Source organism: Hydractinia symbiolongicarpus, chromosome 11 (genome assembly GCF_029227915.1).
Source record: "Hydractinia symbiolongicarpus strain clone_291-10 chromosome 11, HSymV2.1, whole genome shotgun sequence".
NCBI lineage: Eukaryota > Metazoa > Cnidaria > Hydrozoa > Anthoathecata > Hydractiniidae > Hydractinia > Hydractinia symbiolongicarpus.
The window spans coordinates 24523052-24650896 of record NC_079885.1 but is presented as its reverse complement, the minus strand read 5'-3'; the positions used below and the strand labels follow the sequence as shown (position 1 = coordinate 24650896).

General features: G+C 33.8%; 11 protein-coding genes and 1 long non-coding RNA gene across 18 annotated transcripts; 5 read left to right on the top strand and 7 right to left on the bottom strand.

Moving 5' to 3' along the window:
* Positions 1–2719: 2719 nt before the first annotated feature.
* On the top strand, positions 2720–11087 carry LOC130613855 (neuroendocrine convertase 1-like). The gene is made up of 5 exons (XM_057435210.1): positions 2720–3346; positions 4624–4870; positions 6889–7127; positions 7726–8031; positions 8330–11087. Exons 1-5 carry the CDS (start codon positions 2932–2934, stop codon positions 9430–9432), a joined length of 2310 nt encoding a protein of 769 aa, XP_057291193.1. The 5' UTR covers positions 2720–2931; the 3' UTR covers positions 9433–11087.
* Positions 11088–14939: 3852 nt separating this feature from the next.
* LOC130614138 (copine-8-like) lies at positions 14940–17050 on the bottom strand. The gene has a single exon (XM_057435544.1). The coding sequence runs from the start codon at positions 17006–17008 to the stop codon at positions 15029–15031; it is 1980 nt and encodes a 659-aa protein (XP_057291527.1). The 5' UTR covers positions 17009–17050; the 3' UTR covers positions 14940–15028.
* A 451-nt stretch (positions 17051–17501) lies between these two features.
* On the bottom strand, positions 17502–18485 carry LOC130614139 (translation initiation factor eIF-2B subunit alpha-like). The gene has a single exon (XM_057435545.1). It carries the CDS (start codon positions 18468–18470, stop codon positions 17532–17534), a length of 939 nt encoding a protein of 312 aa, XP_057291528.1. The 5' UTR covers positions 18471–18485; the 3' UTR covers positions 17502–17531.
* Positions 18486–27900: 9415 nt separating this feature from the next.
* Positions 27901–32211, top strand: LOC130614219 (NADPH--cytochrome P450 reductase-like). Its single transcript, XM_057435642.1, has 3 exons — positions 27901–28134; positions 29597–30120; positions 30231–32211. The coding sequence occupies exons 1-3, from the start codon at positions 27915–27917 to the stop codon at positions 31512–31514; spliced, it is 2028 nt and encodes a 675-aa protein (XP_057291625.1). The 5' UTR covers positions 27901–27914; the 3' UTR covers positions 31515–32211.
* A 4351-nt stretch (positions 32212–36562) lies between these two features.
* LOC130614862 (katanin p80 WD40 repeat-containing subunit B1-like) lies at positions 36563–49045 on the top strand. The gene is made up of 24 exons (XM_057436326.1): positions 36563–36718; positions 38637–38767; positions 38898–39015; positions 39254–39354; positions 39558–39599; positions 39714–39797; positions 40168–40283; positions 40753–40824; positions 41485–41545; positions 41650–41739; positions 41818–41871; positions 42194–42253; positions 42337–42383; positions 42714–42764; positions 43688–43800; positions 44332–44400; positions 44628–44653; positions 45436–45807; positions 45948–46014; positions 46391–46476; positions 47388–47464; positions 47648–47722; positions 47809–47928; positions 48133–49045. Exons 1-24 carry the CDS (start codon positions 36688–36690, stop codon positions 48263–48265), a joined length of 2196 nt encoding a protein of 731 aa, XP_057292309.1. The 5' UTR covers positions 36563–36687; the 3' UTR covers positions 48266–49045.
* LOC130614861 (snake venom 5'-nucleotidase-like) lies at positions 48376–69390 on the bottom strand. 4 transcript variants are annotated; one of them, XM_057436325.1, is made up of 23 exons: positions 69260–69390; positions 61162–61754; positions 60756–60842; positions 60500–60639; positions 59973–60101; positions 59776–59898; positions 59318–59489; positions 58922–59017; positions 56133–56245; positions 55169–55223; positions 53535–53605; positions 53129–53233; positions 52649–52726; positions 52168–52283; positions 51818–51875; positions 51686–51724; positions 51392–51562; positions 51066–51131; positions 50668–50763; positions 50532–50594; positions 50321–50455; positions 50088–50145; positions 48376–49943 (listed from the first exon to the last, which is right to left on the bottom strand). In XM_057436325.1, the coding sequence occupies exons 2-23, from the start codon at positions 61718–61720 to the stop codon at positions 49921–49923; spliced, it is 2553 nt and encodes an 850-aa protein (XP_057292308.1). In that variant the 5' UTR covers positions 61721–61754; positions 69260–69390; the 3' UTR covers positions 48376–49920. The 4 variants fall into 4 exon arrangements, with proteins under 4 accessions (XP_057292308.1, XP_057292306.1, XP_057292307.1 ...); XM_057436323.1 differs by lacking the exon at positions 69260–69390 and adding an exon at positions 63170–63661; XM_057436324.1 differs by lacking the exon at positions 69260–69390 and adding an exon at positions 62369–63163.
* Positions 65767–66615, bottom strand: LOC130613582 (uncharacterized). The gene has a single exon (XM_057434906.1). The coding sequence runs from the start codon at positions 66613–66615 to the stop codon at positions 65767–65769; it is 849 nt and encodes a 282-aa protein (XP_057290889.1).
* On the bottom strand, positions 67656–78519 carry LOC130614863 (uncharacterized). Of its 3 annotated transcripts, XM_057436329.1 has the most exons (9): positions 78291–78513; positions 75955–76015; positions 75673–75773; positions 74720–74795; positions 73671–73771; positions 72902–72977; positions 72413–72653; positions 71844–71947; positions 67656–69721 (listed from the first exon to the last, which is right to left on the bottom strand). In XM_057436329.1, exons 4-9 carry the CDS (start codon positions 74777–74779, stop codon positions 68879–68881), a joined length of 1425 nt encoding a protein of 474 aa, XP_057292312.1. In that variant the 5' UTR covers positions 74780–74795; positions 75673–75773; positions 75955–76015; positions 78291–78513; the 3' UTR covers positions 67656–68878. The 3 variants fall into 3 exon arrangements, with proteins under 3 accessions (XP_057292312.1, XP_057292310.1, XP_057292311.1); XM_057436327.1 differs by lacking the exon at positions 75955–76015 and having other exon boundaries at positions 78291–78519; XM_057436328.1 differs by lacking the exons at positions 74720–74795; positions 75673–75773; positions 75955–76015 and having other exon boundaries at positions 78291–78518.
* Positions 78520–83018: 4499 nt separating this feature from the next.
* On the top strand, positions 83019–95575 carry LOC130613908 (G protein alpha o subunit-like). Of its 2 annotated transcripts, XM_057435266.1 has the most exons (9): positions 83019–83300; positions 88292–88334; positions 90017–90158; positions 90375–90535; positions 90640–90768; positions 91478–91516; positions 92408–92537; positions 93232–93385; positions 93848–95575. In XM_057435266.1, the coding sequence occupies exons 1-9, from the start codon at positions 83183–83185 to the stop codon at positions 94033–94035; spliced, it is 1104 nt and encodes a 367-aa protein (XP_057291249.1). In that variant the 5' UTR covers positions 83019–83182; the 3' UTR covers positions 94036–95575. The 2 variants fall into 2 exon arrangements, with proteins under 2 accessions (XP_057291249.1, XP_057291250.1); XM_057435267.1 differs by lacking the exon at positions 91478–91516 and having other exon boundaries at positions 83020–83300.
* Positions 95576–99354: 3779 nt separating this feature from the next.
* Positions 99355–99867, bottom strand: LOC130613581 (uncharacterized). The gene has a single exon (XM_057434905.1). It carries the CDS (start codon positions 99865–99867, stop codon positions 99355–99357), a length of 513 nt encoding a protein of 170 aa, XP_057290888.1.
* Positions 99868–105821: 5954 nt separating this feature from the next.
* LOC130614280 (P2X purinoceptor 7-like) lies at positions 105822–106686 on the top strand. Its single transcript, XM_057435702.1, has 2 exons — positions 105822–106327; positions 106515–106686. The coding sequence occupies exons 1-2, from the start codon at positions 106149–106151 to the stop codon at positions 106684–106686; spliced, it is 351 nt and encodes a 116-aa protein (XP_057291685.1). The 5' UTR covers positions 105822–106148.
* Positions 106687–109196: 2510 nt separating this feature from the next.
* LOC130614281 (uncharacterized) lies at positions 109197–111871 on the bottom strand. The gene is made up of 2 exons (XR_008975843.1): positions 111505–111871; positions 109197–110085 (listed from the first exon to the last, which is right to left on the bottom strand). It is a non-coding gene; the product is annotated as an uncharacterized LOC130614281 (long non-coding RNA).
* Positions 111872–127845: the final 15974 nt, after the last annotated feature.

Below are 127845 nucleotides of genomic sequence, written 5' to 3'. Positions count from 1 at the left end.
TGATAGAGACACTTATTGGCGGAAAATAATACTTAGCAAAAAAGCCCCCCCCCCCCCAGTGGCTCCACCCCTGCATATTTTGTTTTTTAAAAAACTGAAAACAAATGTTACCAACATTTCAATTTTTGTATAACTTCAATTAGTCTGTCTGAAAGGCGGCATGTTCTAATTGTGGTTTATAAGACTACCATCTACCCAAGATGAACACTTCGTGCCCGTCTTATACAGGTTTAACTGTATGAGGGAATTTTGCCTGAGTACGTTTCTGTATGTTATTTTGTTTCAGCAAAATCTCAGCATGGACACACCTATATACTTGTTATAAAGCGTTTTTATTGTGGTTTATGATTTGGTTAGTGAGTATCTCTGAACCAAAAAAAGACGAACAAAAAGAGTGTAAGCTACAATTGTGTAAAAGGCCTTCCTCTCTCTCTCTCTTAAAGACCATTAAGACCCACATTTAGATAGGGGATATTTATGTACACAATTGTAGCAGCGTATTTGCTTTGTAATTAGCGTATAAATAAAAATATATTTTGTTGTTTTACGTTGTTTTTCCAGGGGTTTGTCTTACTTGTGACGCGAGTATAATTTGACATCATCGGCTGTTTTGATTACAAATATTACGCTCTCTTTTTCTTTCTCCTGCTACTGACGAATGTTTAAATGAAATAAGTGTCAGAGCCTTATCAGTAACGTTCCTCTCCAGAACAATATCTGTCTTTTTGTTGTGCGGTAAAAAAGAAAGTAGATTAGACATGAAAGTGTTTTAGTTTCGAATAGTTTTGCCCAACCTAGTTAACTAAGTTTACTTTATGGATATGAAAATTAAGTTTCTCTCATACGAAAGCTTAGACGCAAATGAATGTGTCAGGAAATCTCTAATTTAAACCGATCCAGTAAAGTCAGCGTGGGCACATCTTACGCTCTGAAATAATAGGGGGATTTATCGCGTTTGTTTTGAGGGGGATGAGTTCAAACAACGGATTATACGTTTGGTATGATAATTGGATAACGATTTCAACCCTCAAATCTCTAACAACGGAAAACTTTATCTTCTGCTGCATTCAGACGGAAAAATAAAAAAGTGACGTTAATGAAAAAGCGCTTCAGGGGTAAGAATGTCTGCTTTTCCAATTCTTTCTATTTTTACTTTTAAAAGTTCTTTTACTGCAAATTTTTTGATTATTTTCTATTTGCGAACGCCTAAAGAATTTAAAATTTGTAAATTTACATGTCTAAAGTTTCTGCTATCTACTTGCCTTTGTAGAATTTTTAGCCATGTAGAACCATCTTTAGATGTCGCTTTTCGATTTATTTTATTGTTGTTACGGATTTGTATTTTAATATATCATATGATTTACACACAAAAAACAAAATTCAACTGCACTGCACTGCGGACCACTGTTTATTTAGGAAATATTGACATAAATAGGTGGTTTTACAAACTTTGAATTTTTCTCACAGCCGATATAAAAGCAATCGTTAAAATAGATGTGGGACAATATTCGTGTATGGTTTTCTTCGCACCGTGATGGTTTTCGTCGTGTCGTATCTTTCTTCGTGGCGTGATTTTCTTTGACTCGTAATAGTTTTCGTCGTGTCGTATCTTTCTTCGTCGTGTCGTATCTTTCTTCGTCGTGTGGTTTTCTTCGCACCGTCGTAATGGTTTTCGTCGTGTCGTATCTTTCTTCGTGGCGTGGTTTTCTTTGACTCGTAATAGTTTTCGTCGTGTCGTATCTTTCTTCGTCGTGTCGTATCTTTCTTCGTGGCGTGGTTTTCTTTGACTCGTAATAGTTTTCGTCGTGTCGTATCTTTCTCCGTCGTATGGTTTTCTTCGCACCGTAATGGTTTTCGTCGTGTCGTATCTTTCTTCGTGGCGTGGTTTTCTTTGACTCGTAATAGTTTTCGTCGTGTCGTATCTTTCTTCGTCGTGTCGTATCTTTCTTCGTCGTGTGGTTTTCTTCGCACCGTAATGGTTTTCGTCGTGTCGTATCTTTCTTCGTGGCGTGGTTTTCTTTGACTCGTAATAGTTTTCGTCGTGTCGTATCTTTCTCCGTCGTATGGTTTTCTTCGCACCGTAATGAACACAAATACGACTCGACAAAACGTTAAACCACCCTACAAAGAAAGATACAACACGACGAAGAGCATTTACGACGCGACAAAAACCCTACACGAATATTGTCTAATGGAGTTATAGCTATAACTCCATGGTATATCGTGCTTCTGCAACCTCAAACAAAAAGATTTGTTTGTTTATATAGTTTTTGCGCATAGTTTACGATTTAAAATAAAAAGCCGTTTAATGCTGGTAGAGGTCGACCCATGGCAATTGTTTTTGGTTTTGTTTAAAGGTGCCCAAATTAGAAATCAATTTATTTATACGGGCACCTTAAGTATAGCAGCGGGCCGTCTATTGCCGGGGCGGCCCTGTACTTAAGCACAGATTTTATTTTGTTTTTTTTCACTGAGCGAGCAAATCCTTGAAATGACGAATAATTGATATGACAAGAATTATCCTATGCGAAACACACAGGTGACAGGAGTAACTGTATTCCTTAACGGGGGATACCTTTGTAATTGTTTTTAGAACTGAAACCAGCTTTTGTAGCTTTAGTTATTTTTTGCAATTTGTCTTTGTGATTCAAAAACTGAAATCGATACAAGTAAAAGTTTATCAACATGACTTCACAAAAAAATAGTAGCTGTATTATATATGATGGTATACAGCTGATATATATATTTTACTTTATTTTTTCATAGTATATTTCTTTTATTAGTGCTAAAAATAGAAGAAGGATAGAATCAAGTAGCTGAGTATGCCATTTGTAGCAATTATATCATCATAGTCTGATGTATCCGGCATTGTTATCTAACTTAATAAAGTTTGTATTACATAAATAAGCTAACTTTATATATACTGTCAATATGTGTGAAATCAAAATGAAGTTATTGGTATTTTTAAAAGTAATTTGGACTAGCTCTGTAGTATTTTCATTGCCCGAATATAATGAGGAAATACTTGATACAGATCAAACATATCCACATATTTATACCAACAAATGGGTTGTTCATATTGAAGATGGACCAGATATGGCTCAACAAATTGTTGAATCCAATGGCTTTATTTTTCATGGGCCGCTTGGTAGTTTACCACATTTATATCACGTTGAACATAAAGATGTTAGTCAACGCAGTCGTAGGTCAGCAGACGATCATCACAGTCTCTTGGTTAAACATCCAAAGGTACTGTGGACACAACAACAAAAAGTTAAAAGTAGACAAAAGCGGGGCTATTTCTCTGATCCACTCTTTAGGAACCAGTGGTATTTAAAAAATAATGGTGAGTACTTAAAGTACCTTAGATTTGAGGAAAAAAACAATTTTCCTCTCATCTTATTTCTTGGCGAATTTAGCCTAATTTAACTGCAAAAATGTCCTGCATTTTGCTGCTGTTTTTATTTATGAACAATCACATATGATATATAATTATATATATATACAAATACACCTTTGAAATAATTCAATTGTACTGCGTTCCTATGGCTCCCAATCGTTTTACAATTTTGGAAAAAAGGAGGTAAAAAACGTGTTTTTTATGAGTTTATTAGAGACAAAAGCGTGATTTTTTGCCAGTTTTTTAACTTCCTTTGTATCAATTTCTTTCAAGTTTTCAGGAAACGTTAATAATGATAAGATAATGTGTATTTTTCATTTAAAACAAAATGCAGCAAGAGAATTTATCACTAAAGAACACGTTTTATCCGAAATAAACTCTTATAAAAGTGTGATGTTTACCTCCTCTGATCGCAAAATAAGCTGCGATGGCGTGTTAGTTTTCCCAAATTATCGTGAAGGTGTATTGGTTCATTCTCATCAAATTATTATTGACTATGCCTTTAAAAGTATAAGTATCATCCTTATTGTTAATACAAAGTCCAGAGTTTGGGAGAATTAGCAAATAAAATATTTTCATTTTTAGCTGGGCAGAAAAGGGGTAAAAGTGGGGGTGAGTTATCCAACATGGCTGGTGACTGATAATGAAGTTGTTTTTAAGAAATATTTCTCATGGCTTTAAAATCCTTTCCAAATCCAACAATCATGGTAACTAAGCCATGTCATTTTTTTGCTTGCCCAGATCGACTTTTAGGGTTATAGTGGGACACCGACTAAAGTATACTATATATACTAGTTACATTGTAACTTTTTATCTTGTAGTATATTTTCAAGTCTTTATGTTTAACATTAAAGCCTCTCTTCATTTTTTTATTCTTGTGAAGTTAGAAATTATGGTTATGTTGTTAATTATCACTCATCAGACATAAAAATGTCAGTTGTTTAGTTTTGTATATGTTTCATTTTCTGTTAGCTGCTAAGTAAAAAAGCTGCTGCTGGTTGTAATAATTTTTGGACAGTTTAACAGAAACTCAATTTGCACAAAGGTTACCATTGCCATATTTTGTTGTAAACTCGTATTCCTCTAATAAACTCATATTCCTCTTAATATCCAGAAGTTAACCTTACTTATAGGATCTTCATGCATCTTTATTGTATATACTGACATTGTCTCTGTTTCTACCTTTTTGTTCAAACATATTATCAATATCAAAATATTTTTAGGTCAAACATTTGATCGATGTCGGTCTTATGACGGTTATGAAAAACTTGACATTAATGTTTTTCCCTGCTGGAACTCCAACATAACAGGTGAAGGTGTTGTTGTTTCAATATTGGATGATGGTTTAGAACATACACACAAGGATTTGAAGAAAAACTATGACAAGAAGGCCAGTTATGATTATAATAGCAATGACAAGGATCCTTTTCCAAGATATGAATCTACGAACATTAACAAACATGGAACAAGGTCAGACCATTGTTTCTTTGTCTTTGGAATGATTGGGGTCTTGTGAGGTCCACTTCAGTCACAAACCACATGAGTCCTTTAGAGGTGAAAAAAAGATTTTGGGGACATTTAATTTGGGCGCCCAAATTAGAGACCCATAGTTTAAAATGCTTGAGAATTGCATTATTTCTTATTTTCTGGATATTTTATATCCTCTATTATATTTATATCTTCAATCAAAGAGAAGATATATGTCCATAAAGAAACTATGTCTTTACTAAAGAAGACGATGCATATGCTAAAGCCATGTATTTTTGCTTCCCTAAAAAAAATTTATCTGCAGGGCTATCCATACCCAAGATAAATTTCTTGATCAGCCCGTGACGGAATGTAATATTGGTCATGTCCGATGACCGGGTGTTACATGGATTTTGTTTGTGATGTTGTCAGAAAAATAATCAGTACCCAATCTTTAAAACTAGTGTGATAACTCTGATTGTGGTGAATCATGTGGATAACTTATTATGTCATTTTACTTTTAATTGCTAAAGTTAAGCAGTCCTAGAAAAAAAGGGGGAAAGTCACAGCAAACCAAGTTGTACTGTCATTAAATAAAATTACAAAGGTTTATAATGTGTAGTAATATTTCTGTTTCTGCTTGTGACGCTGTAATAGATGTGGTTTACATGTATTATTTCCTAATCTTACAAATCACCTAATTTAATTTTTAACCAATATAAAAATATAAACGAAGAAAGGAGATTACTTATCATTATTTAAAGTGATTTGTGACAGGAAATACTGCAACCAAATTGTTATTACTAACAATTTGATTAATACTCTCACTTTTTTCATATTTTCGTTATCTCTGAAAACTAATTTGTTGAATGTTTTTTATAAGTAAGCCTACATTGAGGAAGCTAGGTTGTTATACTATAACATTAGAAATGTATAAAACTCAGAAAAACCCATTTTCTAAATTTAGATGCATAACGCCTTGAAGTGTCATCATTATCACATTCTATTACTTTGTAGGTACAAACCAAACAAAATTTTATGATTTTCTTACTTGTTAAGTGGTAAGAAAAGAACTCAAAAATATTTTAAAGTGTAAAAATTTTTTTGTTTTTATCAAAATATTATAAAAGATTACTCTAATGCTCTCTACTAGTAAAATATAGTTTTGATAACATGAAAATCTAGTCATGTGTAACATCATTGTAATCCCTATAGTAGGATTTCTATAATAACATATTTTGTCAGCCAGAAAACATAAAAACAAAGGAATTGAATAAATTATATTAACGTTAGTTGTTTATTTAAATCCCTTAAAACATTTTTTGTTTCATTGAACTTAATGAAAATAATAAGAAATCAGTATTTAAATGCATTCCAGGTTTTCATTGTGGGGTTTTAATTAATAAAATTGCACACAAATGTTGAATGAAAAGGAAAAATATTCTCACAAAAAAAGATATGTCAAATTAAACATTACGTGGTCAAATCTGCAGCCTTAGTAATTCAAATCTGTTCACGCCGCAACTCCTTCCCAACGTTATATTTTGTTTTATGTCTGCTTTGTTTACACGTCAGCATTCGTGTCACCATTTGCTGAGTGTGTCGACATGGATTACAAAGGCTGGGTGTGTGAGATTTTATAATTAGAATTGCCTAAAAATGTTTGGCAAACACCCAAATCCACTATTTATTTTGTTTTTATCCTAAAGACGAAGGAAATAAGAACAAAATCTTACAGAGTGAAGTAAGAGAATGTTTGCTATTTGTGAGTGTAAGATTTCTCTTGAACAACTGTGAGTCACACACGGACTTGACTGGTCCTTGTGATTAACATTTTTTGCAAAGTGAAGGTTTATATATATTTGTATATATTTGTATATATTTATATATATTTGTATTTTAGAATAAGATTAAGTTTAAATTAATTGCTAAGAATAAATAGCCTGAATTGCAAAAACAATATTCTTATAGAATCATTTGTATGTACAGATATATTATAATTGAGTGATTGTGTTTTCCAGGTGTGCAGGTGAAGTTGCAGGGGAAGCTAACAATGGAATTTGTGGTGTCGGTGTTGCATATAATGCTAAGGTGGGAGGTATCAGAATGTTAGATGGAGAAGTCACTGATGCTGTTGAAGCTGGCTCACTGAGCTATGCACCAGATCATATTGATATTTACAGTAGTAGCTGGGGGCCTGATGATGATGGAAAAACTGTTGATGGGCCTGGACCTCTTGCAAAGACAGCTTTTGCTGATGGTTAGTTCTTTCTTTTCAATACCAACTACTCCCACATTAAAAACAAGTCAGAACTTAAGGATTGATTTATTTATTTAATTATTCACTTATATAAAATTAATTTAACATAATTAAATAAAAAACAGCTTCTGAAAGTTTTGTATATACTCATATTAAATACACATTTTTTCACAAGAACCTATGTTCTTGTGAAATGTTGAGGTTGAGTATTGCTAAAAATTAAGAACATGTGAAGAACATACTCCGCCTATAGATACCAAAAATTATAAAACCAAATAATATTTTTTCCTTGTACTACTGTAGTAACTTAACAAAAGATATAAAACGTTGCTGTCAATTTATACATTGTCTCTAATAACTCATATTTTTCAAGTGCTAAATACTTTCATCTCTGCAAGAATAAATGTTAAGCAAATGCCGTTTTTGGATCTTTTTTACCTTCAGCCTGGGTTGTATCTGTGTGCTTAAGAACCCTGAAGTATGAAGAGAGAAAAAAATTGTAGGAACAGGCAAAAATAGATTAAAAAACCTTAGCGGCCAATAGTCATGATTAAGTTTTTATTTAAGTTTATATTTTTAATTATTATATTATTATTAGGTGTCCGATATGGGCGTAAGGGTTTGGGTTCTATATTTGTGTGGGCAACTGGAAATGGTGGCCGTAACCAAGATTATTGTTCATGCGATGGTTACATCAACTCGCCATATACTGTTTCAATTGGTGCTGTTGATAACTGTGGTCGAAAGCCATGGTATGCGGAACCTTGTCCAAGTACGTTTGCAGTAACGTATAGTAGCGGGGAAATGAGTGGAAAGAGAGACAAACAAATCTCCACAACAGATTTGCACGGTGGATGTACAAATGCTCATACTGGAACTTCAGCTGCAGCACCTTTAGCAGCTGGTAAGCTTTTGAGTAGTTTGTTTCATAAAGGTTTTGATTGTTGTGTAATAAGTACCTGGGATATTTTACTAACCAATTTTCCTTGTTCCAAGTAAGAAAATGGTAGGGCATGCGAGGCAGTCATTTTTTTTTAAGAAATCTTCATTAACTTGCTCTCCTCTTTCGTAATGAAATTATGGTTTTTTATTCGAAAAAAATTATCAATTTAAAACTTTAATCGCACATAGGAAAACACAAGAAACATTTATATTTTCAAGCATCGTTAAATGTCATTAAATGTTATTGTGCTGGTTTTCAGGGATCTTCGCACTCGTGTTACAAGCAAATCCAAAACTGAGTTGGAGAGATTTACAACATCTTATAGTAAAAACATCCAAAATGGTGAGTCCTGGAGACCCCAGCTGGCAAACCAACGGAGGAGGTCACAAAGTTAACTCGAAATTTGGTTTCGGTGCGTTGGATGCTGGAGATTTAGTTAAAATGGCTAGCAGTAAAGATTGGAAAACTGCTCAACCTCAACATACGTGTAAGACATCTGTGTCGAATACTCATCTGAAATTAAAACCTGGTGGGACCGTTTCGACAAGTATCACTGACAACGCATGTGCAAAGAGCGAGAATTGCGTCACCAAACTGGAACATGTGCATGTTGTTATAACTCTTGAAAAACCTACACAGAGAGGTCAGCTTGAAATCACATTAACCTCTCCTTCTAATACACATTCAGCGATCTTGCGAAGAAGAGCCCGCGATACATCACATGAGGGATTCAAACACTGGGCGTTTCTTACCGTTTTTAACTGGGATGAAGATCCAAAAGGAAAGTGGACGTTGACAGTTACAGATTATTCCAACAGTGGTGGAAAACTGGTTAGTTGGTATCTTAAGTTTTACGGTACATGCAGTATGAGAGAAATGTTTAATGTCGAAATTAACGAGACCGAGATCTGCGACGATAAATGCAAGCGAGGTTGTCCCAACGTGTTTTCATCAATATGTATGGATTGTGCGCAATATTGTGATTGCACTGTGGGAGAGTGTGTGCCTACGTGTGCTGATCATTTGGTTACAGACAACGAACTTCGTCATTGCAAACGAACAACAGACAATTTGAATTACAGATACATTCCTCATAGCAACCGTGATTGGAAATCCAAATCAAAGCACCAGTCTATGATGGGGTTATCGTTAACAGCTAAATTTTCCATCATCGGATTGTCCTTGGTTGTTGTGAGCGTGTTGATAGGCGGCATAGCTTATTTCGCGTCAAAAATGCCACCCAATAAAAATCTCCCTAGAGGATACCAATCTGTGTCACGCTATCCTTGTTCAGATGTGACTGTGGAAGGGGATGAGACAGAGGAGGTTTTAGAAGCGCCTGTAAACACTGTAAACTCCTAGTTAACCATTTATATATCAAAAAATAAGAAAGAAAAGAAAATCCATCTGTAGAGCAAATCGCTGCAGTACGTCTCTCCTTCGATGGACTACATGACTTTTTAATGACAAAGCTTTTCATAATTAAGTTCAGTAGGGCGTTACTGACACCACCCCGAAGGAGGGACTCTGAGTTTTTAATGCTCCTCAATGCATATATTGCATTTTTTATAATATGTTGTTGTTGTCACTGAGATGTGAATGCAATAATTGTTGCGTGAATTCACAAATCATTAAAACAAGACATGACACTCATTTTTTGTTTAAACCTTGTGGCGTAGATGTTATCGGCCAGATTTACCCCGACGCTTAATAGGATTAAAATTCGTAATGCAGGGTCGGTGTAATAATGGTCAGTAAGTTGTATATTTATGTCTGCGTCACAACTTTGAATTGTAATGTTTTGGAGACTAGTACATACATTTAACGTGCAATGTTTTTGCGAACGAACATTACAAACTTCGTGGCTGTGTTTTCAATAAATCTAATGAGGATTTTTTCATTTAATAATTTCCATTTCTTAGTCCCATCTTAAAATCAATTGTTCTGGAATTTGTTTCAACTTCAAATTGTCATAATGGCGATATGACAAATTGAAGTTTGAAACTGGTATTCTTTTATTATTTAGTATTTTTTTTTTGCAAAGTACATTAACTGCGGTAAATTTTAAGATGTATTTATATTTCACAAAAAACTATTCAAAAATTTAGTTGTTTCAAAACTTCATTTTCCGGTTCAGTGTAGTTTGTTATAAAAGTTACTTTCATATTTTGTTCAGCTTTAATTACTCGACCCTATAAAATATTTTTTTGAATTTGATGTACTTTGCAAAGAATGTGTTTTGGTTCTTATTTGCAAACCAAAAATCTCTTGTGGAATTCACCTATGATATATTTATATGTATATATATAAACTTGTTGTCTCGATTATACAAATTAGCAGATTTCTAGATACGCAAATAGTATTTCTGGATGTTATTTTTGTACGTGTTTTTTATCTGTTATAGTTCTTTGTTCGTTATCGTTGCTATTAGCCATAAACCGCTAGCTGGAAATTTGACTGCTTTGTCCAGGGTTCCCACACGCCTAAAAAATGAAAATAAAGAACTGCAAAGAAATCCTAAAATTTCCTGATTTTTGTGAAAACTCTTTAAAATCGAAATTTTTATAATGGATTTTTTTTAAACATCAATCCAATTTGTCTCCCTTGTTCAATTCCTTTGCAACCTTGATTCTTTTGATTCTGAGTTACACTTTCACTAATTTAAATTCTCTGAAATGTTTGCATGTGCTTTTCCTGCCAATTGATATCTGTCTAAAAAAAACCCAGCTAAAATCCACTTAAACACCCTAAAAAAACCCAGCTGAAGTGAGTAGGAACCCTTTTGTCATTTCGCAACCTTGGTCATGCACATAACATATCGTTCTTGTGCTTGGATGGATGATCATAGAGTGCCTAATTGACAAAAAAACTTCTGTTTACTTGCTATTTGCGCAAGTTTAACTAATTTTTCGTACACTATATTTGTTAGTGGAATTGTATTTAAAAAGACTGTAACGTTGTATTTCATTCGATTTTTTTTGTGAACATTTTATATGGAAAATGTAATCATACAATAATGTTATTTTGATCTGTTTTCCTCCCAAAAGATTAGTTCCGTCATGTGGCGGATACACCAAAGAATATTCGAGATCATTCTGTGTTAAACGCGCGTCTTTTAGTTTTGCTTGCATCTACCTTATTACACGAATATAACTAGACATGTAATTAACACGAATGACCCTAGCTCGCGTTAATGTATCGCGTGTTAATTTTGTGCTTTATGAATTTTCTCTCCGTTAATTTTCGTAGGCGTTAAAAAAACCTCCGTCAAAGTTATGATTGTTGCCAAAGTTATGATAGGTTTGTATAACTATCCAAAAATGGAACATGGGAGAAAGATTATCAAGTCTGGTCGGAAAGCTGCAGGCATTACCGAGAACCTTGAAAAAGCCCGTAAAAACCAGAAGAACCCCATCAAGGACAATCCTTTCCGATATATAACATTTGATCTTATTTTTTCAGACAAACTTTAACATAAACTTCACTGAAAATATTTCATTGTTTCCTTACTTTTCTTCTGGTTTTGTTTATCACGAAAACTGGAACTTTTTTGAAACAATTCGCGTTCATCAAGGACTGTCTCACACAAAGTGGGGCCTTATACAATGTCGGGCATGTATGAAAAATTACAGTGCAGATTTAAAAAAAAAGAATTACTTTTCTAATACAATAAAAATAAGAACGTGTTTTTATATAACATAGTTTTTATATTTTATATACATGCAGATGAAGCCAGATGGGCAATTCAAATGGATATGTTACATCGTGGACCATTTTTCGAGATTTCACACTATTTACCCACAGACAACAAGTTAGATTTTGCGTTTTTGGTTTGTTAAAAATTATTCAGCAGTCAGACAACGGCTCTGCATTTGTGAAGGAAACCAACCATTCGTGAAACAGTTATGTTATGACTTGGAAAAGCAAAATTTAATAATGGTAGTCCAGGTCTTTTACAATCATAAGGCATGGTGGAACAAGGCAATACTTTAGGGGCAGAAATTTTCGCGTTTTTGGCCCCTTTTCACGAAAATCTCTGCCCGATTAGAAATTTAACCTGAAATTCGCTGAAAGTTATTTTCGCGAAAAATCAACTTTTCATAAAAATCGCGAAAGTTTCTTCCAAGTTTTAAAAGCCGAAAACTCTTGAATAACGAGGGCTTCAAGAACAAGGCTAGAAATAATAGGATCACAACGAAAAAAATAATCAGTCCAAAAAATGGATCTAAAACTATAAATCTAAAAATAGCTCCAAAGCCCGACTCAATGTGGGGAAATCAGCTAAAAATGGAAAAACGGAAGGATTTAAATATCTTCGTATCAGAAATTTCCAGAAAAAAGCAAAGAGACAATAATTTGGTGAGTTTTTCTATATAATTGTATTGTCATATTTCTATATAACAATACAATTTTCTTGCTGGACACTCTTCTTTTTTTTGCCGCCTAAAAACATTTTACGAATATCTCTACTCCCATTTCTAGAATCTTGATCCGAAGTTGACATTCCCTTTCTTTTGTTTTTCTTCAATGGCGTGACGGGCATGCTAATTAACGGAGGAAGTGTCATCACAAAATTGAAAATAAGTTCCCCCATCAGTTTTTCTTCCAAAGGTTCAGTGCATCTTTCCTCCAAGAGTGCATGTATTGTGAACCAATTCTAAGTGTGTTGTCAGTCTTGTTTGAAGCATTGTTAACCGCGCATTTATCATGACTTCACACTTGATTTCAAGTCCACCTTAAACGTAAGAAGAGCGGTGGTAATGATTTGAAGTCAGCTTGCATGGCATTGTGAAACATCGATCCAAAAAGTACTTTGTCGCTCGTGATATTTCTTTTGGCAAGTGTCCAACTGTGTCTCCATTTTTATCAACTGTTTTTATAGCAAACCTGTCAAAAACATTATCTGGTTCGTATTTTAAGTTGTTTATTCTCCTGCAATTCATTGTCATTCGCGAAAGTTTTTTTTCTGCAAAATTTCTTCCAGAAGTAGAATTTCGCGAAAATTTCTGCCCTCGGACATTTCTGCTCTTAAAGTAACACAATTTAGACAATGATTAGCGCCCGAGAAAATGACACGGGAACATGCAACTGGCTTCCAAGAAATCGTCAATATGAAAATGCTCTGCTCTGGTTGGTTTTTATTCCTACCTAATGTTGATCAGAAAATACCCAACTTTGGGTGGTTGCTATTCCTGCCCAAAGTTAGTCAAAAATCGTCAATATTATAATGCCACTCTATCCGGACATGCTTTTACTGAAATATTAAAAGTTTAAATTTTGGTTAAATATGTATTCAAGAGCGAATTTTTGTTAAATTGAGGCATAAAAATAGTAGAGCAGTTTAATGAAATTAGGAATTCAGTTTCAACTTATAAAAGAATCTGTTTTACCTTGCATAGGTTTGCCTTACTTGGGTTATGATTTGAAAATGCCCGATTTTGGGCAACCGCCTTACTTTGGGTGAAATAGGACCATTCAAGAATCTTAAAAGTGCCAATGCGCATTAATTATCACACACTTTAAGGTCTAAAGTGGGATAAACTTAACGTCAATGTATGTTTCTTATTAAAACACGTCTTATGTCGCAATTTCCCCATCTCTATTTTTGGCAACGCCCTTGTGTGACAATACAGATAGGGAAGACTTCATCCTCGTCCCCAGGGTCTTGTGGCCCCTGAGCCGTTATAACGGAGCGGCTATCAACTTCATCAACAAGGCAAAATGCCCTGGGAACGACGTTAGGAAGACTTATCCAATCCAGAGAGTTGCTTAGGGATGAGATTTGGGTCAAAACTCAAGCAGTTGCTACTCCCCTCTCTCCCAATTCTATTGCTGTCTGGAGAGCTGAACTCTTATTCTGTACTGTTTGTATATGGGGTTTCTGTTCCTTATAAACGATTACTTATAAAAAAAAGTACTCGCCATACAAGAAATGATATAATAACTATCAATCTATATATAAAATGACAAACGTGTGATGTAATATATCAACCTAGTCACCAGAACACTTTTTGCTTTTTTTGTTACATTAAAATTCGCGTAAATTTATTTATCGCGTAAATTTCCCCCCCGTTAATTAATGTGTGGCGCTAAAAAATCCCCCGTTAACCTTAATTTTCAAAAAAAAAAAATTAAAAGCCCTCAAAATAACTTGTGGATATATAGTTTTGATCAAGAGAAATAAGAAGAGAACAAACATGTTGAAATTTTTAGGCATTTTTAATCCTAAGTAGGAAAAGGGATAATCAACGCAGAATTGAATGCAGTAGGTATCACGGAAAACTTGACAACTGCCCGTAAAATAAACCCTTCTCAGTAATCTTTTTTAAGCATTTGAGACAGAAAGATAAAATACATGTGATGACATTTCATTATTTTTTTTATTCTGTTAGTTGGAACCTGTAAAAGTGTCTACCTTTTTAAGAATTCGCGTTAATTAAATACATAAATTTTGATCGCATTGATTAATTGCTTCGTTATTTTCGTGTAATAAGGTATTCGAAAAAAGTGAATGTCCGCAAACAATTTGAGGATATTTATTTTGGGAAAATCATTATTTTTTGGTCCAAATTTTAGGTTTTTTAGGAGAATTTTTTTAAAATATTGAGTAGGTGGGATCACTCTGAAACACACACATAAAGAAAGTTACAAAATACGAATGAAATAACGGAAACATTATGAGAATGACAAAATACTTTTCCTGTGACAAAATCACCGCTATGTCTTTTGACAAATATTCGCGGGAGTCAACTCTCGCCGACTCGAGTGTTTTGTATACCCCGCAAGAGTAAATATTCTCTGTTTTCGATTTTAAAATTAAAAATTCGAGAAATGAAAAAAATAATACAAAATAAAATCAATAAAAAAAATTAAATTATAAAATATATTCTCAGTATAAAATATCAAGAAAAAAAAATTAAATACATATAATTAGTTTATGATACAAGAATAATGAGCGCTATTTCGACAATGTGATCAGCGCAGCCTCTTTCGCTGACAACTGCTTCGGTTCTTGTCCTGGTGCAAATGGTGCCTGTCGCTTTTGTGATGTGTTTATGTTCATGCTACTCATTCCAGCAACAGGATAAGGTATTGCTCCACCCTGTGTAGGATAGGGCGGTTGACTACCTGTTGGATATGGGGGTTGACCACCTGTTGGATAGGGGGGTTGACCACCTGTTGGATAGGGGGGTTGACCACCTATTGCATTATTTTCTGTAGGATATGGAGGAGCTGAGCCTTGCTGTGGGTATGGCTGACCAGGCATAGTGACAACCTGTTGTGCAGTGTGTATGAGGCCGCTACGTTGTCCAGGGCGTGGCTTGATGCCTTTCTGTGTCATAAAAGATACCAACTGTCTGGGTACTTCAAATAAAACTTCTTTAGCTAAGTTATCACTTGCAAAACTACCAGAAAAGTTACGGTAAGGAACAAACTGAACTATATCTCGTTTAGCAACAGTAGCTCCGTTACTTAGCATGCCATTGTCAGAATCTAGTTGATCCATGGCATCAAATTCAGCCGAGCCAACACCAACAATAATGATGGACATTGGTTGTCTTGATGCATTGATCACAGCATCAATAGTTTGATGCATATCACTTATAACACCATCGGTTAGGATTAAAAGAACGTGATACTTCTCAATAATTTGCTGATCTTTAGCATCCCGTGCAACTCTGTTAATTATTGGGGAGAAATTGGTAGGACCATACAATTCAGCTGTTGGTAAAAATTTGTGGTATGCATCTAGAACTCCAGCTACACCATAGCAAGTAGTGTTATTTGATTGGTTTAAATGAAAATCGTGATAAACCTGATTTTGGATTCTTGCACCAAAGCCGTAAGCGGGGATAAGTTTATCGGAATCATAATCTTCACATATTTTACCAACACTCATTAATGCTTGAACATATTGATTAGGTGCATTGTTATCCATGAAGTGTAAAGACGTAGGTTGTAAAGGGTTTCCATTAGAAGCAGTGAAATCAATCGCAACATGGAAACACAATTCAATACCACCTGTTATGTAGTCCAGAAAAGATGGTTCATTCTTCAACTCAATACGACACAATTCGATAAAACCTGAATTTTTATAGCTTTTCTTCTTTGCTTTCTTTTTCTTATTGATAAGTTCATAAGATTTTACTGATTCTCCAAGCAGTTCATGTAATGTTGTTTGGAATTCTCCAATTAGATCATGACTTCCATCAGAATCCCAATCAAAACACTCGACTTGGATAGGCCGATGCTTATCCCCATTACATAATGTTGTCACTGATATTGAAAATAACTTCCAACACGGATTTAAATTGTTCTTAATAACTTCAGTTTTATGAGCTGGTACATAATTTTCACCCTCGATTCCATGCCGATAAAAAGTTAAAAAGGGGTCAGAAGAACCAAAAAAGTCTTTTTTATCCAGTTTACGTCCTTTAAACTGTAAGTTGACCACTTCCTTGTTGTTATTTAACTCTTCTGCAACAAACGTGATTGAGGAATTTAACTTTTCATCCTTTCTACCTAAAAGCTGTTTTGTGACCTTTCCAGCATATTCCCCAACGATACTGCCCAAAGTTACTTCCAATTTGCCCAAAAAATCATGCTCATCAAGCTTTGCTGATTTTGAGTCACTATCATACACTTCAAATTTTAACTTTTGAAGTTCCTCAAAATGATAATCCATCACAAAAGACTTCACAAAGGAAGGATTTAGGCTATCTTTAACAGTTTCAGTTCGATCAAATTCTTTCCATCTTTTATTATGTTGATCTCTTATTTCAGTAAACATTACAACCATAGGATCAGATTTTGATAACAAATCTTTGTCACTTAACTTACTGCATGACACATGTATCTCCACCCTGGTAACAAGAACATCATTTAAAAAGCCAGGATAGATTCCTGGATAAGTACCACCATAAGATGGGGCAGCCATACTATTTTTTAGAATCTAAAACAAAATAAAGACTTAAATACGTAAACCATAACTAACTTTTCATACCATAAATAACTTTTGTATACATAGGTTATTGACAAAATTGTTGACAGCACTTGTTAAAATCTAATTGTAGACATAAAGTTTTAGTGACCAGACAGTTGCTGTAACTACAGTAATATGCATTTTAACTTGGACCAAAAGCCTGAAAATGAGTTACTGGCTACAGGGAACAAAAAGGTTTAAATTTTCAACCTTTTAAAGCAGCTTTCCAGCTAATTTTAAGAGTCTATTCAGGATTAAAAATTTAGGTATTACGGCATGAAATAAAGAAAAATATTTGTAGTTTAGAAATTTGGGCAAGGTTTTGTTGCTATTTATGAGTAACGTCTCTTAAATGTGTGTGAATCATGCGTAAAAATTGACAGGTCTGGTACACTAAACATTTTGTGAAACAAAAATAAGAAAACAAAATAAGTAAAGGCAACAGAAGTACATGTTGGTATCTATTTATTGTAATTTATCATAAATATAACTTTATTAACTCATCGCTAACTGCTGAAGGCGTCAATACACCTAAATCAGTAAAAAGTAATGCGATATAGGATGGAGGTGTATAGTCCACAGATGGGTGTCCATCCTCCTTTGTGTTATATTTGAAAGGGTTAGGTACTTCTTTTTGTTTCAATGGATATTCACGTAAAAATTTAAAGCTTTCCGCAGCTACGTAGACAGGTTTATTCATTGTTTTTGCCATTACAGATATTTGATAGCTTCCTATTTTGTTTATAATTCCACCACTTTCAACCACAGATTCTGCACCTAATAAAACCATGTCCATGCGTTCCATCATATAACCAACAGCAGAATCAAGAATAACTTTACATGGAATGTTGTTTGCGGTTAGTAAATGATGCAAATCTTCACCTCTGCTATTTGGCCTTGATTCTGTCACATAAACAGAAAATGTTTTATTCTTTGCAGCTTCTAATAAAAGCTGAACGACAACCCTAGACATAGAATGTGTAAGTATGACAGACCCATTCTGGATAAATTTTTGACTAAGTTGAGCTATCTTTTGGCGGGAATTTTCAGCTTGTTGCAAAAAAAATTCTCCCCTTTCAACTAAAACTCTTTTGCATGTTGAAAAATCCTTTGAAAGTAAGGCATCTTGGGCAGCAAGAGTGATAAATCTCAATAAAAGCTCGCAACCAGAAGTAATAGATGTGACTGAATTTTCTGCGTTCTCTTTTAACTGCTTTATTACCGATTTTAGACAATCAGAGAGTCCTGAAAGTGTCCCTGTGTCTGAAATTTGGATTACACGAATCAGAGTTTTAATAGCGGCAAGTGGAACTGAAATATCTGGGTCTTCTTGCAGACATTTTTTGAAATACTCCACAGACTGTTGCTCCACCTCCATCTTGTCTTGACCCGTAGGAAGCAATAATTCGCCCGACATAATCCGTTTTTAACTTTATGTTTTCTATCGTGCATTTATTATGAAAAAAACGGGCATTTTTCTATAGCTTCATGACGCCTCGATAATAACATTAAAACCAAACACAGTTAAAAATGTATATGGTCATTTTCATAACATATATGACTATCTTGAAAAATATATGGTCATTTTCAAATTATATATGGCCATTTTTGAACAATATATGGCCATTTTCAAACATATATACATTTTTAGGGGGACGGATGCTGACGGACGGATTTTATTAACTACCGTAAATCTCCAAATAAACGCCAGCGTTGTGAAACCATCTTTGAGAAAGAAAGTTTCGAATGTTTAACGGGTTTAATGTTTACAACATTCGAACATGTTTTAGATTCGGATGTTTTGAAAATAAATCATTGAACTTTTTATTTACCAGTAAAAGTGAGGACTTTGATTTTAACATGGCTAGAGTAGAGTCTTTTGGTAAATATCAGCTTCTTCACAGGGTAAAATACAGAAGTTTAATACGTGGGCGTCATGTTTACAAAGCCGACTGGACTCCCGTTTTAAATGAAAAACTGATTGCTGAACCGGACAGTAGAGATGAAGCCTTGGAAAATGATAAGTTTGCAATTGGAATTTTTAAAGAAAAGGATGGGGAAACAGAACTGGTTGGGTATACCCCAATAGAATTATCAAGTCTCCTTCATCATTTTTTGAACGCTGACCCAAACAACTTTATAAATGTGACAGTGATGAGTAAACGTAAGTGCGAAATTGGTTTGGCCGTTCCTGGTAAATTTGATTGTTTCACCAATTCCAAACGGATTTCATGTGTGTTGGACGAGCAGCTGGCATCAACGAAAGAACACTTTGGAAAACTTTGGAACTTATTCACCAAAAAAAATCTTTATACCGGAAGTTTCCTGTAATTTCTGAAAAAAAAATTCTCATCATTAATTGGTTTCTCTTCCTTCTTTTGTATCATATCTACAAGCTATTACATAATAGGGTTGACCCGTTTGTCAGTAGGGATTTATTAAGGGGTTTATTAAAAGTGCTTCTATTTAACGCCCCTCTCGAGGGGGGCGTTTAATAGAAGGGGGAGTTTAAAAGAGGGAGGCGTTTATAAAATATTTCAGATTTTAAGGGGGGCGTTTATTAGAGGGAGGCGTTTAAAAAATGGGGGGCGTTTATTTAGAGATTTACGGTATACGGAAAAGACGTTTCCGTGAAACAGATTTTCAAAAAACAAACATTGCATGTTTCATTGCATGTACGTCTTCGTCTTCCACTTATGTATGTTCTTATTTCTTCGTGCGATAGTATTCCTTCGATTTCAATTAAGGTGAAACCAGAAGCTTAGCAACTAATTAGGTGATCTATTTTTCTCAATGCCGAGCCCACAACATCTGGTTTTTCTATTTCGCAAAACAATTTAATCAAAATTTGGCAAAACCCTTGGTAGACATCTCGTTGAAGACATTCTCGTGGCAGAACTTTTTAAGATGAACCTGAAAGGATCTCAAAAGGATCTGCGGACGACGCTATAAAGACGTTTAAGACTTTATTATTTAAAGTTGTTTTGGAAGTGATTTATTTTATGTGTTCTCGGACCTCAAATTTACAACATCGATACATTAGTAGCTACAGAACAGAACAGAACTCAAATTGCGTAAACTAACTTCGAGCTCGAGTTCCGCAACCTCGTTCCCAGGGCATTTTGCCTTGTTGATAAAGCTGATAGCGTACTCCGAAATAACGGCTCAGGGGCCACAAGACCCTGGGGACGAGGATGCGAGTTCCGATGACCAGTAAGGGTTTAGAAAAGGTGCCTTTTTTGCAATTTCAAGCTGTGTTGTTTCTACTCCATTCCACAATGATTTTTTTCACCTTTACACCTTCCAGACTATGACCAGCCCTGATAGAAGGCGAAATACAGAGACTACATCGCATATTTAAATATATCACCATTCAGCTGGAATTCATCGATGCAAGAATGCGCAACTCAAATCTATCATTTCGTGATGGTCATTAACGCGCCACTACAAAGACCTTGGGGCAGGCACAGGATATCATAATGGCGTTTCAGTTAGACCTATTTTTTTCACAGTTAGTTAGTCTTATTCTTTCTCGCTGTACATTGCAACTTTTATATGTAAGAAGAGCATCTATCTTTCCCAGTTGCTTGATATTGAGGGTCACTTTAATGATTTCTTTCATCGCAGATTCAAACTATGCACGTGGTTTCCGAAAAGATAAACACGCATGGTAGATAGTAAAGTAACTGAGAATTGCAAAATAATGTCTTGCAATACGTCCCCTCACTTGTGTGGAGAAAACGCTGACGAAGCACGGATGGAAGAAATCTGTATAATTGGAACCTCACCAGGACTTGTTAGGCTTTTTAAATTTTAAAAAGTCCAGGGACGAGATTGGCATAATTGTACTGCTTCTATTTATTTCACCTCGTGAAAAATATCTACTTGCTGAAGATCAACCTCGTTCCCAGGGTTTGTTAGGCTTTTTTATATTTGGACTGCCATGTTGTTGTTGTTGTTCAGGCTGTTCAAATATATAAGCCTAATTAGACCTGGGGACGAGGTTGCTCAAAGATCGCATCTGTACTCTGGAACAAGAGGGAGTCTGGTCAAATAAACTGCAAAATTCTATATATATAATTAACCATATAAATTTTCAATTTGGTATATAGTAGACTCCCGGTAACTCGAACACCGGTTAACTCGAACGTTTTTTAGCTCGAACTGTTTTCTACGTTCCCTTGGACATTTCTTTATAATACTTCCTTTCAACCTCGAACCCAGGGCCTGTATCGTTTTTGAGGTCGAGGTTGACTTCCTTTTAAAAACTACTCGTTAATTCGAACCCCGGATAACTCGAGCATTTGTTTGCTCGAACCACTTTTTGGTGCCCCTTAAGTTTTTTTCGGATAACTTGAACTTTTTAGTGTCTAAGTAGAAAATAAATGTTCGAATGTAGCCAGAAATTTTAAAAAAGCTGTTCTTAAATTACTTTTCTTTACAAAGAAGCCAAAATGTTCCTTTTGATGACAATATGATAAAAGAGAAGGCTCTTCAATTTGCTGACAGTGTTGTTCTTACAAATCTTAAAGCGTCAGATGGATGGCTGGAGAAGTGGGAAAAAAGTTAAAAAATAAATACATTGTTGCACGTAACAAAAGTCGCCTTAACTCGAACTAATATCTTACTTTTGCCTTTGTTCAAATTAACGGGAGCTTCGCTGAAATCGAACATTCGTTAAGTCGAACTGTTTTCTCTGGTTCCTTGGATGTTCGAGTTACTAGGAGTTAACTGTATATATTTTATAATTGACAATATGCTGCAGGTTTTTATTTGAGCGTACATAATGTGAAGATGAACATATATATATGGCCAAAATTCATATCTAATGTAACACAAAATATGTAATATCAAACCGAGGTCCAAAACTTCGAAATGAGATGAAAAGCATTCCATCTACAAAACATCTTTAAATTACATTAAGAAATCCGCTGTTACAAAGTAATAACGAACAAATCTACTTCTAAAAATACACTACGTTTAATACCTAACCGCCTTCTTGTTATTTAACATAACATTTAACATTTTTTTATTCAAATTTTTAATTGTGAATTTCTATTTGACAGTTTTTTTTAATGACAGCTAAACGGGGACCAATATGATAAGACTGCATAGTCATCTTGTTATTTCATACTTTAACATTTGTTTTTAATATACATTATTAATGGTCAGCTTTTTAACAGCTACTTACTTGACAGTTCTTTTAATAACGGCTAAATGAGGTGTTAAGCCGGATTTCCATGAGGCCGAAAATGTCGAGGCGGACCAATTTTTTCGCCGCTACAGTTTCCGCTTGCAATTGTTGTTGTTGTTGGTTTGCAGCTAAATTCATATTTTATTAAGAATCATACCTACAAAGGAAGGATATCGTGTCGACCTTATTCTGTTTTTCTCAAATGCTCAAAGACAAGAAGTTTGTTTTTTACTTTGTCTCATTTTGATTGGCTAATTTTTAAAGTAGCCGCGAGAAGTAGAAACAGATCCTACCATTTGTACCTCCGCTTTTTTACCTCTACTTTGAAAATATTGATTTACCAATGCGAATGTGCCGCAGCGAAAAAAGTAGTCCCCCTCGACATTTTCCGACTCGTGGAGACCCGGCTTAAGACTGAAATACACGATATGTTTAATCGGAAGGTCAAAACCTGACGGATAACCTGTAGGGGAAACATTGTGAAAGGTTTCTTGTTTACATGTAATCTGTTTAAACGTACAACGCATGATACGAAAGTCTTTCGAATCGTGGCTAAAAAGATGTGTTGCTACGGCTGCTGTCTCCGCGATTATCATAGCGACCGTTTTAATAAAAAGAAAGAAAAAAGGGAAGAGATCTATATGGGTAAAACCTTGGCTATAACGAAGAGAAAATCTGGTTATAACATCCACTCTACTACGCGAATCTCGCAAAGAAGACAAGTTTGAAAACTAAAGGTTTTTGAGAATGAGTCCAGATGTTTTTAGATGAGTTGCTTGCAATTATACGGTCATCTGCGTTTAATCCTAGCATAAAGCTTGCTGCAACAATTCGTTTTTAGCAACGGGTGCTAGTTATTCCGAATTGAACCTGTCTGTGGGATGTAACGTTGGCTTCGTATAAAGACAGAGATGAAAAAAAGATTAGCTACAAAGAATTATCAACAATATTTTCAATGACCGGTACGTACATATATTTATTTTTACAGGTTAACATGAAAAATTTCCTCTTTAAAAATCTCTTTTTAAAATTTCTCTTTTCTCTATTTTTAGAGAACAATGTGAAGGTGAAGATAAATTCGTTAAGATTTTATTATTTGAAGGAGTTAATCAAAATAAAAAAGTTAAAAAAGAGTGGTGCAGGAATTAACGAGACATTTGAATCAAAGTGGTCCTATTTTAATTCTATATGGCGTTTATCCGCCATTTTACCCATACAGATCTCTTCCTCTTTTTCTTTTTTTTAAACGGTCGCTATGATAATCTTTTTATTCGAATTCAAAAGACTTTCGTACCATGCGTTGTACGTTTTAAACAGATTACATGTAAACAAGAAACCTTTCACAAAGTTTCCCCTACAGGTTATCCGTCAGGTTTTGACCTTCCGTTTAAACGGATCGTGTATTTCAGCCTTTAAATGACAACACTGTAGAGTCTTTTACTGCTATTTTATTCTATATACCTAATACGTATATAGAATAAATACGTATACACATACTATTGTAAAAATTTATGCTTGTAGAGCTTTTATCTGTAATTTTGATATAGCTTTTTGTTATTTTTTTGACAAAAGAATTTTAATTATATGTATTTTTTGGCCATTTATATTTTAAACTTAGCCGTAGAAATTTGTACTTGGCCTTGGATATTTTATCTTGACCACGTATAATATGCCCAAGGATATTATTTATATCCTTGGCCTATATGATAACCTTTAATAGCAATATTGTCAGTTTTGGCGGCGGCACGATAGCTATTCCGCCATTTTTGATCGCGGGGTTGCGTTTTGCAAGACAGTACAAATTATATTTCGATTGATTAGAGGGAGTTTCTACGTTAAATATTTTTTAACAGGTGGAATTGTAAAGTGTATTATTTTCTGCAACAAAATTGTTGCTTATTTAGATACATTTTTGCACATGTGATGTACGCAAATGTATAGGTCATTTATACAGCAAACCCAGTGTGCTTTGTGTGGACTTTGGACCTAAACCAGCTAACTAGCTGTAGTTAATTAGCTAGCAGCTATATAGGCAATATGTGACTTGCTAAAAAAGCAGGAGGAATGGGAGAGATCTCACACTGTGGGATCATTTTGTCGAATATCCAATATTTGTTGCTGAGAGATATCAATATCAGGGCTGGCATAAAATCATAAAAAAATCATAAAATGAGCACTTTTTACCATAAATCATAAAATTATTTTTTGTACATGTGTCCTCCAAAATATTGCTTACACAGTTATTTTAAAATTTATTGCTCTTTATTACGCGGCATTTATTATTTTTATATATTTATAACATTTCCCAGAGTTTTAAGTAGCAATTGATAAGTCGAGAAGAGACTAAAACAACTAGAACAACTTTTAAGGTTAGTAATTTACTACAGGAGCTGAGAGCAGTCTCGTGTAGAGGTCGTTGTAGACAGGTTTTGAATTTGGATTTAACCAAATAATGGTCCAAGTTATTAAAAAAAATTACTGCCTTTTTTTGGTTCATGGTCAAATCTGGGCATAAAATAGCATAAAAATAGGGTTACATTGGCATAAAATCATAAATAAAACCTGTGTTTTTGCCCTGGGTCCCTGGGGATATCTAGTAGACTGCACATACCAAATTAGGGTCAGCGACCCTAATTTGGTATGTGCAGTCACATTGGAACACAATTTGTATAATTTGTACATTAACAGGATCAGGAAGAAAAGTAATTGAACACAATATGATATCATCATGACAAAAGATAAAAGAGGGTATATAATTACACAATATAATTATATATATAATTCGTATTTTGTAATTATGTATCTGTCCAAATTTTGGCTGATGTATAGGAAGCCTAACATTCCTATCTGTAAAAATGTGCATGTGGAAGTTGGAATAAACCATTGCTGACACTGTGGGACTAAAACCTTGACAAATCTTGTTGCCAAATGGTTGTGCAAGAAAACCTTACAGCTAGAGCAAAAGTGCAACTATATTTAATGATGGTCAACATTAATCAACAACCTAGCAATGTAAGCAAAACCTAGAGCTTGATTGCCTGCATTCTGTGCTTAGCCAGTCTGTTATAGCTTGTTTGAAAGGTTGCATAAGTCCATCATATTCAGCAAGTGTCTCAAATTTTGGCAGCACATAAAGAAAGGAAACATTGTTAGTCTAAGAAAATTGCATGCAGCTATACCTATGATAAAGGGAGGATGGTCTTTGGGGTCTTTAAATCTGAAGAGCTCTTGTTTTTGTATTATATATTAGACTAGTCGATAAAGCTCATATAAAAATCCACTTAGAAAGGAGAACAATGGAAAAAATATGTGGTTTTAGGTGTTTTACTGACATAAACATTGGATAAACCAACAAAAAAAATGGAAAAGTTTATTGACTCGTACTGTGAAGAGCTTAAAACCCTGTTCAATATTATGTATATAGGATCATGTCCTTTTGACGAGCATTAAGGAGATATAAGAGTTTAAAATTTTTGCTCATATCAGTAAAGATAGTATACCCATTTCCTCTGTTAGATAGATAGATGTGCATATTTTACATGGCTAGCATCACAAATATTGCCTATTATTTCCAGGAGGGGCCATGACTTAGATAGAGTCCTAGAGTATTTAATGCTCATTTTGAGCTACGCAGACCCAATTAGAGATGGTACATTTACTCGCCAATGTTGAATCGCCGTCGAGAGGAATCGAACTCCGGTCTCCCACACAGAGTACAAGAGCTATAACCAACAATCTACGGCACCACACTCTGTTGCATATTGTTTGATACTGTGATGAAAAAAATGTATACAGGATCTGATGTAAAATTGTGTAAAACTATAAACAGTGCTTTTAATTCTGCAACCTGACAACAACCTCAAATATATACTCCAGAACTGTAAGCCTAGGAATTTCTAAATCTTATCTTTTGTGGAAAAACAACTTTAGCACTTTTAAAAGAGCTTGGAATGTTGGCTAGAAACTTTTTCTTTTTTTAAAAAACATTTTGAGACATGGGACTTTAAATATGTCAAACAATTTGTTGATACAATTGATAATCAGGGTAAATAAATATTAATGTTCATGTAAATATGTTCCAAACAAACTGATCTCTAAGAGTATAATCCAGTTTTACAAAGTGGATTATGTTCTACTTTGATAAAGTATAAATTTACCTATAAAATTGTTCTGTAATTTACTTTGATAGTAAAATCTATTAATTATTACGCCAGTTCTGTCTGTCTGTCTGTCTGTCTGTCTGTCTGTCTGTCTGTCTGTCTGTCTGTCTGTCTGTCTGTCTGTCTGTCTGTCTGTCTGTCTGTCTGTCTGTCTGTCTGTCTGTCTGTCTGTCTGTCTGTCTGTCTGTCTGTCTGTATGTCTGTCTGTATGTCTGTCTATCTGTCTGTGACTTTTGCAAAGTGGATTATTATCTTCACTACTTTCTTTGGCGAAGTCTCTAAAACATCGCCCATAAAAAGATTCTGTAATTTTTCCAACTTTACGTTAAAATAGTATTGACGTCCAAGGAAAGTTAATTAAGATTAGTGAAGCCACTACAGTGCATTTAAAACCTTAAGGCTGAATAACTTTGAAACTTGGAAATGTGGTGACATAGTTTTTATCCACTGTTTTGGTAACTAAGGACACCTGGACCAAGTTGGGTAAGTTTTGCCAAATCCGATTCGGAATGCACTACAACTAAAAAAGTTTTAACCACAATATTTTCTTAACCGTTTGACAAAAGCGCATGATCCTATACATCATCTTCATCAGCCTTTTAAGCTCTACAGGGGCGTGTAAACAAATTACCTAGGAAAAAAATTGTGGATTGATATCAGCAAAATTTAAAAACGAATACATCTCAACTTTTTCTTAAAAATGTACATGTTTATATACATTATTTTAATCACTGTTAACAAAATTTAAAAAAAATAATTTTATATATAAAAATTGACAGGGTCATCAAAATTTTAATAAAGGGTCTTTGTCATTTTTTCTCTGCCTTAGTGCATTTTTTCATCAGGCTTTATGAAATCTAAGCTGATAGAGATAATCAAATTAAAAGGATTTATTGTAAAATTTATTTTTGTGTTATCATATGAAATAACTTTTTTCTAAGTGGTAAACTATATATCAACCACTTGTTTGCAGTACATCTTTCAGTACATCTTCCATTTTTCACATAGCAATAAAATTGCCACTGGTATGTTTTCTTTTTAAAAAAAAATACAAATGGCTAACAGGTGGGCACACAAACTCTCCTAAAGTTTTCTACCAACAAGATACTGAGAATTAATTAGGAGATGTGGATCCAATTAGTATAGATTATGTTTTTTTTTTTTATAAAATAATGCAATAAATATTAGTTTAAGTTCAGTAAGACAAGTAAGATTTGTACCGTCCAACCCATGCTAGCATGGAAAACGGACGTTAAGCCGAGAATGATGATGATGATGATGAAGACAACACGTAAATACTTTTTCCTGAATTCTTATAAAGATCAATGTTTTAATCTTATTTTAATAACTTTTCTTTATAATTTTCGATTGAAATTACCAATCTAGAGGCTGTGTTTCTCGTGTTTCAAGGATGTTGTTTAATAATTGTTTTATATTTAGAATTAAAATAGTGTGCTTTTTCCAATCATATATTTTTTCATTATTTCTCTTAGGACTAAAATTAAAAATGTCTGTGGAAGCCGCAGAGGCATATGCTGTTGGACCGCTTGATCTTATCCTTCTCTTTTCATTTATTGGATTGGTTGTTTATTGGTTCATGCGCAAGAAGTCTGAGCCTAAGTCTGGAGTAAATGGGTTAATTGACTTAAAGCCAGTAAATATACAGAAGTTAAATAATGTTGATGTTGTCGATTCATCAGGATTTGTTAGTAAAATGAAAAGATCAGGTAATGAAATATTTTCAGACTTTGGATTAGAAATTTAGAGTTAGTTTGTAAAAATTTGTTGACTGTAGAGAAAAAGCCTCTTTTCAGGTGTTGCTTAAAAGCGGTGTGGGCCACTTGCCATTGATCTCTATAACTTTGTTGCAACAACAAAAAAATACAAATGTTCAATGAAAATACAGGATTCTCAATTTTTAGCATTTTGTGTGTAGAATAATTTTCTAAGGTTGCATTTTGATTTTCAAATTGTAAATTGCAACCCATTAATTTGAACCGTGATTTTTCCTCAGGCGAGCCACTAGTTTTGTGTTCTTATTATGTTGTTGTTTATAACATGCTGGTATCCAAACTAGATATAAATGTTGCATAAACTCCAAATTATCTTGTATTGTCTAAAAATAAGCTGAGATGCAATATCGCTATGAATTTTTCCCCCCAAATAAAAGAAGTTGCAATCTATCTGCATTGAAGAGACGCATGCAGACAATTTAGTTGGATGCAAAGAGAGACGTTGTTATACACCCTCTTCATATCCTGTTTTTTTAAAAGAAGTGTTTGTTTCCTCTTTAGGTAATAGTTTAGTTTTAAGGCTCAACATTTTCTTGTGTAATGCAGCATTCACAATACGTGACAGAGTTTAATTAAGTTGAAAAAACAACAAAAAATAAAACTTGAAAGATTATCGAAGAAAGAACTGAAAAATTATGCTGGAACTACTTAATCATGTTTGTTATCTTTTCAATCCAAATCCTAAATAGCTATATACCTGATTATACATTCATATTATATGTATGTTTAATCAGGTACTAATTTTTTAATCCGTTTGGATTCTGCTATTACGAAGTTGTGCAAGGTTTTATCCAGTTTGTCTCCTTGTTAACTATGTTTACTGATGTTGACATGTGTACCATCTTTGAACTTTTAAATGCATGTTTATTTTCTGAAAAATGCTTTTTCCGAATGATGGTCCATTTTCGAAGTTTGAAAATTAAAACCCTGGCGTTGATGGGAGTATAATAAATTTGGTCTTTTCAACAGTTTTAAACCTTTTTAAATTCTCTGCTGATTTCAGTTTTTAGGGCTACTTAGATGTTTTTTAAATTTAAAATAAAAGATTGTATGTAGAGGTTTATGATAACATATAGTATAGCAATCAGACTTTGAAACAAAAATGCAGTTGAGTTGTTTTCAAGCGGTGCAGAAGTCGAATTTAAGTAATAGACCTGTGAAATGTCTTTCTTAAACTGAGGATGCTTTTTTACTGTTTCTAGATAAAAATATTCAGAAAAGTAGTTCTAGTAATGATTATAAAAGTATTGTTTTAAAAAACTTGTTTTTGGAGGCTTGGGTGTCGTTGCCAAAATGCGGACCAGTATTGTCAAATTGGAATCTAAAATATGACTTTTGTCAAAATAACTGCCGACGGATGATATTTTTTGTATTTGTTTTTTTAATTTTTATTTAGGTAAAACGATCGCAATTTTCTATGGTTCACAAACAGGAACTGCTGAAGAATTCTCACAACGTCTGGCTAAGGATTCACAACGTTATGGTTTAAAGTCTAGTGTGTTTGACCCTGAAGAATGTGAAATGGACGAACTGGTCGAGTTAAAAACTGAAATTGACAATTCTTTAGCCATTTTTGTGGTCGCTACATATGGTGAGGGTGATCCCACAGACAATGCTATCCCGTTTTATGATTGGCTAAAAGAAGAACAAGATTTGGAGGGCTTGAACTATGTCGTGTTTGCTCTTGGGAATAAAACATACGAGCATTATCAGGGCTTCGGAAGGTACGTCGACAAAAGGATCGCTGAGTTGGGAGGTAATCGAATTTTTGAGATTGGTGAAGGTGATGATGATGGTAATATTGAAGAAGATTTTGTCAACTGGAGAGAAAAGTTTTGGGTAGCGGCTTGCGATTTCTATGGCGTTAGTAACGACTCAAGGAGGTTGAGTCAATGTGTGTCGAGAGATTTCACCCTGCGGGTAAGTCGTCGCATTCGTTTCATGCGGATCTTCTCCATGGTTTGCTAAATATCTGTAATTCATGCATATTTTTTAATCCGTATGTTATTGATTATATATAAATATTTTAGAAATTTCCCGATATAACGGATGAGAAAGTTTTTAAAGGAGAAATCACTAAACTTGGTGCTTTTGTAAATCAGCGCCCTCCCTATGATGCGAAGAATCCGTACATGGCCGATCTTGTTGTTAATCGGGAAATACACAAAGGAGGAGAGCGTTCGTGTATGCATATTGAAATCGACATTTCTAACTCTGGCATTCGATACGAGGCTGGAGATCACGTGGCTGTATACCCTACAAACGATCCAGAATTAGTTGATACAATCGGTAAACTGTTGTCTACCAACCTCGATGAAGTAATTTCGTTAAACAACGTCGACGAAGATGCAGCTAAGAAACATCCATTTCCGTGTCCCTGTTCGTACCGCACAGCTTTGTTGCACTATATTGACATCACCAGCACTGTCAAACATCATATTCTAACCGAGTTGATCCAGTATACTAAAGAAGAAAAAGATTTGGAAATGCTGCGCAAACTTTTGAGTTCAGACGAGGAAGGCAAAAATCTTTATAACGAATGGGTTGTTAAGAACCATCGCCATATCACAAGTGTATTGGAGGACCTACCGTCGTGTAAACCACCCCTTGACTTATTATTAGAATTATTGCCCCGTCTACACTGTCGCTATTACTCTATATCTTCTTCGCCGAAAATGCATAAAACCAAAATTCACATTACGGCTGTGTTGGTTGATTGGATTGCGCCAACTGGGAGAAGACAAAAAGGTGTTGCTACCTCGTGGCTTAAAGGAAAAATTCCGTTAAACGGAACTTTCCCAAAAGTTCCTATATTTGTCCGACATACAACCTTTCGTCTACCGGATAAATTACATTTGCCGGTGCTTATGATTGGCCCTGGCACAGGTTTCGCGCCGTTTCGTGGTTTCATACAAGACAGACACTCCGAAAAAGAAACCGGGAAGGATATCGGGGAGATTAATTTGTATTTCGGTTGCCGTCACAAATCCGAAGATTTCATTTATGAAGAAGAAATAAACGAGTTCGTTACAGCAGGTACAATTACCGACCTGCAACTAGCATTTTCTCGTGATCAGGAAGAAAAGATTTATGTGACGCATAAATTAAAGGAAAATGAAAAGAAGATATGGGAATTGATAAAAGCAGGTGGACATCTGTACGTTTGTGGAGATGCACGTCACATGGCGAAGGATGTACATTCCATTTTTATAAATGCCATCAAAACGTACGGAGAAAAGTCGGAACAGCAAGCCAATAATTTTCTTAGTAGTTTAAGCAATAAAGGAAGATATTCGGTGGACGTGTGGTCCTAACGAAGTATGAAATACATAGAAAATTTGATCATTTATCTTCAATGGCTTTCTACAAAATAAAATCGAGAAAACCAAAAAAATGATGTAGAAAAATATTGGTAATTTTTATAGACGATCACAGAGATAATCAGCCGCCCTTCAAGATAATATTTGACGGGCGAAATTTGACTAAGCAAATTTTATAATGTTCGTTCTCCTTGCAAGGGGAATGTATGTGTTATCTTGAGGGTAGAAATTTTCGCAGTATATTTCTTCTTGTGACGAAGTATTTTATTATCCTTCTAATAGGTAAATTAGGATTCCTTCACGAAGTTTTTCGTATGATTTAATATGTTAAGATAGTAAGCAATAATATGTCTTGATTTTTCTTTTTACTTTTATCTTTAATGAAATCTTTAAAATGGTTATCCTGTAAATTCATGACGGAATCGCGAAAACTTCGTGATTTTTACAGTTTTTTAACCTGCCCTTCACAAGAATAAGTTCCGCGAGGCTTTTTATTCTCAATGTAATACTTAGAATTCACACAATTAGGTGATGAGTATTTTAAGGGATAGAGTATAGAATCAATCTTTTTTGTTAGTATTTTTTATCTAACATATTTTAAGTTACAGATCATTTTCCGATATTTAATTTTCGAATATGGAACACTTAATGGAAATATATTATCTTCTGCTTCGTAAGAAGTTCGTTTTTTCCCTCGTTGTAGTGCTTACCTAAGGGAAATTATTTTTTTCGCGAATTTGCGAACGCAAAAATAAGTTCAGGCAAATTTTTTGTCCAAATTCGCGAAAATTAACTATCTCTTTAATAATAGCCGTATTTTGTCTGCCTGTCTGCGATAGGCGAGTCCCGTGGCGGAAACACGAAATGCGATATATAAAGGACGGGCGACCCCGTGGAATTTTCCACGGGTTAACGGCTAGTCTATATTATAAGGCCCGTATACGTCTGTCTGTCTGTCACGCAAAATGGTAGCTTAGCTGCGACGGGCGAACCCGTGGATTTTCCATGGGCTAACGACTAGTATATAATAATATGATACGAAATACTAAAGTTTAGAGACTGTTAAAAGACATTCTGCAGATAACAAAGCAACTTTTTGAAAATCAAGTAACCCAGAAATTTAATTTCTGCGAAAAATCAGCATCCACTCAAAATTCGTTAAAATTAATTCGCACGAGCGATATTAGTTTCCCTTTGGTATGCAGATGAAGATTCATATTTCGGAACTCTCGAAAGGTTTTGAAGAATTAGCCCTACAGCAAAGTACTGTTCATTCATTGAACTTATTTTCGTCTTTCAAAATTTTATGTTTTTTCACTATCTAGTCACAAAAAGAAATTTTTATCCTTTTTGTTGTTAGCAAATAAGTTTCGTTAATGCTTTTCAAGCTCAACCCACAAAGCAAGGTTATATTATTTACTATTGAAAGTTACTACCCTGCATATCACGCAATCTTATCGCCCAAGCAGGTACAATAAGACTAATTTAGATGCGCGAAAATTTAATTGCGCTAATGGAATAAATGTTCTTTCCGAGTTGCAAACATTGCTTTAAAAACGAAGCGTTTGGTGAACGACAACCTAGGCTGACGTGGTTAAATAAAAAACAGGGTGTCCACTTAGCCAGGAATTGTCAAGAACTATGAAAATTTAGGCAAAATGCCAGGAAAATTTGGTCTTTTCACTATGATATGTCGGGAAAAATAAACACTTTTATTTTTCACTAAGTCCCAGTAATGATTATGTTTTTTATTTTAATACAATGTGTTTTCAATGTAAGTTGTTACGAAGGCGATTTTTACGAATTCGCCGGCGCAATGTATCTGAGCATGCGCAGTTTGGTTTGTTTTGATTTTACTTCTAAAACTCGCTTCGGTGTAAAGTAGAAGTAGTTTTTACTTTTTAGCGGCGAAATGCTTCGCTGCAAATTTTTAACTAATTAGAATGCAAACTTAGTCTTCTTAGTGTTTATTCTAAGAAAAACTTCTTACTGGAAAGAATTCAAAAAAACTGTTTTGTCTTTAAAACCAAAAATAGTTCTTACACATCGATCAGTCATAACCAGGAATAAGTGGGAAAGAAATTTATAAACATTTCAGGATAAAGACAATTTTTGAGTGGACACCCTGAAAAACAGTATAGGGACTGTTTTGTCCTGGGGACGAGGATACTCTTTTGTATGATTTTTTTGGAGATAATACATTTGCACTTCAAAACACAGCACAAAACGGGCGAGCTTGAAAAATATCAGAACATTTTTTTTTTTTAGATTTTTTTTACTACAAGAATCCTCTAGAGCTCTAGAAAGATGTTGGGATACAACTTTCTCTACATTGGCGTTGCACAATACGCTAATCCCAAATTCCGCCATCCGCCCTGTGTGTGTTTTGTTGATTTTGTTCTTGAAAATTGCGAAGTGAAGAAGCGACACATTGAATGAACTCTGCAATGGAAGTTAAAATAACTCTGAGGATGATAATATGTAAAATATGTTTTATTATAATGTTTGTTTTTCTTGAATCACACTCGTCATTTTTGGGTTAGGTTTCTTTACAATCTTGTACCCGAGCTTCTTTTTCACCTTTTGGATATGCTGATATCCAGAAAGCAAAAATAGACCTGAAGACGAGGTTGGTTTCTTTAAATTCGATGTGTAATGTTAATTTCTGTGCATTTTGACTGTTATTAATGTTTTTTATGCTTAGGCCTTTTTTGGATGTTCCGTTTTCATGTCACTTTTGACTTTTTTGATGTTACAATGGCTTGGAGCAGTAAGATAAATAATCTACCATATGTCAAACGGGTCTAGTCGGTTGTTCAACAATCTTATTTTCGGATTTAGCCTGTTGTACAACCTTGTTCTTGGGTCAGCTGGTTGTACAACCTTGTCTCCAGGATATTTTGGCTTTTTGCTCATGGACTAAAAGAACTTGAGCGCAAGGATGATGAATGTATAAAATTTATGTGGTTATCTGTTTGCTTGCAGTTAATAATTTGCTAAGTAGATTTTAAACTTATCAACTTTTATTCAAATCCCGCTTACCATAACGTTAAGATAATCGAACAAGCAAAAACAATATACTGGCATGCATGTTCATCGTAACTTTATTTTTTTTACACTTCGGAATTATCTTGCCTTCTTGCCTATTGCCTTCTCTTCTGTTGGCTTTCCTGCTTTTCTGATTGAGCTCCCTCTTTTTCTTCTTGTATTTTTTACGCCTGTCCTAAAATACAGTGGAATTTCTCTATCTCGAACTCGCAAGGGACCAAAAGATTTGTTCGAGATAGAGAAAGTTCGAGATAAAGAAAGGAAAATACCTTAGGCGGACCACAAAGGGACCGAGACTTTAGTTCGGGATAGAGAGAAGTTCAAGATAAAGGGTAGTCGAGATAGAGAGATTCCACTGTATGGCCAAAAGAACTTCGCCGTGTGTGTGTGTACACACACACGGCGAAGTTCTGTGTATTTAGCGTTCGGCAATATAACAATTTTAAAAGAAGCGGACGGCAAATTCAAGATGGAGGGAGGAGATGTTGCGCGTATGCCTGAATTTAATTTATATATTCACTTTTTTAGCCGTTAGTTAGCTAACAATCTTACTGATATTACTTGAAGCCTATTCTAATATAAGTCAAATATTATTATTAAATAAATTAACCTGTATAGCTAACATAGCGCATGTCGTGTGCAAGAAACACAACAAGCTATATAGCTCGAGCTAAGTAGCCTAGCTATAGCTCTAGCAAAGTTAGGATTACCTATTACCCCATTCTTAAGATTAGTTTTAAATACATTAAAAGATTGCGAGTTTCGAATTTGAACAGGAAGACTGTTCCAGAGAACTGGACCAGAAACCCTAAACATATTGCCACCAATAGTTTACAAGGTTAGACCCGTTATGATGAAGTGTAAGTAGGTCTGAAACAGTACCTAAATCAAAAATATTTTTCCTATTAATCAATCTATTACTGCGTGTGTTGTAGTTGTGAATAAAATAAGTTGGTGTAAACCATTCTAGAAAATTGAAATTGTTTGAGCTCTTGGTTGATACAGTTTTCAAGCTTGAGAAGACTATCAGATTCAAAATAGATGTTTGTGTCATCCGCAAAAAGAAAAAATAACAGTTTAGATGAAATGTTAAGCAGATCATTGATGTAAAGTAAGAAGAGAAGTGGGCCAAGTACAGACGCTTGGGGGACTCCGGTTGTAATTGTTTTGAGAGAAGAAGATTCATTTTCAAAAACTACATATTGGTGATGGTTTAAGGGGCCTTCGAAAAATTTTTTTGGGCTCTGTTAGCGAGATATCGTTGCTAAGGGGGGGAGGGGGTCTAAAGTTTGAAAAAAAAATTCGCTAAGGATTGAGAAATTTCAAAAATTTGTTTGTGGCCTGAAAATTCTTCATCGTTCGTGAGCATAATGCCCCTTGTCATCAATTCCGATAACTTTTATCTACAAAACACGCCCCTGAGCCTTCCAAGATATATCCGAATGTGTATATTTCACGGACGGAAATCTGCTAAAAGAGGGGGGGACAGCAAATTAACAGAAAAAAATAAAATTATACATATATAAAATTATATATTGTGATAATTATGAAAAAGTCATTTTTAAATCAAAAGGAAGTGAAATGTATATATATATGAAGTTTACACTAAGATATTATTTGGTTTACATATTGAACCTTGTGTATAATTATTTGGAGGGTACAATATATGTGTGTGTGTGTGTGCATGGTTTGGACTTATACTATACAAGAGAACTCAAATTTAGATAACCTAAAATTTGACCTTGGCATACTGTATTTGAATATCCGCAGCTTTGGGTCATTATTTATTTTATACAGCTTTTCCCAATTTTTGCTGACTAACTGATTTTGCTAATGATGCATGCATACTTTATAACAGACAAAAACCCGTCTTTATAAGACCAGATAGTGCAGGATTTTGAATTAGCACACACCTTAAAAACAATTGAATAGAGACGTAAGTTGCAACCGAAAAGCAGTAGTCATTGCCGGAGATTGTTTACATGGATAATTTTGAATATTTTGTTAACATTTTATTTTACTTCACATTTGCAGCAAAAAAAGTTGACAAAACAATGGAAAATATATAAATCCAATTCAGAAATACTATGTAATCGTGGAGGTACTTCCGCTGATCAGTATGGCTGCGACAAAAAGATCCTGGAAACTACGTAAGTATGATGTTGTTTGTTTCTATATTCGGCTTATGGTTTGAAATCTTTAAGTATCAGTTACAAAGAACTTTATTGGTTTAGGTCCTTTCTGTGTGTTTCCATGGAAAATTATTTTTAAAGATGCTATCAATCATAAATAGTACTTGCATGTGTCTTTATTCAAAATACTTTTATGTGCTTAAAAAAGGCATATTTGGAGACTTGTGACATATATATAAGCAGAGATACCCTTAAATTGTGAATGACAAAAGATATCATAAACTTTTTGATATTCTTATGCTTATGTCTATCGCTATGTTATTGTTCTGTGTAACTATTCATGCGAGTCCACGATAGATTACATTCAGACTGTACTGTATGCTTATGCTTATGTCATGCTTGCAATGGTAACATTAAAAACATAATCATAGTCATTCTTTTTCCACAAAATGATCAAAAACAAATCCTTAAATGATTCCAAATACATCCTTGTGTATTTATAAAAAATTTAACAGGTGTGGATTGATCAGAAAGAGATTATATAAAGAAATACTAAAAATTACATTTGTGATTAGCTAAATGGAACTTGACTAATGTTTTTCTTTTCTTATTACTATTTTTTTTATTACTAATAACAATGCCAAAACTCAAAAGTCCTCTCTTATCTTTTGCTAGATGTTATGTTTATGTTATGGGATGGAAGGTGTTATGCTTATGTCATTTCACATATTCATTATCCAGGATTTAAAGAAAGCTAAAACATGCAGAAAGTATGAAAACAGTTATGTGCTTTCGCATATTTACTTTTCTGATGTGAAGTCAGTATTATGTTTGTAGCATGCATCATATGTGCAACTACGTAGAAATAAAATGCTAAGCCTGCGTGTGGCTGCAAATATAACTGTTTCTGGAATTGTCAATTCACAAAGTTATTTAATATTGATGTATAATTTAATGTGAAAGTAAAATTAACTCAGAACCAGTGTGGAAAACTGATGTGTTTTTTCCAGTGGGTAGAGATGTATGCCCAGAATTGGTCCAATTGTTAAAACGTGGAATGAACCCATCAGCTCAAATATCTTGATGTCATCAAAATGTATTTTTGTAAATGTATATGTTTTCTTTCCATGTTTCATACAACTGTAGTAGTAACAAATGAATAAAAAATATATTTATATGTTATGTTTATATGTTTCACCCTATTATTCCTGCTGTAGGAATAACAAATTAGCTTTTTAAATTAAAAAAATATTGGCTTTCGGAGGGCAGGATTATTTTTCAGAGCATAGAAATTGCGTTTTACAGAGTTGTGATGTGTAAAAAACAAACCTGTGCAATGAAATATAAAACAAGTGGAAACTCTTTCAATCTTAACTTCTTTGTCTTCAATAGCCAAAATAATGTTTAAAGGAAAATTAGTTTAATTTTGGTCTTATGTTCCAAAAAATGTTCAGTTCACCAACATTAAAATCTTTTTTTCTAAACACCAGTCAATTGTTTTACAATTTTTTCTTCGTAACCACAATATGCTATGTTGTTAAATAAACAAGTTTCTGATCTTTTTTTAAAATAAATTTAAGAAAAAATCCATGTGTTATTTCTGTATGAATTGTTGCATAATTTTTACATTTTATTTTACAACCCATGTGGGTAATTTTAAAAGATTTTTTTAATTTAAAAACAAGGCAATCTTTATGCTTATGACTTGCATACCCACGGTTATATAAATAGTAACACCAAAAGCACTTGCAGGCTTCCTAAAGACTGAAATATACCTGATTTATAAAACTAGTTTTTAATTTTGATTTCTGTGATATTTTGTAGATATTTCTGGTATGTGAATTATCGCACTGAAAACAAAGCAGTGTGTGTGTGGATAGATACAACTGTACATCATTCCTGGTTAGGCTTATGTAAAACTGTGTTCTATCTTTAGAGGAATTTGTTGCACACAGTGATAATGTAACATGCCTTGCCATTGGGCCAACGTCTGGCCGAGTTATGGTCACTGGTGGAGAGGACAAGAAAGTAAATATGTGGGCTATTGGGAAACCTAATGTAATCTTAGTAAGTAGGTTTGTTTTGATATTGTGGTTTGGTTGCTTTGGATTTTAATAAAAGAGCTTTACTTGTAATCAATACAAATTTTCAACCTGTGTTTTGATATGATAGAGTTATCTGTTTTTTGCTATTTTAGAGTTTATCTGGTCACACTACGTCTGTTGAATGTGTTCAGTTTAATGGAAGTGAAGAGTTGGTTTGTGCGGGATCACAATCTGGAACTCTAAAAATTTGGGACTTAGAAGCTGCTAAAGGTATTTGACAGATCAAATATACCTCTGTTGAACTTTTATCTTAGGATACATTTTGCATTAACTTTTGGGAAAAAAAATTGAAAAAATATTTTCTGACTTTTAACTTTAAGATGTGACAATGTGAATTTTATTGGTTTTTAGTTTTGCATAGTTCCAAAAGTTTGAATTAGAAATGCAAACAATGTTTTAAGAACAAGAATAATAGAAGTATAAAAAACATGTGTTTACTTCATTGTAGTTGTGCGTACATTAACTGGGCACAAGGCCAACATTAAGAGTATAGATTTTCATCCATATGGAGAGTTTATTGCATCTGGGTCATTGGATACTACCGTTCGGGTAAGATATACTCTGGATCATTAGATATACCACAAGTCCTATATGTTCATATTTAAATTATCTGCACTCTGAAAACATAATTTCTTTGCAGTTTAAGTTTAATTTAAGAAGTTCATGGATGTATAGATTTTTTCTGTGAGTTTTTGTATGTAAATATTTAATATGTCTTGATTCAAAAAGTTTTTAAAAATGTGTATTTTTAGCTGTGGGATGTTCGTAGAAAAGGATGTATTGTTAGTTATAAGGTTAGTTAAAGTTTTAACTTACAGCTACATGGTTTGATAAAGTGATCAAAAAGCTACTTTATTATACTATTATTTTGTGAAACATTGTACTCATTAATATTGATTTTTTTTTAGGGTCACACAAATGCAGTAAATCATTTAAGGTTTAGTCCTGATGGCAGATGGGTGATATCTGCAGGGGAAGACGGGCTTGTGAAGGTATCTATATTATACCTGTTTTAGAATTTCTGATTTTTGAGCATTTTAAAATGTTAGTAAAATACATAGCACTACTGTGATAATTTTTAAGAAATACAAAGGAATGATGAAAAAATTAAAAAACCCTTACTTTTGTAATAAGTAAGGGATAAGTATATTTTTTATTATAATTTGATTCTGAGCTAACAGAGTAATAAAGTTCTACTGTTTGTAGAGTTGAGATTAAATTTAATGTGAACTCCTGTCAAGCTGTATAAATGTAACCTGCTGCTAAATCTACTTTAAAGTTCGCTATTGTTTTGTACTTTGCTATGCGTATTTATACCACTTATCCAATAACTTCAACTAATAAAAAACTCTGTAAATTTAGCTTTGGGACTTGAATGCTGGTAAGCTTCTGGCTGACTTCATATTACATACTGGGCCAGTGAACAATGTTGAGTTTCATCCTCGGGAGTTTCTTGTTGCAACTGGCTCATCTGATAGGTATTTTTACTTACTCAATATTACTTGATTCAGTCATGACTGCACATATTGACTAAAGTGATTTGAGTTAGACCTTTATTAGCTGTACAGTTTGTACAGAGTAGCTAAAATAAACCATATGAATTTACTCTCTGCAAATTTGAGATTTTTGTATTTACAAAAATTTACACATGAATCTACTCACCTAACTTGAAAATGAAAATATGTATAGGATAACATTTTGCAGTACAACAGAAAAACAAAATAATTAGTATCTGCATTGCAAACACCTCTAAAAAATTGACAATATTTCCCTTGTTAAAAAAAATGTTCTAAACATTTATATGTCTTAAAATTCCAGAAAACAGACCATGAACACACTTGGGATACTTTGTTATATTTTTTTTATATACCATAAGCAGTAATAAATAATGATGGTTTTCTGAAAAAAACAACAATTAAGATAACAATGAATTATTTTAATCCCTAGAACTGTCAAGTTTTGGGACTTAGAGACGTTTGGATTAATCTCTTCGACAGATGTTGAAGCTAGTGCTGTGAGGTATGAGTCATGTTTTGGTATCTTTTGTGGATTGTTTGATATGTGTAAGAGTTCTACCTTCTCAAGAAAGTTTGAAATGCAATATATTTTGTTGTATTCCAAAACGTTATGTTTAAAAACAATGTTATGCTTGAAGGGATCCTTGGCTGTAAGCATTCACCCAATCAGCACTCATCCCAGTGTTGCTCAAGATTATATTCTGAACCTTCTCAGGAACTTATATTGCAAAAGGGAAAATGATGGAGGGACTGTTTTTGCTATAACAGGGTAAAGAACAGTTGTAGCCTAGGTTTTTTAGCCAAAGTTGTGGGAAAGTTATTTTTTGAAAAAAGCATTTCTCCTGAATTGCTTTTTTGTTGTAAGTTCTTCACTCTATTTTTAAACTTTCACAGGAAATTATTTTGCAAATGCCAACTGTTTTTCCTGTCGGGTATTGATAGATTTTTATTTACGCTGAACCCAGATATGCTACAGTCTACCTGCACTTAATTGCTCAACTTGGCATTTAGCCCCTGTTCCCCAAGCTATAATAATACCTTATGTGTGCCTGTCTGTCACAAGAACCAAAATATATTTGGCAGAAATAGCAAATGTGACATATTTTTTAATGACTCCCGTGAATTTTCCATGGTCTAACTACTAGTTGACAATATTTTTTAGGACTGTAACCTTCCATCCAGAAGGTTTATGTTTGTTCAGTGGTGGCCACGATTCACTAAGGGTATAGTTTTTACTTTTTTTAACTTTTTCTGGGAACTTTACTGTTTACTTTTTAAACTGTTTTGTGTGAATTTTCTAACGATTATGTTTTTTTGTTTCTTCTAGTCCTATTCGTGGGAACCAAGTTACTGCTACGATGCTCAAACACTAGGCTGGGGAAATGTGTCAGACATGGCTTTTTCTTCAAATCAGTTGGTATGTACCATCTTTAAACACTTCGGATCAAATTATTTTATGATAAATGTAATTTTGATGATTGATGTCCATTTTTAGATTGGTGCTTCCTATCAAGCTACAAATGTTTCAGTTTGGGTTGCTTCGATGGATGTAAGTTTTAACTATTTGTGTTGTTCAAATTTCATTTGAAATGAGGCTTTGTAGAAGTGTTAAATAAACTTGATGCTTTCACTTCCTACAGTACTAATATTTTGATGTATTAAAAGTCCATCAGTCCAAAAATTATATTTATGTTTACAAAAAGTTACTCCTACTTTTTTTCCTTGCATACAAAACAAGTAATTGCCATATCATCCTAACTCATCCATTACTTTTTAAAAAGTTTGATGAAAAATCCATCGATAAACTAGAATATAGATGTTTCCACTGATATAGATGTTTTTATGGAAAATTATTATTTTTTATGTTTTAGGGTTTAGAAGAAGTGATAGAAAAGGCTGACAACGATTCTTACATAGGAGCAGTTGAAGTGGTATGTAATATAATCGTTCTTTTGTTTTGTTTTGTACAGAAAAATATAGATTGTTTACATTTTTATATTTCATTTTCTTATAGAATCATTCTGTTCAACCATCAGAACAACCTTCGTATAAAAAGCAAAGGTATTGATATTGTTGGATTGGTTCTGATTTTATTTAATTTTTCATAGCCAAACCACATTAGGTACTTTTTTAAGACAAATTTATAAATAGTAAACTGTGATTGGTTCTGTCATACTCAAATTTGGTTAGTTGTCATCATGCAAATATTTAAACCTGATTGGTTGAGTAAATACTCTTAGTAAACAACTGTCTATAGACAACTTAGTTGTCATAGAAAATTAAAACTAACATTAGAAATTAACATTAGAAATTTTGTTCTGTTTTTACTTTTTACTGTAAGAATGCTGCTTCTACTGATTTCAGCTACTAATCTCCTTTCTGTTTTTTTAGTCCTTCAAGGAAATCTTTCACAAGACCCAAAACTTCATCTTCGAAACCAAAGTAAGTTTTTTCTTTTAATTTGATATAAAGACGTGGCATTAGAGAAAAGTGAGAACTGGTAACCCAGGTGATCCCCCCAAACGGATTCCTAAAAGCCCAAGACATTGATGCCGTTAACTTTTATTTTTCATATGTTTTAATTTTTTAACTAGAAGGACAAACAAAAATCATTTTTGGCAGATTTTAAAACCGCAAATAAATTTAAAAAACACTCTGTACAATAAAAAGTTCCTCCGGTCTTGTCCCCAGAGTTTCTTTTTTGGTTTCGGATATGCGTGATATAGCGATAAATGAAGGTAAATATTCTTGTTCCATATGCGTTCAAATTTTCAATTCTTCGTTTTGGATGAACATTATGAAGAAGACCCGTCAATCCAAACTTGAGTGGTAAATTTACTGGCCAAATATATCTGAGCATATCTTTATTTTGCTACTGAAAATCTGCATCGCTGAAATATAAATACAGTTACTACTTTTGGAGACCTGCCTTAACAAACGGAATTTGATAAATTATAGTAGAAGAACTTGAACGCTGATTTCTTTCCCATTAAAATAATTAAAAAAACTGAAGATGCATTACATCGATTTATGGTATCAGGTCCTGGGTATCAGCTAGGGTATCGGGTCTCCCGTCCTCATATTTCATATTAGTGTATGTAAGTTTTGTAAACACTTTAACAATTCCCCAGACACTGATGTTCAAGTACTTGTTAAGCTTTTGAAAATGGTTTTTTTTTTGAAAATAATTTTCGTTTTTCGCAGAATACAGTAACAACATTGCAATTTAGGTCGTTTTATTTGAAAAACGGTTTGTTTCTGGGCTTTGTAATGTGAGATTAAAACTAAAAAAATTGACAGCAGACAGGAAAGAATGATTTCTAAGAAAATAATGAACATAACGTTGAGTTTGTTTCAATTTTTAGGAAGTCAGGAAAAGAAGATGAAGGTCTGTCGCAATTCAATAAAGCAGTGGAAGAGAAATTGAAAGACCCAACCGTCAACTATGAAAACGTGTTTCAACCGAAATCTGCACTGAGTAAGTATAACCATTTTGCGAAAAATAAAAACTTCTTTTTCTTTTAACACTTTCTGTGTTGCTAAAAAATCAAACCTTTACATGTATGACTTTACTACCCTTTAGCTGTTTGTGACTGTTTTTAAAAAGCCCCTTTTTCTTGGTCAAAAATTAATAAAATAATTTTTCGAAACTTGGGGCAATTGGGGTGACAGGGAAACAGTCCTAGATGGTTCATGTTTGTTTCGATGGTTGGTATTTTTTTGATAATCTTGTTGTCTGGAGTTATGGTGATCCAACTGTGAGGTCGTTTTTTGACACAAGATGTCCACAAAACGACGCCTATGGGCTGAGATGATAAGAAAAAAAATGGCTGAGATGAATTGTGCTCTTTAGTTGTAGCTAATTAATTGGATCGAACAACATTTAAACTCAGTAGAAGATACTAACTCTAATACTCTATTATAATATCCTGAATAGCTACAAATGTTTTGGATTGAAAGATTTTTCTTATGTTCTATGTGATGTTATCTATAAACTCTTGATGTGTAGATCGTTCTCCGTCAGCGCAAAGAAAGAATCCTGAACCTTTCTCAGTTCCAAAAGATGAAGAAAGACAAGGTAGACATGATTTGTAGAAATTGGCTGCATTTATTGCGACGTGTTATATTAATACTGAGTTTTTATTCCTGACTTGTTAACATTTCTTTTAAAACACCTCTCTTTTTTTCCTCTAGAAGTAAGCGTTTCATACCTCTCATTAATGATAGTTATGATAGTTAAACCCTATTCATATCTATGTAAGTTATAAAAATACAACGATGTTTCAAGTGTTATTTTATGTTTAGGTCCAAATCTTCGGCCCCCAACTCAAGTAAGTACACTTCTTAGATTCTGTATCTTTTTTTACCAGCAGGAAATTAGCATTCACCAGGACCCTCTTGCGATCGATTTTCTTTTTCTTAAACCTTACCATCCGTGAAAAAAGAAGTTAAAGTTGTCTAAGAATTTGTTTACTTTTTAAAAAAACTGGATAGGTTGTAAAGATTTTAGACTTAAAAGTGCTACTAATTATGCATGACATTATAAACTAGTTCTGAATGAGGTGTTTTATTTAACAGTTTTACTAAAGCATGGAAGGTTAAGATTTTGTGGGCATTCAGTTTTAAACATAAATTTTATTATTCACTTATTATAATTATGCTCAACCACTGCAGTTATTCGAACTAGTTGATGATGTCATAATTTCACATAATTAACGAAACTATTAAGACCTATCTCGAGAAGCAAAGATTTTTCAGAAAATTATTTTTCGTATAAGTCCGCGGGAGGTAAATGTTAAATTCCCATGGATGTTTTTTTTTTTGTATTTTCAATGTATGAGTTTGGTGATAACCTGTTAGAATAATAAAGCCACGTCTAATTTTTGCGATTCTTTAATATCGCATACTTCACAACTCGTTTTGAAAAAAAATCCAATTACAGATTTTGTCTAAGTGCGCACCTCGAACATAAAAACAAGAAATACATTTTCGCAAATAAGGAAAATTGAGAGTGTTTTCCGGGTCATCTTTTTACTAAAATGGCAAAAATTAATCATTACCAACTAGGGTACATTTTTGTATTTTTATGTTTTCATAATTCTTTTGTTATCAGCCTAACTCAGCTCCACCCAGCAGACCAAGTGTTGAACATATCCCTCCTCCTGTTGCAAAACCGGTTCCAGAACCAGTCCCTGTGGCAGCACCTGTTTATAAACCACCTCCAGTCGAGCAGGAACCATTCCAAGCACCACAACAACCAGCCGCCAGCCAAGCTTTCCCTGTACAGTATCAACAACCGTCACGAGCGGGAACGCCGTCATCACGAGGCTCTCAACCCGCATCGTCGCGCAGTTCGCAACCCATGCAGTCGCGACCACCCCAACAGTCACGTCAACAATCTCGTCAACCAGTACAAAGACATGCACCGTCTGAACCAGAAATCAATGACGGAATGAGAGGGATGAATTTGAATGACTTTTCTAAGGTGTGTGGATGCTTTAAAAATTAAAGACGCAAAACTTGACCACACTGAGTTTGTTGAAACCCTAAAGTCTGTTTCTTATAAAAACGCGGGTTTCAATTCAAACGAGTTCAGTAGCTAATGTATTTCGTAATTATATATAGGTGAAAGACAATAATCGTGCCCAGACTCCTAACGATGAAGAAAGCACGCTAACTATACTAGAGAGAAGTAAGAAGAATTTTATAGCAACTACGGAACTAAATTTTATTTGTACACATCTGAAAATGAAACTATACCATCCTTTTTTCGTTTACACTCTTTGAGTATCTAAGCTATTAATCGTCTTCGTTTTGTTTTTCTTTTTTTATGTTGTGAAGTGTGTTTTTCTTTACACCTGGCCATAAAAATATGTGTTTTTACAAATACCAGTATATTTTAGTTACAACTCAATGTTTGTTATTTATCCAAGATGTTGATTGAAAGATGATGGTTAAGTTGAACAAATTTCAGGCTAAAAAATTCCCTCTAAAAATGATGCTTTTAAAAAAACGCGGAGGGTTAGCCTCGTGAACTTTGATAACCGCTCTTTGTTTTGTATTTTAAGGTCACAGTTCAATATGTCAAATTATGGAAGCTAGACTGCAAAACTTATCTCTTGTTAGTAGACTGTGGACTGAAGGAGACATCAAGGTATGTGAGTTAAACTCATTTGATTCGTTTTGCACTGTTATACATAAAAACTATACGCCAGTATAATATTTGGATTTCAAATGTATAAATTCTTGCAATATTTAGAAACATTTAACATTAAATGAGTATGAGATTTCGCTGTTTATACGATGTCCCGGAATACTTAGGTTGTTCCATTCTGAAAAGCATCACACTATATAAAAAATATATATTTTACTCAATTTACAAAATCCCAAAAAATACTTTATGCGAAATTGTAAAAATAGTTTACGAAATTTTACGAATATTTAAACTTTTTTTTGGTTATTATGTCATCTGGTCATAAATATATAGGTGACGTGACATTAGTTTGTTGTTGAATGGTGCGAATAAAAGCATTTTGCAACTAAGGCTTCTTTTTTCTATCATTATTCCTAGTAGATGAAGAAAGTCCTAATTTTTATTAGTTAGATTCCTTTTACTAATTTTTTTAAACATAGAATATATTCCATACTTGCGGACTTTCTAAGTTGCAATAATAGGTTGATCTCTGTCCACGTTGTTTCCCCTTATTGGATATTTTTCTGACCGAACGTCCTATTTTGGGGATACTTCGCGGATTATTGTGTAGAATTGGTGAAATTTGTTTTCGACTTGCGTGAAGTGTTTTTAAAGAATGTGTGAAGTTCTCTTTGGAATAGAGGAAGAAATTTCTAACTTCGTGAAGAACCTTTTGCAGTTGCGTAGAGTATTTTTCGAGAAGTATTTTCCGAATTACGTGAGGTGTTTTTCGAATTATGTAAAGAATCTTTGGAATTACGTGAAGTATTTTTTCGAAGTACTGTCAACATTAACCTTTCGGGTCATCGTAGTTTTGGACTCAACTCACTTTTCTTATTGCAATTCAAATTTTTCTGTTCTTGTTTTTACAGGCTGCTGTGGAAACTGCTAGCTCGATGTCAGATCAGTCTGTATTTATCGACATCATGAATGTTCTAGTTTTAAAACAGTAAGCGACTACTTTTGTTGACGCCCCTCTTAACATCTCTGTCTTTCAACAAAATTAGTACCTGTGTCTCTCTAACCTTAACAGTTAGAAAAATTGTACCCACAATCTCAAAGTGCGACATATTTGCCTCCATTTGTATTAAATACTTTTTAGCTGGTAAAAAACAGTTTTTTTTCTTCTTAGAAGCCTTTGGACGCTTGATTTATGCGGAAGTGTTCTTTCTCAGTTGAAGTCTGTATTCTCTAGCAATTATGAAAGGTTAGTAACAAAAATGTAAATTTTTTTAGAGTTTGTTTAGTATCGCGTTTGAAATATGTGGACACACTTACCTGTTTTGTGTTTAGTTACATTGAAACTGGTAGTCAATCGTTAAAACTAATCCTAAAGAATTTTTCACAACTTATAAAAAGTACGTTGAGCACTCCACCGGGAGCTGGAGGTGTGGACTTGAGTAGAGAAGAAAGGTAAGATGTTCAACATCTGCTCAGAAGAGCCAAAACAATATTTCTCATTTCCTTCCAACTAACAGGAGAGGGGTGTGCTTTCTCTTATTGTTATTGGTGTGCAAATTTTTACTTCTCGCGAAAATCTAAAAAAACATAAATTGCTGAAAATGCAGTTTATATTGCATTCTGGGTAAAATACGTTCTTTACAAATTTTAATTTAGATACAAGAAATGCGAGAAATGTTATAGACACATAAAAGACATTCGATTCGTTATAAACGATCGCACCCACACGCCCGGGCGTATCGGCTCGCTATGTCGAGAACTATCTTTAGCACTTAATATATTTGATTAGAATGCATGATTCTGATTGATTGATTGCATAGTCACGTGTCATCGTCGTCATGACAATAATTTGGGATGAACTGGACCGCGAATATTTTGTTATTGATAAATTCGATCTAATTTAATATATACATATATTCTATTTTTATCACAATGTTTACAAGTTCTGTTACCATAGTAACTTACAGTGTTGAGCAAAGTACAATCGTTTTATAAAGGATGCAAATTTTGGCTACTAAAAACAGTTTCTGAGACTTTCCTCATTTTAAGTGTCGAAGTGTTATACGACATCAAATGTGATTAAAAGGGAAGTCTAATTTTAATTGGAGCTTAACTGGGCAAGCAACACGTAAATTTTGTCTTCCCAAGTTAAATGATGATTATAGAAAAGAAAAACCTAACAAACATGTCGTGATACGGGAAATGGTTTGTTAAAAACACAAATCGTTGCGTCATATTAACCTAGCCTCTCATTGAATATGTGTACAAAATTTTAGTCGATATTTGAAGTTTTTTTCGATAAATTTTCTCTAGGATAATTTTGGGTTTTTTAAAGCAAGTTGTTTGTAACTTTCTTACCACTACGACCACTGTAAAGCTTAGACAAGGAAGGTGGTCGTTGTAATTTTTATTGATTGTAAATACAGTAAATAATCTCCTTCGCAGAGCCTGTATGTGTATAAGCTGTGCAAAGAAGATATTTTCGTGTATTTAAGTTGTGTCTGCTGTTAGGATGACACAGTTGTATAATGTAAATGCTGTCTACAAAATTCTTTATTTATGGAATGAATTTTTAGTCTGATTATTTTCCTACACTTTTCATTCGCCATGTCAGGAAATCCTCCTCCTCCTATGTTTTTAAGCACCAGCAGAAGAAAGGTTTTCTGATTATCTGGCATGCTATACCAACGGCATCGAAAAGTTTTAACTTTTTTTGTGGACACAAACTTTTTTAGCAGGGTGTCCTTCAGACCCTTGAAATCAGACTAGACTTTCTTAAAAGCCTAAAATATTAATTATTCTTTACAGAAAAACCTTAAAAACCTTATGAATACTTTAAAAAACAAGTTGCACAAAAACCCGTAAAAACGTTGATATTATTAAAAATGGAGCAGCTACCCTGTTTAGGGTAAATAAATTTACAAATTTTCCAGGTATCATTTAGACTAGCACTAAGGAACTGACAATGTTTGCAGTCTAGAAAAATGTCTAGAAAACGTGAGTAAATAAATTTGTCATAATGCGTCGATATATTTTGGCGAAAAAGGTATAAATTGCGCCCTTATCTGATAAACACCCAGCACAGAGGGTCAAGTCTTAGCTAAACTCATGTTGCGCCATACTTGTCCGCCGTGACATAAATTTGTCTAATTTGCGTACTTATTCATGTTTGGAACTAAACAAGGGACTTTTTGTTGTTGTAAACATTTGCTTTTATTCCACTTTTCTTTACTATTCAAACAAGTCCGCACCTCGCATAATTTACGAAGTACGGTAAAGGACATTCAAAGCTGATTGTATGATATGTATGCAGTAGTCAATTTTGTTGCATGTATTGTAAATCCATTATCTCCACCAATAATCGTTTTGAGTATTATTGCAAGAATGTGAATTGGTGACGAATCTTTAAGTTTCAGTGCATCGTGCAGTAATTGCTAGCTATATCTATATCTTTGGCTTTTCTCCCTCTAAAACAAGAAATAGAAGCGTTGAAAACGTTTTTAACCCTTTGCGATCTAATCGCTTTTAAACATCAGGCTCATCACCAGTACTCTGGATGCTTTTCTCAGTTAAAAACCTACAATAGACTGGGGAGAAACTTGAATTCTGACCTTTATTTTTCGCTGTCCTATCTGCTCCTCTGTTCAACAACACTATAATGACTTCACCCTAAAATACGATTTTTAAAAGTAGTACCGAAATTTAAATAAAAATATTACGAACGTCCCCAGACCCTTTCTTCTCTTTTAGATATGCGAGCTCTGACCCCGCGCTAGTCACATCATAAAACGCAAAAAAGCCCTGGGGTCAGATTAACATTATTACAGAACTAAATCTCTCGCACCTGTTCATTTTCACAAGCAACGTGTAGCGGAGTTTCCCAGAGAGTGTTTTTCGCGTTTACGCATGCGCCGTTATCAATCAACAACATGGCTGCTTCCTTACTTCCGTGTTCAGCGGCGTAAAACAATGCCGTTCCCTAGAAAACATATCACGGCTTAAATACTTGTGTTTCTCTGTGCGTTTCGTAGTCATCTCATATAATATTCTAGTACCTTTAAAACTTGGTCTCGAACATTAACCTTTAAGTTCGTTTCTTTTATCAGATATTCCAGACACTAAAGAAAGAAAGAAAGCAGGATTGTAGTGGCAAGCTACAAATAAGAGAGGTGTCTTTGTTTATTTGGCTACCTTGACGGAATTGTGCTGTGCTGTATGATGGAGAAGACACTTCTCCATAATCCAGAACTTGAAATCAAATGATTTATCTCCAACAATCTCTTGCACCTAGAAAAATATTATTACTATTATTACTACTATTACTCTAGTGCAAAGTAAAAAACGGATCCATCAATGTAGAAAAAAACTCGAGAATTTATCCGTAGGGAGCGATCTTTCGGTGTTCTAAAGAATTTTTTTACTTTGAAAACTCTGAGATAAAAGAAAATTTTTCTTACGTAAACACCCCGGAAAAAAGTATCAATGGATATGCTCTCTTACAAAACCAACCGAGAATTCTTTTTGAAGTGGGGAAAAAGTACAGTTAGAACTAGAACAGTTTGAAGCACACAAACAGAGGTTTTACTAACCTTCTCGATATCATCAACTCTACAGGCTTCCCATAAATTCATTTGATTCTCTTCGTTAATAGCTTCCTTTGGAGAAACAAAAATGATCTTGTCAAAATGTATAACACTCGCATGTCACAAGTAGATTTTTAAGATAATATATCGCAAGAAAATATATAGCTGGCAAATAACACAGTACTACTAAAATTCAACCTCGTTTCAAAGGGCTCTTTGCCTGTTATATCTAGATGGTGGCGGGATGCTTTTCCAAATAAAAATAGACAAGATCCTAGGATTTAATTTGGCCAAATTTAACATTAAACGTGACGACAAAAATAATTAAATACCCTGGTTTCATCACTTTGCATTATCGAATCAATATCAGAATCGCTCTCAGTTTCAACTTCTTCAAGCAGCGGTTCTGTACTTAGCTGTTGTGTATTTTCCGGAACACCATCTACCGACTCACTGCTTCGTAACCGCAGCTTTGATTTTCTTTTCAAGTAGACTGGAGAAAGCTGAAAGATATAAATCAATATTATAGCCAAATCGAAAAAAAACTGAAGAGAAAGGGTTTGGTGACTAGATTGGAACTACGACACGCGATTGGAAGTTAATATTTAATTAAATATGTTTACTACCACTTCTGGTTGACCAACCAGTCGGATTCTCCCTTCTACCTAGATATAAAAAAAACATGTCAAAATTTAATGTGCTAAAAATAGGTACGGGTTTATTTATTTATCTTTCGCTATATAGCGCTATAAACGTACTGTCGGTGCCAGCTTGCTTCGATGTTGTTCCATAAAAGCTTGAACTTCATCACGTTTACTAGAAACAAAACAACACAACAACATTAATTTCCTTTCAAGAAAACATTTTATTGTTTCTCTATAATATTATTTTGTTCAAAATTGTTAAACACAAACGAAACAGCTCTGGCTAAAACGCTTAAAGACTGGGGACCGCTTGATTTTTTGACTGGGTAACCATTCTCGTACTCAGAGCTCTAAGGTTTATCTTAAAGAACTCTGGGGTACAGAATGCTGGCTAACATCTAGTTTCAAAAAATATCGAACGTATATTCTTAGTTCTGCGCATGCGTATAAAAGTTAAATCTTACACCGTTAAGCTTTGTCTGTGGCCTGAAATACTTTTTCGACGGCCTGTATAAATGCGAATCGATTCGAAGTGGTTTTCAATAATGGCTATTAATATAGGTCCATTTTCAGCATCCACCTACGAAATAAAAAACTACTGTTCCTTTGGTTGTCATTCACAATATTAAAAAAAACAAGAAACATGAAAAGAATTTTAACCAACCTCGATCCCAGGGCCTGTAGCGTACGCTACAGGCCCTGGGATCGGAGTTGAATTTTATTTGCTTAGGTTTATCTTCACGCAGAAGCCGCAAGCTCGTTCCAGAGCAATTTTTTTTGACAAATTCCTAATAACGACATTAGGCAAGAGTCTGGGAACGAGGATGCAACATTATTAGAATAAGCGTTATTTTCATCCATCAACGACATGTTATCCGCTTCCAAATTTCATCATAAAGAGTCCTGGGAACGAGTTTGCCTGTTTTGGAATGCATTTTTACTTACCAATACTTTACATGACGTCAACATATCAAAGCCATCTTTACCACGTGACAAATATTCTTTGGTTACTACTGTATATTCCTAAAACAAAACTTCTGTAAAAATATTTTTTGCGAAAGGTATATTTATTTGATTTTTATAGTTCTGGTCGGCATTTTATTACTTTATGTATAATAATTACACCTGATGAGACTAGTAGAATAATTTCAGGAATTTTGATACGCTGGCGGATTTTCCGCTGAGCAAAATATCATGGATTTCTATTTTTAGCAACCCGATATGTGTCAGGAGGGATTTGTATCTTATATTCTTTGTGCCGCAAGAATATTTCGCGTAATGGAGAATGGACCTGAATGTAATACGCCGGGTTATACTAATAGATTCCTAAGTAAAAAATGCTGACCGTGAATTTGTGTTAAAACATCTCTATGAAATTCAATACTGACATACAACACTAAATTGTTACAACAGAGTGTCGTGTACCTGTTCGAGTGAAATTGGAATACGATCGTACACCATCACTGTGTCTTTTAACACTCTTTCCCCTGGTGGTTTTTCTGGATCGAATACAAAAGAAAGACCGGAGACCTGTGAAAAATATGAAACTGTTTGATTTTGCATTTAGGGGGTAACTTAAAAATCGGAAAGTGTATGCAAAACCTCAATCCGATGTTAAGGAGGAAGGAACTTTAAATATCGTGAGCACAAAGCATTTAGAGCTGGTTTGTCGCCCACACACATACATTTTTTTTTATTTTTGGGTTTGAAGTGGGAAGGAAGGGATAAAATGAAACCGTCGGACGTTTATCATACACTTTTTGATTTCTGACTTACTCACAATTCGAACAGAAATAAAAGGTCCACGTGAAAATAAAAGAAAAAAACAAACTTGTAGGAATCTTCCTTCAAATTTTGGATATTGACAAACTGAATTTTCCAAAACTTCAAGTATTGTTTTTCCTACAAAAAAGTTAAACATCTTTCATGAACTCTTAACATCCTCCCTCTCCGTTTGTCGAATGACCAGAGGTCTAGGGACGAGTACGAATCTAACCCTCGTTCTGACATTGGCTGTTCGGTAATTCCAGTGGAAAAATACAAGGAATTTTGAGCTTTAAATTATATTAGCAACGAAATATGCTTTATGTTAAGCCTTGTGACCAATAGGTGATACTTGGTTGCATTGACAATTCTGATATGCACGCACATGTGAGGAAGATGAAAGCCGGACCGCATAGGAAGATGTGGCCAATGACAGTAAATATTCGCTTGTGCTCCCTCCTTCCAATAATGCTCTTTTCGAGCAACCCCCTGCCTGCACACCCATTTCTGACAAATAACCCCATGTGGGCTTTACCTGAGAATACAATATTTATTTTGGAAAAATAAAACACTTCATTCTTCCGCTTTTTTCAAAATGGCGGAAAAGGAAGGTGCAGCATGTTTATTGCTGGCATTGATAATAAATGACAATGAAAAAAGAAAGCAAAGCCCTTTCAGAAAATGGATTCAAAGAAGGAAAGAGGAAGAAGGTCAATCATTTTCTCCACTAATTCATCATTCCATTTAAATTTTTGTTTACCAGCAGTGGTAGATGCAGGATCACCTGAAGCAGTGACTTCCGCCATTTTCAAAATGAATATATCTCTATGTTTTGATCTTATTTTCATGGAAGTCGTGATACACTCGAACAAAAACATTCAAATTCGTGCTAGAACACTCGAATTAGCAATTAAATTATTCGAAAATACTGAAAAATGTTGCCAGAAATGTTGATGGCTATAGCAAATTGCAGCAACATACAAAACTCATCAACAATGTTGATCAACATTGATAAAAAAGTTAATAAATGTTGATCAACATTTTTAGAGGGTTTTTTTCTTCTTCAACATGTCGATACCCATAGCAAATCGAGTCAACATGTTCATCAACAAATGTTGACGGGTAATGTTGCTCAAAAAGTTGCCTCGATTTGCCCCGGCCTTTGCATATTTATGTCAGCAACTGTCCCAGTTACTGATTTTTAACCATTTCATCGAACAATATATTGAAAACTTTCACACATTTTAAAAAGAATATCCTCTTTTAGGATTTTTATGTTTTAAATCTTCCCTTCAATGTATTAAAGAATTCAATGTATCGAACAATATAATATTTCTTTATGATATTACAAATATTTCTGAATGATATACTCACAAATTGTCAATGTATCAACCCCCTTCTAATAACCTCTCTTCTAATAAAACCCCGCCCTTAAATTCATCCTCAATGAATAAACTGTCGAGGGTTTAAATGAGTATTTATTTACTGTACCCACATTTAAAAACCTTTCAAAACTGCCAGATTCAGTTACTGGACTTACTGAATAAGTTATCCTAAATTTCGATGCAAAAACAGTCCTTGGTTAATGAATAGTTGTTCATACTTTCTGTCCTGTGTACACGCGCGCTTACCGACCCTCGTCTATATAAACAGTAGACTCTTGGGTTTGGTAATAATTTTTAAAAAACAAATTGAGCCTACCTGTCACGCTGAGGACAACTAAACTATCAACCATTGGTAGAATAGAAACCAGGTCCTAAAACATGGGAAATAAAATAATCCTATTCTTATTACACTAGACGACGGTGGCTTGTGGATAAATCCCTGAGTTCGCCCGTCCTTTATTTACCGCGTGACCATTTTGCGTGACAAACACACGTGTACGGGTAATTACAATATAGTACCTTAATAGTAAAATTTGCGCGGGGCAGATAGGTAATTTAGTGCGCCAAAAATGGCCCTAGTCGCATAGTTTTAAATTCGCTCTAAATAAAATAACTGAACAGAGAAAAAAAATATGATTTTAAGCTATTCACTAATATAGTCAATATTTTAAAGTAGGTCTTAGCTCTGCCATCCTTGGGTTTAGTCTACCCACATTTAGAGTTATTTCCAACTATCTGGGATGACTAAACATCAGAAAAAAATGACGATATTTTTTATGTGTTTAATAGGTAAAAACAAGATTAGAAAAACAATTTTTACGCCGATCCAAACTACGCCTCCTGCCACCCGGAAAAAATTAATGCCACTTAAAACATGCGGGAAAAAGGAAATTAAACAACCTCGTTCCAAGGGCTTTTTGCCTTGCGCTGTCCAAACCTCAAAAAGTGTGAATATGCCCTGCAAACGAGGTTGGTAATTGAGTAGACAAACTTGCCTAGTTTTACATACAAGGCTTTATCGGTTTGGAGTGTAAAAGTTAGCTATCAGGCCTATTTCTGCAAAATTCTTCCCCCTAGTCTGGCTATCTCATTTTTATCGAAACGAAAAAAAAGGTGATAGAGCTTGGGAAATAATATACCATGCTTCAATGCATAAGAGATTCTCTCAAATATAATTTCATACGTTTAAAGTAAAATTCTACAGGAGTTCATGTGAGCGTGATCTGGGAATATGGTTAATAAGAATGGGGGAAGAAACAGTGGAAAAGTAAATTTCTTACTCTCATTTTAAAGGGACCGGCGTTATGAATTGTATCAGATCTTAAACTGCCACTATTTAATATGGCAATATCGGTTTGCGTCGCCGCTCTCATGATGTCACAAATGAAGTTCCCTGCAATATGAAAAGTATTTTAAAAAGTTGCAAATATATATAAGAAAATAAATATATTCATAAATAAGTGGAAGAAAGAAAAAAAAGAAGAAAATTAAAACGAAAAAAAGTACACATAGACAGCTGTCACAAAGACAACTTTCACATAGACAGCTCTCACATAGACAGCACTCACAAGGACAGTACTCACATAGACAGCTCTCACATAGACAGCTCTCAAATAGACAGCTCTCACATAAACAGCACTCACATAGACAGCTCTCACATAGACAGCCCTCACATAGACAGCTCTCACATAGACAGCCCTTACATAAAATTCGCACAGTAAATAGTGAGGAAGATCATGAAAAATATCTCCGATTATGTTATTACACATATTAAAATTTAAAGTGATAGACGCCCCGAAGGAAAGTGATTTATTAAAACAGGCTTCTGCGGTCATGGTAAGAACATTTTTCAGTCTCGCATTCAAATATGATAGCTCGTTTATACGACGCCGTTTTTCATGAGCTTTGTATAAGTGGTTTTACGGACTTACTGACTGGGGCTTCTTTTTTGTTTTGGCAATAATCAAGAGTGCTGAAAATGATGGCAATGTCAAAATCTTCATTTTTTGTCATCTTAAAATTAATCCAAAAATTCAAAATACTTTGTGTTTCAAAAACTTTTTGACACTGAACAAGAAAGTATGCTGAACACGACAGTGACAATAAAGTCTTGTTTTTTGTCACCCAAATACTTTTTGTAGGCCAAAATTGCTTTAAAATTTTTCAAAGCCCTGGCTTTCGAAAAAAGTGGCAGTTCGTAATTTCTCCGGACAAATACAGTATTGCATTGATTCTGCCGCTACAATCTTCTTTTAATAAAAGTCTTAGTGAAAGTCATAATTTTCCAAGCAGTGTGTCGGCTCCTTTCTTTGAAATGACGTAAAACACTAAAAGTTTGTTTCCCTATTAACCGATCGTGGTTCTTGGTGCAGGAGAGTTTTCACCACTTCCAGTCAATCGTCGCTCAATCGTCTTTCTTTTAAACTTTGAAGACACGCAGCCTTATACGTTTCTTCTCTCTTTATGAGTAAACTAGAACATGGCCTGGAAGCGAGGTTGTTGTTTATATACAACCAATGGCGTTTAAAAATTTAAAAAAGGATTTTATTTCCATGACAACCTAGCAATGATTTAGGTTATCAAATATTTGCTAAACACCTGGTTTCCATTATCACTGAATTTCTTTTTCAATGCAAAAGGACGGAGGCATGGTTGACATTTTGAATGAGGGGAAAGAAAGTTGTTTTTATGGTAAGTTATCCAATTTTAGAACCTAATTTTTAAGGAAATCCAAACGGTCCAAATTCAAGTTTTAACTACGCGAGTTAGATATGCAAGTCTGTGTTATTTTGTTATATTTTTAGAAATTGTTCAGCTTAAAGAAACCAGGTCATAAAAAATATAAATATTTAATTACATAAAATATATAAAAGCTGTTATTTTGCTTGTTCGTGTTGAGCTGGCTTAGCTAAGTGGATACTTCGATTACGAGTCTTGTTTAACATAACTAGTTGGTTCGTAGCCAGCATTGTTCCACCAGCGCCGTCCGGCTCTTTTTTTTATATATAAATCAGTATGGCCATGGTCAAACTTTCTCTAAATTTTTGTTCCTGCATAGTAAGTGATAGTATCATACTATCACTTTTTCAAGACAACACGGTAGTGGTTTCTCAACTTAGCAATTATTTGATGATCCGATTTCTATTATTTTACAAACATGATAGTTTATTCTCCCTTTCATTTCGGGAGGTGACATTAAAACAAACTGTTTTATGCTAACTCATCAAAATTTAGAACCAAATTTTGTATTAACCCCATTCGGCCGCCGTAACAGGGCGGACACGGAACATGTTTTCAAGACACAAACTCAATTAACAAGATGTTAGTGCAGCATGTGAAGCGGGTCATACAGTAACATTAAATTTTAATTACGTATTATCAGAAAATCTACGATTTTACTAATTCAGGTTGAGCCGGCTTAGCTAAGTGGATACTTCGAAATTTAATTTCATTTATGTCTGCAAAAGACGATCTGGTTCAAATCCAGCATTGTTCCACTGGCGCCGTCCGGCTCTTTTTATTTTTTATAAACCTGTCCAAAAGAAAAATGACGTGAGTCAAAATTAGTTATTTTTCATATTTTTTTTAGATTTAGTAACTGTTATTTCTGCTGCTATAACTTTGAGGTGTTTAAATATTCTTGCTTTAGAAGGTTGTCATAACAAAACGTTGGCAATAAACTCTTCAAATTCAAGTTTGAGTTCTGTTGCAGGTTTTGGAATATATTTGAATTTTTTTGTAGTTTCGTGATACCGTCATCCAGCAATAGTCTTCTTACCCACCAACCACAAAGTCTTATTCATGGAAATCGTCCATAACATTTGCTAGTTTTCCAACAAATTAATTTACAAGTTTTCAGCACGATAAGGTGTTTTAAACCTTTTTTGTAATACATTTTGTGCAGAAATATTTTCTGCGAAAATATTCTTTTTTTTCAAGAACCAAAACTAATTTCGGGACGCCGCGGACAAGAAAAGTAATTCCAACAAATGCTGCTAAGTTTTTTGTTTTCTTTTTTGCAAATAAAAAGGTTGAAAAATGTTCTACTTAGCTAGCCTTTTAGACTTACCTAAATTTGATTCTTTTGTCCTCACAGTAGAAAATCGACCATCTAAATCTACCTTCATATATCCTAGATCTTCCTCCATTTTCTCACCAAGAATGACTAAATATAAAAACAGATCAAAGTCAACTAAATAAAGTAGAAAATATAACAGGAAGCTTCAAATTAAGTTGCCCAGGACTCTTCACTCTTTTTCCAGATAATAGCGGGTGAGGACTACCCTTCGCCTAGCTGGCGTAAGAGCTTCTAATACTTGGTTCCAATTACGGAAAAATGACAACACCAAAATGTTTTATTACGTTAAAACTTAAAGGAATTTTGACAATGAAAAACACCTTTGTATTGCTTCAAAAACATTATTATAATATTTGTTGTCAAGGTAAAAATAATACGGCGACGTACCGGAATATTTATCACATTCCTGTTTCATTTGCTCGTCTTCTTCAATATCTTTTGTAATTTCATGACGCTGTGTCGTGATTTGTCTGCTGTTATCATCAGTGGAAAAGTTAATTGTTATTTCCGACAACTCACGGAAATCTGTGCCACTTTTTACCAGGAAGTTACCATTACGCTATAATGGTGATAAGCCAAGGTTTTAACCAATCATAATATCAAAATTTAGTAAAAGATACAATTAAGGTTTTTTTAAAAAATTGTGGTAAAACGAGAATTTTTACTAAAGAGCAGAAATGTTTTGCTCAGTGATCGTAACATTGTGTAAAATGCGGCTTGGAAAAGAAACAAAAATGTAGAAAATATTTTTGGCGAATTAAAGAATTTCAGTTGCAGGCATTATCGCTTTCGCAATTTTCCTCACAAATCACAAATTGCTCCATTTCCATGGTTACAATACTTACTTCTTGTGTTTCGTAATGATGATCATGACCGCCTAAGATCAAATCAATTCCTACATCACTTTCCAATAACTTCAAATCGTTAGGAACTCGCATATGTGTTAAAGCTATGATGAATTCGCAGCCCTAAACGAACGAGTTATATGACATGCTAGCCCATGGAAACAAAAAAACAACAACAATAAAAACAAAAACATTACCTGATTCTCCCTGAGTTCTTTAACCAGATCGCGTGAGCACTCGACAAAATCTATGTACTCTACATCCTCAGGGTCTATTATTGCTAACGTTACTAACCATTCTTGCTCAACCACGCCTATTATCCCAATCTAGAAGAGTGAAAAACACAGACCAATATACCCCACAGATAAATACGTTATCAACTTTGACCCCAAGACCCCTAAGACCCTTCTAGTTTTCTCCAATGCGTTCGCTTCCACGAAAATACAACAATAGGAGGTGGCGCTGTGAAGATATGGACTAGTACCCAATGTGACTTTAATAAAAAGTGTATCAAATCTCATACTAAAAAATGAAAGATACAAGCTTGTGCCCAGGATCTTTCTGGCTTCTTTACACTATGCTGGTAGCGACAAAAAGTTCTCATGTTAGCAAAAAAATGTTTTAAATGTTGTATACTCCATTGAAAATCAAATCAGGACGATACCATTAGAAATAGGTTTAAAAAGGAGGTGTTTTTTGAAAGTTATAAGTTTTCACCGCTTACCTTTCTTCCGTACCAATCACAGACAATCTTTTCCACACCATCAGCTAACAATGTTTTTGTTAATTTGTCTTTCACGTTGCTCATCAACCAAGGAAAGTTTGTACGCTTCTTAAACTCGATCAATTCGTCAACACCAAAATCTGTAAACATAAAAGTATAGGAGTTGATAAGAAACAATAAAGGTAATTAAAATGTTAGACGCAAAACTTAAATGACTGTTCTGATTGCAGTGAAAATGTTAAAAAAAGAAACGTACCAAAATCGTGATTCCCGTACACCGCAGCGTGAATGTTAAGCGCATTCATCACAGGTAGCATTTGTTTGCCTTTTGTTACACTGCTCACTAAAGAAACGTTCCAGTAAAGCCAGTTTAAAGAACAACTTCGTGAATGCAATATGCAGTGGCGACAGAACGAGCTGCGACTTTTTATCCAGTGAGATATTAGCTTGAAGAAAAAACTTATCAAAAGCTACTTAGGCATTTACTAGGGCAAGACAAGCGTGCTTAATTACGATTTTTTTTATCCAGTGGTATATAAAAGAAGGCAACCCTCGTCTCCAGGATTACTTGCCTATAGCCGTTATTATGAAGATTCAGTGCCTTAGAGAAGAGGTTGGTAATGAGGGGTTATTTATTGTGAGTCAGCAGTATTTTTACTTACTTAAAGAGGGATTCAAACAATCACCACTAAACAGAATTATTGGATCATCTGGAAAACTTCGAACTTTCGTCACAAATCTTGCAGCTCCACCGACAGGTTCTTGATCACGTGACTCAATGTTGTACACGTCATTAAAATGAATAATCGTCAACTTATTGGGAGGTGTGTCGGGTTTTGTGTCTGAAGATATATGACAAAGTTCTCGATTGTAATCAATATTTTTAACTGAAATTTTCCTCGCTTCGATTTTTTCTGTCATCTTTAAAAGGCTATCTGTTTTATTTGATGAAACACCATCCGTGGAGGAGAGATAAGAAACTGGAATGTATTCGTCTGAGTTGCTGTTGTCAGCATTCGATTCTGTTTGCAATGCAACAGGTTCATATGGAGGTGGTGGTGTATTGTACGATTTTTCAGTTTCTTCTTCTTTTGCCTGCTCCTGTGGCTTTAAGTTTTGTTGGGAAGAAGATTTGGGTTGTTTCACAGAAGCCTCCGGTGTAGCGACCGGTTCTTCGAATGACACTACTCGTGTGGACTGAGAAGAAGAACCACAACCCATGACAGTAGTCCGGCAATATGATATAACCTATGAACTAAAAATTACCAAGATCAAATTTAATTAGGTGTGCGTTTCAAACCGCTCAGGTGAAATATATATATTTGTTAGCACCGACATCTGTTATTTAAAAGTTTTAAAAGGTAAGAGGAGACAACTGCGAAAGCATTTGTAACGGATACCTCTGTCACCAATCAATCAATTTTTTTTTAAAACAACAACTTCAGATTATATTACGCCGAACCTTGAGCACAACGGATGGGAAAAGCGTTTTACAAAAACTATGAAAAGAACATGATTTTCTGTGCAATTTGAAAACACTGTCTCGCTTCCAAACACTGTCTCGATTAGTAGCGCGTCACGTTGTGGTTATGGGTTCGCTTTGTAATCACAAAGGTCCGTGGTTCCGGTCCACAGCGCAGGTATGTTTAGCATTTACCGTTAACACAATTATCAAAAAATCAACCCATACGATAAGAGGGGAATTTGAATTGCTGGTGAATTGAAAACACAGGACCCACATTGATAGCAGTGTTTCCAACACTAAAGTGGCTATCCTGTTTAAATATTTGGAATAATAATAATAATCGCCAAGCATCGTCTTGTTTTTAAACACCGTTTTGTTTTAAAAGAAACTATATGTATAAATACCTTCTATTGTGTACGCATGCGTTCTAGGAGCCAAATCGTGTCGAATGTTTTAATTACCGTGAACCGAGATGATGATACAGTGGAAAAAGGGTGAAATATTGACGAAAACAAATGATTTGTCTTGTCTCGGTGAATCTTCAAAAATTGTCAATTTTTTTCTTTAAGCATCCATTAACACAAGAACTAGGAAACGATGAGTTGAAGTAGTTTCAATGAGTTATCAAGCGTTCGTTTACTGGTTGTGTAAAAGTTTATAAAAAGAAACTCTTTTTAAAGTACGCACATGACACATATATAATCCACTCAAATTTTACTTCCGTTACAAAGTGACCGCTATTCAACACATGTCAGCGCATCCGAGTAATCACTATGGTAACAAGAATAACAAAAACGCTTGAAAAAGTGATATAAGTGGTCTAAGATAATTCTAAAATAGCGCATGAATGCGAAAAACTTTAATTGTCATAATGGTATGCGCTCATGCATGCGTTAATAATATATTGCACAACGCGTGTTGAATGTGAGACTTATAGGACCCTTTTTATCAAGCTGTAATTTTTCATCCCTGCCAACGGTTTGTTCTCCCCCAGCCCTCAAAAAATTGTCTCTCCCACCATCAATCATTAATTTTTAATACATTTTCCATTCTTCTATTTATCCCCTCCTCCACCCTCTGTACGACAGACCTCAAAAGTTGTAAACTTTTGATTTAAGAAGAAAGATTAAACATAATGCAAGCCAAATTTGGCAGCGCTGTTGCCACAGTTTATCAAGAGGAATTTTGAAAAAAGCAACACTTACAAACTGTTGTATTTCTTTAACGTTCTTTCGAATAAAAATAACAATTAAAAAGCGCAAATAAATATTCGTAAAAATTTTCGATGAACGAATGAAAAATATTCTTGTTGACACTTCTGATTTTCAAATTTACAAACGTTAACCAAATCATCAAACATTTACATTTCGTTACCCATGACAACCACATTGTATGTTTAAACAAAGACAATAGATAACGCAGTAACCAACAACAACGAAAGCATTTTTATGGATGTAAAGCATGATCGTGCGGTATATGAAATTTCATACGTGGACGAGAAACCACAACTTATGATTAAGATTAAATTGCTTGAAATAGGAGTACAAGAATCACCATTTTGTTGGAAAGCTTGTTGCTTCAGGCATTTGTTAGGGCGGTAGGAAGGCGGCGCAATTTTTAATAAAAATAAATGATCGATTTTTGTAACCAAATATTTCTGAGTCATTGAAGTGACCGATTTTAAAGGTCAGTTCCCTCGGGTAATAATTGTTCCCAAACAGAAATTTTCTAAAGCTAAGGCGCCACGAGGAACATTTTCATGCGCGTGCTATGCAACATTGCTGCATAGCACGCGCATAAAAAAAATTACTCGTGTCCCATGCCTATTTTTCACTGCAATGCAGCAAAAAAATGTTGCATGGAGCAAACATTTTGCTCCACAACTTCGGGGACAAAATAGATCTGAATCTATTTTGCTCCCGTGCTCCGGGGACAAAATGTGCTGAAAAATTTGTTGTGGAGCAAATGTTGCACGTGTCCCCACCTTCTGCAACAAATATTTTACAAAATTATTTGAGGCATTATTTTATTGACCAATCAAATCACAGAAAGATATAAACAAGTTTTTTTCTTGAGAAGTTGAACTGCAAGTGAAGAGTAGCTAGTGAGAAAATAGCGAAAATGGCGGATGAAAAGAAAAAACTATCAGACGAGGAGAAAGTTACTTTAATAAACTTTTATAAAGCGAACCCAACGTTATGGGACAGTGGGAATATATATTACAAAAATAAAGACAAAAAAGAAGCTGCGAAAATAGACCTTGTCACTGAATTTGAGGGGGCGTATAGCTGTGATTTTCTAGAAAAAGCATTCCATTCTCTTCGTTCATCGATGCTCCGTGAAGTTAAACGTAATGCTGGAAGCGAAGTTCCATCGAAAAAGTGGAAGTTTTATGAACAAATGGAGTTTATCGTAAGTGATCTTACAAAAGAAAAGAAAAAAGCGCAACTTTCGTCCGACGAGTTGGAAGAATTGATTGATTTTTATCGTGAAAATCCCGCGCTTTGGAACCACACTCTACAAGATTATAGAGACAGAGTGTTGCGCGAAGCTCTGATGGTCAAACTGAGTGAGCGTTTTGATGGGAAGTATACCGTAAACGAGCTCAAAACGTCATGGCATAACGCATTGACAAAGTATAGAAGTGAGCGCAATAGGGAGATTGGATCAAGATCCTCTGGTGCAGGTGTAAACGAAGCATATTTTTCTACCTGGGACCATTATAATCAAATGGATTTCGTTGAGATTACTTGCGATATGGATGAGACCGTCGATACAATGAACGAGGATGAACCACGTACCCCTGCTCCTAAAAAACGACGGGAGAAGAAGATGACGGAGGAGCAGTGTGCCAAAGCCGAACTGTGGAAAGCGTTGACAACTTCCATCACACAAAGGGCTGATCACCATGAAATCCGGCCGCAACAAGCTTCTACATATGGATGCGAAGCGCAATCTGCTGTCGAAAAACGTGCCCAAATTTTTGGAAGTACAGTGGCCGACAGTTTGGTCCAGTGCGAACTAAAAGATTGGCCAAGGTTGAAGAAAAAAATCATGGATATTTTTTTCGAGTATGAAGAGCAGAAACAACACCAATCTATGCCTACCAACCATCATGCTCGTATGTTCGCAGCTTCAACGTTTACTCCATACACCCCATCATATCCCATGGCAAATACATATACTGGTATGCTGCAATCGCCACTTCTACCTTCTCAAAATCAGCCGTATTCACCCGCAAATTCATCCTGTTCGAACGATACGTTTTGATACGTTACGTTATGGTTGGCAGACATTTTCTGGAGTAAAATAAATCAGAAAAATATATTAAACGTTCAGTAAATCTTATCATTTTTTATTTATCCTCGCAAAAAATAAAATTAAATGTCAACTCTAGCGCAATGCCACTGCCAGCGTACAGCACCTTCCATTACGAAATACTCCGTGAACTCGTCTCTTATTGCTTTGGCTTGATTACTAGATCGATTGTCGTAAATGTCATTGGACAGTGAAAACCATGTGCCAGTAGGAGTATCTTCTCTCCAAGCACCTTCGATAATTTCACCACGCTCATTCTCTCGGTCGACAAGACCAATTGGTAGCTCAATTTTGCCCACAGAACTTTTGCTCCTCTGCCAGTTATGCAATGCCACTGTTGCCATTGTGATGGTAGAAACCTTTTCTGGTTCTAAGTTTATGGGTCGACGAAAAATGCGCCACCGATTTGCCAATATCCCAAATCCGTTTTCAGAAATTCTTCTCTTTCGTGACAGTCGATAATTGAAGATGCGTTTGTTTACTGTCAGATTTTTTTTGGATAAGGCTTCATCAGGTAATTCTTAAGAGGAAACGCATCATCTCCTGTTATCACATACGGCACTTTGTTGTTTCGACCTGGTAAATTGCAAACCTCTGGTAAATTTAGCGATCCACTGTCTAGCGCCTTCTTTAAATTACATTGGTCCCATATACCTCCATCAGAATTTCTACCGTTCGCTCCAACTTCCACATAAAGAAACTCATATTCTGGCCCGACAAGAGCCATGAGCACTACACTGTCTGTCCCTTTATAGTTTCGGTAATGAGACCCTGAATTTGGGGGCTGCTGAATGACGATATGCTTCCCATCGAGAGCACCTAATCCATTTGGGAAGTTCCAACGCTCATTGAACTTTCTGGAGATATCTAGCCATTCCCCCTGTGTTTTCGGAGTTGAAAGGAAGGTTGGACCCAACCTCTTTATGATAGCTTCAGATACCTCCATAACAGCTGCTGAAATTCTTTTTCTTGACACTCTGAATTGAAATTCTAAAGACCTGAAAGTCTCACCAGTCGCTAAGTAACGTAGGGCCACGCAAACGAGCTCAGCTGGTGTGATAGAATTCCTCATATTTGTATCTTGTTTCTGCAAATCCTCAGAAAGAAGACCGACTAGGTATTCGAATTGAGCGTTATTCATACGTATATACCCTCTACATTTCTTCTCATCGTTTTTTATTTCGTTGAAGATTGTATGAAAAGCGCCAAGACACTCTCTATTCCCAAGCCACGGTTGCACCCAGCAATTTCTTGGTGGTTCTTCACGATCTTCCTCTTCTTCTTCGTCCAACAAAAGTAAAGCTAAAATAACTTCTCTGTTTATTCCTGCCATATTTTAATCACACATGAACTCAATAAAAAACTTAAGGATACGGTATACCCTTTGAGCATGATTTTTTAACTTCGATTTTCGAAATAATCTTGCAGCAAATAAGATGTGGCGCCACGAGAAACATTTTCATGCGCATGCTATGGGACATGTTGCATAGCACGCGCATGAAAATGTTCCTCGTGGCGCCTTAGCTTAAGTTTACTACCAGGGTTTTTTATTATTATTATTATGTCTGAATTTTGTTCAGATACAAGTTAATCAACTAGTTTCCATATTACCTTACCAATGAACTTTGAAAGAAAAAGATAACAAGGAAGAGAATAGTTTTATTCTCTTTACCGAGACTAAATTTAGACGGGAGAAACCAATTATAATGCTATTCGACTAACTCACACCGCGGTTTTTTTCTGATATAAAAACTAGTTTTGAGAAGCTAAACTTTTGCGAAATATCTGGATACAATCGGATTGCACGATTCACGAAAATATCTAAAAATATGGAGCTTTAACATAAAATTGTACAGCAGCCAAAATAATGTTTTTTATGCAAGCCAAATTGTCATTTAAATAAACAAACGAATACAGGACCTTCCGTGCAGCGTAATGTTTTGATTTAGCGTTGACAGCAACAGACATGTGCACGCATTCCTTCAGTGACAAAATATAAACAAATACATTTAAATAACTAGTTAAAATTTTTTTTAATCCTATTTCATTATTAACCATCTTGCACCAAATGGTCCCGCTTTATTTCAAGAATGTTTGTGCATGTAAGCAACAAAAAGTATTAACATCCTTGAAGAATTCATCCTAATGACTGGTTGTTCCTTCCGTACGACTGTAACTATGTTATATTACCGCCAGAGATACGTATTGCATAGCTCTAATTTGCATGCCTACCACACAAGCCGGTTAGCCAAAGATGGCACCAAATGGGCTAAAAACACTGCGTTCATAGTGCGCCAGGATGGGGACTCGAACTGGAAACCTTACGATGACAAGTGCATATGCAAAAATAGTTGTTACCTACAAGAATGTATGTGCATGTGGAAATTGATTTATTGCAAAATAAAAACAAAAATAAATAGGAAAAACTAACAAACAAAAATAACTAATATAACAAACAAAAATTAGTGTTATTTAATCTTGCTTGTTGTTTTGTGACAGTCATAAATTAGTATCGGTTCAAAATTTGTTGGACTAATTCCCGTTACATGGTCACCTAAATTCGTGTTTATATTTTACCATCTGCTCGTTGCGTCTTATTATCGTCACAAAATCTTGAAAATGAAATGTTTTTGTTAGTTTTAAATTTCCCACCCGGATTCTCATCACCGCTTTAAAATTTCAACAACAAAGTTTTGGACTGATAAAGTAGACATATACGCTAATTTACATTTGTTTGGCCTGCTACTTTTACGCAACCAACAAAAATAATCAGTTCTACTAATTTTTATGAAACAAATAAATCTTAGATCTGCCTAGCATCCCATACACAAACGTCCCAAACTAAGTGTAATGACAGACATTTAGCTACCAGTGCTATACGATGCTACCAACTCACTTAAAAAAACTTTTTTGCCACCCACTTTTTTCTCATCTATTTGAGGCGGTTTTGCGATAATCCTCAGGGCGTTAAATTTGCAGTTCGTCTACGACGTTACGTATTTGTATACAAAATTTATGCGCATAATAAAAACTATATACCACTCATGAGTTTTATACCACCCATTCTTTATCTACCATGGTATACAAATCATATGCAACAGGAGATCACAATACGTCATTAGGTAAATTAATTTTCGCGATTTTAAGGAGTTTTTATCAATTTATACGAAAATTAATTTCCCCAGAATTTCAGTTTCTTTCTTTTTAAAAAAATACTATCTATACTAATTTTTTTCCCTTCGATTTACTATTCGCCAGGACTATACACTATAGATATGTATAATGTAGAACTAACACGTCATTAAAAGCTCTGCTCCAAATGAATTTACATGTTTTAGCCATTCCAAACTTTGCAAAATATTAGGACTTGTTAACTTGGTTAAAATTAGTTCTCACGAAAATTATTTTTTGTTTTAAAAAATATCTTGCGAAAATTAATTTCCTTTAAGGTTGTAAATGCCGCATTACTTGTTGTGTTGTGTTGTGTACTTGTTATAAGGAATATCAAAAGCTATTTTGAATTGAAATTTCAAAAAAAGAAAGAAAGAATAACAAAGTAATCTAAACAACGTGTTTTTTCGTAGGTGTAACTAACATTATTTCTCACATGTGCAAACAACGCCCGGGTTATTACTTGGCCAAAGCGCCTCTGGTAGGGCGGTATTATGTTCAATAAAACACCAGAAACAACATTTGACAGAATTGTGACGACAACCTTTATCAATATCGTCATCGTTCGTTATGACGTCATTACGTATGACGTCACATGATTGAATATTCTCCTGTTGCTGCAAAGTTTGAATAATTGAGTCGCTGTTAAAATATTTGCTTGTAAATTGTTCACATGAGGTATTTTTAATGTGAGTTAACTCACTCGAAGACTCGCCAGTAGCTTTTTTATCAATTTGTATACTATTTAAAGTTTCTACCAGTGATGAGGGACTGGACACTACTTTTGTTTCAGTAACTATTTTTACCTGTGAGAGGACACTGGCCACTGTGGTGTTTTCTTTTTGTAACGAGTCAGTAGTTGCAGTACAGCTTGATAAATCAATCTGATTGGCGTATGAATGGTCAATAAAATTCTGCTTAGCTTTGCAAGACAAAACCTTAGCTCTCAAAGATGTATTAATGTTCTCTTTATTACAAGAACTTAATTTGATAACTGGTTCTGTACTATAATTTTTCTTCATCGATTCAACGACACTATGTATTGATTTTTTAGCATGTTTCGTTTCAATACATGACGATCCCCCATCACTTAAATCTGCTAAAACACTCTCCGGATTCTTATTGTCGACACTACTGATAGAAGATTTCCCATGATGCAATGTTTTTGTTTTGTTTACTTGGGATGATGGCAACTGCGATGCTTGCATCCAGGCCTCTCGCTTCCATGCGTCAGGTGAACGTGCGACCTTCTTTCGAGGTGGAGATAACTTAAACAAAACACACGAAAAGTTACACAGTTACCCAACTTAAATGTTGAATCACTAAACACACGAAAAGTTACACAGTTATCCAACTTAAATGTTGAATCACTAAACACACGAAAAATTACACAGTTATCCAACTAAAATGTTGAATCACAAAACACACAAAAAGTTACACAGTTATCCAACTAAAATGTTGAATCACAAAACACACGAAAAGTTACACAGTTATCCAACTAAAATGTTGAATCACTAAACACACGAAAGGTTACACAGTTATCCAACTAAAATGTTGAATCACTAAACACACGAAAGGTTACACAGTTATCCAACTAAAATGTTGAATCACAAAACACACGAAAAGTTACACAGTTATCCAACTAAAATGTTGAATCACTAAACACACGAAAAGTTACACAGTTATCCAACTTAAATGTTGAATCACTAAACACACGAAAAGTTACACAGTTACCCAACTAAAATGTTGAATCACTAAACACACGAAAAGTTACACAGTTATCCAACTTAAATGTTGAATCACTAAACACACGAAAAGTTACACAGTTATCCAACTTAAATGTTGAATCAAAAACACACGAAAAGTTACACAGTTATCCAACTTAAATGTTGAATCACTAAACACACGAAAAGTTACACAGTTACCCAACTAAAATGTTGAATCACTAAACACACGAAAAGTTACACAGTTATCCAACTTAAATGTTGTTGGATGTCACTTGAACGTAAAAAAGTTTTGCACTTATATTCTCTCAAAAAGTTTTGCACTTATATTCTCTCAAAAAAGTTTTGCACTTATATTCTCTCAAAAACGTTTTGCACTTATATTCTCTCAAAAAAGTTTTGCACTTATATTCTCTCAAAAAAGTTTTGCACTTATATTCTCTCAAAAAAGTTTTGCACTTATATTCTCTCAAAAAAGTTTTGCACTTATATTCTCTCAAAAAAGTTTTGCACTTATATTCTCTCAAAAAAGTTTTGCACTTATATTCTCTCAAAAAAGTTTTGCACTTATATTCTCTCAAAAAAGTTTTGCACTTATATTCTCTCAAAAAAGTTTTGCACTTATATTCTCTCAAAAACGTTTTGCACTTATATTCTCTCAAAAAGTTCTGCACTTACATTCTCTCAAAAAAGTTTTGCACTTATATTCTCTCAAAAAAGTTTTGCACTTATATTCTCTCAAAAAAGTTTTGCACTTATATTCTCTCAAAAACGTTTTGCACTTATATTCTCTCAAAAAGTTCTGCACTTACATTCTCTCAAAAATGTTTTGCACTTATATTCTCTCAAAAAAGTTTTGCACTTATATTCTCTCAAAAAAGTTTTGCACTTATATTCTCTCAAAAAGTTTTGCACTTATATTCTCTCAAAAACGTTTTGCACTTATATTCTCTCAAAAAAGTTTTGCACTTATATTCTCTCAAAAAAGTTTTGCACTTATATTCTCTCAAAAAAGTTTTGCACTTATATTCTCTCAAAAAAGTTTTGCACTTATATTCTCTCAAAAACGTTTTGCACTTATATTCTCTCAAAAAGGGGTTGCACTTATATTCTCTCAAAAAGGGGTTGCACTTATATTCTCTCAAATTTAACTGATGCTGTTGTTCGTGATGGTATCGCAAAACATAAATTGTTGGCATGAAACACAAGTTTGCCAACGCGAGAGACGAGTTTGCCAATGCGATTCACAAGTTTCCGGACGTGATTCACAAGTTTGCCGACGTGAAACACAACTTTGCCGGCGTGTGAATTAAATTAAAATAGAGAGACTGACTACGTAAATTAGTCTTTTTATAGCGTACAGTGACATTTTAAAACATTTTCGACAAATATGTTCAGAAAAATTACACTTTTTCCCCTGGTCCAAACGACATTAATAACATAGTTAACCCTTACACAAATTCATATGTGCAAAAATGATGTGCACTCGGATTGTCTTTTATTTGTTCTTAGCCTCATTTTTTTATTAAAACTTTTAATCTATGAAAATTGCCAGCGAATTTTCATTTAGCAACAAATCTGCAATAATAAATTCCCTTTTTTTCCGAAAATTAACTTCCTTAATGTACATTACTGGAACCAAAGTTGTTTCATAAAATACACAAACCTGTTGACTCTCCTCTGTACATTGTTGTTGACTCTCCAACATCCAGTAACTAGGGGTGGCTTGCCAGCTATCGTCCAAATTTTCGGTGCTTGGTTTTGCCCAACCTGTCAAAAATATGTGAAAAGAAAATACATTACAAGAAGAATTTTTGGGGAAGAAACTTTTAACAAATTAGTTCACCTAAGAAATACATTAGCAAAGATTTCTTCCTGCGAACCTCTTACGTCAACTTTCAAGTTACAAAATTAAAACTGGTTTGGAATTAAAATTTCAGGCCAATTACACCTTCGTTTCTTTCAATATACACAGGATTTCGAATTTATTTATTCCTTAGCAATAATACAATAGTGATAACATATTTACATAAACGCCCTTTTATATAAACGCCTTTTTAATAAACGCCTTTCAACAATTATTAAATACCTGGGTTATATAATTCAACTATTTTGAACTCTGCTTCCCTTCGCATCATCAAAATTGAAAGAAAATTTGTATTTAATGCTTTATTCAATAATTATAGATATCGCATTAAAATAGAAGTACATTGAAAATCGTTTATAGTTGTCTACCTTGCAGTGATTTTAATTGCATTTCTTGATCTGTTGAAGGAACTATATCCACATCCCATAAACACTCCGCAGATGTTTTCATGAACTTTTCACGAGCAATATTTTGACAGTTTCTCCTACTCCATGCAAACACACCTTCGTTCGTAAGCAAATGGTGCATGTTGTCAGCATTGCAACTACCTGTTACTCCACCAGGTGAATCAAATTCGTATATGTAGAGAAGAAGGTAAAAGTCACAAGGCTGAAAAGCAGAAGATGAAATAGATAATTATTATTTTTGAAAAAAAAATAGTCATGAGATCTGTCATTAAGTTTAGCATATATAAATTATTTTGTATAAAAAGAACGACCTTTTTATTACATAGCTTTCGAGTGGTCATTTTACAAAAACATACTTTGTATATTGTCCACATCAGGATTTTGGCTACCATTTTGTCTTTCCAACAGAAGCAACGGTATCACAAAAGAGATCTTTAAAAGAGGTTTTACCTTGGGATTCTTGAATTCAAATGATTTACACAAAACAGATGCACGTTGTAAGTTCTTCATTGTCAAATTGCTTCGGCTGAAAAATACAACAACTTTGTTTAAGACGAAGCTTTTTAATGCATGTTTAAGTTGGATAAAAAATATTGGGAAGGGGGGAGTTAAATTTTTCAGTCTTTAAATATTTACTTTATACTACGAAAAAACTATCGCTATTTCGTGCATCTGTAGCATGAGTAGCGATATTCTCTAGTCCAGATTCTATAGGGAAACTCTAGGTTCAAACGAACGAGACCCAAAAATGACATTACTACGTTTTAAAAGTCTGGCCAACACTCTGGTTATGTTTTGCACCTTTACAAAGTATGTTTATTTTTTTCACACTTTTATCATAAAATAAGAAAATTCCACGAACCAATCTTAACTTAACAAGGCTAGTCAGAAATAAAGAGACTAAATTTAAGCAAAAATTTCAGGTAAAACACCCTCTATATATTTAAAGAATTACAATATTTGAAATCTTACCTGCAAGTGTTAGTGGTTGAATTAGTTTAAAGATGAAACAAAACAAAAATACAAACAATATTTCGTACATAACATAAAACAACCTTCAAAAAATACAGATAACAATTATGAAATCAAAATATTTTATTTATGCATTTTGTACATTATTTATGTATTTTGTATATTATACTTGTTGCATAGTTAAAAATTATTAAACTAAATTGGAATTTTTAAATGATGGCTGTACTTGTACATAAAAATGTCATACCTTTCAAAATCATCAATAGAAGATTTTGTAAATAGTGCATTGATAAAATGCTGTGAATCACTAACTTCACAAATAAAACCTTCCGATGTGTGATTGACGAACTAAAAAAAGTTGCAAATCACATAATTTGAAGATAGAGGATTCGAGGGGGAAAAATCATGCTTGATAAATTTTGCAATTCACAAAAGTACAATAGTCTAGCCAATAAGGCCAATACAAAATCCACTTATGGAAAAAAGAAATAACAAAGATCGTCATTTGAATGAAGTCAGCAATGATTTTTTCACAACTTTTTCAGCTGTTACCTGTATCGTGTGGAGCTTGAAATGCTAATGAAAATAATTGTACAGGATCGCTTTGATCAGCGGTTAAGGAGATATAAGAGAAATTTTGTAACTAGTACTACATAACTAGTACTGTCTGTCTGTCTGTCTGTCTGTCTGTCTGTCTGTCTGTCTGTCTGTCTGTCTGTCTGTCTGTCTGTCTGTCTGTCTGTCTGTAACAGGCACAGTAGATGTGTTCATTTTCCTGTCATCAAAATTCAAAGACATACCAGCCTAAGAAAATTTTTCACTGGCTTATCGACTAGTATTTTTGATACTAGTGTAGTAGTATAGTAGTAAAAAAAACAGGCAACTTACGATCTTGATCAGATCTCAAGTTGCTTTTTTTTAGTCAACATCTAGATCTGAATTTGCCTAATTGTTGCTTAATGCTATTCAATTGATTTTCGTAATTTTTAGAAGGGAAAAGAAGGCAAATTTTTGGTAAAACAAAAACTGAGCAAGTTAAAACATTTAATTCATATACAGAATATCACTGAAACTTTGATCAATTTATCATAGTGGTAACTTTGTTGATATATTTATAAAAAGCCTTAAGATGGAAATGCAGCTATGCATGTTCTCCCTCTTTGATTAAGTTTTGGGTGATGGCATGTATCCAGCAAGCATGTGGTTGATGTTGCTGTGTGTTATGATCGTGTGAATCGTGAAATGAAAAGCAATGACGTGAGCAGAAAGAAATCAGGGTGATTAATTTGATTTTACCTTGGGATTCTTGAATTCAAATAATTTGCACAAAACAGATGCATGTAATAAGTTCTTCATTGTCAAATTTCTCCGGCTGAAAAAAATACGTTGTTCAAGTTTTTTAATGCATATGTTAAATATTTGTTAACTTTGTTTAAAATTAAGCTAGATTAGTATGTATACTACGAAAAATCCACAGTTGTTGTGCAGGAATAGTTATTTCGTGAATATGTAGCACAAGTAGCAATTAGGCATACATTTTAAACAGAGTTGAAGCCACATATGAACAGGAGAATGTGTTAAGATTTATAAAATGTGTTTTCCAAGTGCACACACATTGTGTAATCTATTTGATGGTTCTGTGTGAACACAAAAGGTGTGACTTCCTCAATCAATGTTAAAACACTTTCAGTGGTTTTACATTTTTTACTATGAGGTTTGCCATATTCTCTAGGCCAGATTCTATAAGAAAAACAAAAGACTCGAAAATGACATTACCATGTTTTAAAAGTCTGGCAAGCACTTTGGTTATGTTTTGAACTTTTACAAAGCATGTTCATTTTTTCACACTTTCATCATAAATAAGAAAATTGACAGACGAACCTTAACTCAACAAGCTCAGAAATAAAGAGACTAAATTTAGGCAAAAATCTCAGGTATATATTTAAAAAATGAGAATATTTGAAATCTTGCCTGCCAGTGTTATTAATGTGGTTGTTTACACAGAAACCGTTAGGATTTACAATATGAGAATGCAGTGATTGAGTTAGTTTAAAGATGAGACAAAACAAAAATTAAAACAATGTTTCGTACATAACATAACAACCTTCAAAAAAATACAGATAACAACTATGAAATCAAAATATTTTTTTTATGTATTTTGTAAATTATACTTGTTGCATGGTTAGAAATTATTAAACTGAACTGGAATTTTTAAATCATGACTGTACTTGTACATAAAGATGTCATACCTTACAAAATCATCAATAGAAGATTTTGTAAACAGTGCGTTGACATAATGCTGTGAATCACTAACTTCACAAATAAAACCTTCCGATGTGTGATTGACGAACTAAAAAAAGTTGCACGTCATATTTATAATTTGAATATAGAGTTTGACTTTTCATGGACTTTATTCTTTAGACTGTTGACTACAAAAACACGCTCACAGGGTGGGATATCATTTTTTAGCTTTGTTACAGAATTGTTACAGAATATTTACAGAATAACCTTTTTCTTCTCATTGCAACTACCTGTTACTCCACAAGGTGAATCAAATTCATATATGTAGAGAAGAAGGTCAAAGTTGCAAGGCTAAAAAGTAGAAGCAGAAGTAGATGGATATTATTTTTTAAAAAATTAGCCATGAGATCTGTCATTACGTTCAGTATATATACAATACAATTAATTTGTTACTAACTAACATGTCCCAATGTTCACTGACAACGATAAACTAGTGTAATCATGATCTGAATACAAACCTATGCTTTTAAAAAACTAGATAGACTAAAAAATCTTAAGAATTCTTTTTATTGTGACATGTGCTCTTCTCCACAGATCCTCATTGTTAATGGATAGATAGATGTGCATAGTTTAAGTGGTCAGCCTCTCAAATAGTAAGGGATATACACTGTCTATTATTTCCCTGAGGGACAATGATTTAAATTCTAACAGACAACACCCTGCAACATCAAACAGCCCACATAGTGTCATCTCCCCAATTTCCCTCACATGGCTTAGATTAACCCTATGACATTTATATCATATTGGCACCCTCGTTTCTTTACAGGATTTTGTTAAAATTAATTCTGATGTGTTTTTTAAACCATTTTATTGATCTTGAGCATGATTGACCATGGGGCAATGTGGGTCAAATTAAAGTAAAAACCGTCTTGAGTTATCTGATATATACACTACACCACCATAGACTTTTATATGACATGTTTTGATATCTCAAAATATATCTCATCCCCTAGTGTCAAGACAGATAAAAGTTTGCCAACATTTGGTAAACCTAAAACACAATATTCTTAACTATAGTGTTAGTTTTTATAATACACTATAGTTTAATTTACTATAAACAACGGACCCCAGAAGTCATACAAATGCATTTTATAAAACAAAGTATTTATTAACAATCATTTAAACTTTTTAAAACATGATTTAAAAAACTGATTTTAATGCTCTTTTGGATCATGTTCATTTGGATGTATGGTTGTATATGATTTTATAGCCATTTAACCCCACATGGCTTTGAGTTTTTACATACAGGCCTGGTCAGGAGACACGTGCGATCGCACGCGCACACGCCCACACATGCGTTTTTTATGAAGGTGTTAAAGTTGTTTTAGCTGTCTCTTTCAAATTTTTCACTCCAGTGGGAACAGGTGAAACTGTTTAGGCCATGTGTTATACATTCACTTTTATAATATCCTATTTTATTGAATAGAAGAATAGAAGAAGGACACGTTTTTTTCGGCAAAAATGAGTTAAAAATAAAAAGAAAGAGAGGAGATTACAGAAATGGCTGTAATAAAATATCTCGAAAAGCGGCGCAAAAAGAAATGCATAACATAAGAACCACCACATAAGAAGTCCTGCTCTAGCTTGTGTCACGTAACCACGATTTCATCGTCAGATAACGAAGACAGCAACAGTGATGATGATGACAGCAGCAGCATTTAGGCGATTTCTCTCTCCTAATTAGGCTATCAACATGGTTTTTGCTGCCTATGGCTGTTCTGTTGCATAATCGCAATGATTTTATTAGCTAAAAACATTCTATAGAACCCCCTTTTGATGCTCCAAAAATTTTTCTTTATTATTTGCGCTGTCAAAAGATATAGCATTTAGTTTGTTTTGATTAAGAACGCATGCGCTGTGTTACGGCTTCTTTGTTTTACGACCACGGTTGCTTCTGAAAAAAGGCTAAATTTCCCGCGCGCATATTTTCAACATGGTGCGCATAGCCTAAATAGACTATTTCTCGTCTAATTAGCCGATCCAAAGACTTTTGACATATAATTTTTAGTCCCGTGAAGCAAACTATAAAAAATTTTGCTCGAACGAAGATGATGTAATGAGCAACAAAGCTCCGAAAGAAGATAGCGCGACCAGACGTTGTTTTCGAAATAATCATAAAAGAAGATAGCAAATCACCTAAATAGGAGATACTCGCCTAAATAGTCTATGAAAAATCTCCTAACTAAGCTACTAGCCTAATTTGGCGTGATAGCCTAATTTGCGGTTATCCCTGACTGTATATATGGGTCTGTAGTGTGTAGCTAACTCAAAATGAGCATTAAATACTCTCTAGCTAGGACTTTCCTATCTAAGCCATTGCCCCTCCTGGAAAAAATAGACAGGGTATATCCCTCAATATTTGTGAGGCTAGCTATGTAAAATATGCGCATTTATCTATCTATTTTAAATTTTGTGAGCTGCAACTATATGGATAAACTTTTTTTGGAAAGCATTACATTTGCAAATCAACTAAAACGAATCTACAATAACTAAAGCAACGGTCACAAACAAAAACATAATTTCTTTATTTTTCAACATAAATATTAAAGCAGAAACAATGAATTACCCGGATGAGTTTGACCCAATGATCCTTGATCTGATTTTTACCTAAAATGTGATTCACAAACCACGCTGGCTCCGCCATATTTGTTTGGTATAATTCGACGGCTGCGAAAATTGCTGGATATCTTTTGTCCAGCGGTTTTGTTTCGTTGCGAACCTGAAAAACTTAGGAGCCTTCGCTATTTTGCCAGCCGTTGTAACGCATCGTAACAAATCTAGTATCACCCACCTAACCACCACCTTGAAACGTAATATTTCGAATCTTAAGACCTCGTCTATTTATTTCCTATTGTACTAAAAACCTTCATGTAATAGATAATCAGGCAAACAAGTGCTTCTACTACGGAAAAGATAATATTGTTTGTTTTTATTGTACAACCTGTGTTTCCAAAAAGTTGTGACAGTTATGCAAATGTTGTGCAACAAAATTTAGGTTATTAAAAACCAAGCTTTATATTTTGCGGATAAACGAGCTCCAAAGTAACTTGCTGCTAATTAACTAAAATTTCGATTTGGGCTTTCCAATCTGGAAATATTTCTTTCTATTTTATCGTAATTGTTTCAGCTACGTCAACTGCAAAAGAAATTAACAACTTCTTTTTTATAAATAACAATTTTAACTAAATAAGTAAAACTAAAAACTTTCCACCTTGCTTTCCTCTTATTTCTAAGTCATTTTTATTCTTTTTAGTCCGGTTTAAGATAATGAAAACAGATCGACTAGAAAAATTCAACAGTCGGTAAAATTTTCGTTCAACCGCGATCTCATTTTTTCTCTTTTTGATATAAGGGATAGCCGGAAAGAAATATTTCTTTCTTGCTATCCCTTATATCCTTGGGATCGAGGTCGATTTTTGATGAGTAAAGATATTAATCACCACGGAACAAAAATTTGCTCACATTTCACTGTCTTTTCTTTGGTTCACAGTATATTAATTATCATTTTTAGTCCCTTACAACTTTATATTCGTTGTTTTTCATGTTTATGCCTCCTTCCTTTGCTTATTGTTTTTCATCATTTTTTCACCACCTAGTACAACGTTGGGCCTCGAATAAACTGTCTCGAGAAACTGTGAGGCTACTTTTATTTAAACATTTTTAACCATACATTTCAATTTTATAAGAACAAACCGTATAGGAACAGGAAGCTAGCATTTTCTACTCTTTTGTCTTTTTGTAAGGTCATGAACACTCCTTGTGACAGAAGATACAGCCATTTTACAATCAACAATTGTTGGAAGACAAGGGAAGTTATGTTGAATTATTATTATTATCTGACCCTCAAATTGTTGGCTGGTGTAAGTCTTAACAAAAACGTTTGTGTTTTAAACTTTTTTAGTATCAAAGTTTTGATAAACATTATCTAGTGGATTGTTTATGTAGTCAATGCTACAACTCAAATATTCTAAAAAACCGTTATTATCAGTCATCGGATTTTCCTCATTAGAACTGTCAGGAAGCAGAAATTTGATTCTTCTAATGTTAATTATAGATTCCTTCCTTTCGTTGATTTTTACTCTTCAAAACCAATTATATTACTCTTCAAAAACAATTGTTATTCATAAAACTCAGTAATGAGTCAGACAACCCCACAGCTTTACGGGACATATCCTCATTTTTCTAACCTTTCACGAACGGAAAAAAGTGTTTCATGATAGATCTTAGAATAATTGGAAATGTTCAGTGTGGTGAAGCGAACGAAGCAGACCACACAGTATCCTGGAAAAAACCTGGCAAGATGTTTTCACATTTTGAGTGAAATGATTCTCTTCCTTTTCTAAAGTTACCCTGAGTAATGCTGCCTACGCTACAACTTGCTTTTCCTACAACAACAAAAAACTATGAATCTTGATTCTGTAAGGAGTGATATAATATCAGTAGTTCCACTGAAAAGGTAGAGAAAACATCCCTTTCATTGTTGTGACCACACAATATGTTCTTTGACTAATAAAATTTTCTTCTGAGAAAGAACTTGATTATAACTTGCCAGACGAACATGTGAAACAAACGACAAAGCGACAAATATTAATGATTTGACATGGAAGCATTTACTTTAAATGAAAACACTGCGTAGAAACGTCTGGTTTTAAGATGACAGATCTTACAAAGTGTTTTATTGTCATCAATCAAATAGCCAGAGAAGGTTTCTGCTAAGTAACGAAATACTTAGTATAGTGCCGGAAAGAGCTTTTAAGAATATATATCCTATGGAAGACGAAGTAAAATTATCAAATTTTAAGTTTTCTAACGGATCGATTTCAACAGGATAATTTTTTGTGTGTAGTTACTCGAGACAACATGTTGCCATGGTAACATTGTAAACAAACAACAAAAGTTTAGAAGCATTACGTGTAGCCTAGAACATACTTTTTTCTTTTGCATGACCAAATAATACGGACTGACGAAAAAAATCGTCAAGTGTACACTAAACGTCAATTCGGCGTGAGGGAGGACGTCAAATCCGTTGACGTCTTAATATTTCATTTCGTAAGACATTTATTTTTTAGGTGAAAGGGGTAAGGGAGCAATATAAGAGGTGAAATCTAAAGTCGAAGTGACATTTTTCGTACATTTTACATTTTGTATTTTTTTATATTTACATATTTTTACATTTTACATTTCTAAATCCTTAAATCACTAAAGCCACTTTACAGATTAGAATCTTTGTGGCGCGTCATAGATCCAAGGGAAATGTTTTTTCAAAAATATAAAACAGTGCAGATTACCACCTCTTGATATAAGAGATGACGTCGGAAAATATTTTTCGTCGTCTTCTCTCATATCAAAAACACAAAAAACCCTGGGGACGAGGGTGTGCATATTACAAACAATGCTTTCAATGAACATCTTTTCGTCACTCACCAAGATGCTTCATTAGTTATACACTACGCAACAAGCTAGAGCCTGTCAGCTATAAATAATGTTGAATTCTTATTCTTAAACCTAAAGTGATAGAAGAAATATCTGAATTTTTAAAATAGCATGTTTCTCAGTGTAGGAAGCAACATGACATGAATTTCAAAAAAATCAAGGCACAGCCTGAAGCCATCTGGAAAGGAGGTAGTGAGGAGGAACGTGATTTTTCAAAAGGTTTACAGTTACTGCGAAGTAGTTGTACTTCTCAGCATTTTGAATGAAGCAGCGAACTGAACAAGTCACGAATCCATGTGGATGCGATGCATATTGAAATACAGACTACGTCATCTTTTTGCTTTTTGTCTATATAATAATATAAAAGAAGTAGATGTTATGGCGTTCGGTTGATTGAGGCAATGTTGATTTCAGACCTACTTACTACCAAGTGAAGGTGTCCGATCTTATCTCAAAGTACAAATGCAGAGAGAGATCAATACATCGTTTTCACAGTGTCGGTTCCGTAATCATTTCTTTCCGTAAAATAACAATTTTAGAAAAGCAGCCGCGGTGTGGCAGGTGATATTGCGACTGAAACTCACATCGTTAAAAATCTCAAAAATGTCACATGAATATTGTGCTTTATTCTCCAAATATAATAAACACTTTCCGAATTTATTTACCTTGATGTGCAGAAGATATTTGGAAAATAGTTGACAAAAAAATGGATAAAATATTTGAAATCCTCACCACAAATTGAATAAAGACTATAATTTTAAAATCCACCGCAAAAAAATAACCTGCTACAACAATTTATTTAATTAAGTTATATTTGATCTGTGATTAAAAGTGCAGCTTGTGAAAGAAATCAAAAGAATAAAAATTTTTTAAGTTCAAACAAGTTAAACATTTGTATACACGCTAATTTATCTATACTAAATTAAATATAGGTTTTAAAAAGCATAAAATTCGTGAACAGAAGTATTGCATATGGCGGTAATGGCCAGAGTTCATACGTAGGGAAATTAACATGAATTTACTATCAATTTTATCATAACATGCTGTTAAGCTTGGAAAACATGGTAACTGCTTACAGTAAGCAACGAAATATGAATAAATATACTCTGTTGCTATATCACATTTCCCTACGCTACATATTTCATCTCGCGCATGCGTGATTGACACTGTAAAACGGTGTGTTTCTGACTACCGACGACCAACTGGGAGAAAGTGTGCTAACTAATGCCAGGCTGACTCCCTATTATTCGGTGAATACAGACTCAATATATTTACCACAGCTATATTTTGAATGGTTATTTATTAATATTGTTATTAGATTTTGATTAGTAAATAAAAGAGTGTACTGCAATGCACTTTTTTCGGCAAAGAATGAAACATTAACATGCTTCATTAATTTCCGTGATGTGTCTACAGCATTCTACCTATGTCACAGATTTAACAAAAGGTAAACGCTTCGGACTAAATTCTGACCTGTACAATGGCTCACAAATAGCACTGCAAAAAAAAGAAAAAAAAATAGTCACATCAAAACTAGCAGCATCATATGTTACCGCTACAAGAAAACGCCACGGCAAAACAAAAAACGCCCTGGCAAAACAAGCAACGCCCTAACAAAACAAGGAACGCCGCGGCATAAAAAGCAAGCCATAAAAGAGCAACGAAGTTTATGACAAAAAAATAAGAAAGGCCAGGGCTAAACGATTTTGTATTATCGTATTTTGTGTGACGCGTGGCTTTTATAATCTCGCCGTGGCTTTTATTTTGCCGTGGCGTTCTTTTGTTTTGTTGTTTTTGGACCATATCGTATACTTCGAACTTACGTAATTTTGCAATTTTTAGTATACCGTGCCATCTCGGTTACATTGTGAAAGGGTGGCGCGTCTGAGTAAAATTGGAATGGAAAATGGCTGACATACAACAATACTAAATAGGTCGTATTATTGGGTGGTAGCATGCCTAACTTTCCCACTGTGTGTTTATAATGGTAGTAAATGTATTATAGATTTTTAATGATATCCACAAATGGGTTGCAATCAAAGTGTAGAGGAAAGTAGAGCTTCTGCTCATAGTAAACATATTGATGTGTTTTTAAAAAAAGATGGTGACAAATCCCAAAAGGAAGTCAAATTGTTATTATTAGGTATGGAAAGAACCACTGAATTTATTTAAAGAGTACTGTCTTATTATAAGATCTATGCTGTTAAATCAACATGGTTAACAGCTATATTGTATTTATGAGATATGATTGGGCTTTGTGAGGAGTCACAAGGTCAAACTAGCTACAAGCAAACAAAACAGTCCCATGACTACTGCAATTTAGAATATGCCCTAATTTAAGCCATAGATGGCTTGCTAATGTTTAGTTAAAAAGTTTTTTTTTTTTGCACATGCACAAGCACTTCCATAGGTAGAAAATATGAACAACAGACCAGAAAACTATCCAAAGAAAGAAATATTTTCTTAAAATTAGTGAATTTTTTTAAGAGGAATTAGAAAATATATTTAAAGTTTAATTTCAGTTCCTCTTGGATCTTTTGCTATCCAAAAATTTTTAATCTTCATTAATAGCCATTTACCCTGCGTGAGTTCTTTGTTCTCAAAATGAAATCAAAACAACTACATTACTATAATTGGTCTATTGACATGGTTTTTGCTGTTTTAGCTAAAAACTTTCTAGTAAACCTGTTTTGTTATTATTATTTGTTCTGTCAAAAGATATTGTGTTTGTTTTGATTTGAACGCATGTACTATATAAGTTGTTTGTTTCACAAGAAGGGTTACATCTAAAAATGGGATTTTCTGTGATATGTTTCGGCATGGCTGTGCAAATTTTTTGCAATCAGCTTGCCCATATAAAATTTCTGTGATATGTGATTGTCGAAATATTTGCAAGATAATATATCAAATCTTCTAATTATGCTACCATATTGTTTAGTTTCTGCTTATAAATGCTCCTGAGTACACAATTTAAAAGAGAACTAATAAAAATATGTTGTTGGTTTATTACCACAGTCTTCCATATCGCTAAAGCAACATAGCATTAAATTTTTTACATTTTGGCAATTTTAATGTCCAGAATTACATACCACCAAAGTGTTCAAGTTGGCTGCCATTTTGGAGCAAAAGCCAACCTGGTTCACATATATTTTGGTAAAGGTTTCTTCCCAAGCAAAAACAAGTGGAGCTCTAAAAGTTAAGAATATATCAAAACCTAAGAAACACTTTCATTTTGCCTCAAAAATTGCTTTTTGATAGATATTATAAAATAAAAAAACTCTTTACGTGTTACGAGCTTCAACAACTCATTACCAGCCATTCTCAAACGGCGAATGCAATTTTTTTACGTTAAGTCATTACAAGATTTCATCAAACGCTAGAAAAGAGTAAGTCAGTGACAAACGCGTCTAAACTTTGAAATCGATGGTTTCCAGGAAGAGTGGATTATATATACATGTTTTTATCAAAAAGAACATAATCGCTACAAAGAAAGTGAAAGTATGGCCGACAAGCACTTTTTTTACTGACAAAGTTTTTTTTACCGACAAAATTTTAAGAATAATTTTTAACGAATTGGTATATTTTATAAAGCAGTATTTTATAACTTAAAAAATCCCTTAGGTTATCTACTCAACCATAAATTTGATTAAAACACTTTCTGAGCGAAAGTGTTGCTAATGGTTATTTATCACAACGATATAAGGCAGTATAACATTCAGATTTCATAGACACTAAGTTGTATTATGAACCTATACTATTAAAGGATGCAGGATAGATTAAACCTAAATAGAGCTTTAACAAATTGTAATAAAGGCCGTTTTTTTGCAAAACTAATGTCTGGTCACAAAGGTAATAGTGAGATTTTCGCATTAGACATTTTTTTTTTAACATTTGACATTTGTAACGTCATCACTTGCATGTTTGTAGAGTATGTATCAGGCGTGATACATACAATTTATTAATAAGTCCAAAATTTTAATGACATTAGTTAGAACAGGTAGTGCGAACAAAGATTTGACCCAAAGAAAGGGTACAGTACTGGAAAAAGGTTGTTTAACATATCGAGCACGCAACGTGCGTAAACTCCCTTGATACGCGGTGTACCGCGTTTATAATAATAAGAAACATTTAAAATAAATAGTCGCGATCTATCAAGAATCTAGTATCGTGACATATATATATATATATATATATATATATATATATATATATATATATATATATATATATATATATATATATATATATATATATATATATATATATATATATATATATATATATATATATATATATATATATATATATATATATATATATATATATATATATATATATATATATATATATATATATATATATATATATATATATATATATATATATATATATATATATATATATATATATATATATATATATATATATATATATATATATATATATATATATATATATATATATATATATATATATATATATTGTTCCAGCAAATGTTTTTTCCTTAAAGTAAATAAATCCAGCCTCAAAGTTACTTAAAATCTCTTTAAAAAATTTACAGCTGAGCCCAAAACCTCTGAAAATTTTCTGTATTGTTATGAGAAAAAGTGGGTGTGTTGTATATATTTAAATCAGACAGAGGAAGTATTATGAGAGAAAAAATTATTTTAGTTTCAGAAGAAAATTAGGAAAATTTATTAGAATTTGTTTCTTTATTTGTTTAAAACAAGGGTTAAAGTAAATTGACCTGTGCCTATACATCACAATCTCTGATGTTAAAAGAACTGAGTTAGCATTTTGTATCGCGTTCAAAAGGCCAGTGAGAAAGGAGCTCAGAGAGAAAGCCAGAGGTTTAAATTGAGAATTAGCAAACATAGCAAAAAAATATTAATTTGTTTGGTTAAAAAGCACTTATCTAGCACATACACATCTAGCACTAATATAGATAGATAATAGATATATGAATTTCAACCTTAGTAGTCTATATCTTATATCTCTGGCATCAAAACGGTTTAAATTAAAGGGAAATAATGTCATGAAATTTTTTCAGGAAATTAAGCTCTTATGAAATTTCAGGACTCACTAACTGTGTGAAAATTAGTTTTTGCAAAAAATAATTGTCTTATGTTATTTTTTTTTTTTTTCACAACATCACTTTTAGCATGTTTTTTTAATCTTTAAATTTAAATAAATATATATTTTGAATGCATTTTTTGATATGTAAAGTTGTGTTGTATGTCCATGGTTTCAGTTATAAATGTAAAATCAGCTCACAAAAATTTGCTCAACGTGCAAAAATATACCTTGCAGCTGTGGCTGTCGAGAAATCGCAGGTGCTTGTGCAGGCATATGTGCAAAATTGTTTAGATGAGCGAAAATATCACAAAAATTTGCTCAACGTGCAAAAATATACCTTGCAGCTGTGGCTGTCGAGAAATCGCAGGTGCTTGTGCAAGCATATGTGCAAAATTGTTTAGATGTATCACACGTAATATCACACGTGCAAGTTAATCTTGATTTTAATTTATGTACCTTGCTTATGCATGTTTAAAACAATTTATAAAGACCTTAAAAACTAAATATTTAAATTTTGTTTCATAAATAAAACGATGATCAGTTGATCTCTTAAAATATTATTGTTACTCTTTACATCTGCATAATATAACAGCTGTGAAATTTGGAGATAATAAAAATTTAACTAATTCAGACTGGTTACTAACAATCACAACAGTAGGGGGTGTCACAACAAACATATTTTGCCCTGTTTTTATTTATGCAATGTCAATTAATGTGTAGTCTCGCTATATTAAATTTAAGTTTAGCCTAAAAAAGGTGCACATTTAATGTTAAACAGTTGACCTAATTTGTAGCACCAACCCCTATTCAGGCTTTGATATACGTATCTAGCTTCTAGATGAAGGTAGCTACAACTTTCTGTGTTTTGCATAACCATTTTTACTTAACAGAATTTTAATAACAACCGCTTAAAAATTGCACTCACAAAAAAATTACATGTTTGTTAATTCACCTGTCATAGCACATCTAAATTCAACTACAAGTGTTCATTGCAGCACATGCACAGAAATAATCTGTACATAGTCTGTTGTAATGTTAAAGCACTGTTTAGACCACTAACCATAGATTCCTTTTTACAATTATAACTTTTCAAATGGTTAAACTTGGCTGTACCTTTCCATGTACTATTATTTCACTTGTGGTCTTATAGTATTAACATGTAAATATTCGTTTTCATTTATTTATCAAGGACCAAGCTTAATGAGGTTTTAATAAACGTTTTGTATATAAAAGATAAACAATTGACTCTGCTGTTTTGACTATGCTAATTACCGATAAATGAAAATATTGGATTCACAATTTTAAAATTTCTTTCTAATAGTGACTCACAAAAACAGCTTTTTTAAATTGCAAATTACAGCCTGCTAATTCAAACCCTGGTGTCCACAAGTTAGAACTGGTAATGTTTTGTCTATATCTGTGTCAGCTAAACATTGACCTTTAAAATCTTAAGAACCAATTTTTGTGAAAATGAAAAAAAAAAATTCATATTCATACTAATAAACAATTTAAGCTCAACTTTTTTCCAAATGTTAGTTCTCCTTTAACATGAACTCATCAAATTGTGCGTGTCTAGTTACAAAACTTGACAAAATATTCATGTGACACGCTTAGCCTAGTGTCGTTATAGAAATACCAAAAAGCAAACTTTTAAAGCCTAAACATTGACATACTTTAGTAGAAAACTGTCAAAACCCCTTTGCTCAAAGTCTTGATATTACAGTATTTTGTTTCAAAACTGTGAAAATATTTTCTTACAAAGTCTAATCATTATAAACTATCTACATATCTTAGCATTTCCATATTTTATTGTGAATTTATTAATTGAGTATTAGTTGTAGTTTAGACTATTACTATGCCAAACAAAATCAGATGTATATATATGTGTAAAAAAATGTATATCGTCGTATAGTAATTACATTTTGGATAATTCTAACACTACTGAAGACAAGTGTGCAACTAAGGTTTATATGTAAGCTTATACATTCAGGTATATACACTAACACAACTTTTGTGAAAATTATTATAGTAATTGTAAAATTATTGTTTATTTTCTAGGCGCTGGTGAGTCAGGCAAGAGTACTATCGTGAAACAAATGAAGTAAGTATAAACTTTTTTAAAAGTGTGAGAAATTTTATTGCTATTGTCAACCTATTATTAATACACTAGTCCATAAAGCTTGTGGAAAAATCCACTTGTGCAGATTATAAACGAAAAAGAAGCGTCGTTTAAGTTTTGATGACATCAGCAACCCATCCATAAAAAATATTAGTAGAGCTTAAAATGTTGGTCAAGAAAATGTATATGATCATGCGCTTTTGATGAGCGGTTAGTCAGATATAAGGGTTTAAAAATTTTGCTGATGTCAGCAATGGCCCATCAAAACCAAAAAACTGTTTTTTAGAAATTTTTATACCTGTTGCCTTCATCGTATAGATCTTGAAACACTGGTCAAGTATATAGGATTATGTACTTTTGGGAAACGATTGCAGAGATATTAAGGTTTGAAGGTTTTTTAATGACGTCATCAACCCGTCCATTCCGAAACGGATTTGGAGACCTAGGTTTGGGAAACTTACCCAAATTGGTCCTAGGTGGTCCCTAGTTACCCACACGGTGAAAAATCATTGACATCACTACCTCGTTTCCCAGTTATTTGGCCTCAAAGTTTAAAGTGCACTGTAATGGCTTCATTAATTTAACATACTTTCCTTTGACGTTAATATTATTTTAACGTTAAAAGTTTGGTAAATTACAGAACCATTTTATGGGCGATGTTTTAGAGACTTTATGAAAAAAAGTTGTAAAGGATATAATCCACTTTGCAAAAGTCACAGACCGACAGAACTGGCATATTATTATATAGAAGTCGATAAAGCCCATGGAAAAATCCACTGAGGCAGAATAAATATGAAAAAGAGGGATCATTTGAATTTTGATGACGTCAGCAGCCCATCCACAATAGAAAATTATATGTTTTATCGTTGCCTCTATTGTGTAGAGCTTAAGCGCTAATCAAAAAAATGTATTGAATTATATGTTTTCGACGAAGGCCTAAGGAGATATAGGGGTTTTAAATAATATAATATATAGGATATTGACGTTAAAGTAGTGTTATTATCGTTGCGCCGTAACGTCAGAAAATTTACCAAATTAGACATGCATTGTTCGGCAACATCAATGGAAAGTGAGCATATCCACTTTCCCTGTCACAGACACATGGAACTGGCGTATTATTATATAGATGATCTATTTTTTGGTCTCTTACACAAAGTTTAAAAAGAAAGTAATATGTAAAATATAATAAGGCCAAGTTTTAACTGTTTCACACTAAACAATAACCATAACCATGTGTATCATATGAAATGCATTTTAATTATAATTCACTGTATTTTGTTTCAAACTGGGTTGCTGTATTAGATTTAAAAGAAAGAGAAACATTATTTTTAATTGCAGTGAAAACGTTTCAAAAACAGTAGGTGTAAAATTAACAAAATAATTTGTAAGCATTTTTTTACATGTGGATGTCCACATGCAACACTTTAAAACAATAGCTTGCATGTTACATGTGAGAACAAATGGCTTTATCATCTCTTATTAACATGGCTTTTGCACAGGGGTAACTATAAGAAGTAAAGTTACTGGAGATTCTTAATGTGGGCATTAGATTGTTATGTGACATTGTAAAACTTGCATGTAGTGTCTGATATTACATTTCATGTTAGAAACGAAAAGTAGTAGTTAAAATTTGATTTAATTTAAACGTGTCTCAATTTTCATAGAATTATACACGACAATGGCTTTACAGAAGAAGATCATCGGCGATTTAAGCCAGTTATATTCAGTAACACGATCATGTCCCTCATTGCAATGCTGCGGGCTATGGAAAAACTACGTATAAATTTTGCTGATGAAAGGAGAGGGGTAAGCTTTGACCTGTTGTTTTATGCATCCTGTAAGATGTTTAATCGCAAAGTGAATAAATTGAGTAGTTGTGTTCACTCTTTTTTTGTAGCATGTTTCTAGTTTTAAAGTGACGGGACATATTTTAAATAAGTTTAAATTAGCAGTGTAGTGCATACAAGTGCCATAGCATGACACTCTTGAAAAGTTTTGAATGGCATTGAACTTATTTTTTAGAGTGATGCTAAGATGGTCTTTTTGATAGCTAACAGTGGTCAAGACACAATGCCCTTCTCACCAGAACTGACAGAAGCCATGAAGAGGCTATGGGTGGACAAAGGTGTACTTACGTGTTTTCGTCGATCACGAGAATACCAACTTAATGATTCAACCAAATAGTAAGAATTTACCTTTCATATTCAGTGCAAGGTGCATCCTGAGATTTTTTACTTAGGGAGTGGTCTATTTTTATATGTCTAATATTCTTCTGTTGTTTTTTTAGTTATTTAGATGCATTAGACAGACTTTCGAAACCTGATTACAGGCCGACGGAGCAAGATATACTTCGAACAAGAGTAAAAACTACAGGAATAGTAGAAATACAATTCACCTTTAAAAAACTAAATTTTAGGTAAGTTTGTTGTGGATATATAAATTTATCAGTAATCAACACTAAACGACTAACTCACTGACTTATCACGACTTCTTCAAATGAACTGAAGGTGCCTATTTAACATGACAGTTTTTTTTTACAAGTGTTTCTTTAATGTTTATTTTATAAAAATGATATACATGCACTTTTTACTATTTCACAGCTTTTTCACATAAACATGTTTAACAGTCCATGAAAGACTTTTCTTTAGTTACTCAAAAATTGCATATGAAAAATTGTTGGCATTATATCTCATCAATATTAGTGCACTGTTAACGTCAAAAAACTTCAGAATTCAACTGAATATTAGCACAAAAGTTAGCACTAAATTTATGGCAATGGAAGATCACACAAATCTACCATTTCTAATCATGTGTTTTGTTTCAAGATGACAAAGCATGTGCCTGTGTAATAAGTCAAATAGTACGCCATTTTAAATGCACTCAGGGAGTGAGTTGATGTGCTAGAAAGCAAGTCTCATCTTAACAATATTATCCATGGTCCTATAGCAAAGAATTCTTTGATGGGACATGTGATGTCATTTTAAAGTTTTTTGGTAAAACATTTCATATTTTTTTAAATTATGACATTTTTAAAAAGAAAATTTTTTGACTACATGAGCAAGCAAAATCTTTGCAAGAACCAAACTAGCAAATTTGAACCAACTTTGCCATGTTGATTTCTTCAGGGGAAAAAGATGGAGATCCAACAAAGAAATCAAAATGAAGTAATTATACTTTGATAAGCTAAAAATGCTTCAAATCTTTGTGCTGCATCAATACCTTCTAATATCACACAAAACTAATGACTAATACGAACATCTACTAAAAATTGACAAACGTTTTTTTGTCCATACTGTTCATATTTTTACTGACGTGTGACCACAGTCGACTACTTGTTGTGTAATGTTTTATTTTTTGTATGTGTTACAAAGTTATTGTATTGAAGATGCACTGGTGATATGTTTGCACAATTTGTTATTGTTTTATTTATTTTGAGATGTGAGCATGCACACTAAGATGGAAGAATTTTTAGAACACTTTTTTTATGTGTTGTGGTGCTGGTTGTTGTTCTAACCCTGTTTGGTATTGTCAGTAATGAGGGGGTGTGGGTGCATAAAGTTCCGGCTGCCTATAACATCTGACACGTGATTAATGTGACAAAAAACGTAGCAAAATTTCAGTATAAGAGAAAACAATAAATTAATTATTGCTGACATCAGCTTTTTTGTTTAACAAGGGTTTTCAAAAATTAGAATGTCAGAATTTGTAGCACTTTCAGTTTTAGAGGTGATTTCATGCAATGTCTTTACGTCATCAACGTCATAAAAATATTGATACTTACAAATTGTTGTAGACTTTTATCAGTAATTTGGAAAACATCAAATTTTGAATCTTGCGTAAGAACTTTATCCCCTCCCCCTATGCCAAATAGAGTTAGTAAGTTGACTTCTGAAATTGTTCATTAGAATAAACATGTTCAGAGAACTGTACTTCCTTGATTACAAACACCTCCAAATGGAGATCTGAGTTGTAAAACTGTTTTTAAATAATTCAAAATGCCAATCAAATTTTGCATTGGAGAATTTTCTGGCTATCATGTTTATTTTTATCTCCAGATTATTAGATGTTGGTGGTCAACGAACAGAAAGGAGAAAATGGATACATTGTTTTCAAGAAGTGACAGCTATCATATTCTGTGCAGCATTAAGTTGTTATGACTTAAGACTTGCGGAAGATGACACAACAGTAAGTATATCCTTTTTTTCTGGACTCATTTCAAGTGTTAAGTTGGGTCAAGCGATGTCTTCGCTGAAAGTGATATTCTTGTCTTTTATTAAGAATTTTAAACCGGACTACGCCTACCTTCAAAAATAAGATATATTTTAGTTGTGGAAGCCTCTTTACTTTAATGGAGACCTGTTGAGTAACAAGGGAATTTGCAGGTTGTCTACTTAGTATTAAAGGGTTGGATAAAACCTAAAAAGATACTATGCAATGATATAGAGGAGAATCAAAGAATGACTCAATTATGCCTGTTACTACCAACCGCATGGGAATTTCATGGGAACCCCCTTGTAGAAAATACAAAATGTTAGGCACAATTAGGCACCACGTGGCAGGCTAGTTTGTTTACAAGCAAAATAAGAACTACCTTATCCGCAAAACCTTTTATTTACTCATAAGTGAATTAATATGCTGTATAACTTTCTCCCCATCAGATCAAGTGACTTTAAGCATTATTTAGTTGAGTGATCCCCACTGCTGACATCAGCATGATAACATGTTCTTCGCAATATATCGTCACATGTTATCTTTAAAATTTATTCTAGTCTGTGTTTCGTTTTTAAAGAAAGTCATGGGTAATATTTTGAAAAAGAATTGGCTGGAACACACAGTTTTCATCTTCTTAACTTCTGTTTTTTAACCTCTTTTTTTTTAGAATCGAATGGTAGAAAGTTTGAAATTGTTCGATTCAATTGTAAATAACGAATGGTTTCTCGCGACCTCTGTGATATTATTTCTTAATAAAAAAGATTTGTTTGAAGAGAAAATACCTTACTCACCTATTACAATATGTTTTCCTGATTACAAAGGTAGGGCGATAATTTTTACTTCTAACCATGTTTTATAACAGAGATTCTTCCTAACCAAGCATTGTCCCATGTTTATTCAGTAGACATTAGTTAGTGAAGGGAGGAATTTCGGGGAAGTTGTCCTAGGTGGGAGGTATCCAGGAAACAATTATCTAGGGAGAGTTACCTAGCTTGGAAGTCCGCAAGAGATTGTACAGGGGAGATTGTCCTAGAATCCATAAATAGACATTAAAGAAATTTTTGTGAAACTGCTCAGGCAGGAAATACTTTTGGAAGTATTGGTGTTATCTAACTTATAGAAGTTGTTGGTGAATTTTATCTTTTTCTTTTTCCTGACCAGTGTTCTGTATTCCATGTCGTACTATTTGTTATAAGAATCCACTTGTATTGAGCTTGTAGTTTTTTAAATGCATGTAGGCTTAAAATCCTTTTTAATATCATCAATGTTTTTTCCTTACTTAGGTGGCGTTACATTCAGAGAGGCAAGCGACTTCATTAAACAAAAATATTTAGAACGAAATCGTAACGATGCAAAAGAGATATATGTACATTTAACTTGTGCCACAGACACTGAAAATATCGACTTTGTTTTTAAAGCAGTCACTAATATGATTATAGCGGCGAACTTAAAGAAATCTGGACTGACGTAGGCTTGTTTAGTGTAACTGCGGCTATGTATGTATGACGTTCCGCATAATGTAAAACAGCCGTTATGTGCAAGTTAGCAGTGTATTGTCTTGGAGAGATTTTTCCAGACCGAAGTGGACTTGAGATGAAACAAAAATTACAATGGAGAGAATCTGAACCATAGTTGACATCATCGCAATATTAGTTACTATGTTCGGCCATGGTTCCATGGTTTCACACCAAATTGTCATGCAAAATTAAATTAATTTTTGTTTAAGTTATCCGTAAAGCATAATTAACTCTCGTGTTTTTAAATTAACACTAAGAATGTCCTTTTAAATGTCACCTCTTAAGCGCCAAACTCCTCCTATAATTTCTAACGGCTGCAATGTGAGTCATCTTCAACCACACTAATGCACAGTCAGACATTTTGTATATACATGCATGCATGAACCAATACGTAAACAACACGAGAAAACAATATTAAGAATCCATGGTCAATCTTACGAAAATATATTTTATTTTGTTTACTAACATGTTTTTATATAATTTGTGTCATCTCGCACCACCTCGAACTTCCGCCTACAATAATTCTTTTTCTTACCAACGTGACTACATACACAGAATATTTTTGTAGTGGAGACTATTTTAGAGTGCTTCGACAGTCTCAATCGAAGCTTCGACAGGTGTTAATTCTTTAATACAATCATTCACCAACCTCGTCAAAGATTTTCTTTGTTTCCGAGATTTTGTGAAATTTTCTGTTTTAACTTTCTGTGCATAGAAGCTGGATATATTCTTATTACTTTATACCACATATTTCTGACGATACTAAACTTCTCCAACTTCTCTCCCATGTCTTAGTGTTTTTCCTAAGAAAAAGCTGACTGAAAGATCTGGGGTCGAAGTTGGTTTATCCTGTGTAAATTTCGCTGTTTTTTAGCACAGCATATAAATATTGGAATTCGCATCCCCTATTTCGACACCAGTCTACATTTTTTTTTACTTTCTGCATGAATTTGGGATTGGTGACGAAATCGGGAATTGTTTAATTAATAGGTGGATTTTTTTCTTAAAAATGTTAAATCAACCTTGAAAATGTTGTTATTCTATAATGGATCCTGTGTAATACATTTCAGTTGAAACATCATCAGAAGTGTTAAAGCATGGCGATTCGAATTAGGTGCTGTTCGGTGATCTTTCTGTTTCCATAGCAATGCGTTGACAAAAGTAAGGCAGCCCTAAAATACATCGCTTTTATCGTGTTTCTTATGACAGTTATAATAACATTTTAAATAAAACAGTTACGTTGCCTGTATGAAATTTGACATATACAAAGTTTTTAAAAAACGAAACGATGTATATTATTCGTATGCCATATTCTTATTTTATTCTATTTTGTGGAAATTGGAAATATCTGTGGAACTTCGTCCCTGACTTATGTAACGAAATAATTTGGGGACGAGGTTGATTTCTGTATTATTAGTAGTCTTTATAACTTTTACTTTTAATAACGACATTTAACCGGTAAACGAAAAAATAATATCTGCCATTTTAAATAAATTTGTTTTTTGTTTTGCTGTAATCCTTGGCAAGCTATTGACCCCCGTGTTTTACATCTATATTTGCACAAGAATTTTTGACGAATACCTGATTACCTATATTGTTTGGTTTTTTTACCTTACTTGATGCATGCCAGTACCTTAAGAATCTCTGCTGCACAACAAAAGTTTTAAGATCTTAAGAAGTTCTTATACCTATAACCTGAAACATATTCGTGGAAATAGACGTCGCCTGATGTCTATCTTATATCGAGACGGGGTCGCCCTAATTAAAAAAAGAGACAACAGAAGCTTGGAACAAGGTTGAGCATACATCAAAAATCTCAGGAAAAGAATTGAACAGGTTGACAGGGTCAGCATTAATTTGACCAATTAAGTTCTGGAAAACCTCAGGAGGCGACGAAATCGGCCCATTTGGGGCAGGTTTTTAATTTCGAAAATTCACCATTGGTGATTGTTGCGTGTGAAATGTCTGGTGCAAACCTGAGATTTTAACCCCCTATATGATAGATAAACCTTTTATGACCGGTCTCTGTATAATAATCTCATAAAAACGCTACATGTTTATGGCGGGATAAATATACTGCCAACAACTTCTTTGGTGTTGAATGAAAAAAACGATCCAGGTGAATTTGAATATTCCGGGAAACTTAAATGACTACACTATTAAGATCAACACTAAAGAAAGTTGAGAATTTCAAACGTGCTTGTTTTGAAACAAACAAACAAACAAAATCAGCATAATCATTGTAAAACTATTTTTTAAGTTATATAACCTAAACTAAAATAAAAATATCCATTATTAAACTATCAATAACACTTTAAAAACCAGCTTTCTTTTTTTTCTTTCTTTTTGGTTTTTGTTTATTTTGTTTCGTGGCATCAACAACTGCTTTTTCAATACTTTCATTGTGTTTCTCTGTCATCTCTTTACCCTAAATAACAAAAACTTCAGAAGTGCGTTTTGAAAGTTTATTTCTGTAAAGCAAAAGTTATATATTTGTGAAACATCTTCATATCTAATTACCATGCGTTTGTTGTCAAAAGTAGCTAAAGTTTATAGATAAAAGAATTTTTAACTTAGACAAGCTTATACAATATTAACCATGGTTTCAGGAAACAAAAGTCTGGGATGATTATTATATATCTGTTAACTCACAAAATACAGTAAAAATTCTCCTCTTTATTAATGAAATGACTGTGTAATTGTACACAGCATGAAAGTGAGGTATCCTATGCTAACAATTTTATTAATAATATCGGTACACAAGGAAGTGGTCATGGACCCTCTTTATCACTTAAATGTAAATCTGCTGCATTTGGTTGATTAATGCGAGATTATTACTTCAGGAAGAGAGAGAGAGCAGAAAAAGACTCTGGTTAACTTGATTAAACGTCAAGATGGCAGGGATGGGTTTAGGGACACCAAAAGTACTGCATTCTGTAAGAAACACTTAACATGTGATATATATAGGCTTTCAAGAAGTACAAAGAAGCATTTACTACCAGATGCTAAACCCAGAAAACATGGTTGTAATAATAGTACAGCAAAAGAAAACCATTTCGAGAATCAAAAATTGCAAATGAATCTTCAATGACTGAAATTGATATTATTAGAGGTGCACTGCAACAAATGACGGATAATTTTTTGAAAGCAATGTCTCAACAAACTCAAAGATGCTGAAGGGACTGGTCAAAATGTTGTAAATTGACAGGTCTCTTGCTGGAAGATCAAAAACAAGGGTCAGAATTTTAAAAAGTAGTTAGTTTTAAAAAGTATGTTTATTTTAAAAATTGGGTATCTTTTTTCACGATAAGTATACAGAATACCACTGTAGTTGCAAAAAAAATCAAAAAAAATTGTGAAATGTACGTCTTCACATCGACAAAAGTTTATTTTAGAACTTCTGATCTTTCTGATCTTTGGCAGTGCTAATCTGCAGTTGTTCGGGTTTATATGTATAAGCGACATGTTGATCTTGGCAATTAAGAAAGATTGTTGTATATTAGGGACTCGTTCTGGAGCAACTTTGGCAAAATCTTGGTATTTTTGTATCTGCAACGCAGATACGAAAATATGCGACTTTAAAGCACGAGAATTTCTGACAGGCTCTGGCGATTGTTATCGAACTCGTTCTTTAGCAAAATAAATAGTAACGATGTACCACGAGTTTCTACAAATGACTTTTTTATATTGTGTCAAACAGGCTTCGCTTCTGATTGTCAAAGCGAACAGGGCAGAATTGCATGTCTAATATTTAACTACGAGTGATAACCAAATTACCATCATCAAACGTTTATCATTATTTTTGCATAGTTATATGCTGATTGAAAAAACATACCAACCTTAGTCATAGCGAGCGTAGAGAAATCTGATCGTTTGATGATATTAATACCACTATCATCTATGACTGATTGTAAAAGTTTAAGTTCAAGAGTAGTGCCAATGACAGCCATGTTTGTATAAACTAGTTGTTAAAAAACAACGACTGTGCAGTTAACTGTTTCTGTGCACTATTGAGTATTCATTCGTATGAGTTTTAAACAAACGCCCGCCCAAACAAACGTCATTATTATTGGTACAACCTGTTTTAAATAGTGCATGTATGGCGCATGCAACTGTAATCTGTTGAAATTGTTAGAACAGCTTTGACTATTACGGTTAAAGTTACAGTATAATGTCGTATTTGTCAGGCGTAAATGAAACACTGGATAAGTAGGACTTTTCCTTACATGCCCCCTGAACTTGCTGCACACATAATAACTCAACTTTGTGCTAAGTGTGACCATTCGCTCAGTTATACTATTTTTTATCCCACCAAGTGGAACACATTTCCACTCTGGAAGTTCAAACATTTACCATCAAGAAACTAGTTAAAATCTCAATTTTCTTTTTTTAAAATGGCTACGAAACGCTTCAATAAGCTCAACCCCGCACATTTCGAAAAATGGCGTGTAATAAACGAAGCACAGAAAAGGTCAAAGTGTAAGAAATTATACACACTAGAACTACATAGACGTCTAGACAGCCTGTTTATGAATAACTAATTTTTTATGATGAATTTGCTGCTTTATATTTTTATGTAATACCCAATATTATATGTAAGATGATTTAAGTTGTTGTTTTTGTCCTCAGTGATCATAAACTTTTTCACCGCCATTAGTTGACTTCCGTTGAAACCACTAAAGTCGAAAACCAACAGCCGTATTGTAGCTCTTTCAAAATATATCACTTATAATTATGTATTACAAAATATATTACTTTTAATTTCTTACAATCTCAATAAGCAACAATTCTAGAATGTAATAGAGATTCGTGGGCTACTAGTGATCCCTGGAACTTTTACCTTCTTAATGCGTAGACAGCAACTTCAACCAATCCATATTGTGGCCATTATTAACGAAATACAACTCCGAAATTATTAGTATTAACAAAACACAACTCCAAAACAACAAAAATGTTTAAACTATGTACACATCTCTCCTCAAATCTCAACTATCTTTCTTTTTCTTGTTCGAGTACACTAGTTGCCAATGTAAAAAGAAGATTCTTGCAACAAGCTCCTCGTTAGGTAAGACAAACAGCGATTTGCTGTTTTTTTGAAACCCATGTTACTCTTTGGCAGCTACTTGTAGGGGGGGGGGGGGGGGGGGGGCGTTTGGAATTTTTTTAAAAAAATCACCACCCATTTCCATTTATTAACACCCCTCCCGTTTATAATCTTTCCCAAAAATATCGACCCCAAGGGGGCTTGCTATTACACCCCCCCCCCCCTACAATTAGTTGCCGAAGAGTATCTGATTCACTTCTTCATTTCGAATCATTTCTTTTTCAAAATAGCCAAATCTACTCTTAAGCTTGTCCAAAACTTGTTTTGTGGAATGTACAGCATCGTAAAGTTTTTTACTATCGGTTAGACATTGAATTAATGATGCAATATTGAAAATTTCTTCGTATAAACATCGAATCCAATATCCTTTGCCAGCAGCATCGATCAATTGCATGGTCTCTGCAGAAAGCGTACTATTAACTACTCTTTTTAATTTTCTTGACTGCCACGAAATGAGGGATAGTGATTGATTTAGTTGATTCGCTAAGAAAATTAAGAATCCACCTTGAGACCCTTCTCCCTTTAGATTAGCAAATGATGCATCATGAAATACTAGAAGTTTAGCTTCCTCTATGTTTCCAACTGCCTTGAATTTCAATTCCACAGGTTCACACTTAGCTCTTTGTAACACTTTGATGGCTCTTCGCATATTTGAAAGAGTGGCATCTTCGATGCTACCCATTAGCTCACAGCAGTCAATAAGGATGTCTGGACGTGTCTGTGTAGTCAACCAATTTAATTGTCCAATCAATACTCTCAAATCATATTTTCGTTTCGTTTCGTATTCAATAATTCATCTTTATCTTTGTGTTTATCAATGTTGAGTACTGTAGTCTTCTGCAAATATGAATCTTGTGATGCAATAATGCTATCTTTTCTTTTAATCAAATCTAATCCCAAATATTGAAATGCTTTGTTGTGCACTGTACCAATTTTAAAGGTCTGATGCAATGGCAATATCACATTGTTTAAAAACGTTTGGTACCCCCCCCCCCCCCCAACAAAAATCATCCACATGGGTTGTCATAATTCCATGTAGACGTCCATCTTTTCGATAGTAGAAAAATCCTGCATCAAATTTACTTACTGCAACTCCAACCTTTAAAAGTTCCTTCTTTGCTCTGAAATACCATGTTCTAGATGCATCTGCAGGGCCATAGACTGTATTATTCAATTTCCAGACATATCCATCTTTCTGGAACTCTTTAGGTGGTTTAAGGTGTATATCTCTTTCAATGGGTTTGCCTTGAAAAAAGGCAGCTTTAATGTCAATAGAGTTACATTCCCATTCCTTAGAAGCTAAAATTGACAACATTAAACGTAACGATTTCTTTGTTCAATTCAGGGAGTCTGCATGGATTGATTTTCCAAACTCTTCAAAACCTGGTGCCACTAATCTAGCTTTCAGAATTCTTTCTCCATCAACATTCTTCTCTGTCAGAATCCATCTGGTGCTAATGCAACTTTGCTTTTTATCTTCCACTTCTTCAAGAACTTTATCTTTGATCAAGTTGTTTAATTCCTTCTCCTTGGCAGACCTCTTTTTCATTGGCTTTATTCAAGCATATAAAAGCTTCTTGTGATACCTTTTCAGTAAAATCCCACTCTTTAACCTTTGTCCATTCTAAATTCTTAACATTTCCAATTTAATCAACAATATTCAGCCAATTCCTACACTTTCCACTTGCTTTTCCAGCCCTTAAGTGCACAGTTCCTGTTTTCCAACCAATTTCCGTTTTGTATTTCACTTTATCTTTATCATTTAACATAAAAATCTTTGCTTTCACATTTGTCTTCGATAAATTTTTATTTACAAATGAAGTATCCATACCTGTATCATTATTAACATTGCTGTTAGTAATTGATGCTTCACTACTTAATTCCTCATCTTCGAATATTTCCTTTCCAGTTTCCTGTTTTTCTTCATTGTCAATTTTCTACATGTGCTTCTAATTTTTATTCTTTCAATCGTAGTCTGCATTGATGCATTCTAACAATGTTGATCCATGCCTCACCAGGATTTGCTGACTTTCCTGTCCTATCGCGGTAGTAGAGCCATTCTAAGTATTATCAGATCTCCGTTTATAGTATGCTTTATCTCCTGTTACATACTTTGCACCTGTTGACGGTACTTATATTATGTTTCAAGGCTCTTCTAAGCTTTTCAGAGTATTAAGATTTTATAAAGGCTTCTCTTGCAGCATGCAATGCGTTCAACTTATCAGCAACTGCTTGACTACTTGCCCTTCCTTCTGGAGCTGGTGGATCATTCACTTCTATAATTAGAAAATTGGGATTGCTGCCAAACGCTAGTTGATTTGGTGAAAAGCCATGTACGTTTTTAAGGAATTTTTACCAGCAACAGCCCATGTCACAGCTGTTTTTAATGAATAATTGGGCTTGTCCATCATTTTACAGTCTGAATTACCAAATGTGGAATTATGTCGCTCAACAAATCCATTACTCCATGGGCTCTCAGCAGCTGTTGTAACAATATTGATGTTTAAATTCTCGGTAATTCTCATTATCAAATTCCCCACCATTATCCACTAAAAACTTTTTAGCAGACCCAAATACGGAAATCCAGATCTTAAAAATTGAATAAATGATAATTTCTTTCCTTTTACTTCCAATAACACAGGATGCACTAAATCTCGTCAAGTGATCAAAAAGGTGTAACAACCAAATTCTATCACCATACGACCGTTGTTTTAAATTCATGCCAACGCATTCATTAAATACCCTGAGTGGATTAATTTTTGCGAGGACTAATTTTCGCGATTTTCGCGCATTTTGGCCAAATTCGCAGAAATAAGTACTCGCGAAAAGTTTGAAGAAGTCCAATTCGCGAAATTTAATCCTCGTGAAAATTTTGAAAAGGGCTCATTCGCGAAAATAAATCCACGCAAAAATTTTAAAAACAACATTTTTGTTCATCTTTTTTTCTTTTTTTTATAGAGTTCTGTAAGTCATGTAGAAGCTTAATCTTTTTTGTTTTTGCCTCGTGCTTGCAGTATACATAAATCAATGTTTACAGTCTCTGAAAGAAAGATCGAATGTCTTTGCATTCTGCGGGTTTTTAAAGAGGATCAGTTTTCCTTTTTGCTTTCGGCTGTGCATCAAACTGAACGTTGGCTTTAGCATTCTTCTTAATAAAACTACCTGTTATTACTTCATCTTTTGGTTCCCAATAGAGTTCTTGTACCATTTTTTCATAGCGTTACAACAGCAAATGGCCTTTAATACTGGAATGGTGACCGTTACTTCACACGCATTTATTTATTTGATTCGTCTTTTTTTGATGGTGAAGCAGATCTGTGATGACATATTGATCTTTGTAACATTGTTACTATAGAGAATACATAGTTTCTTTACAAAAGCAATTTATTACTTGTAATGGTAACCCCACACTCAATAAAAATTATGTCCTAAGAGTTTGTGATTCGCGAAAAAAATTTTCGGGAAAGATTAGAGAATGGTCAATTCGCGAAAACTTTCCCACGCGAAATATTTGGAAACGACCGATTCGCAAAAATTAATTCTCACGAAATGTACTTTTTTTGACCTCGCGAAATTTAACCCACTTCAGGTACTGGCGCATGTGGTAACCCAAAAATCGGGCAAAGTAAAATGATGTTCAGCATGTGTTTATATAATAGCAGAGGATCGAAATTCATAAAAATTAACCAATCAGAAACGAACTGATAATTACAGTTAATTACGGTAATTAACATTTTCGGACCTAGCCGTAGGTAACTACTTCTTCTGTAGGGCTGGTAACCAAATCTCAGGAAGTTGATACGAGATGCTGTTTATGTGTTTGTTACGTTCTACACTGTTGATGGTTTCTTTAATCTTCCTGGCCGTTGTTCTGGATTCTCTCTCAATGATTTTCTTCTAATCCTAATTAAACTATCATGTTCAAGAAATGATAAACTTTCCACGGTAAGATATGTAGTGTGTGTAGGTGTAAAAGCAGTTTAAGTCCTTCGAAACGTTTATAACTTTTTCTATAATGTCAAAGTTCAGGTAACAAAGCACTTGATATTTAACACGGACTTCTTACTGACAAAACTTTTAACTTCAAAGCTGTTAACCCCATTAGCATAAGCAAAACGTAAGTTATTCCCTAGGCGTTGTTATGGCTTTTCTTGACAAGTCCTCACTGTAGTAATTTTAGTCAGCACATGAATGTTTTTAAAAAATATATCAGACAGATATCTTTCTCATTTAAACAAACTGTATTTAAACACTTAATAACTTTTTTTGCAATCATTTTTAGGAATAGAAAAAGAAAGAAAAGAAAAGAAGTGCTTTTAATAAAATTATTATATACATAAATAAATCAAATTGGTTAACATGTTTGACTACAAATGGAACAAACATTAATTTAGGTTTTTATACGTTTTTGTCTAGCTTTTTCACAGTTAGTGTTCATGCTGCTACTTAGTATAAAATATATAACAAATGAAAAAAAGACATATAACTATGGAAACATATTGTCTTCTTCTATGACCATAGAATGTGCTGCTAAATTTGTATGCCAATCTTTTTGTAGACCCATGTCATATCTCATTATTTACAATACAAATGTCATTTCTTCCCAAGCTATATAAATAAGGAAAATATATTATCTAATAATAATTACACAGTTTCACAATGTCAACCACCATTTATGTAAATAATTATTGTGGCGTCGCGGCTTAAGGGTTTTAACTCTCACACTTTGTCTGAGAGACTGGGGCTCAATTCCCCTTAGTGGCGATTTATTATGGGCAAGTAAATGTTACCATAGGTCTGGGTTAAACCAAGCCATGTAAGGAAAATTGGGGAGATGGCACACTGTTTTGGTGGTGCGATGTTGCACAGAATACCGTGTCCTCCCTTTACCATGGCCTCTCCTGGAAATAATAGACAGGGTATATCATCCCTCGATATTTTCAGGCCAGCCATTTATCTCGAAGGTTTAAGTAACACTCATACTCATTAACACCTATGTCTACAAATATTTGCTAATTTTTGTTGAGATTTAAATCTAAGAACACAAAGTAAATATCCTTTTGAAGTGTATTAGAAAAGCTTGGAGTACTACTAGTGCGTATCATCAATGGTATTGTAGCTGCAAAGCTAGCCACACTGGTGGCAACAATGACTCTCTAGCTAGCTAGATAGCTAGCTAGCTACATTTTTTATGCAAATTACCATAAAGCTAGTCAAAGAAAAAAAAAGTTGGGTGACTATACCCAAGTATAGGCCCGCAGCTAGCACATCACCTTTAAAAGGCCTTTGATATTGTATCACACGAAATTCTCCTTTCAAAGCTTGAACATGATGGAATTAGAGGTGTAACAAACTCTTGGTTTCGCTCCTATCTCAGCGATAGGGTACAATATGTCTCCCTAACTAACACCAAATCTAAAAAACGTTTTATCAAACATGGAGTTCGCCAAGGTTCCGTTCTTGGTCCTATTTCATTTTTACTCTATATTAATGATTTAATTAACTCAATAATTTTTTCAGAAATTTTTCATTTTGCAGATGACACTTGCATGTTATATGCTAACCATAATCTGATAAAAATGCAGAAGCATTTAAATATAGATTTAAAATGTATATATAAATGGCTAACTGCAAATAAAATAGCATTAAATATAGCAAAGACTGGAGTCATTCTATTTAGGCAGAGAAATAAAGCAGTCAACTATAATACAAGGCTGAAATTAAATAGAAAAAAACTTGAATTTTCATCTCATGTAAGATATCTAGCTAGGTATATTAAAAGATGAATTTTTAGATTAGGATTTTCACATATCTTATATTGACAATAAATTAACAAAAACAAATGGAGATCTTTGCAAACTAAGATATTATGTGCCTAAGGATATCCTACTTTTAATTTACCATGCATTATTTTCTTCTCATATTTCTTATAGTCCGCAAGTGTGGGGTCTCACTTCAAAGTCATGTAGAATTTTTAAGTTACAAAAAGCTGCTCTCCGAATCATTACTTTTTCTAATTTTAACTTACCATGAAATCCTATTTTTCTTAACCTTAATATTCTTACTCTTTCAGATCTTATAAAATTTCTCACTATTATTTTAACTTTTATTATAAATCTTCATTCTCCAGGTAATATTTGTGATATTTTTGAATTGGTCTGCCATTCATCTAATCATTCTACAAGAAGTAAATCCATTAAACTTTTAGCTAGAACTTCTGTTAGGACTACCTCATTTGGTCTCAAATCTATACTACTACTACTTTATTCATTTTGTGTTGTAATCACCCCAACAAAAAATTTTTAGCTACCAAAAAAATGTTAAAAAGTTAAAATGAAATTTGAGAAGTTCACATCAATCATTCTCGTCCCCAGAGCTCTTTGAGATTAAAACCTCGAGTTTATGTCAAAGTGCTCTAGGTTCAACAATTACATCAACCTCCCCCGCAGCAAGTTTAACTTAATGTTTAAAGGGAAACTAAGGTCAAAAAAAAATGTTGTTAAAAAAAAAATTAAGAACGTTGTATAACATCTAAATAAACTATTGAAAAAAAATTAACTCTTAATTTTCATTATTTAGGCTGTTTTAGCCCATTAAAATTCTAAGGTTTTCTGAAATTAACCGTGTACTCCATTCACGGTTCCTCGTGAACCATACAGAATTATGACGTATGAGCCGCGAGACTCAAAATCACTTAGTCGTGGATAGCAGCGAAGAAAGTAGTTGTGCTAGTGAACATAGCGAAGTATATAGTTCTGAAACAGATGAAAGTATTTGCAAAGGGTGTTATGATAACGAACCTGAATATACTGAAAGTCAGTTGAAAAACATTTGTTCATCAAAAACTGCGAATGATATTTCAGACGACGACGAAGATGAGGATTTAGACTCAAGCAGGTTAGAAAACTTACATTGGTGTAAGTGTAAAAAATGTGATATACACGAGTTAATGACTGTTGAAGAATGCAAGTGTTGTTTGGAGTTACAACTTTACTGGGAGAAAAGCTGGAAGAGAATACATGTATTACCTTGCATAAAGTTTGTAATATTCTTTGTTTAAATCGCACCGTATTAGAGACAGCAAGCATTAGACACCGCAGATATCAAAATAATTTCAAGGATATAAAATCTTTTCAAAACAAGTAAGCTTATTATTCTACCTTTCAAAACAAATATAAAATATTACTTCATATGCGAAAAAAAAATGCGTTCTTTATCTACATAAAAGTTCGTTTACTGAATGTGAGTCAAAGAATATTTAAAAATATATATACAACATTTTGTAAGGCCTAGGTTCCACAACAACAAAACATATTATATTCTTTTTAGACAACTACGCTTTTCAGCATACAGACAATATACGGCTTGGGTGCATTGCTATGAAACACTGGAAAAAGGATGTAGAGTTGTTATACCGGCATGCGTTGTGAAAAAAATTCGTAAAAGTTTCCCAGAAAAAGATGGAAAATATACAGGATTCAAAGCTTTTGTAGATTTGTAAAATCTGTAATTTTAGTTTACGTATACACTTTTTTTTATAAGAACAATGAGGTTGAATGATTGAAAAAAATAGGAACACTTTAGGCTGAAGCCAAATTTCCTTGTTCTTATAAAAAAGTGTATAACAAACAAATCAAATCTACTTAGAAAATCGTTTTACTTTTTTATTTTTTTCATGTATACTCAATTTTTCTGGACGATCTGTATACGCAATATTCCTTGGAGTGTCAAATCTGCCTTCTATATTTTCTACTTTCTTGTAGATGTTTTGGCCACCTAGTTTTCGTTGCACTACCTCCGTAAGCAACTTCTCGCCCAAAGCGCCGCAACCACTTCTCTCCTTAGTGATAACAGCCTGCTTTCTGTCTACGTTACAGTTGTGATCGAGAATAGCTAAGTTTACCCGCGAGGCCATCACGTCTTGGCGTTTGGGTGAATAACAATTTATCAGGGAATGGAATACTTTCAAACTTCCAGTGTGATAAGGTTTCGTCAAATGTACCATGTCATTTAGGTTTTTCGCATCCATTATCACCTTCTCCAGGTTATTATAAGCAGGACTATCCTTTTCGACCAACTTTTTTCGTCTTACTTGTTCTTTAGTGTAACTTTTATGAGCACAACGCTTATATTTTTTGTAGCATTTAAATTTGAGACGGTTTGTCACGTGGTGTAACAATGATTTCCACATGTCCACTAACTTTTCTGCATCTCCATCACAATTTTCAGCACACCAAAATAGGTGATTACCGACGGGTTTGATCCATTCCTGCAGAATTTTACATCCCTTTCTTAGGCCAAGTGGTCTCAGTTTTGATTTAATGTTTTTCGCAAAATGCCATGGATCAAATTTATGGCTGATATCGTTCCTTTCTACACGCAGCCATTTTGCAAGTTGCCTATTGCGGTCGGTTGCTACAGTATTAACTTTGTATCCATCTTCCTCTAATTCAGCAAGACAGTTCTTGAAGCCACTATCATCTATGACTGATTGTAAAAGTTTAAGTTCAAGAGCAGTGCCAATGACAGCCATGTTTGTATAAACTAGTTGTTAAAAAACAACGACTGTGCAGTTAACTGCACTATTGAGTATTCATTCGTATGAGTTTTGAACAAACGCCCGCCCAAACAAACGTCATTATTATTGGTACAACCTGTTTAAATAGTGCATGTATGGCGCATGCAACTGTAATCTGTTGAAATTGTTAGAACAGCTTTGACTATTACGGTTAAAGTTACAGTATAATGTCGTATTTGTCAGGCGTAAATGAAACACTGGATAAGTAGGACTTTTCCTTACATGCCCCCTGAACTTGCTGCACACATAATAACTCAACTTTGTGCTAAGTGTGACCATTCGCTCAGTTATACTATTTTTTATCCCACCTCAGCTTAAGTGGAACACATTTCCACTCTGGAAGTTCAAACATTTACCATCAAGAAACTAGTTAAAATCTCAATTTTCTTTTTTTAAAATGGCTACGAAACGCTTCAATAAGCTCAACCCCGCACATTTCGAAAAATGGCGTGTAATAAACGAAGCACAGAAAAGGTCAAAGTGTAAGAAATTATACACACTAGAACTACATAGACGTCTAGACAACCTGTTTATGAATAACTAATTTTTTATGATGAATTTGCTGCTTTATATTTTTATGTAATACCCAATATTATATGTAAGATGATTTAAGTTGTTGTTTTTGTCCTCAGTGATCATAAACTTTTTCACCGCCATTAGTTGACTTCCGTTGAAACCACTAAAGTCGAAAACCAACAGCCGTATTGTAGCTCTTTCAAAATATATCACTTATAATTATGTATTACAAAATATATTACTTTTAATTTCTTACAATCTCAATAAGCAACAATTCTAGAATGTAATAGAGATTCGTTGGCTACTATTGATCCCTGGAACTTTTACCTTCTTAATGCGTAGACAGCAACTTCGACCAATCCATATTGTGGCAGGATTAACGAAATACAACCCCGAAATGATTAGTATTAACAAAACACAACTCTAAAACAACAAAAATGTTTAAACTATGTACACATCTCTCCTCAAATCTCTTCTATCTTTCTTTTTCTTGTTCGAGTACACTAGTTGCCAATGTAACCAGTATAGAAAGTGTTGCGGAGAGGTTGCCAAGGCAAAGGCATTAAGGAAAGGGCACGGCAATATATTTAGCGTTGCACGGCAAAGGCAGGCAAGGAAATAGGAAGAGGAATCAGCAAGGCAGGGGTAGGCAAGATATTGTCCAATCACAGTTAAAATTTTTCGTTTTTTATAAAAGTTCACGTGATCTATTTTGTCCAATCAAAGCAAAAAATGTTTGTTTTTGAAAAACTTAGTTCCCAGCGCTTTTTGTATTAGCAAATGCACTGTTTATTCCGGACGCAATATTTCACGTGCCAATGACATTACGTATTTTTTATAATCTAATGAATCAAAAACTACTAAAATGTAAATAAACAGTATCCCGCGTCTGTTTTCTTACCAATAGGTTAAAGAAGTGTCGGTATGATATTTATTTATTTGAAAGGAATATTTTTTACAGGATAGCCATTCAAAAGCTTGTATATTATATACCAAGTTTTTTCCATGGGTCCTGTTAGATTCCTAAGACAGAGAAAAAACAGAGAAAAACACAATGAACTAAGAAATATAAAAGGAATACAGATATAGTTGATAGTTTTGTTCTCAACTTTTTTCAACTGGCTCTAATTTTGTTATTATTCAGCCAGAGGTCGACTTGCGAAGGTTCTAACTCGACCTGCGAGACAAGGGTATCCAAGTTTTTATGGGATGAAATAATTATTGTATTATCTGCATATAGGTGGTGGTGGTTTGAATTGATGACAGATTTTAAGTCATCAATATACAAAAGAAAAAGCAGGGGCCCAACACAGATCCCTGCGGCAAAGGTAAAAAGTCAGGGTAAAAATCAGAATATATATATATACATCATAGTATACGGAATATAATATCCTTAATACTGCAATATATAGCTATATGTGCAACATAATTAATGTTTTTCCTAGCCCTGTCCAGGATTCGAACTTGGATCTCTCATTTATAAGAGTGTCATAGCCATTAGACCAACAGGGCATGAATGCATATATACTTTTATAGTTGCACATTATAGCCACACATGTACAGAAAGTCTGATATATATATAAGAACATCAAAATTTAGTTTTCTTTATACAAGTGTCTCAGAACTGCAATATTAACCACAACAGCAAAAAACAAATCAAAATATAAAAATATATAACCAAAATGAGTCAAAACTTTGTACTCTCTGCACACCATATGTTACTTATGTTAACTTTTGAAGTTGTAGCTTCACGTCTGTCGTAGACGACCGACGTCAGTCACTTCTTCCTCTTCTTCTACTTCATCTCTAGAGAGAGAAGGATGCGGGTTAGATCGAACTACAGTGACTATACTGTTTTCTGAGGCTTTATATATGGAGAATTTTTACTCACAAATTTTTATATGTCATGGGGCTTCTTTATTAGCAAAAACACAGTCTATTCTGGACACAATATTCTATATGGGTCAGTGACACATTTCATTTAGAACAAAACAAATCAGAAGATGCTACAAAACGTTACGAAGGATTTTTCTAATGCGAATTGGATGGCAAATTTGCAGGCGAAATGTATCTGAGCATGTACATTTTTATTTGTGTTATTTTGCTTCGAAAAGTTTGCTTAACTGAAAAGTAGAAACAAGGTTCTTTTTTCATGTAAATATACATCCTAACAAAGTTTTATCCTAACATAGAAAAAATAACAAAAGAAGTCTTAATTCAAAAAAAAAAGATGTATATATATACTCAATAAAATGCATAACTATAAATTCAAATAAAAGCTCAATGTTGTTCAATGTTTATATATATTTGAAGATTTTCTATGTTTCTATGTTATTTTTTCTGTTATTATATAGATGTTTGAAGATTTTCAGGACATGTTAATGATTGCACAAGAACCACTCCTTAGAAATTAAAAAAAATTGTTACTAGAAAATATGGATGTTGGTGTTAATCCTGATATATATATATATATAGAAATAATTTCAGTTTCTATAACATGACTCGCACTAGTGTATAAAATTAATTTGAAGACACATGATCCTGTTGCTGTATTAGCGAAAGAGTAGTCTGTTTGGAACGTCAAATAGTGTATGGGTCTACATTTTGTTTAGAATCCGACGACTACAAATTTACATGTTAAACAAAAATTGCATCCAGCACCGTGATGCCCCAGCGGTAGCTAAATATTTACTCCTCTGGGTGTTTGGTGATGCCTCTTAATTTCTAGCTAGCTCCACAATCATATGACTCTCCTCCCCCTGCCCTCTCCCCAACACTTCTCTGTCATCCAATCTTGAAAAAAATTACCTTTGGTGTCGGTAACATGTGACCATGTCAATGTCTTTATAAACATTGACAGGAAGTATTATATGTGGAAAAATTAGCGATGTTCTTTTGTTGATTTTGCTAAGTTTTTTTAGTCATTCTTTATATACATTTGAAAAACTTGTCAAGAGCCAACACATTTTGTGGAGCTGGATAAAACTACAAAGTAGTTATGTGATGGACATCACTCACTGTGTGCAGTAGCAGCTAGCTAGCTCAAAAATCCGTCCTAAAGTCTTAGGACGGATTTTTGAGAATTCTCTTATGATCTTCTAATCATCTAGCATAAGAGAAAACTTAATAAGCATTTTTATGCTAGTTAAATTGGTAGTTTTATGCTAGCTTAGCTGCTACTGTTGTGCTAGATAGCTTTAGGTGTATGTAAGGGGTTTTCACAACCTTTAAAAAACAGTGATCATAACCTCCACTTCTTTCTTGAAAAATCTCATCATTTCGCTTCCAGCTGGCTGACTACGTTTAGCACCATCTTTAAAACACAACAAAAACTCCATCGCCGTGTAAAAAACACGTTGTCTCGCTCAATCAGATATTTACGAAAATTTACCAACAAATGACCAGATAAAATTACTGGGCAACACTGATAAAATGGCAGAATTTTTTATAAATTTGATGTATAGGGACGAAATCGTATAGAAATCCTATATACTCTCCACCGTACTTCCTTTTTCTTTTATATTTGGCTTATTTAATGAGGAAATGGGCTCCGCTACGCTCCGGGCGCTGACGCGCCCTCCGCTTCTCTCCGCAAAAAGAAGATTCTTGCAACAAGCTCCTCGTTTGGTAAGATAAACAGCGATTTGCTGTTCTTTTGAAACCCATGTTAATCTTCGGCAGCTACTTGTAGGGGGGGAGGGGGGGGGGCGTTTGCAATTTTTTTTAAAAAAATCACCATCCATTTCCATTTATTAACACCCCTCCCGTTTATAATCTTTCCCAAAAATATCGACCCCCCCCTTGATATTACACCCCCACCCCCACCCCCCCCCCTACAATTAGCTGCCGAAGAGTATCTGATTCACGTCTTTTTTTCGAATCATTTCTTTTTCAAAATAGCCAAATCTACTCTTAAGCTTGTCCAAAACTTGTTTTGTGGAATGTACAGCATCGTAAAGTGTTTTACTATCGGTTAAACATTGAATGGATGATGCAATATTGAAAGTTTCTTTGTAAAAACATCGAATCCAATATCCTTTGCCAGCAGCATCGATCAATTGCATGGTCTCTGCAGAAAGCGTACTATTAACTACTCTTTTTAATTTTCTTGACTGCCACAAAATGAGAGATAGTGATTGATTTAGTTGATTCGCTAAGAAAATTAAGAATCCACCTTCAGACCCTTCTCCCTTAGATTAGCAAATGATGCATCATGAAATACTAGAAGTTTAGCTTCCTCTATGTTTCCAACTGCCTTGAATTTCAATTTCACAGGTTCACACTTAGCTCTTTGTAACACTTTGATGGCTCTTCGCATATTTGAAAGAGTGGCATCTTTGATGTTACCCATTAGTTCACAGCAATCAAAAAGGATGTCTGGACGTGTCTGTGTAGTCAACCAATTTAATTGTCCAATCAATACTCTCAAATCATATTTTCGTTTCGTTTCGTATTCAATAATTCATCTTTATCTTTGTGTTTATCAATGTTGAGTACTGTAGTCTTCTGCAAATATGAATCTTGTGATGCAATAATGCTATCTTTTCTTTTAATCAAATCTAATCCCAAATATTGAAATGCTGTGTTGTGCACTGTACCAATTTTAAAGGTCTGAATAATATCACATTGTTTAAAAAACGTTTGGTACCACCCCAACAAAAATCATCCACATGGGTTGTCATAATTCCATGTAGACGCCCATCTTTTCGATAGTAGAAAAATCCTGCATCAAATTTACTTACTGCAACTCCAACCTTTAAAAGTTCCTTCTTTACTCTGAAATACCATGTTCTAGATGCATCTGCAGGGCCATAGACTATATTATTCAATTTCCAGACATATCCATCTTTCTGGAACTCTTTAGGTGGTTTAAGGTGTATATTTCTTTCAATAGGTTTGCCTTGAAAAAAGGCAGCTTTAATGTCAATAGAGTTACAGTCCCATTCCTTAGAAGCTAAAATTGACAACATTAAACGTAACGATTTCTTTGTTCAATTCAGGGAGTCTGCATGGATTGGTTTTCCAAACTCTTCAAAACCTGGTGCCACTAATCTAGCTTTCAGAATTCTTTCTCCATCAACATTCTTCTCTGTCAGAATCCATCTGGTGCTAATGCAACTTTGCTTTTTATCTTCCACTTCTTCAAGAACTTTATCTTTGATAAAGTTGTTTAATTCCTTCTCCTTGGCAGACTTAATCTCTTTTTCATTGGCTTTATTCAACCATATAAAAGCTTCTTGTGATACCTTTTCAGTAAAATCCCACTCTTTAACCTTTGTCCAGTCTAAATTCTTAACATTTCCAACTTAATCAACAATATTCAGCCAATTCCTACACTTTCCACTTGCTTTTCCAGCCCTTAAGTGCACAGTTCCTGTTTTCCAACCAATTTCCGTTTTGTATTTCACTTTATCTTTATCATTTAACATAAAAATCTTTGCTTTCACATTTGTCTTCGATAAATTTTTATTTACAAATGAAGTATCCATACCTGTATCATTATTAACTCCACTGTTAGTAATTGATGCTTCACTACTTAATTCCTCATCTTCGAATATTTTCTTTCCAGTTTCCTGTTTTTCTTCATTGTCAATTTTCTACATGTGCTTCTAATTTTTATTCTTTCAATCGTAGTCTGCATTGATGCATTCTAACAATGTTGTCCTTTCACAGTAGTAGAGCCATTCCAAGTATTATCAGATCTCCGTTTATAGTATGCTTTATCTCCTGTTACATACTTCGCACCTGTTGAAGGTCTTATATCATGTTTCAAGGCTCTTCTAAGCTTTTCAGAGTATTAAGATTTTATAAAGGCTTCTCTTGCAGCATGCAATGCGTTCAAGTTATCAGCAACTGCTTGACTACTTGCCCTTCTTTCTGGAGCTGGTGGATCATTCACTTCTATAACTGGAAAATTGGGATTGCTGCCAAACACTAGTTGATTTGGTGAAAAGCCATGTACGTTTTTAAGGAATTTTTACCAGCAACAGCCCATGTCACAGCTGTTTTTAATGAATAATTGGGCTTGTCCATCATTTTACAGTCTGAATTACCAAATGTGGAATTATGTCGCTCAACAAATCCATTACTACATGGGCTCTCAGCAGCTGTTGTAACAATATTGATGTTTAAATTCTCGGTAATTCTCATTATCAAATTCCCCACCATTATCCACTAAAAACTTTTTAGCAGACCCAAATATGGAAATCCAGATCTTAAAAATTGAGTTAATGATAATTTCTTTCCTTTTACTTCAAATAACACAGGATGCACTAAATCTCGTCAAGTGATCAAAAAGGTGTAACAACCAAATTCTATCACCATACGACCGTTGTTTTAAATGCATGCCAACGCATAAATTAAATACCTTAAGTGGATTAATTTTTGCGAAGACTAATTTTCGCGATTTTCGCGCATTTTAGCCATATTCGCAGAAATAAGTACTCGCGAAAAGTTTGAAGAAGTCCAATTCGTAAAATTTAATCCTCGTGAAAATTTTGAAAAGGGCTCATTCGCGAAAATAAATCCACGCAAAAATTTTAAAAACAACATTTTTGTTCATCTTTTTTTCTTTTTTTATAGAGTTCTGTAAGTCATGTAAAAGTTTAATCTTTTTTGTTTTTGCCTCGTGCTTGCAGTATACATAAATCAATGTTTACAGTCTCTGAAAGAAAGATCGAATGTCTTTGCATTCTGCGGGTTTTTAAAGAGGATCAGTTTTCCTTTTTGCTTTCGGCTGTGCATCAAACTGAACGTTGGCTTTAGCATTCTTCTTAATAAAACTACCTGTTATTACTTCATCTTTTGGTTCCCAATAGAGTTCTTGTACCATTTTTTCATAGCGTTACAACAGCAAATGGCCTTTAATACTGGAATGGTGACCGTTACTTCACACGCATTTATTTATTTATTTGATTCGTCTTTTTTTGATGGTGAAGCAGATCTGTGATGACATATTGATCTTTGTAACATTATTACTATAGAGAATACATAGTTTCTTTACAAAAGCAATTTATTACTTGCAATGGTAACCCCACACTCAATAAAAATTATGTCCTAAGAGTTTGTGATTCGCGAAAAAAAAAAACTTCGGGAAAGATTAGAGAATGGTCAATTCGCGAAAACTTTCCCACGCGAAATATTTGGAAACGACCGATTCGCAAAAATTAATCCTCACGAAATGTACTTTTTTGACCTCGCGAAATTTAACCCACTTCAGGTACTGGCGCATGTGGTAACCCAAAAATCGGGCAAAGTAAAATGATGTTCAGCATGTTTATATAATAGCAGAGGATCGAAATTCATAAAAATTAACCAATCAGAAACGAGCTGATAATTACAGTTAATTACGGTAATTAACATTTTCGGACCTAGCCGTAGGTAACTACTTCTTCTGTAGGGCTGGTAACCAAATCTCAGGAAGTTGATACGAGATGCTGTTTATGTGTTTGTTACGTTCTACACTGTTGATGGTTTCTTTAATCTTCCTGGCCGTTGTTCTGGATTCTCTCTCAATGACTTTCTTCTAATCCCAATTAAACTATCATGTTCAAGAAATGATAAACTTTCCACGGTAAGATATGTAGTGTGTGTAGGTGTAAAAGCAGTTTAAGTCCTTCGAAACGTTTATAACTTTTTCTATAATGTCAAAGTTCAGGTAACAAAGCACTTGATATTTAACACGGACTTCTTACTGACAAAACTTTAACTTCAAAGCTGTTAACCCCATTAGCATAAGCAAAACGTAAGTTATTCCCTAGGCGTTGTTATGGCTTTTCTTGACAAGTCCTCACTGTAGTAATTTTAGTCAGCACATGAATGTTTTTAAAAAATATATCAGACAGATATCTTTCTCATTTAAACAAACTGTATTTAAACACTTAATAACTTTTTTTGCAATCATTTTTAGGAATAGAAAAAGAAAGAAAAGAAAAGAAGTGCTTTTAATAAAATTATTACATACATAAATAAATCAAATTGGTTAACATGTTTGACTACAAATGGAACAAACATTAATTTAGGTTTTTATAAGTTTTTGTCTAGCTTTTTCATAGTTAGTGTTCATGCTGCTACTTAGTATAAAATATATAACAAATGAAAAAAAGACATATAACTATGGAAACATATTGTCTTCTTTTATGACCATAGAATGTGCTGCTAAATTTGTATGGTAATCTTTTCGTAGACCCAGGTCATATCTCATTATTCACAATACAAATGTCATTTCTTCCCAAGCTATATAAATAAGGAAAATATATTATCTAATAATAATTACACAGTTTCACAATGTCAACCACCATTTATGTAAATAATTATTGTGGCGTCGCGGCTTAAGGGTTTTAACTCTCACACTTTGTCTGAGAGACTGGGGCTCAATTCCCCTTAGTGGCGATTTATTATGGGCAAGTGAATGTTACCTTAGGTCTGGGTTAAACCAAGCCATGTAAGGAAAATTGGGGAGATGGCACACTGTTTTGGTGGTGCGATGTTGCTCCACAATCATATGACTCTCCTCCCCCTGCCCTCTCCCCAACACTTCTCTGTCATCCAATCTTGAAAAAAATTACCTTTGGTGTCGGTAACATGTGACCATGTCAATGTCTTTATAAACATTGACAGGAAGTATTATATGTGGAAAAATTAGCGATGTTCTTTTGTTGATTTTGCTAAGTTTTTTTAGTCATTCTTTATATACATTTGAAAAACTTGTCAAGAGCCAACACATTTTGTGGAGCTGGATAAAACTACAAAGTAGTTATGTGATGGACATCACTCACTGTGTGCAGTAGCAGCTAGCTAGCTCAAAAATCCGTCCTAAAGTCTTAGGACGGATTTTTGAGAATTCTCTTATGATCTTCTAATCATCTAGCATAAGAGAAAACTTAATAAGCATTTTTATGCTAGTTAAATTGGTAGTTTTATGCTAGCTTAGCTGCTACTGTTGTGCTAGATAGCTTTAGGTGTATGTAAGGGGTTTTCACAACCTTTAAAAAACAGTGATCATAACCTCCACTTCTTTCTTGAAAAATCTCATCATTTCGCTTCTAGCTGGCTGACTACGTTTAGCACCATCTTTAAAACACAACAAAAACTCCATCGCCGTGTAAAAAACACGTTGTCTCGCTCAATCAGATATTTACGAAAATTTACCAACAAATGACCAGATAAAATTACTGGGCAACACTGATAAAATGGCAGAATTTTTTATAAATTTGATGTATAGGGACGAAATCGTATAGAAATCCTATATACTCTCCACCGTACTTCCTTTTTCTTTTATATTTGGCTTATTTAATGAGGAAATGGGCTCCGCTACGCTCCGGGCGCTGACGCGCCCTCCGCTTCTCTCCGCAAAAAGAAGATTCTTGCAACAAGCTCCTCGTTTGGTAAGATAAACAGCGATTTGCTGTTCTTTTGAAACCCATGTTAATCTTCGGCAGCTACTTGTAGGGGGGGAGGGGGGGGGCGTTTGCAATTTTTTTTAAAAAAATCACCATCCATTTCCATTTATTAACACCCCTCCCGTTTATAATCTTTCCCAAAAATATCGACCCCCCCCTTGATATTACACCCCCACCCCCACCCCCCCCCCCTACAATTAGCTGCCGAAGAGTATCTGATTCACGTCTTTTTTTCGAATCATTTCTTTTTCAAAATAGCCAAATCTACTCTTAAGCTTGTCCAAAACTTGTTTTGTGGAATGTACAGCATCGTAAAGTGTTTTACTATCGGTTAAACATTGAATGGATGATGCAATATTGAAAGTTTCTTTGTAAAAACATCGAATCCAATATCCTTTGCCAGCAGCATCGATCAATTGCATGGTCTCTGCAGAAAGCGTACTATTAACTACTCTTTTTAATTTTCTTGACTGCCACAAAATGAGAGATAGTGATTGATTTAGTTGATTCGCTAAGAAAATTAAGAATCCACCTTCAGACCCTTCTCCCTTAGATTAGCAAATGATGCATCATGAAATACTAGAAGTTTAGCTTCCTCTATGTTTCCAACTGCCTTGAATTTCAATTTCACAGGTTCACACTTAGCTCTTTGATGGCTCTTCGCATATTTGAAAGAGTGGCATCTTTGATGTTACCCATTAGTTCACAGCAATCAAAAAGGATGTCTGGACGTGTCTGTGTAGTCAACCAATTTAATTGTCCAATCAATACTCTCAAATCATATTTTCGTTTCGTTTCGTATTCAATAATTCATCTTTATCTTTGTGTTTATCAATGTTGAGTACTGTAGTCTTCTGCAAATATGAATCTTGTGATGCAATAATGCTATCTTTTCTTTTAATCAAATCTAATCCCAAATATTGAAATGCTGTGTTGTGCACTGTACCAATTTTAAAGGTCTGAATAATATCACATTGTTTAAAAAACGTTTGGTACCACCCCAACAAAAATCATCCACATGGGTTGTCATAATTCCATGTAGACGCCCATCTTTTCGATAGTAGAAAAATCCTGCATCAAATTTACTTACTGCAACTCCAACCTTTAAAAGTTCCTTCTTTACTCTGAAATACCATGTTCTAGATGCATCTGCAGGGCCATAGACTATATTATTCAATTTCCAGACATATCCATCTTTCTGGAACTCTTTAGGTGGTTTAAGGTGTATATTTCTTTCAATAGGTTTGCCTTGAAAAAAGGCAGCTTTAATGTCAATAGAGTTACAGTCCCATTCCTTAGAAGCTAAAATTGACAACATTAAACGTAACGATTTCTTTGTTCAATTCAGGGAGTCTGCATGGATTGGTTTTCCAAACTCTTCAAAACCTGGTGCCACTAATCTAGCTTTCAGAATTCTTTCTCCATCAACATTCTTCTCTGTCAGAATCCATCTGGTGCTAATGCAACTTTGCTTTTTATCTTCCACTTCTTCAAGAACTTTATCTTTGATAAAGTTGTTTAATTCCTTCTCCTTGGCAGACTTAATCTCTTTTTCATTGGCTTTATTCAACCATATAAAAGCTTCTTGTGATACCTTTTCAGTAAAATCCCACTCTTTAACCTTTGTCCAGTCTAAATTCTTAACATTTCCAACTTAATCAACAATATTCAGCCAATTCCTACACTTTCCACTTGCTTTTCCAGCCCTTAAGTGCACAGTTCCTGTTTTCCAACCAATTTCCGTTTTGTATTTCACTTTATCTTTATCATTTAACATAAAAATCTTTGATTTCACATTTGTCTTCGATAAATTTTTATTTACAAATGAAGTATCCATACCTGTATCATTATTAACTCCACTGTTAGTAATTGATGCTTCACTACTTAATTCCTCATCTTCGAATATTTTCTTTCCAGTTTCCTGTTTTTCTTCATTGTCAATTTTCTACATGTGCTTCTAATTTTTATTCTTTCAATCGTAGTCTGCATTGATGCATTCTAACAATGTTGTCCTTTCACAGTAGTAGAGCCATTCCAAGTATTATCAGATCTCCGTTTATAGTATGCTTTATCTCCTGTTACATACTTCGCACCTGTTGAAGGTCTTATATCATGTTTCAAGGCTCTTCTAAGCTTTTCAGAGTATTAAGATTTTATAAAGGCTTCTCTTGCAGCATGCAATGCGTTCAAGTTATCAGCAACTGCTTGACTACTTGCCCTTCTTTCTGGAGCTGGTGGATCATTCACTTCTATAACTGGAAAATTGGGATTGCTGCCAAACACTAGTTGATTTGGTGAAAAGCCATGTACGTTTTTAAGGAATTTTTACCAGCAACAGCCCATGTCACAGCTGTTTTTAATGAATAATTGGGCTTGTCCATCATTTTACAGTCTGAATTACCAAATGTGGAATTATGTCGCTCAACAAATCCATTACTACATGGGCTCTCAGCAGCTGTTGTAACAATATTGATGTTTAAATTCTCGGTAATTCTCATTATCAAATTCCCCACCATTATCCACTAAAAACTTTTTAGCAGACCCAAATATGGAAATCCAGATCTTAAAAATTGAGTTAATGATAATTTCTTTCCTTTTACTTCAAATAACACAGGATGCACTAAATCTCGTCAAGTGATCAAAAAGGTGTAACAACCAAATTCTATCACCATACGACCGTTGTTTTAAATGCATGCCAACGCATAAATTAAATACCTTAAGTGGATTAATTTTTGCGAAGACTAATTTTCGCGATTTTCGCGCATTTTAGCCATATTCGCAGAAATAAGTACTCGCGAAAAGTTTGAAGAAGTCCAATTCGTAAAATTTAATCCTCGTGAAAATTTTGAAAAGGGCTCATTCGCGAAAATAAATCCACGCAAAAATTTTAAAAACAACATTTTTGTTCATCTTTTTTTCTTTTTTTATAGAGTTCTGTAAGTCATGTAAAAGTTTAATCTTTTTTGTTTTTGCCTCGTGCTTGCAGTATACATAAATCAATGTTTACAGTCTCTGAAAGAAAGATCGAATGTCTTTGCATTCTGCGGGTTTTTAAAGAGGATCAGTTTTCCTTTTTGCTTTCGGCTGTGCATCAAACTGAACGTTGGCTTTAGCATTCTTCTTAATAAAACTACCTGTTATTACTTCATCTTTTGGTTCCCAATAGAGTTCTTGTACCATTTTTTCATAGCGTTACAACAGCAAATGGCCTTTAATACTGGAATGGTGACCGTTACTTCACACGCATTTATTTATTTATTTGATTCGTCTTTTTTTGATGGTGAAGCAGATCTGTGATGACATATTGATCTTTGTAACATTATTACTATAGAGAATACATAGTTTCTTTACAAAAGCAATTTATTACTTGCAATGGTAACCCCACACTCAATAAAAATTATGTCCTAAGAGTTTGTGATTCGCGAAAAAAAAAAACTTCGGGAAAGATTAGAGAATGGTCAATTCGCGAAAACTTTCCCACGCGAAATATTTGGAAACGACCGATTCGCAAAAATTAATCCTCACGAAATGTACTTTTTTGACCTCGCGAAATTTAACCCACTTCAGGTACTGGCGCATGTGGTAACCCAAAAATCGGGCAAAGTAAAATGATGTTCAGCATGTTTATATAATAGCAGAGGATCGAAATTCATAAAAATTAACCAATCAGAAACGAGCTGATAATTACAGTTAATTACGGTAATTAACATTTTCGGACCTAGCCGTAGGTAACTACTTCTTCTGTAGGGCTGGTAACCAAATCTCAGGAAGTTGATACGAGATGCTGTTTATGTGTTTGTTACGTTCTACACTGTTGATGGTTTCTTTAATCTTCCTGGCCGTTGTTCTGGATTCTCTCTCAATGACTTTCTTCTAATCCCAATTAAACTATCATGTTCAAGAAATGATAAACTTTCCACGGTAAGATATGTAGTGTGTGTAGGTGTAAAAGCAGTTTAAGTCCTTCGAAACGTTTATAACTTTTTCTATAATGTCAAAGTTCAGGTAACAAAGCACTTGATATTTAACACGGACTTCTTACTGACAAAACTTTAACTTCAAAGCTGTTAACCCCATTAGCATAAGCAAAACGTAAGTTATTCCCTAGGCGTTGTTATGGCTTTTCTTGACAAGTCCTCACTGTAGTAATTTTAGTCAGCACATGAATGTTTTTAAAAAATATATCAGACAGATATCTTTCTCATTTAAACAAACTGTATTTAAACACTTAATAACTTTTTTTGCAATCATTTTTAGGAATAGAAAAAGAAAGAAAAGAAAAGAAGTGCTTTTAATAAAATTATTACATACATAAATAAATCAAATTGGTTAACATGTTTGACTACAAATGGAACAAACATTAATTTAGGTTTTTATAAGTTTTTGTCTAGCTTTTTCATAGTTAGTGTTCATGCTGCTACTTAGTATAAAATATATAACAAATGAAAAAAAGACATATAACTATGGAAACATATTGTCTTCTTTTATGACCATAGAATGTGCTGCTAAATTTGTATGGTAATCTTTTCGTAGACCCAGGTCATATCTCATTATTCACAATACAAATGTCATTTCTTCCCAAGCTATATAAATAAGGAAAATATATTATCTAATAATAATTACACAGTTTCACAATGTCAACCACCATTTATGTAAATAATTATTGTGGCGTCGCGGCTTAAGGGTTTTAACTCTCACACTTTGTCTGAGAGACTGGGGCTCAATTCCCCTTAGTGGCGATTTATTATGGGCAAGTGAATGTTACCTTAGGTCTGGGTTAAACCAAGCCATGTAAGGAAAATTGGGGAGATGGCACACTGTTTTGGTGGTGCGATGTTGCACAGAATACCGTGTCCTCCCTTTACCATGGCCTCTCCTGGAAATAATAGACAAGGTATATCATCCCTCGATATTTTCAGGCCAGCTATTTATCTCGAAGGTTTAAGTAACACTCATACTCATTAACACCTATGTCTACAAATATTTGCTAATTTTTGTTGAGATTTAAATCTAAGAACACAAAGTAAATATCCTTTTGAAGTGTATTAGAAAAGCTTGGAGTACTACTAGTGCGTATCATCAATGGTATTGTAGCTGCAAAGCTAGCCACACCGGTGGCAACAGTGACTCTCTAGCTAGCTAGCTACATTTTTTATGCAAATTACCATAAAGCTAGTCAAAAGAAAAAAGAAAGTTGGGTGACTATACCCAAGTATAGGCCCGCAGCTAGCACATCACCTTCAAAAGGCCTTTGATATTGTATCACACGAAATTCTCCTTTCAAAGCTTGAACATTATGGAATTAGAGGTGTAACAAACTCTTGGTTTCGCTCCTATCTCAGCGATAGGGTACAATATGTCTCCCTAACTAACACCAAATCTAAAAAACTTTTTATCAAACATAGAGTTCGCCAAGGTTCCGTTCTTGGTCCTATTTCATTTTTACTCTATATTAATGATTTAACTCAATAATAATTTTTTTTCAGAAATTTTTCATTTTGCAGATGACACTTGCATGTTATATGCTAACCATAATCTGAAAAAAATGCAAAAGCATTTAAATATAGATTTAAAATGTATATATAAATGGCTAACTGGAGTCATTCTATTTAGGCAAAGAAATAAAGCAGTCAACTATAATACAAGGCTGAAATTAAATGGAAAAAAAACTTGAATTTTCATTTCATGTAAGATATCTAGCTAGGCATATTAAAAGATGAATTTTTAGATTGGGATTTTCACATATCTTATATTGACAATAAATTAAGAAAACAAATGGAGCTCTATGCAAACTAAGATATTATGTGCCTAAGGATATCCTACTTTCACTTTACCATGCATTATTTTCTTCTCATATTTCTTATAGTCCACAAGTGTGGGGTCTCACTTCAAAGTCATGTAGAATTTTTAAGTTACAAAAAGCTGCTCTCGGATTCGGAAATCATTACTTTTTCTAATTTTAACTCACCATGAAATCCTATTTTTCTGAATCTTAATATTCTTACTCTTTCAGATCTTATAAAATTTCTCAACAATTTTTTAACTTTTAATATTATAAATCTTCTAATCTTCATCTAATCATTCAACAAGAAGTAAATCCATTAAACTTCTAGCTAAACCTTCTGTTAGGACTACCTCATTTGGTCTCAAATCTATACTACTACTACTTTATTCATTTTGTGTTGTAATTACCCCAACAAAAAATGTTTAGCTACCAAAAAAATGTTAAAAAGTTAAAATGAAATTTGAGAAGTTCACATCAATCATTCTCGTCCCCAGAGCTCTTTGAGATTAAAACCTCGAGTTTATGTCATATGTCAAAGTGCTCTAGGTTCGAGAATTACATCAACGTCCCCCGCAGCAAGTTTAACTTGCTTGCTGAGTCATCCGCGATCTTTTACATGTGCGAATGTCACGTAATTTGAAACCACTTATCTTACGAACATTCCCGATACACACATATTTTAACTCATCATCAAATCCTATTTTTCTTAGCCTTAATATTCTTACTCACGTGACTTGACACCATTTATCTTGCGAACAATCAAGACATACAAGTATACATAAGAGGTGGTATAAATCGAAAATGCAGGAATCTGACAACTGCACAAGTCAACTGCTCACGCCACCAAGTTCTTTTCATCCATCCACATATGATAAAAATGTTGTGTTGATCAAACATGACATAGAAGAAATCAAAAAAGAGCATATTGTGCTTTCAGGAGATGATGTAGTAAGCGACATTTACAACTCATCGCAAAAAGAATTACCGCCGAGCAGTTGTTCTTCCGAAATGCATCAAGAAACATTTTCTGGAGAAAGTGTCTTAGTGACACATAAACAGAGAGCTTTAAATACCTACTGGGGACGGTGGAATTGAGGTTGTGTCTCTAAAGAGAAGTGGTGAAGAAAAAGATTGTATGTAGCAGTATAAATAGAAATGTATAATAAATATTATTCACTCCAAGAGAAGATTAACAATCATTATTATCCTTTTAATAAAAACATATTGTAAAATAAGAAAATGTTTTGTTTTGTGCTTTGACTCCTTTTCCAAATGAGTTAAAGTTTTTGTGTTTGGACTAAATTTTTTATTGAATTGTAACTAAATGGTTATCAGACTCTCCAATGCGCAGATATCGCATGTACATCAGTTGGATGTCAAGATTTATATAAGCGAGGGTAAGTAGTATTGTTTTACCAAGAATAAATTAATCTAATGCAAGAGAGTGCATGCAACACAAATTTTACTGGTTCATACACGTAAGATGTCCCCTTATAAACACTCTTTTCTAACCCTCCCTCTTGACTAATTTTGTCTTAAAAAAGCTCCAATTTGGTAAGGAAAGAAAAAACCTTTTCTTTCCTCAATAAAAATGTTGAAACATAATTCAGTTTTTTGTGAAAATTCAGAGCTATAAATTAACAATCGAAAATTACTAATGCAAATAATGTTTATTTTCTTTGGTTGACAGTTTCTTGGGAGTTTGTTATGTTCAGAGTTAGAAAATGGTTTTAATTGGTACGTGTAGCTATCGTGTCTTTCTTTTGACGTCTTTTAGGTGCATAACTCAAAAAATATCACCATACACTTTTTTTTTAAAGCTAATGTTCTTAAAAATTATCTATTTGATCGAGCCTGATATCTGTCTTAAATTATTTTTTAGGATGCTCTATTTGATCGAGTCTAATATCTGTTTTAATTGTTTTTGTAATAGGCTCGTAGTGTTATTGTTTCGGCAGGAAGTTCTACGGCGTATTACTGATTTATTAAATCTCTACGGGGGAGTATTTGCTTTAGTTCTCTATTTGTGCAGAAAAAGCGATCACATTACAGTCTACTCTCGATAAATGGGAACCCCGGATATGTGGAACTTTCGTTTAGTGGAAGCCATTTCCCCGGTCCCTTGGATTTGCATTAACAAACCTCTCTTATTTTATTCTGATAAGTGGAACCCTCGATAAGTGAAACTTTCGATAAGTGGAACCATTTTTTTGACCCTTGAGTAATATGTAGGCTGATCAGGCCATTTTTAACGGCTTAGTTGCTCGCTTCAAAAAAGCTATTCTTTAGCTTTCCAACGAGGGGTCATTTAACTCTCAAACATTTTTCGTTACCAAGTTATAAAGATTTGAAGATACCTAATTAGAGTAAAAAGTTAGACAAATTCTTGCGCATCTTTCCATAAAAACACTCTGGCAACATTTTCGGCCCCAAAAGGCGTATTTTAGTACTCAAGAAATAGTTAAAATGATAGTATAATGCAGATTAACATAACTCGCTAAAAAAAATCATGCAGGGCTAATATTTGGTTGGAATAAAGACAAAGATAAATAGTACATGACAAAAACGTATATTTTTACAAAATGCCATTGCGCATGCGCCAAAATAAGTTACCAATTATGATCAGAAGTGATAATAATATAGGAAGAAAACATCAATACATAATAGAAAAATGCGTAAACATGGTGGTTATACTACCTACTAGTCTGCAGACAACCTCGATCCCAGGGCTCCTTTCTCTCTTTTTGATATAACGGCGAGACAAGAAATATTACTGTCTCGCCGTCCTTATATCAAAAAGAGAGAAAAGAGCCCTGGGATCGAGGTTGGTCTGCGAACAAAATTATGTGGTATCACGTGATCTCTTAAATGTACATTTTACAGACCAGACTTTTTGTAATTTACAGACCAGATCCAAAATACCGCCAAAAACTGAAAAAACTAAAATAAAAAAAAGAATATGAATAAGCAGGATAGTATATGGCAACTGTTTTGCAAAATAAATTACTATCACCACTTAATTAGTTCCACTCTAGAAAGTAGATTTTGCAGACCAGATACATTGTAATTTACAGAACAGAATTGGAAAGAGACCTAAAAAGAAATCAAAACCTTTAATTAATACGTAAAAATGTGACTAAAAAGGGTATAATTATATTGCTACAACTTAGCAAAATAAATTTTGGTGTATCACCATAAATAGTACATTATACTGACCAAAACGCATTGTAATTTGCAGACCAGAACTAGACAAAGGTCCAAAATAAAAAAGAAATTACAATAATTACAATAAATAAATAATTGATGGTATTCTGTAAACTTCATAATCCTACACATAGGTAAATATACTAAATTTGTACTAAACCACTGTTTTTTATGTCGCACTGTAAAATACAAAGGCCAAGGTCAAAAGTACAGACCGAGTTTGCGTTGTCAGTATTTGTTTTATTACCTGACTGCATCTTATCCAAAATATATTTTTTTTTTTGTACACAAAAAATTTCTAGATATTATTTTAAAGTTGTTATTTTCAAGTCAGCAAAAGAAGGAAACAAAACATGTTCAATTTCGAAACTTTTGAAATTCAATATAGTTCGATTTTAAACTTTTTTTAAGTTCACAAAACAAATTCGAATCATTGTTAAACTGAAACGAAAAGATGGTTTTAGGTAAGCGATTTTTATATTTTCTTGTGTACTATAGAAATCCCTTTTTAAATTGTTATAATGAGCAATTAACCGAACTATCGCATTTTTCATACAAGTGTTGTTTTGTATCAATCAGGTACTAAAAAAGGAAAACACCATCTTCGTACATATCATATATGTTAAATATAATCACAACATCTTCTTGTAAAAAGTTCAAATTACATTCCAAGTCGTCAATCACTTTATGTGAAGTTTTCTCTAGACAAACATAAATTTGATAGGACAAAAACATTGTATCAAAAAATATTGCGAACATGAACTAGAAAATTCCACTCAAAAACACCAAGACGACCTACTAAAACTACAAAACCAGAAAATCTCCCTTTCAAAGATCTGTCAGTAAAGGAAACATCCACTTTAGCTATTTACTTTAAATTTTCATTTATATATACAGAAATCTTTGTGAATCACGCAATCTTTAAAATTTAATACAATTAACAAGAATTTATTTCAACCAATCGAATTATATTTCTCAGAAATTTCTTTTCGCGACTACACTTTTTTTGAAATTTTTAAATAAAAATAGGTTAAGATACGTTTCCATTTATCGCATAGATCTTGAAAAGCTGATTAAGAAAATGTATAGGATCATGTATCTTTGGCAAAGGTTTTATGATGACGTCATCAACCCGTTCATTCCAAAACGGATTCGGTGACCCAGGTTTGGGAAACT

Excerpts from the sequence above, each read along its gene's own strand:
- LOC130613581 (XM_057434905.1), bottom strand. The coding sequence starts at position 99,867 with ATGGGTAGCATCGAAGATGCCACTCTTTCAAATATGCGAAGAGCCATC.
- LOC130614139 (XM_057435545.1), bottom strand. The coding sequence starts at position 18,470 with ATGTCGGGCGAATTATTGCTTCCTACGGGTCAAGACAAGATGGAGGTG.
- LOC130613582 (XM_057434906.1), bottom strand. The coding sequence starts at position 66,615 with ATGGCAGGAATAAACAGAGAAGTTATTTTAGCTTTACTTTTGTTGGAC.
- LOC130614219 (XM_057435642.1), top strand. The coding sequence starts at position 27,915 with ATGTCTGTGGAAGCCGCAGAGGCATATGCTGTTGGACCGCTTGATCTT. Across the intron at positions 28,135-29,596 it reads TAGTAAAATGAAAAGATCAG|GTAAAACGATCGCAATTTTC; the intron begins GTAATGAAATAT and ends ATTTTTATTTAG. Across the intron at positions 30,121-30,230 it reads CGAGAGATTTCACCCTGCGG|AAATTTCCCGATATAACGGA; the intron begins GTAAGTCGTCGC and ends TAAATATTTTAG.
- LOC130613908 (XM_057435266.1), top strand. The coding sequence starts at position 83,183 with ATGGGTTGCAATCAAAGTGTAGAGGAAAGTAGAGCTTCTGCTCATAGT. Across the intron at positions 88,335-90,016 it reads ACTATCGTGAAACAAATGAA|AATTATACACGACAATGGCT; the intron begins GTAAGTATAAAC and ends CAATTTTCATAG. Across the intron at positions 91,517-92,407 it reads AACAAAGAAATCAAAATGAA|ATTATTAGATGTTGGTGGTC; the intron begins GTAATTATACTT and ends TTTTATCTCCAG.
- LOC130614861 (XM_057436325.1), bottom strand. The coding sequence starts at position 61,720 with ATGGGTTGTGGTTCTTCTTCTCAGTCCACACGAGTAGTGTCATTCGAA. Across the intron at positions 55,224-56,132 it reads CCGGTCCCTTTAAAATGAGA|GACCTGGTTTCTATTCTACC; the intron begins GTAAGAAATTTA and ends CCCATGTTTTAG. Across the intron at positions 51,876-52,167 it reads CACAGACAAAGCTTAACGGT|TAAACGTGATGAAGTTCAAG; the intron begins GTAAGATTTAAC and ends TTTTGTTTCTAG.
- LOC130614138 (XM_057435544.1), bottom strand. The coding sequence starts at position 17,008 with ATGGCTGCCCCATCTTATGGTGGTACTTATCCAGGAATCTATCCTGGC.
- LOC130613855 (XM_057435210.1), top strand. The coding sequence starts at position 2,932 with ATGTGTGAAATCAAAATGAAGTTATTGGTATTTTTAAAAGTAATTTGG. Across the intron at positions 3,347-4,623 it reads GTGGTATTTAAAAAATAATG|GTCAAACATTTGATCGATGT; the intron begins GTGAGTACTTAA and ends AAATATTTTTAG. Across the intron at positions 8,032-8,329 it reads TGCAGCACCTTTAGCAGCTG|GGATCTTCGCACTCGTGTTA; the intron begins GTAAGCTTTTGA and ends GCTGGTTTTCAG.
- LOC130614863 (XM_057436327.1), bottom strand. The coding sequence starts at position 78,368 with ATGGCGGAGCCAGCGTGGTTTGTGAATCACATTTTAGGTAAAAATCAG. Across the intron at positions 74,796-75,672 it reads TCTATTGATGATTTTGTAAG|CCGGAGAAATTTGACAATGA; the intron begins GTATGACATCTT and ends TATTTTTTTCAG. Across the intron at positions 69,722-71,843 it reads GTACAGAGGAGAGTCAACAG|TTATCTCCACCTCGAAAGAA; the intron begins GTTTGTGTATTT and ends GTTTTGTTTAAG.
- LOC130614280 (XM_057435702.1), top strand. The coding sequence starts at position 106,149 with ATGCAAGTGTTGTTTGGAGTTACAACTTTACTGGGAGAAAAGCTGGAA. Across the intron at positions 106,328-106,514 it reads ATAAAATCTTTTCAAAACAA|ACAACTACGCTTTTCAGCAT; the intron begins GTAAGCTTATTA and ends TATTCTTTTTAG.
- LOC130614862 (XM_057436326.1), top strand. The coding sequence starts at position 36,688 with ATGGCTGCGACAAAAAGATCCTGGAAACTAC. Across the intron at positions 36,719-38,636 it reads AAAAAGATCCTGGAAACTAC|AGGAATTTGTTGCACACAGT; the intron begins GTAAGTATGATG and ends TTCTATCTTTAG. Across the intron at positions 42,254-42,336 it reads ACATAGGAGCAGTTGAAGTG|AATCATTCTGTTCAACCATC; the intron begins GTATGTAATATA and ends ATTTTCTTATAG.